The following is a 144,179-nucleotide window of genomic DNA, read 5'->3' on the forward strand; positions in this document are numbered from 1 at the left end:
ATACTTACTAACTGTATAACCTTGGGCAAGTCACTATACCCTGTTTGCCTCAGTTTTATCACCTGTAAAGTGAACTAGAGAAAGAAATGGAAAACCACTCCAGTATCTTTGCCAAGAAAACCCCAAATGGGATCATGAAGAATCAGATACAACTGAACGACAACAAAACAAAACTAAATATTCAAATAGAGATTTCCAGTAAGAAGTTGGTGATGAGAAACTGCAATTTAACTTTAAGCCGAACTCTTCTTTGATAAGAACAATGCTGGGATCATAACTAATGTTCCACAAATTTTTAAAAATAAATTTTGTTTATATATTACCAAAAGATCTCCTATCTTTCTTCCCCCCTCCCAGAGAGCCATCCCATTCTTCTTTTTTTCTTTTAAACCTTAAAAAATTTTCTGTTGCACAAATTATCATTGACTTCACTTTCAGCATTTTGTTTCCAAATCTTTCATCCTAGTATTGGTCCAGGATGGAGAGTGATGTAACTAAGGTCTTCATGGAAGAACACCATCACCCTGCGTTTAGCAGCCATGCTACAGTGCTTCTGGATCACAGAGGCTTATGTGAGTAAATGCTTATTTTACCTTGCTCTCAGCAATATGCATCCTCTGAGTAAACTGTATTTTTTTTAAATCACTTAATTCATATATTTCAGGTTGTTGTTGTTGTTTCTGTTGGTTCTGTTGTGTCTGACTCTTCATGATTCCACTTGAGGTTTTCTTGGCAAAGGTACTGGAGTGGTTTGCCATTTCCCTCCCCGGCTCATTTTACAGAGGAGGAAACTGAGACAAACAAGGTTAAGTGACTTGCCCAGAGTCACACAAGGCAGTAGGTGACTGAGGCTGGATTTGAACTCAGGTCTTCCTAACTCCAGGCCTGGCACTCCATCAACTCTGGCACCTAGCTGCCCAAGCTTCAAATACTCCTCTTTTTTTCCATTCCCATATTGTCTACTACCATTTGCTACTCAGATTTACCCTATTGGTTCCAACAGCTGCTAATGACTCACATTGCCCCCTCCTATATTTTATATTTACTTATATGTATACATTTTGTTTCCCCTTATAAGTTGCTTGATGAGTATTTCATTTCTTTTGTCCTCAGATACTAGCACAGTGCCTGGAACATAATAGATATTTAATCAGTGTTTGTTGATTGATTGATCAATTCCTCCTATGTCTTTGGAACATCTTCCCCCACTAAGCCCTGTTTTCATTTCTTCCCTGCCCCCTCCCCTCCCCAGCTAACCTGTATTAGATTTGGAGTCCGAGAGAATACAGAGTCTAAAGAATGACTCAAAGACCACATGGAGTAGAATATTTTCTTTGAGTGTGGGCCAGCAAGCCCTCTAAGAGTATGACCTCACATAATTTTTCTGCCGGGTGTGGAATCTTGCCATATAAAGATGATTCATGAGAAGAAATTGTCAAGTTTCTGCCTGGGACCAAGTGGAAAAACTCAAGTCTTAAAAATTCCAGACATTTACACAGAAAAGCTGAAATTCACATAGAACCAAATTTATATCCTTATGGTTTGGAATCTGTGTTGATTATTTCTCTCAGTTGACTTGGGAAAAAAGCATAAAAATCTGCTGAAAATGCTGTAGTTGAATGACATAAAAGTTTTTAGCTATGCATTTGAAACTTATCCTAATAGCTCTTAGAGGGTCCATGCTAGATGACCACTCACAAATTTCCTAAGATAATTCCAATGGCCAACTTCTTATGAATCCTTTTGGTATTCAGTAATGAAATCCACTTAGGGTATAAGAGGGGCCTACTTTATGTTCATACTATTCTTTTCTATTATTTAGAGAATATGGTTACCATGTGGTTCCAATTTATTTCCAGTGTATGAGGAAACCAGCCAATAATCATTCATTAAGCACTTACTATGTGCTAAGTGGATAGAGAGCCTGGATATAGTTTAGTGGATAAAAAGCTGGGTCTGGAATAAAGAAGACCGGAGTTCAAATCCAGCTTCAGACGCTTTCTAGCTGTGTGACTTTGGGCAAGTCACTTAACCTGTCTACCTCAGTTTCCTCATTTGTAAAATGGGGATAGTAATAGCATTCACCTTGCAAGGTTATTATGATAATCAAATGAGATAGTATCCATAAGTAGCATGGCACATTAATAGAAATGTTAGTTATTACTATTCTTATTTCTACATGTCAGGCACTGTGTTAGTCAGTGAGTGACCCAAAGAAAGGCAAAAATGTTTTCTTTCCCTGCCCACAAAGAGCTCATATTCTACTTGAAGCAAAAGGAACTATGATCCATGAAGACAGGCATAATAGTGTATTTTGCCATATTTAGTTTTGGTGTTGTTTTCTCCCAGACACCTCCTACACATCTTGTCTCTGCTTTCTATGCACTTTCCTAGAGGTTTCCTGGTTCAGTTCTTTTGTTGAGCATAACATAAGATGTGACTGTAAAGAATGAGGCTGTTAAGGGAGACTAGAACTACTCTACACAAAATGGGTGTTGTCTGGAAGAGTGGCAGCTGCCTTAGGAGGTTATAGCCCTACTGGTCATGTTACCGATGCTCAAAACATTTTGAGGCTCTTTTGGTACACTCCTATCAGGGCCAGCAGACAAGTGACACAGGACACCCCTTACTACTATAGAGTCACATCTTGGTACTGACCTTAAATGCTATTACTAAGTAAAGAAGAGGTAGCTACAGAAGTGTTTCTTCTTAGTCATGCCTTATATGTGAAGTCAGAACTTCATATCATAGCTCAACAACTGTGGAACAGTTTGGATAATACCATCCAAACCCTGCATGCTGGTCATTTAAAAATGGCTCCCCAAGAAAATGATATTAGGGTGGGGAAGGGCAGAATAAATATGGCTAATAGGAAATTGTGTGTGTGTGTGTGTGTGTGTGTGTGTGTGTGTGTGTGTGTGTGAGAGAGAGAGAGAGAGAGAGAGAGAGAGAGAGAGAGAGAGAGAGAGAGAGAGAGAGAACCATAGTCAGTGATCTCAGGAGGATGGAGGAGAATAGTAGAACTACTATAGGATTAGAGAAGAGCAAATGCTTTTGTATTCAAAAACAAGGTAGAGAATTGAGTTTACAAACTATTGGCCAGGGGGCAGCTAGATGGCAAGTGGATAAAGCACGGTCCTGGATTCAGGAGGACCTGAGTTCAAATATGACCTCAGACACTTGACACTAGCTGAATGACTCTGGGCAAGTTGCTTAACACTCATTGCTCCCAAAACCAAACCAAACCAAACCCAACAAAACCCCCCACAAACCATTGACCAGCGATCTTTTCTTGAGATCTTGGCAAAATTCTACAATTTGGTATTAAAGGGATATTAGCAAACATCTAAGAACGAATGTAGCAATCACAAAAGGCTAGCATGACTCCATTCTAGACCCAGCATGCCAGTCTAATCTTATATTGCTTTGTTGACATCTACCAAGTAATTAAATTAAGGAAATGCTGTAAACATAGTTTACATTATTTCCAATTTATCCTGTATATAGCTTGTTTGTACATGGTTGTTTGTTGTTGCCTCTCCCATTAGATTGTGTTCTTCTTGAAAGAAAGTACTGTTTTTTATCTTTCTTTTTTTGGTCCCCATCACTTAGAACAATGCCTGACACACATTAGGTGCTTAAAAATGTTAATCAACTAACTGAAAAAAATGGCTCCCCAAATGAGTTTGTATAGACCTGGCTCTAATCTAAATGGTGCTACATTCTCACCTGTACAATACTGAGAGGTAAAGATTGAAATTGGCCATCTTATTCTGGTACTTAAAATATACAAAATTTCATGTGTACAAATTTGATTAAATATGATGCTAAATGCATCTTCTATTTTTAAAAAAATCAATCTTCAAGGAATGTCTGAACCTAACAGTCCAAATGAACATCATTTTCTGAAATGCTCTGTTTCCATGATGTGGCCAAAGCTACACCTATCCGTAGGTTTGCAGGCAGAGAGCTTATGGGACTCATTTGAAAACCTGCTCATTCAAGGCAAAGTAAACTTAAATGGGGCTGATTTTAAATGGACCATCCGATTTAAATGATTTTCCAGATGTAATTAAGAGAACATTTGTGTGTTGTCAGTTTATGGGAAAGAAGACAAAATGAGTAATTTTCTCTCCCTGGGTAATTTCTGACCAGGCACAAATAAAGCTAGTCATCATGATAGTAATTTGTTTTTAAGATAACTTTCCCACGAAGAGTTTTGCATGAGGCACTTCAGTAATGGAACATAATATTCTAGCAGACGCTGAAGGTGAACTAATCATGATATGACCAGCTTCCACCTCCCCCATACTAATCCAGCCCCCCTACCTCCCAGAACAGCCAGCTGAGCAATCCTGAGACCGTCTGGGTTCTGATGGTGACATGCTTTTAGAAGCATCTCATTATCTCATTGTTGAATCAAGACTCTGTCACGGGCCTCAGACTCCAGCCCCGTTGACGTGACTGATGGTCATGTTATTTGGGAGCTGTTCAGATAAAAGGTCACCAGCAAAATCGGATCGGAGAGTATTAGCATTCTTGTCAAATCTCTCTCCATCCTTCGCACAATGGAGGATCTCAAAATGGACCTTCTTTCCTTTCCCATGTTCTGACAGCCCAGAGCAGAGGGCTTTCTGTCAGGGTATGGCTTATGCCAGAAATAAAAATAAAAGCTCCGTTAAACTTTCAGGACATGGTTGCACATTTTTAGGAGCCGCCAAGTTTTTTGAGAGTTGAGCCAGTTCAGCAGTGATATCACCAGACCAGCGTCTCCTAGGCAATGGAAGTGGTTACCATGGCAACCACAGTGCTGCACCCATCAACAGCTTTAAAATTTTGACAGTTCAGAAAGTGACTATTTAGGAATTTCAATTAGAGCCGACATATACACATTTAAATTAACAAACTGCTTTTAAAAGTCTATTGGAGATGAGTTAGATAATGAAAGAAATCAGAAAGCAGGGTTTTAAATTATATTCTCTATGTAGAAATGGGTTTTAGGAATGATGGAAAAAACATTCACTGGGGGAAAAACATTCCACAAAAAAGTCCTTTTCCCCCACTTTTCTTTTTTAAAGAAAAAGAAGCCCACCAGTAATAAATAAGTGGTGAAAAATGATCACTGTTTTTTAAAACAGGGAAACTACAATATGTCACATTTGTCAACTCAAAAATTTTGTATATTATTAAATATTTCTTTAGCATTTCATATTTTTCAAGTATTTGTGAAATTCTGACTGAGTTCTTTAACAGAGCCACGCTAGAAATAGGTTAGTTCTCTTCTTTCCATTTGTATGGATAAGAGAAACTGAGGGACAGGAAGGCTAGAAGATTCAGCTACTCAATGAAATTATAGCTAAACTATGTTTAAAACTCAAAGAATATCACTTCATGGATTACTGACTAGCCCACAGACAACACCTGCTGCCCAAATATTATTTTTAAATCCCAAAGACTTATAAAGGATACATGAGTTTTCTAAAGAACAGCCGTTGAATTAATAATAAATGAAATATTTCTTAATGATTTGTGTCAGTAGCAATTTTAATAGTGCCAGAAATAATAATGATACCTTAGATCAGTAATGTTTATGCTTACTGTGTTCTTATCTACTTCTTATTTTGTTCCTCAAACCAGCATCTGGTTTGTTGAGTATGGAGGAGCATATTATTATCCTATTTTATAGATGAAGAAAGAGAGGTACAGATACTTGCTTAAGGTTACACAGAGCTAGACAGAGACCAAAAGCAGTGGTCCAGTGTCCTCTTTCTCATTCCACATTGACTTTGGGAAGCTTCTCTGTCTCTTTGCTCTCCTCTCCACTTCAAATAAAGAGGAACTGAGAGTCCCTGCTATTTTTCTCTTATCCCCAACTCTGTCCCTTTGCCACAAGCCTTGTTCTGATAAACAAAGAAGCAAACCAATAAATAAATGGAGAAATTGATATAAAAATTACAGAAATGAGGGTGGGAGTTATGCTAGACTAGGCTTCCTCCTACCTGGATGAAACATCTCAGCTCAAGCATCTCTTCCTACCTCTTACCTCACATAGCAATCTATAAATTTCTTATGTTCTGTTGTGTATTGTAGAAACTTTTGAATATTCTTATCTCCTCTATAAGACTGTCAGATCCATGAGGGTAGAGAGTGTTTCTAGTCATCTAATAATTAATTGCATGTTGAATAAATGATGATTATACTTTCTTTCTGAGTATAAACTGGAGTCCTAAGGACTTGTAGGAATTCCAAGGCATCAATATCATCACCACCATTCGCTAGCAATTACATAGCTCTTTAAGGGTTGCAAAACACTTGACACATAATATCTCATTTGTTCCTCACAACAACCTTGTGAGGTAGATGCTACTATTATCCCCATTTTGTAGATGAGAAAACTAAAGCTGAGAGATATTAAGTGACTTCCTTAGCCTCACACAGAAAGTTTCAGAGTCAGGATTTAAACTCCGGTCTTCCTGACTCCAAGAACAGTGCTCTATCCAGGGGCAGCTAGGTGGCACAGTGGATAAAGCACTGGCCTTGGATTCAGGAGGAACTGAGTTAAAATTTGGCCTCAGGCACTTGACACTTTACTAGCTGTGTGACCCTAGGCAAGTCACTTAACCTTCATTGTCCTGCAAAAAAATAAACAAAACAAAACAAAAAAAGCAGTACTCCACTGTGCTACCTTGCTGTCCCATATGATGGACATGGCCATAATAACTTACAGTTATATGATACATTTTATATAGTATTTAAAGTCCTCAAAAGGCACTTTTCTTATAACTGCGTGGGCATTATCTTCATTTTATAAGTGAGCTAACTGCTTCTTGAACATAGTGTTACTATTGATTTTGAGTATTTTAATAATGTTAAGAGAGGTTAAATAATCCACCCATGATCACACACGTAGGAAATATTGGAGTCAAGATATGAACCCAGGACTTCTCATCCATTTTTATTTACCATATCTATCTATCTATCTATCTATCTATCTATCTATCTATCTATCTATCTATCTATCTATCTATCTATCTATCTGTTTATCTATAATATTCCATAATCTTACCATCATCACCTTCTCCAGAGCTAGGGTTTGGTAAAATCAGAGTTATCATTTTGAGCTTTGTGACTGGGATATCAGGAGGATTCTTAGAGACAGAGGCCAGGGTGAATTTTGGGGTTCAGACACAGACTGTTCCTTTGGAGATTGTCATGGCACATTCAAGAGATTCTTCAGAAGAACAGGCCAGCTTCTGGGGCTGGAGAATGAGGAAAGGCCACGGTTGGGAGGTTAAGGTTCAGGCAGTCTCCATTATAATTGGTCACATAGATATCAGGCTACCAGTGATACAGAATGCTCAGATGAGCGGTCAAAGACTACAGGTGATGTCTGGATGAAAAGTGTGAGTCAGGATCAGAATAAAACTGAGCTGAAGGAGAGAGAAAAAAAATGTGGTCTGGGGCTTAAGAAGCTGAAAGGACAGAAAAGGGGGTATCAGTTACTCAAAAGATTCATTCATACTACTATCTAACCCAAGGTTCCCCTATGACCAGTGCATGCTTTCATGTTGGCTAGGCTGGGTACACCTTCCAGACTCCAGCAAATTAATTGTAACAAGACAACTGTTATCATCATTGGCGATATTATGGGTTTGTTTATTTGTTTAGGAAATAAGGGTTAAGTGACTTGCCCAGGGTCACATAGCTAGTAAGTGTCTGAGGCCAAATTTGAACTAGGTCCTCCTGAATCCAGGGTGGGTGAGCTATTTCACCTCACCACTTAGCTGCCCTAGCAATTACTTTCTAAGGAAACAATAGCTTCTTAGCAGTGGTAAACAAGGCAGCAGGAGAATCAATCAATCAAATACATATCTTATATGTACCTAGTTATTTATATGCGTCCCGCATTAGAATGTAATCTTCCCAAAGGTGGGGCTATTTTTAACTTCTCTATGTATACTCAGCACTTATCCTGGGGTCTGGCACATAAAAATACCCAATACAAGCTTTTTAATGGATTAGATTACCAAGTATTCAAGGAAGGGGAAGGGGACAAGTCTACTCTGTGTCAGGCATTGCATTAATTGCTTTACAGATATTACCACATTTGGCAGTTGAAGAAACTAGGTCATTCAGAGATTAGGTGACTTTTGCAGGGTCACATGGGTAGTAAGTATTTGAGATGGGATTTGAACTTGGGTCTCCCTGGCTCTAGGCCCAGAGCTTTAGCTACTGTGCCAGCTGGCTGCCTACTATGTACCAGGCACTGAAGATACAAATATAATGAGCCTTTAATTGTGAGGACATTCCACTCTAACAGGAGATTATTAGACTCTATTCTAAGGGAATAGAATAGGAGGAAAAAACCTCTTCAACTAATGTGTATTAAGACTCCCGGAGGCCCCAAGATCCCCTCCATTTTGCCCTCAGTTGCTAGAGTCTTGTTCTGATAGAAGGATCTACCCTAAACATTTTGCTTTTTACTAATTCTAGGAACTGGTAGAGCCTGAAACCCAGTGGGCTAATTCAATAGGATGATAGAATCATAGATTTTGAGTTGGAAGGGACCTTAGAGGTCATCCAGCACCCCTATTTTCCAGATGAGGAAACTGAGGTGAAGAGAGGTGACCTGCCCAAGAGTAAGGTCTTGTATAAATCAGGCACTGCTAAGCAAAACTTGAGGGGTTCCCATATCGGCCATCGACAGGAACCTGATGCACCATTTCCCCAAACCAAAACAATTGGATAAACTTTGGAGAAATGGCCAGTGGTTGGCCCCTGGGTAGTTGTGGAGGGAGAGAGTAGGAAGCATATGGGAACCTCAGTGTTCTCAGAGTGTGACTGTTGGACAGTGATGAATAATATAAGACAGTGATTTGTTCCTGATCCATGAGTCAGGGTGTGGGCGGGAGTGGGAGGGGTTATTAGGTGAAGTTCCCCAGCAAACTGAGAGAGTTCATTTTGGGTCTTTGTATACATATGGGGGGGGGGGGATGTGTGGGGGTGGGGAAATGGGAATGTGGAGGAAATGAGTACTGTCCCATGATCTCTTGATACTTCAGGTCCTCAGACCAAGTGTGCACTGGGTCCTAAGCACCCATTTCCAAAGAGAGATTTTAGCATTTTAGGAACTATGTTGACCAACCTTGGACAGAGGCAGATATCTAATTACAGGGCTCTGAGCCCCCAGATAACATCTCATGTGGGGGGGGGGACAAGTACCTGGGAATGGGGGATTGGCTGAAAATCAGATCCACAGCTTTGCACTAATGATCGGATTGAATGCCACCTCCATTGCTTGGGAAGAAGGGCAGAAGACATTACAATGGTGCCACAAGGTGACTCCAGCTTACTTTTCTACTCAAACCGACCTTGCTATTCCCTGTACCCCACAATCTATCTCCCAATTATGTGCTTTTGCACAGTTTGCTCTACACCCCACCCCCATATCAGGAACACTCTCCTACCTCTTCACCTTGCAGAATCCTTAGCTTTTATGGAAGCACAGCTGAGGGCTACATCCTACAGGAAGCCTCTCCTGATGCTCCCAAGTTGTTAGTGTTCTCCTTCCAACAAAATTATTTTGTAATACATCTTGTACACACACATATGCTCACATACACATGTGTGTGTGTGTGTGTGTGTGTATATATATATATATATATATACATGTGAAAAAGAGGAGGGAGGAGAAAGTGGAAAATAAGAGAAAAGAGAGGGATGGAGGGAGAGAGAGAAAAAAAGAGAGAAAAAGAGTGTGAGAGAGGGTAGGAGGAAGAGAGAAAAGAATGAGAGGAAAAGGGGAGATAAAGAAAGAGGGACGGAGGGAGGGGGAGAGAAAGAAGAAAGAGAGGAGAGAAAGAGAAAGAGAATGAGAAAGAAAAAGCAATTGAAAGAGAGATGGAAGAAGAGAGGGAAAAACAGTGAAAAAGAGAGAGGGTGGGAGAAAGAGAGAAAAAGAAAGGAAGAGGAGGAAGAGAAAGAGAAAGAGAGAGAGAGAGAGAGAGAGAGAGAGAGAGAGAGAGAGAGAGAGAGAGAGAGAGAGAGAGAGAGATTTTTAAGAGCTTACAAGAGCTTTTATGCCTGCACTGCGTTAAGTGGTAGGGATGCAAATATAAACCATTATGACAGTCTCTGTTCTTAAGGAGCTTATATTCAATTGGAAAAAGAAAACACATACAGGTGAGCTATGAAGAGATAAGATTTCGTATGCAGGTGTGGAGATAAATGGGAAGTATAGTGGAAGTCTGATAAAGTAAAAGCTCACCTTTCAGAGCCATTTTATATACTTACCAGTATACATGTTGTCTTTCCTGATATGATATAAACTTGAATACAGGAATTGTTTCCTTTTTGTCTATATCCTCAGAATCCAGAACACTGCCTGGAAGAACTTGAGCAGATGCTCAAGAAATGCTTCTTGAATAGACTTTCTACACTCCTCCCCTGGTTGAGTTTGGTTACTGGGCCAAGCTGAGTACTCTGTTGGGCTTGCTACAGATGGTAAGAGGCAGCTAGGTGGTGCGGTAGATAGAGCACTGGCCCTGGAGTCAAGAAGACCTGAGTTCAAATCTCACCTCAGACACTTCCTAGCTGTGTGACCTAGACAAGTCTCTTAACCCCAATTGCCTTAAATATCCGGGGCCATCTCCTGGCATCCTGATGTATATCTTGACACTGTACTCAGAAGGCTCTGGAGGAGAGAATGAAGCTGGTGATTTTGCACAGCTCTCACTTACTTAAATCCAATTCACTGCAAGTAATGACATCTGTCACAGTCCTCTTTGAGAACAAAGGACAAACAACAAAGTGGGGGTGGGGATTGCATCACACAGGACACACATTTCCCATAAGCTTCAGCCAGTGTGCTATATCCCAAGATTGGTCCACAAGTTATAGCTATGAGCTCACCCCACTATTCCTCTTAACTTCCTCATTTCTCCAGGAAAGAGGTTAAGTTTAGCTAATCTGGCTCCATCATTCATATTCTCTAGATCTTTGGTATTTTTTTTAAAAGATGGCAGTGCACATGATAGACTCATCCTGGTCTTACCCAGACTTGATTTTATGTGGCAAAGGTGCTAAGATCTCTGGGCTGTACACAGTATAGGGCTAATGACATACATTCAAAAGCTGGTCTCAGGGCCTCTGGTAAAGAGGGAGGGATTGCCCTTCAAGAGTGAGATGCTATAAGAAATGATGAGCTCAATGATTTTAGAAAAACATTGATAGACTTGTGTGAAATGAGCATAACCAAGAGAAGATTGTATACAGTAATAGCAATATTATTTTAAGAACAAATTTGAGCAAATAAGTCATTTTGATTATTATAAATATCCAAATTAATTACAAAGGACTTATGAAGATAAAAGGTATCTGCATCCAGAAAAAGAACTGATAAATAGAAGTGTGTATAGAATGATTTTACATATATGTGTGTTTGTTTCTATATATACAAATATATTTATAATCATTCTATACACACTTCTATTTATCAGTTCTTTCTCTGGATGCAGATATATGTATGTGTATGTATATGTGTGTATATTATATATGTGTATATATATATACACACACACACACACATACATATATACACATATATTTGTGTCTATGTAGCCATCGATAGAGCAGGGAGGGGGGGAAGGGAAGGAAAAAAAATCATATGATAACTATTATATATTTAAAAGAAATAGTAAGCTGTACATGAACGATTTACAGTTTCACTGCAATCATGTTTTTATTATACTGTGTTATGGAAATCTTTGTTTATTCCATAAATTAAAAATAAAATAAATATTTCTTTCTTTCTTTCTTTCTTTCTTTCTTTCTTTCTTTCTTTCTTTCTTTCTTTCTTTCTTTCTTTCTTTCTTTCTTTCTTTCTTTCTTTTCAGGGCAAAGAAGGTTAAGTGACTTGCCCAGGGTCACACAGCTAGTAAGTGTCAAGTGTCTGAGGCCAGGTTTGAAATCAGGTCCTCCTGAATTCAGGGCCAGTGCTTTATCCACTGCACCACCTAGCTGCCCCAATAAATTTTTTTTTTAGAGAAAGTCACACTGGCCCAGTAGCTCCTGGGCAAAAGCATCTGACAGGTTCTGCATTCTAATACTTTATTTTTTCTCTCTTTGGGGAATAGAGGTGGAGGTATAAGGAAGAAATGCTGATCTTTCCTTATCATCAGGGGAATTGCTGAGAAATGGATCCAATCCAGTCAGTGAGGGGAAAGAGAGAATGCCTCAATCCATTTCCCCCTTCATACAAGCCAGACACCTTAAGACAAAGAGATCAATCACGTTGACCATGCCTTGTATATTCTCTCCAATTCAATTCCTAGATTCACCTGGGTTATAAGTGGGAAGGGGCCTTTAAAATCATCCAGCCTACCTCCTCCCTCCCATTTTACAAATGAGAAAATAGAGACCCAGAGAGATCCCAAAGTCACTCAAGTTGGTAGCAGGGGCTGGATTCCAAGCAAGATCTCCTATCTCAAGCCCCTGTTCATTCCCCTATCACATTTGTACAACTTCTCTTAGAGAGTTGTTTCCCAGGGCATTCATTCAACCAAATTATTTCTAGCCTTTTAGTTTTGCAGTCAGATAAGGACATTTGATTAATTTGTAGCTGTTGAGAGATTGTTAAGCTTTAATGGTGACAAATACAATTTTATAACACAACCATTTTAAAAAGCGGCAGTGCCTTGGAATTAACTTTCAGGGGATCCTATTTAGGATGCTGGGGAAAGAATAGTTTTATTTGGAAAAAATTAATCTGTGCATACCCTGGTGTTTTGTAGCAATATCTTATAATTACACAAAATCTTTATTTCTAAAGTACATTCAGAGTTACATATAGTTAACGAGCATTATCCCCATTTTAAATACAAGAAAATTGAGGGAGAAAGACATTAAGAGACTTGTTCATTGGCAGGGTAAAGGCTAGACTTCATATGTCCTGGGCCTGTTCCTCTGGATCATATCTTTTAATGTCTTGTAGTTTTATCATTCATCATATATCTATTTTTTAAAAATTGATTTTATTTTATTTTTGCATGGCAATGAGGATTAAGTGACTTGCCCAGGGTCACACAGCTAGTAAGTGTCAAGTGTCTGAGGTTGAATTTGAACTCAGGTCCTCCTGAATCCAAGGCTGGTGCTTTATCCACTGCGCCACCTAGCTGCCCCTATTCATCATTCATCTATATAAAATCTTTTAGGGCAGGAGTTATTCCCAGCTGATAGTGGTTGTACTGTTAGAATCTATTGGTTGAGAAAATAAAGGCAAAAAATGTTCAGTAATTTTTATTGTAGTGATCACAACTATATATATTTATTTGAAAAAATTATAATACCTTTATTTTTGAAATATATTATTTATCTAGTTTACAGAAAGTGAATTTGCCTATTTGTAGATAAATAGAGCCCCGATAAAAAAAAAAAAAAAACTTTTTCACTCCCTTACCTTGTCCATGGGATAATCAAGAGCTTGAGAACCAATGAGCTAGTCTACTGTCTGGGCCTTCCATTTTGGAATCTCACACTTTACATTTGTGGAATACCAAAGATGGGGCTAAGGCAGCTAGACGGCTCAGTGGATAGTGTGCTGGACCTGGAGTCACAAAGACTGTGTGACCCTAGTCACTTATTCTTGATTTGTCTTGGAGGAGATAGATGGCTTAATGCCTAGCTTCTTCATCTGTGAGTTGCAACCCCATATGGGGTTACATAACTGAATGTGGGGTTCATGAAAAATTTGGCAAAATTGAAAGGTTATGTATACCTATTTTATGCACCTACATACCCGTGGTCACATAAAAATATCTTGGGCAAAATAGGATTGCAAGTAGAAAAAGTTTAAGAAGCCCTGGCTTAATGGATAGAGTGTTGGGCCTGGAGTCAGGAAGATCTATGTTCAAATATGGTTTCTGACACTTACTTGCTATGTGATCAAGTCATTTAATATCTATTGTCCTTAATCCACTGGAGAAGGAAATAGCAAACCACTACAGTATCTTTGCCAAGAAAACCCCACAGATAATATTGGTTAGCTATGGTCTATGGGGTCACAGTCAGACACAAAAGAAGAAGATGGGGCTAACTTTAAGATACCTGTTCATCATAGTTAAACAAAGGAGAGAAGCACCTATTTATTTGAATGTTCTGACTTAATTCTTCATTTGCTGGGGAGGTTCCATCTATATACAAGGTTTGGTGGCCATTATCACTTGGGAAGTTCAAGCTGGTTTGCACCTATTAATCTAGGCTTTGTCTCCTCCAGTTCTTTCTCTCTAGTTATCATTATTTTTTTGCTTTGAGGACGACTTTTTTAAACTCCTGTATCACTGTAGCTGTGGTTTCCACAGTGGGAGCTATCTCTTGTGCGATATGAGAGGCAACATGACATAGAAAAAGACAGTTCTGGACATAAAATCAAGTCTGGACCAGGGTTCCACTGGACCAGGGTTCTTTATCACCTTGCTACCTAGGTCATAAGGCTGTTGCAAGGAAGATCCTTTGTATATCTTCAAGTGCTTTATTTCTGATCCTTAGTTTTCTCCAAATATTCCCTGATATCCTTATAATGCTTTAAAGTTTGTGGAGTACTTTGCCTACATAATTTCAGAGGGGGCAGCTAGGTGGCACAGTGGATAAAGCACCAGACCTGGATTCAGGAGGACCTGAGTTAAAAACTGACCCCAGACACTTGACACTTACTAGCTGTGTGACCCTGGGCAAATCACTTAACCCTCATTATCCTGCCGCCCCGCAAAGTGTACCAGAAGCTTGGTTTGAACCGAAGTCTGTCATCACTATGCGTGCAGTCAATTGGTCATAAAATTTATTAATTAAATAATTAATTAATAATTAATAAGATTATTAATTAAAGCATTTATTAAGCACTTTTATTATGTGTTAGGTACAGCGCTAAGCTCTGGTAATACAGAAAGGCAAAAAAACCCACTGTAAGGAGCTCATATTTTAAAGGAGACGCAATGCAAAAAATAGGGTGTATAAGATAGAGACATAGGTATAAAATAATCTCAAAGGGAAGACAAGAGAATTCAGGGCAGAGCAGGGGTAGAGTTAGGGTAGCAAAGAAGGCTCTCTACAGAAGGTGAGATTTGAGCTGAGTCCTAAAGAAAGCCAGGGAATTTGGGAGACAGAGGTGAGTGGAGTGATCATCCAGAAGGAAAACAAAGAGAGAAGTTTCATGAAAACTTTCAAAGGAGAAATATCCAGGGGAAGAGGGTGAACAATGATGTCAAAGCTTGGAAAGAAGTCAAGAAGTGTGAAGATTAAGAAAAGGCGACTAGATTTGACATAAAAGAATATTTTTTTACATTAATTTTTATTTTTTCTCAATTACAGGTAAACAAAAAAATTTAACATTATATTTTTAAAATTTTGAGTTCCAGGGCAGCTAGGTGGCACAGTGGGTAAATCACTAGCCCTGGATTCAGGAGGACTTGAGTTCAAATCTGGCCTCAGACACTTGACATTTACTAGCTGTGTGACCCTGGGCAAGTCACTTAACCTTCATTTCCCTGAAAAAAAAAAAGAAAAAAAATTGAGTTCCAAATTCTCTCTCTCCCATCCTCTTCTTCCCCCTCCTTGAGAAGGGATGGAGTTTGATTTAGATTATACATGTATAGTCATGCAAAACATTTCCATCTTAGCTATGTTGCAAAAGAAAATGCAGACAAACTAAACAAACAAAACAAACCCAAGAATAATATAGCAAGTAAAAAAAAATTGCTTCAATCTGTATTCAGTCTCTATCAGTTTAGAGATTATTGTTAACTCTGGATAAGCAATTGAGAGATGAGGTCAGTAAACAGATTGCGGAGGATTAAGAATCAGAGTGAGACAAGTGGAGGTACCTAGTGTGGTTGACTTTCTCAAGCAATTTAGCCACAAAGGAGAGGAGAAATATAGTGTAATAAGTAGCAGGAATGGAAAGAAAATTGAAGCTTTTTATGGTATCGGGAAGACACGAGTGTGTTTGTAGGCAGCAAGGAAGAAGCCAAGAGACCCGGGAGTCTGAAGACAAGTGAGGGTATGGGGATAATAGAGGCAGCGATTTGCTGAATATAGATGAAATGGAATAGGATTACTTGCCCGTGTTGAGGGGCTTGTCTTGGTAAAAAGAAAGACCACTTCTTCACATGATATAGGGGTTAAGGAATGGTTGTGAGGGAAGACATCTTAGTGTCTTCATCAGTAAAATGAAAAGAAGGGAGAAAAGGGAGCTCTTGGGGAAAGGTCTTTGATTTTTTTCAGTGAAATATGATGCAAAGTTCTCAGCTGAGAGTGTGAAAGGAAGAGTGTAACAAAGGAAGTTTGAAACAGCAAGTAGTAGGATAGTGAGTTGATTACGGTGGTGTAAAAGTCTTGTCTTGCTGCAGTGAGGGCCTGGTTAAAATTATGTGTAGTGGAGCCAGTAAGCATGGCTTTCATAATTTTCTCCAGCTCCATTGATCAGAATGTGAATAGAAGCAAAAAAAAAAAATAGAAGCAGATTGTAGGAATAAAGGATAATAGGAGCAGTTAGGTGGCACAGTGGATAACAAATAGAGTGCTGGGCCTGTTGTCAAGAAAACTTGAGTTTGAATCTAGCTTCAGACACTTCCTGGCTTTGTGAACCTGTACAAATCACTTAACGTCTTTTTGCCTCAGTTTTCCATCTGTAAAATGGGGATAATGATAGCACCCATCTCCCAGGGTTTTTATTAGGATCAAATGAGATAATTATTATAAAGTGCTTAACATAGTGCCTGGCAAATGGTAAGCACTTTATAAATGTTAGCTATTATCATTATTATTAATCCAGGGTTGAGGTTTGACAAGGTGCAAGTGGCTTAAAACAAAGAAGTAAGGGACTGAAGTTTAGATGGTAATAAAAGGTCAAAAGGGTTAAGATAGGGAAGAGAGGAGAGTAATAGTCAGTGCAGTGGTAAACTGAGGACTGAAGGAAGTGGAGATCACGATGAGTTAGGGGTTATAAAACACAAGGAAATATGAAATGATAAAAGATTATGATTCAATAAAGGAGTTTTGGAGTTCATGACTATGGAAATGGAACCCTTGTGGATGATGGGAAGACCAAAGTTGAGATAGTGTGGAAGAGTAGGTCATGAGAATTGTTTATACAGAGGAATCTGGGAGTTAGGGTATTTGAGAAAGTATCAATATGCATGTTAATATCCTCTGGGTCTAGTACTTTTTGGACCACAACAAGCCACTATTATTCTACAAAATGGGGGACAATACTATTCTTATTAACTACCTGGGGTTGCTGTTAGGACCACATGATTTAATGTATGTGAACTATCATATAATGTAAGATGACATTAGGAAATGTAAGATCTCACCATCATTATCACAATTACCACCATCGCCATCCTTATTGTTTTTATTATTACTACTATTACCTGGGACAGAATTGTTCCAGTGTCCCAAATCATCATTTGGGATTACTTATGGTGGGGAAATAGTTCCACTGAATTTGAAGGGATGCTGATGGAGGGGACAAAACGACTCACTTAATTCAGAAAACAGTAGTCCTGACTACCAAAAATTAATCTAGTGAAAGTGGACTGACAAAATTGTGATAAACTTTGAAAATGGGTTTCATTCAAGAAACAACAATTACTGAGTACTTCCTATGTACGAGGCATGCTATTAAAGCTGCTGGAGAATAAGAAAATGAATAAGCCATAGACTCTTATGTCGAGGAACTTACAATGTAGTAGGGAAACATTTGAAAAACATGGAGGAGAGGTAGAAGGTACTATGAGAATTCTGAAGGAGAAGTTACTTACTCTAGACACTGTTGCAACAGAACATCAGAAATAGAAAGTATTTTAGGGGTCAATGGCAATGACTTTCTCTTTTAATAGATGAGGGAAAAAAAAAAACTTTCTTGACGTCCCCTAGACACACCCAGCTAATTAGCTGCAGTGTTGTAACTAGTAAGCCATATCCTCTGACCGCCACCATCGTTCCCCAGTGACTTCTTTCATTAATGGAAACTGTGTTACATGGTTAGTAAAGACACAGAATGGTATAGCAAATAGAAAGAATACTGGACTTGGACTCAGGAGATACCTAGATTCAAACCCTAGCTCCATCATTAACTATTTATGTGACTTTGGTCTAGTCATTTAACTTTCTAGTCTTTAATTTTCCTCATCTGTTAAATGAGGATAATAATAGTTGCTTAATCCATGCATTTCCTGCTCTGCAGGTTGTTAGAGAGTGTCATATAAATGTGAGCTGTAATTATGTTTTCATTATTATGGCCAATCATTTCTTCACCTAATTTGTCCTAATGTGGCCTGGTTTTAAATTTCCTTTCCTTCTAGATCTGTTCCCGCTTGTCATCGCTTCTTTTGAAATTAGAAGTAGTCATTCTAATGCTCTAAGTGTGGTCTGATCAGAACCAAAATCTGATGAAATTATCTCCTAAGCTGGAGGAATGAGTTACCATAACACTTAAGAAAGTCATGAAGCTGCACTAAGAAATAACAAAAACGCCAAACACAGAAAAGCATGGAAAGACATATACAAACAAATGAAAAATAAGCAAAATGAGCAAAGCCAGAAAAATAATGTGCATGGTGCCCTCAATAGAACAACTGCAAAACAATCAAAAATGAATGTTGCCACATTCCAAAGAACAGGCTTGATATCAAAGAAGAGATACAAGAAGATACCTTTTCCCACTCTTCTGCAGAGATGGGGCTCTATGGATGGGAAACACTGTATAAAACAGATTTTTAAAGATGTATTGATTGGTTTTGCAAATCCCACCCCCCCCACTTTTTACTCTTAATTTTTTTTTTTGGTTGTAAGGAATGACTGGAAGGAGAAAAAAGGAAGGATGGAAGGTGTTGTATATGTTTGTATGTCTGAAATGTAGCTGATATAAAAGAATATCAATAAAAATTTATTTCAAAAAAAGATATGAAGTCCTGAAACACTCCTGACTTAAATTATTTTCTTGATAAGAAGAATGAAGAAATTTTTTAAAAATTATAGAATAATTTTAACAGTTTTAAATTTGGAAGAGACTCAAATATAGCTTGCTCTTGAAGCACACACAGATTCCTTCTTCAATATCCTGGAGAAGCATTACAGGGTAGAAGAGGACAAAGTGATTATAGGGAACTCTGGGTAAGTTAAATAGGAACTTTACTTTTGTCACAACACTTGTCTAGATCAGGTATCCCAATCACTGACCAGCTGGACCTATTAAACATCTCTCTGTTTTATGGAAACAGACTGTATAAGCCATACCCTAAAGGGATTGACTAATTCAGAAATAGGTCTGACAGACCCTGTCCAAGACCATGGTTGGCACATGACCAAACTCCAACCCTGGATTTCCCCTGCCATCTGCCTTCTTGGCTCTTATTTGTGCGTTCTTAAACAATGTTGGGAAAGTCACACAACTGTGCTGGCTGGATCCATTACTGATTTATTCTATCAGATCTTAGCTGAATCCTCCATACTCTAAGCAATCATTTTACTCTTCCCCAGTTGACTCTATCTTAGTCCCCAGAGTGGCTGTTTCAGGTTTTTTGCTTTTTTGTTTTTTCTCTCTCCTCAAGCCTCTCACATTATTCATTTCTCCTCCATCTCAGCCCAGGACTTCTTAACTTCACTGAAAAAGTAGAGGCCATTCACTACAAGTTCTGTCTTCTCTGCTTTACTTCATCTCAAAACAATTTAATTTCATTCTCTACCCTCTCCTCTTTTGCTCCAATCTCTTAAGATGTGACCCTCTTTCCTTGCTAAGACCAACCACTGTCTGTGTCCTCAATCCCATCCCTGTCTCTTAAAGCAGCTCGCCTCTGCAATAATTTCCTTACCCTCTCCCAATCTAATTTTAAAAAATTCCTTATTTATTATCTTTCTTTCCATTGCTAGAAATGTGCACACATATGTTTTGCCTTTAAAAACAATTTTGCTTGACCCTAATAGCTCTTCAAAACATCATCCTATGTCATTTTATCTTTTCAAAACTGAAATCCTAAATACATTTGTCAACATAGTTCTTAATCTCTGTCAAGAAGCAGAGGTGCCTTATCATATTTCTTCTTTGGAGATAATCTTGGTCATTATAATTTCATAGCATTCAGTTTTGAGTTTATTGTTATTTTGATTTCCATTTACATTGTTGTAGGCATTGTGTATATTCTTTTTCCAATTTGATCACTTCACTTTGTATCAGTTCATATATGTCTTCTCACTATTCATTATATGCATCATTTTACAGCTTATTAGTACTCTCAACTTTGAGAGGTACTAGAGGATAGAAGGGCCTGTCACACTATGATTCATGGGATCAAATCCCACTTTTCAGGAAAACTTTCCTAGTCATCCTACATGCTAATGCCTTCCCTTCTAAAGAAGGAGGGGAAGGAAAGGGAATAAGCATTTATATAACACCTACTATATACCAGGCAATATACTAGGCACTTTTTAGAAAAAAATTATCTCATTTGATAATCTGATTATCTCCATTTCCACCCTATATATCTTGTATGTGCAATCACTTACATATTGTCTCCTTTATTAGAATATGAGATCCTTGAGAGCAAGGATTGTGTTTTTGCTTTCTTTGCATCCCCAGGGCTTCACACAATGCTGCCACACAGTAAAGACTTCATAAATGCTTGTTGACAGACTAGAGAATTTTCAACTGTATTGCTCCATAGATATGTTACACATCCAAAACAGAATGATTGCCACTTTTCCCTGACTATCCCCTTGTTCCAACTTCCCTATTTCTGCTGAGGACACCTTGACCCTTCCCATCTACCAGGTTTGCAACCTGATAAACATCCTTGTCTCTTGACTTCCCCTCACTCCCTGTTCCCAATTCTTATGAATTCCACCATCACAAAATTGTTTTTATTTTTTCCCTTTCCCTGACTTACATAGACACCCTCGCCTTCCCCCCATTTCTAGCCTTTATCATCCTTCACTTAGATAATTTCTTCAAAAATCTCTTTATTGATCTCCCCATTTCTAGTTTCATACTTCTCCAAACTTGGAGAAGTATGAAACTTAATTTTTCTCAATTACATGTAAAGATATTTTTTGAGTTCCAAATTTTTTCCCATCCTCCCTTTCCTCTTCCCTCCAGAGGCCAGCAAGCAATTTCTTATAGGTTATACATTATTATCATGCTAAATATATTTCCACATTAATCAGAACAAAAGGGAAAAAAGAATAAATAAGATCAATAACAAAAAAGCAACAACAAAAGTGAAAATTGTATGCTTCAGTCTGCATTTGGACTCCACAGTCCTTTTTCTGAATGTAGAGAGCATTTTCCACCCTAAGTTTTTTGGCATCATCTTGGATCAGCGTATTGCTGAGAAGAGGTAAGTCTACAAAGTGATAGTCTTAAAGTACAAGTCAGTCTATGTTGCTATGCTGTCAGGAATCATCTGGAAGAACAATGCGACACCCATGGTTTACTCATTGTTAGTGCTTTGGTGTCATTATTGTGGAAATAGTATCGTCAAGCATTCTCATGAATTGTGTGGATAACACCAAGCCTTTGAACCACCACTGCTTGGCACCACAGAAATTTCCTTCCATGTGTGTCCTCCAGCCAGTTCATTGGTCAGGTGTGGGAGAATCATAGGAATGTTTCTATTAATTGATAAAGGGTCAAATATATGTAAAACCAAGAAAAGAATACACAGGTGTCCCCAATGATATAGAGGGAAACAACACTGAAAGGCTTCAGAACTCTGATCAAATGTGACTTCAGTGGGCTGGATGATGGTGAAGGATCATTTAAACTTTATTGGTAAAGAGGTGGTATGTGATAGGTACGAAATGAAGCACACATTTTCAGACATGGCCAATTAATTAATTTGTTTCGCATCACACTATTATAAGGAGGGCTCTATGTGTGTGTGTGTGTGTGTGTGTGTGTGTGTGAGAGAGAGAGAGAGAGAGAGAGAGAGAGAGAGAGAGAGAGAGCGAGAGAGAGAGAGAGAGAGAGAGAGAGAGAGAGAGAGAGAGAGAGAGAGAGAGAGAGAGAAGCTTGCTAACAGCTTCAAAGAACAGATACTCAACTCACTGGGAAGTTATAGTAATGTGAAAAGTAAAGGGCACATCTGGCACTTGAAGCCCTTCATAAATTGATCCCTTAATACGGTCCAGCCAAACTGACCTTCATAATCTTCCTCACACACATGACTTGGTGCTTTTGTCCAGGCTATTCTCTATACATGGAATATACCCCAACCTTGGTACCACCTATTAGAATTCTTAGTTTCCTTTAAAAATCTGCTCTTGTGCTACCTTCTATATGAATATTTTCCTGACTCATCCTCCCTCCCCACCTCCAACACTGCTACTACTTTCTTCCTCCTCCAAAAATTATCTCATGTTTATTTTTATATTTGTTGTTGTTCAATCATTTTTTCAGCCAACACTTTGTGTCCTCATTTGGGGTTTTCTTTGCCATATCCTTCTCCAGCTCATAGTTTACATGAGGAAACTAAGGCAAAAAAGGCTAACTGACTTGCCCAGAGTAACAGACCTAGTAAGTGCCTGAGGCTGGATTTGAACTCAGGAAGATGAGTCTTCCTGACTCCAGGCCTAGCACTCTATCAAAATCACCTATCTGCCCTTATTTTTATATCCAAATATGTATGTTTACATATTCATATTTATGTGTGTGCATAATCAAACATACATGCATTTTCCATAATAGAATGCGAGCTCTTTTGAGGACAGGGTATTTCATTTTTGTCTTTGTATTCCCAGCATCTAACACAGCATTGGCATCTAGTAGAGGTTTAATAGAAGAGTTTTTATTGAGTTTATAATGAGTTTATAGTTATCAATAAAATATATAACCTATATCAGATTACTTGCTCTTTTGGGGGGGAGGAGGGAAGGGAGGGAGGGAGAAAAATTTGAAACTAGAAATCTTTTTTATACGTTATTTATGTATAATAACATTAAACATATTTCTGCATTAGTCATGTTATAAGAGAAGAATCAGAGCAATAAGGAAAAACCTCAAAAAAGAAAAACAACAGCACCAAAAACAAAAGAAATAGTATGGTTCAATCAGCATCCATATTCCACAGTTCTTTTTTTTTCTGGATTTGGAGAACCTTTTACATCATGAGTCCTTTGGAACTTTCTTGTACCATTGTATTGGTGAGAAGAATCTAGTCTATCACAGTTGATCAACACATAATGTTGATGACACTGTGTACAGTGTTCTTCTGGTTCTGCTCATCTCACTCATCATCAGTTCATGTAAGTCCTTCTAGGTTTCTCTGAACTCCTCCTGCTCATCGTTTCTTACAGCACAATAGAATTCAATTACATTCATATACCACAACTTGTTCAGCCATTCCCCAACTGATGGGCAGCCCCTCAATTTCCAATTCCTTGCCACCACAAAAAAGAAGCTATAAATATTTTTGTACATGTGGGTCCTTTTCCCATTTTTATGATCTCTTTGGGAAAAAGACCTAAAAGTGGTATTGCTGGGTCAAGGGGTATGCACAGCTTTATAGCCCTTCGGGCATAATTCCAAATTGCTCTTCAGAATGGTTGGATTATGAAATTAGAAATCTTATAAAAACAAATGTTGAAAACTGTCTCTACATGTAACTGGAAAATAATAAAATACTTTTATAATTTAAAAAAAAAAGAAAAGAAAAAGTGCTACTTCTAGGCATTCAGCCTCTTATCTTCTGAACATTCCCAGGAAAATGGGGATGATCAGCCATCAGAAAATATTCATCGGTCATATCAGCTAGAGGACATTTGGATGTCTGTGAAGAGAAATGCTTCCAGATTTGGTATTTGAGGCTGAGCTTCTCTGAGACCCTGCCTATTACAGAAATGAGTGGCTCACAGAAGGTGGGGATTGGCCAAGCTTGTCACCAATGGTTCATCAGCTACCTCATCTTCATCTCTGAAAAGACTGCAGGGGGGTTTAATACAAAGCATATTAGCAGGAAGATATGCACGAATCCAAGGTAATAAACTATGTTTACAAGATAGAAAAGACAGGCTGCTTCTCCCTGTGCTATTGGCTAGCTGTTTACCTGGAATGCCTCTTGATTTTTAGGACTGGCCTTGGAATGAGTGGGTGGGGTTACCACTTCAGAGTCACTTAGGGAAGGTTTCACTGAAAAAAAAGGTTTTATCTGGGGGGTCCCATAAGGCAAATGCTAACTCAAGTAAGGAAATGCTAACCCACTTGAGCAAGCCTCTTTGTGTGCCCAGCAGAGGGAATCCACTAGCAAGTAAAACAGAAAAATCGCTCACCATAATATGGGTTGTTGAACATTATGGAGCTTACTTAGAAGGAGTTAAATTCTCAGCTGCTGTTCCCTATAACTCAGTCTCAAGGTTCCCGTGCAATATGTATATCTATATATTTTGGCTTTACAAGAAAAGCCTAGATGGAGCAGTATAGAATCCTGAATCAGAGCTCCCTCCAATTCTCTTCTAGGCATTAGTTGAGGCCCTGGGTGCATGCCTGGGACCTATTCCAGCTAAGTAGACTTTACTTCGAAAACCAAGCCTCAAATATTCACGGCTTGCCATCTCTAGGGCAATTAAATGGAGAGAGTAAATCATACACTGAAAAACAGCCCTAAGTGCTTAAGTACATGTCAGTCAGCAAGACTGGCATATACACACAGCAGAGTGGACCTGGTGTTTGCATTACACACAACACCCCATGAGATCATTAGAACTGCTTCCAGTCTATAGCTTTTAGGGTCGGCACAGCCCCTCCTTTTCTCCCAAGCAAATGCAATCAGATTCAACTGGGAGCAAATTAGGGAGGCAAAACATAGAGCGCTTGCTGAAAAGCAGCAAGGAACTGTCCCCTCTACTATTAGAAAAATTAGAGACCATTTAACAACACGAGACCGTTTTGTGTTGGGAATAAAAGAGGCCCTGAATGTGGAGTAGAGGGCCAGATGTGAATGCAGGCATCCAGGTGAGATCAAATGCTGATCATTTGCTGACAAAACTTAAGTTGGGTTCATACAAGTCCTCGTTAACTGATGAACCAAGACATCCAGGCAACCCAGATGTGCAAAAATTGGCAAAGCATCAACTTTCTAAATCCATTACATCTCCTTGAAAGACACGCTTACAGAATCCCCCACAGAAGAGGAAAGATCTGATTGTGAAAAGAGAGCTAGAGATTGGGGCAAAATCAATTTTAATCCTTACAGACTTGGAAGGCAGCAGTAAGTATTTCTGATGCCCAACACATTTTCATTAGGCTTTTTTTCCCCTTCTTCATTCTTGGTTTGTCTGTGTGTCTTTGAACAATGTGATACAGTAGAGAAGAAATTAGCTTTGGAGACAGAGGACCCAGGTTCATATCCTACCTCTGATGAATATTACATATATTTATTGTTGCTTAGTTGTTTCAGTTATGTCAGACTCCTCATGATCCCATTTGGCGTTTTCTTGGCAAAAATGCTAGAGTGGTCTGCTATTTCCTTCTCTACCTCATTTTACAGATGAGGAAAGTGAGCCAAACAGGGTTAAAGTGATTTGCCCAGGGTCACACAGCTAGTCCATGTCTGAAACTGGATTTGAACTCAGGTCTTTCTGACTTCAGGCCTGCTGCTCTATCCATTGTGCCTCCCAGCTGACCTAATTACCTTTATGACCTTGGGCAAACACTTTACCTGTAAAATGAAGGGGTGATGCTGCATGGCCTATGGGGTCCCTTCAAGATCTATGATCCTATTATCTCTTCTGTACATCTGGTTTTGCTATCAGATTCGTAGTTTGAAAAATAAAGATTGATGGTATCTTTTTCTCTCCTTTTCCTTTCTTCTACCTTTTCCCAAACAGTCCCAAGCATACTTGGAATGACAATAAAGTAGTGCAATGGTTTCTATTCATTGTAATACCTTTAAACCTACACCCTGTTAGGTTTATGCTATACTCCATCCTCCCTGCCCTCAGATAAGCTCCTTGAGGGTGGGCAGATTTTTTTTGTCTTCAGATTCTTAGCACCCTAGCACAGTGACTTGTATAAAATAAGAGCTTAATAAATGTTTGTTGGATCTAATTGAATCACACTTATTCAGCAGTCATGATTCTGAATGAACTGATGAGTAAATAAGAAAACATTCATTAAGTGCTTAGTCTGTGCCAGACACTGTGCTGTTAAGGGCTAAAATTCTAGCTAAACTGTCTAAAATATCTAATGAGTGGTCGCCAATCAATTACAAGCTTTAGCAAGAGTTAGACTTTTAAGCATTTATTAAGGAGAATAAGAGTTTGGTAAAGAGAGAGAAAAAGGCCTAGATTCCTATCTATTAAAGGGAGAGCACATTTCTAGCTCCCTTCTCCGCCAGCGTCCAAAGGGAAAGAGCGCCTCCGTCTCCTCCTTCCTCCTCCCACTAGTCCGCGTCACTTCCTGATACCAAAGACTCCTGGTCTTGCCCTCAAAGACCTTCGCTTCATGGGCAGAACTCTTCTACAGTTAGTATCCAGCAGGTGGCGTTATTCCAATCGTTACAGTCCCCCCTGTTGTTCCTCAAGAAACAAAATGTTTCCTTGACGGAACAGTAAAAACAATATAATAACTATTGCTAACTAATAATATGTGAACAACAATATAGAAAAGGAAGAGAGGAAAGTTTTGTCCAGAGGGGCGATTTTTTTTTTTGTCCTCATGAACCGACGCTTTGACATTGGTCTTGCAAAGGGAGGGCCTCTGCAGAGAGTACATATTACAGATGGTGTATATTATAACCGAAAAAGAAAAGAGAAAAAAACAAAACAAAACTGTTCATTTAAAGTCTCTGAAAGTCTTTTCTCAGATGTCCTCTAGGTGTAGTCGTGGAATGGAAGTCTTTTCAGGGGTTGATGTGTGGATACTGGTAATCAGCCAGGAAATTTCCTACAAAATTGAGCTTAACACAACTTTAAAATAGCTTTGTCAATAATCAAATCAAACAATGAAAGTTCTCAAAAACATGTCTAAGGGAATTCAGAATCTTAGTTGTTACACATGAAACATATAATAAAACAAAAATTGAAACATTCTTTAAAATTATAATATTACTATAGTCCCCCCTTATGGAGGGTAATTGAGAAGACAATTGCTGTGATATTAATTTTTTAAAATAATTTTTATCTTTGTTTCATCATTTTTTGCATCATCTGCCTAATTATCCTCATGCCATTATGAGAAATTTAAAAATCTAATATAATTGGTAACAGGTGTCAAGGCCAAATTCAACACTGTATTTATCATGACACCTGAGATAATTATGGGGGTTACCATAAAAGAACAGAGAAATGATGGGATATGAGCATTCCCACACTTGAGCAATATATACTGCCCATGCAGTATGCCAGGTTTAAAATAGGTGGATGGAATATATGTCCATGCCACCGAACATATTGGAAGAAACTGAGTCAGACTTAATCAGATGCATGGGATTGAGATGTCCATGGCATCAGGCATATAGGAGGGAGCATAGAAGCCAGGTGTAGAAGTGAGATGGGTGGGATCAATACTTCCAGCCATCTGTACAATATTGTGGGGAAAAATAAAATAAAATATTAAACCAAGAGAATCCAACCTCAACATTTGTCAAAAGCCGTTCCCTCGGCCATACCTTGACTTCATGCATGTCTCCCCTCATGTGACAGTTCAGTGTCTGCTCTTGCACGTATTCCTCTTGTGATTGGACTGGCATCTGATAACTCAGAATAAAGGCAATTAATGTCTTAAATGATAAGTTCCCATAATCCAAGTCTCATATGGATTTAAAATTGAGGATAAAAAATGATTGCAAAAAATGTGAATACATCTTGACTCAGAACACAATATATAATTATGCAACAATTTCAAATAATACCCCCTTTTTTTAACTTAGTATACAATTACTTCTTTGAAAAATCTGAACATATTTAAATACAAGTTAAAGCACAACACAATCTCAAAGACAACTTTTACAAATGTTCCTCTCTTTTTTTTTTTTTTTTTTGGAATATGCTTATCAAAAATAATACTTCTAGAATCAATTTACACTTGCCATGGCAAACAATTTGCCAGGGAAATGCTTTAAAGAGTTTGATCAAATAATCGGTTAAAAAAAAATAACAAAAACAAACAACTCAGAATATGGGAGCACAATACTCCTAGAATTAACACTGTATTATGAAATCAAAACCATCTTGCAATTTTTTCAAAATTAGATAAATGAATAGAAGAAAATACACATGGAACAATAAAAGACAGTGAAATTCAAACTAAGGAAATCTAAATGAACATGAACTTAAAGAGTATTATAAAATATAAACTTGATCACATGACTAAAAAGCTTTTACAAATATTCTCCTTGTTTTAAAAACTAAGTATAAGACACAATCTCAAAAGCATGAAAATCTCTATGAAAATAAACCCATACCATTAATTTCAAAATGTATATATAATAGCATAGAAATCCTATGTAACCTCTGAACTGACATTATTACTCTGAGTGAATTCAGAACACTTTTGATTCCGATATCTAAAATCCCCAATACTCATATCAATACCTTGCTGCTTACTTCTACATTTCTGTAAAATATGTACCCTTCCATGGCAAAAGAAGCAGAGTCTTGAACTATGGTGATGATTGTCATTCTTATTCAGCTTAAGTTTTTCTTCTTTAACCCCTCTATATTGTCTGTCAGTCTTTTCACCATACAAATGCTTTATAAGATTACTAATTAAAGACAAAAGCAGGTTAGCAAAATTATGAACAAAACAAGCATATCTGGAATTTAAAGAGTTTTCTAAGATTGTCTCAAAAGCACAGCCAGGCCAGGGAAGGGCTGAGCCTGAAGCTGCAAATGCAGGTAGAAAAAGTTGAGCATGCGCATCAGATCTCTGGACTTCCCAGGCAGGGGAAGCTATGGGCTTGGCCATAGGAGGAGTAGAGGGTGGGGTCTGGAGAGGAGGGGAGGGACCAGAGCAATTTGAATCAGACTTGATTTTGAACTCAGGCCTGGATTCCTCTTCCCCCACTTTGCCTCTAGGTGCTAAAGGATTAAAAGCTTCTAGAGGGTGGGTCATTGCCTCCAGGCATGCAAAATTAAAGCAACAATTAGTGTTAGAACTGGGAAAAGCTGCGGGAATCTCTTCAGGTTTCTCTGAAAAAGCATGGTTGGGAGAGGGAGAGATATTTCCTTGTGTGAGTAAGTTGCGGGCTCTTTTAACAAAAATAAAAAGAAAAATAGAAAATCCACAAAAACAAAGCATTAACATGATCTTATCTCCCATTTGTCTGGTTAAACAGACTAAAATCAAAAATAGGGTAATTAGGGAGTTTAAAAGGTCCATTCGAAAAAATTTAAAGGGAAAACACAGCCAGTGCGCCAGTACTTAGCAGTTTAAAGGGTAGGGGAAATTTCTTACCCAACCAGAAGATCAGAAGTGAGGTTCAGCTTTCCTCTTCGTGGTCAGCCATCTGTTAAGGGCTAAAATTCTAGCTAAACTGTCTAAAATATCTAATGAGTGGTCGCCAATCAATTACAAGCTTTAGCAAGAGTTAGACTTTTAAGCATTTATTAAGGAGAATAAGAGTTTGGTAAAGAGAGAGAAAAAGGCCTAGATTCCTATCTATTAAAGGGAGAGCACATTTCTAGCTCCCTTCTCCGCCAGCATCCAAAGGGAAAGAGCGCCTCTGTCTCCTCCTTCCTCCTCCCACTAGTCCGCGTCACTTCCTGATACCAAAGACTCCTGGTCTTGCCCTCAAAGACCTTCGCTTCATGGGCAGAACTCTTCTACAGTTAGTATCCAGCAGGTGGCGTTATTCCAATCGTTACAGTGCTAAGGACTAGGAGTATATATATATATAAAGACAGTCTTTGTCTTCTAATAGAGAGGAATGGTAGGGTTAGGGGGAGGCAGGACTGGTCTGTGGAATAATAAAGTAATTGAATGGCAAATCTTCCTAGGGATGGCAGTGTTGATAACTGCTCCCTGAGCAACAGGTGGGAAGGATTGGAGGCTGAGCAGGTGACTCCTGGGAGTTCATCATGATGAGTCTAGGGGTAAGGACGTATGTGATATAGATATACGGTCCACATCAGTCAAGACTTTGGGCTTTTTCAAAAAATCAAATCCACCCTCAACAATGAAAGAATTGCCACCATTGAGAGGAGTACATATGTATGTGTATGTATGTATATGTATATATGTGTGCATGTAGCATGTATTGTATTGTATATATGCACATGCAATATATGTGTGTATGTGGGTTTGTGTATATACATGCCTATATACACACATACATACTTACATACTTACATGTATACTTAAATAAAATACCACAAGCTCTTCAGGGAGAAGGGAAGGGGGAAAGCATTTCTATAGCCTTTGCTACATGCCAATTACTATGCTAAGTGCTTTTTTTTTTTTTTACAAATATTATCTCATTTGACCCTTACAGTAATTCTGAGAGGTAGGTGCTATTATTATCCCCATTTTATAATTAAGGAAACTGAAGCAAACACAGGTTAAGTGACTTGTCCAGGGATTACATAGTAAGTAACTGTATCCAGATTTGAACTCAGGTCTTCCTGACTCCTGGCCCAAAATTGTATCAACTGTGTTTGTTATCAGTTGCCTCATAATTTATACAACAGGTAAAGAGTGTAAGCTCCTTGAAGGCACGACTATCTTTTTGCCTCTTTTTGTATCAACCAGCACTTAGCACACGGCCTAGCACATAGTAGGTGTTTAATAAATGTCTATTGAATGAAAAGGGGGAGTTTCAAAAATGTATCTTTGGAATTAGTTCCTAGAACACCAAGATGACCATCTTTAAGGGGGACTACAATGTTTTTAGGTGTTAAAGTTCTATTACTAGGGGCAGCTAGGTGGTGCAGTGGATAGAACACCGGCTCTGGAGTCAGGAGGACCTGAGTTTAAATTTAGCCTCAGACACTTAATTAACACTTACTAGCTGTGTGACCCTGGGCAAGTCACTTGACCCCAATTGCCTTACCAAAAAAAAAAGGTTCTGGTATGTTTATTTAAAAATTCTTTTCATTATCTTTTAGACCTCACAGGGCAGCTAGATGGCATAGTGGATAGAATGTAGAACCCAAAGTCAGGAAGACCTGAGTTCAAATCTTGCCTCAGATACTTACTGCTATGTGACCCTGGGAAAGTCACTTAACCCTGTTTGCCTCAGTTTCCTAATCTATAAAGTGAACTAGAAAAGGAAATGGCAAGCCACTCTAGTATCTTTGCCAAGAAAACCCTAAATGGGAGAGTCAAATATGACTGAAATGACTGAACAACAACAAGATTAGACCTCATATTACATATAATTATATTTATATATTACATAAATATAAATCCATATTTATATAGCAATTTATGATTAACAAAGCTCTCTTCACAAACCTTGTGAAAGAGACATACAAATATTAATACTCCCATTCTGCAGATGAGGAAACTAATACTTGGTTAAATAACTTGTTAATGATTCATATAATGAGTTTTACCACAGGATTTCTAATCCTTATTTTTTTCTCCAAGCCCCACATGTTTCCTACTTCGCCACTTTGCTTCCAAACCCAGTAATAATTCATGTAGTTCTCTAAAATCTATCTATGTCAGATCTCTAGGTGTTCAACAAAAATGTACTCTCTGAACAACTGGACTATTTAGAAGACAGCTAAGCTCCTGAGTAATGAGGGTTAGAAGAGTGAAGAGTACATAGATTTTTACTTTCTAATATGAAATCTGGCTGGAAACCAGCACAACAGCTGAAGTATGAGTTGCACGAAAGACTGTGAATCTTTAAATAGTGTCATCTGAAATTAGTAAATTTCTTTAAATCTTCACTTTTTGGCATGTTTTTATTTATGTTTATTATACATCATAAGTCATAATTTTACTCACATGGTTTAGGCCCCCAAACTGTTAGCAGGGACAAATGTTGTTTACTCAGTGGTTCATCATGGAATCATAGATTTAGAGATAGGAGGAATCTCGGGGCTCATCTTACTGAACCCCCTAATCTTATGGATAAAAAAATTGAAACTTGGGTTGAGACTAAATCCAAGGCCACCCAAGAAATAAGTAGCAGAGTCAGAATGTGAATCCAGGTTTTTTGAATCCAAATCAAGTGCTCTCTTTTTGGACCATGATACCTCTGTTCTGCTCTCAAATTTTGTATGAGACAGGTGGCATCATAGACTATGGTTGCCAATGGAAATATCCAAGATGAGCTGGCACTCATAAAGTAGTAAGCTTGTACATACATACTCCATACACACTCTTTAATTTCTTTGAGATGCATTTTAGTGGAGGTGGGGGGAGTGAATCAGATTCGTGCTTTTTATTGGCATGGGGGAATAAAGGAATAAGATTCTATAGCACTATGCTAAGTACTTTACAAATATTATCTCATTTGATCCTTACAACAGATCTGGGAGGTAGGTACTAGTAATATTGTTGTCACCCCCATTTTGCAGTTGGGGAACAGAGGTTAAGTGACTTGCTCAGGGTCACACAGCTAATAAGTGTCTGAGGCTGGATTTGAACTCATCTTTATGATTCCAGGCCCAGAAACTCTATCCATGGAATCACCTAGCTGCATAAGGAATCTCCCAGAAAGGGAATTCAAACTACCAGTGCAGATTTGCATCTGCTTTGAATCTCATATTGCCTCTCTGAGGTACTATTTAGAAAATGGCTTCAGTGGTGATGTTCATGATTAAATTTAAAATAATCCATTTCATATTACCTTCATTCAGATAAATTGCAGACTGACCAGTGATGAAGAATGAAGAGTGAAAAGAAATACTAATGTGTTAAGAAAGAAGTAATTCACAAAAAAAGATCAGAGATATGATCTAAAGTAAGACTGAAAAATAAGCAAGGGAAAGAAAAAAAAAGATGAGAAATGGAGAAAAAGAACATTGTATAGACTGATGATCTGTGCTAAGATCCTCCCTTCTACAAGAGGCCAGTGTCTTCACTCTGATGATTATCTCCAATTTATTCTGTATATGTTTATCTGGACAAAATTGTTTTTATATTATTGCCCTCCTTGAGAGCAGGGCCTCCCTTTAGCCATTCTTTGTATCTCTAGCAAATAGTACAGTGCCTGGAACATAGTAAGTGGTTAATGAATGCTTATTGACCATCTGGGTAAGCACTAGATTAATAGTTGGAAGACCTGGGTTCTAGGATTATGTCTGAAATTAATTGAGTGTTGTCATCTTGGAAAAGTCACTTAATATCTCTAGGTTTCAGTTCCTTCATTTGTAAAATGCAAAAGTTGGGCTAGATCAAAGGTCCCCAACTTTTCCCTGATAAAGAACTACTTTTAACTGTTCCAAGTCTTATGATCAGTGTTTCAGAGCTGCAGGGATTGGTTATAGAGTGTGAATTGTTAATTGGATTAAGAGATGGGCTACACCTGGCTCAGAAGTCACCAAGGTAAGACTTCAAGACAAATTGGTACGTAATATTTGACTTCTTGGAGACCCCTCTCACAATCACTACTCTTGTTTGCCTAATATGGTAATACTTGCCTGATAAAACTTAAGATTGGTAGGAAGTTGAGACCAAAGAAATATAATATGATTCTTGAATAGATGGCTAGGAATCAGCATGATATAGGGGAATGGGGAGCCTAGTCATGTTTTTTTTTTAACTAAATAGCCATGCAATTTGGACAGGTTTCTTATCTCAGGATTTCCATTTTCTCACTTGTAAAATGGGAAGATGGTATTATATCAATAGTTCTTAACCCGGAGTCCATGAACTTAGTTGAAAAAAATTTTAATAACTATATTTCAATATAATTGGTTTCTTTTATAACTCTATATATTTTATTTCATTCATTTAAAAACTTAATTCTGAGAGCCTGCAGGCTTTACCAGACCTCTATGCCAAAGGGGTCCATGACATAAAAAGATTAAAACCCTCTGGCCTAGATGAATTCCTGGACCCCTTCCAACTCTAATATTCTATGATAAAATAATGGAACAATGCTATTTCCCTTTCTAAAAATAGCAACAATTGGTCACCATTTTCCCACAAAACAAAATGTGAGAGAACAACATTTTTAGAAGCAAAGCATAACCCTGGGATGACGAACTGGATCCTTGAAGGACTGTTTGCTACAGTTACTAGTTATGCAGTAAGAAAGCTTTTATTTTCTTTGTCTGACCCTTTCCTTCATCACCAGCCCAATCTATCCTCCCACTGTTGATGAAAAATTGAGCTGGGAAGCTTGAGTTCTGAACTTGTGCCAGTGGTATTATTGGGGAATCCTTCCATCAAAAAACGTTTTGGAATAGATGTTACCAGTAGCTGTTTTATTACCTCACTAGCAATGGGAAAATAAATAAATTATCAAGTATAGGAGACTGACAGTGAAACATATGTTAGCCCCCTTGGAAAAGAGGTGGTGAACTATAGGTGCAGAATAAAGCATATCCACTATTGTGTTGTTCTTTTGCTTAATTATACTTTTTTTTTAAAATGGGAAGGTGCTGTGTGTATCTGTGTATATGTACATAGTGTGTGGGTGTGGGTGAATAGGTGTAGGCTGGGGGGAATAGTGGTCATTGGGAAGCATTGGGAATAAAACATTTTTTTTAGGTATGAGGAAAAAAATAGCAGTGAAGACTGTATGTGTCAAAGGAAAATTCAGGGGGAATGTTGAGAAGCTGTTTCCCCCTTATTGTTGGCATTGTCTTCTTACAGGTAGAAAGACTATTTTCAGAGTAAACTGAACTTAATAAAGACTGATATCAACTGCAGCCTGTCAGGCGGTGCTGAAAAGCCAAGTCACTGTGAGAAATAGAGCAGGAGAAATAAATAACCTCCAAAGTGGTAGTCAGCAAATATTGACACACATGCCCAGGAACTGAAGGAAAATGACAGAATAATGACCTCTCCATACAATTCAAGACTAAAACATTGACAAATTCCCACCTGCCTGCTTTACATACAACAGTGCTTAGCACTGATTCCTAAAAAATGTATTAATGAAAAAAACCATACTATTTAATAAGTGCATTTTGCAGGCTGAGGTTTGGGAGAGGGATTTGCGACATGTAATTACTGACAAGTCAAAAATGGAGACTTTGGGGGCAGCTAGGTGGCACAGTGGATAAAGCACTGGCCCTGGATTCAGGAGGCCCTGAGTTTAAATCCAGCCTCGGACCCTTGACACTTACTAGCTGTGTGACCCTGGGCAAGTCACTTAACCGCAATTGCCTCAGCAAACAAACAAACAAACAAACAAACAAACAAATAAATAAATAAATAAATGGAGACTTTGACTTAGAACCAGAGGCCCCAGGTTCCCATGAGACAGAACAAGGATAATGACAACATACTCTCTTTTAAAATCTTAAATCTTAAAAGTATTTTATTATTTTCCAGTTGCATGTAAAGATAGTTTTCAGCATTTATTTTTATAAGATTTTGATTTCCAAATTTTTCTCCCTCTCTCCCTTCCCTCCCCCATCTTCAAGAGAGAAAACAATCTGATATAGGTTATCTATGTACAATCATAATGTACTCTCTTTTTATGGATGAAGATGGCTATCTTGGAGATAATCTAGTATAACTCCCTCATTTTGCTGTTGAGGAAACTGAAGTCCAAAGTCAAACAGGTGACGAGTAGCAAAAGGGAGGATTTGAACCCAGTTCCTCTGGCTCCAAACCAAAGCTCTTTTCACTACATCCACTGAACCAATTAAGGACCCAAGCCAACATGCATTTATTGAAAATCTACAGTGTCACACACTGTGTTAGGTGCTGGGGATGAAAAAGCAAAACAAAATGTAGTACCTGCTATTAGAGGATTTATATTATACTGGGAGATATAAGACATAAGCTGATTAGTAAGTAAGGAGGGAATAAATACTAATGACTAGGGGAATAAAGAAAATCTTCTATCTCCTATAAGAAGGAATACATGAACTAAACTTTAGAGGATGCTAGGAATTCTAAGAGGGCAAGGTAAGGAGGCATTCTCACCAAAGGCACTGAGGGGGAAGATGGAATTCTAAGTTCAAGGAAAAGCAACTAGGCCAGAGTGACTATAAGGTTAAATGTGAGAAGGGGAAGTATGGGAAATAGACCAGGGATATCCAGAGAGGTCACAATCTGGCCCCCAGATTGTGAAGGGTTTTAAATGTCAGACTAAGGATAAAATGTCAAGTTTATCCTAAAAATTTTATCCCAAAGGCAAATTTAGGATAAAATGTCAATTTTATTCCAAACATTATATCTTGAAGCCAACTTTAAGATAAAATGTGAATTTTATCCTAACCATTTCGTCCTAAAACAAATTTATTTATAAAGGATAAAATGTCAATTTTATCCTAAAGAAAATTTGTAAAGGATAAAATGCCAATTCTATCTTAAACATTTCATCCTAAAGGCAAAAGGGAGTCCCTGGAGGTTCCTACGCAGGGGAGTAATATGTGCTTGTGCTTTAGGAAGATTATTTTGGCAACTTTGTCAGAATGCCCTTTCTGCTAAGAGCATAGTATCTGACGAATTACGTAGTACATGGAGGAAGCATGGCTAATTCATATGAAAAGATCTAAAGGTTTTCCTCGACTGCAGGCTTCTTGTGAGTCAGAAGTGTGAATGTAATAGCAAAGAATTCGAATGTGATTCTGGGAAACACTGAGATCCATACTGGCCAGGCCTAGGAAAACTTGATGGTCCTAATGTATTGATTCCATTTTAGAAATTACATCGATAAGCTGGGGAACATTCAGTGGATGATAACCAAGAGAATGAAGGGTCTCAGGATTGTTCTCTATCAAGTTTAGTTACAGGGATTGGGGGTGTTGAGCCTGGAGAAGAGAAGACTTATGTGCAATGTGATAGCTGTCTTTAAGTGTCTGAGAGACTGACATATGGAAGAAGTATTGGAAAGAATGTTATATAGAACATGTAACTAATGAGAACTCCCCCCTGCCGCATACCTTTTCTTAAATTTAGGTTGAGAGCAAGAAGAAGAAATAGGTCCTCTGCTTGGGGTAAATGAATGAATGCAAATATATGTATTGAGTGTTTACTATGTGTTAGCTGCTGGGGATACAAATATGGAAGTGAGACAGTTCCTGACTGCAAGGAGTTTACGTTCTTTTTTTTTAACTTTTTAAAAATTTTTAAAAATTTTAAGAAGCATACATTCTAATAGAGAAAAGCAAAACATGTAGAGTAGAAGTGGCCAAGTTAGGTTTTAGTTTTGGTTGTCATATGCATGGTAAATGAAACAATAGGGCAGTCAATTGACACAGTCTTAGCAGAAGCAAAGGTAGTAGTAATTGATTTATTGTTCCCAGAGCAAGAGGTAGAAAGTGAGGTAGCGTGGGAGATAGGGATGAACAGCAGCAGTGCCAAAAGCAAATAAATAAGTCAGGTCTGTAGTGAATGGGACAATGATAAAGGAAAAAGGGGAAAAGGTAGACCATTTCAACTCTTATTTTCCTTCTATGTTGTTTGCCGAGGATAATGATATTTTACCTAAAGAGACTAAAATGAAAATGATTAATACCAAATGGGAACCCAAGAAAATATTTAGAGGTGGTAAGATAGTCCTTGCTGGGGTCCATGGACTTAAATCACCAGGCCTGAACAGGATACATTCCATGAATTTGGAAGATTGTTGAGTTGTTGTCTTTGCAAAATCACGAAAAATATGGGATGTATTATCGAACTGGAGGTGGGCAAATGTCCTCAATGGAGTTTTCAAACTTTGGACTGATAAGCTTGACCTGGATTCCTGGTAAACTTCTGGAGCTTGTTATTTAAGGAATGGTTGGTGAAACCTTAGAAAGGGAGCCAATGATCACCAAGGATTTTTGTTGTTGTTGAGCCGTTTCAGTTGTCTCCAAGTCTTTGTGACTCCGTTTGGGGTTTTCTTGGCAAAGATTCTGGAATGGTTTGCCATTTTCCTTCTCCAGATCATTTTACAAGTGAGGAAACTGAGGCAAAGCAGGGTGAAATGACTTGTCCAGGGTCACACAGCTAATAAGTGTCTGAGGCTAGATTTGAACTCAGGAAGAGGAGTTTTTCTGATTCCTAGCCCACTGCTCTACCCATTGCTCTACCCATCATCTAGCTGCCCTTCACTAAGAATAAACATTGGCTTATCAAAACACGAGTATTGGATTTGGAGTCAGAGGGCTTGAGTTTGAATACAGGTTCTACTACTTATTCCCCAAGGATGCAACATTTCTGGATCTCAGATTCCATGTCTCTAAAATGGTAGAGTTGGACCAGATAACTTTTAAGAACAAACTTTAAAGGGGGCAGCTAGGTGGCGCAGTGGATAAAGCGCCAGCCCTGGATTCAGGAATACCTGAGTTCAAATCTGGTCTCAGACACTTGACACTTACTAGCTGTGTGACCCTGGGCAAGTCACTTAACCCCCATTGCCCCGCAAAAAAACCAAAACACACAAAAAAACCCAACAAAAAACCAACAAAAAAACCCCAAAAACAAACAAACAAAATAAAGAACAAACTTTAAATTTTATGAGTCCTTTGATTTTATAAAATCAGTGCACCTGTGTGACATAGTGCTAGACCTGGAATCAAGAAGACCTGAGTTCAAATCTGGCCTCAGAAACTCACTAGCTGTGTGACCCTAGGTTTAACACTTAATCTCTGCCTGCCTCAAATCCCTCATCTGGAAAATGGGGATAATAATAGCACCTATCTCCTAGGTTTGTTGAGAAGGTCAGACCTTAAAGCAATATATAAATGTGAGCTGTTATGATGCAGACCAATCTATCTTTTTTCGGGAAGGGTGACTTGACTTGACTGATACAGACATAACCTTAGACATACATGCTTAGATCCTGGTAATTCATTTTACAAGGTTTCTTACAATGTGTCATGTAAATTGGATGATGGAACAGTCATGTGGTTTTGGAAATAATTGAATGACTACACCCAAAGAGTAAGCTAATATCAACCTGGAAGGGTGTTTCTATTGGAGTGTCAAAAGGATCTGTCTTTGGTCTGGTACTATTCCACATTTTTACCAGTGAGTTGGATAAAGGCTCAAATAACATGATTATCAAAAATGTAGATTGGAAGGGGTAGCTAATATGTTAATCCACTGAGCTGGGATTTTAAAATACCCCTGTAATATGCTCCATAATCAGGAAAGCTGGGGACTTGATCTGTGGCACAAGAAAGCAGTAGCTGTTGTCAGTGGCTTGAACAAGGGCACCAGCTTCTCATCTACTTGGAGGTTACCTGTAGACTTCAGATAAAAGTAGGGCAAACCCCTTCCCAGTCTTAGTGTTTAGACTGGCTCATTCCAATGTGAGAGTAGAGCTGTATGTTGGTGAGGCTGTCTTGATTTGGCTCAAAGGGAGGTCTGAATAGATATATCTTTGCTATCCTTCCTCCATTCTTTTCCAAGAGAGATTTAAATTCCTGCCAGGAGAGGGAAGAAGAGGTTGGGGCAAGAAGCTTGGCCATTCTCCTTTCCTCAGAGGGAGGGGGTATAGGATGAGAATTCTATCTGTCAGCTCTCTTAAATATTGTTAACCTAGGAGATGTAATCATGATCACTATTTCTTAATGGGAAAAGAAAACCTTTGATCTACATATGAGGCTTCACTCTCTTCACACCAAATACCTATTCCATAATAAATAGCAAATAGCAAAGAAAGCCATTTATCCAAGTAGCAAAACAGAAACTAGAGAAAGTATACATATGAGAATATATAATAGAAAATACAAAATGAAGGAGCTTTCCTCGTGGGAGCAAGGTAATTCAGCTAGAGAGAGACAGAGACAGAGAGACAGAGGCAGCGAGACAGAGACAGCCAGAAACAAGACAGAGAGAGAGAGAGAGAGAGAGAGAGAGAGAGAGAGAGAGAGAGAGAGAGAGAGAGAGAGAGAGAGAGAGAGAGAGAGAGAGAGAGAGAGAGAGAGAGAGAGAGAGAGAGGGAGAGAGAGAGAGAGGGAGAGAGAGGGAGGGAGGAGAGAGAGCGAGTCCTAGATCTCACTTAAAGGGAAATTCCCTGAAGTGTCTAGTATAGCAACCTAGAAATAGGGATATGATTGAGACTGCCAGCACCTCACATGTTGACTTCTTTCCAGAGTCTTTTTCTCCCTTCAGGAACCTGAAATGGGGTTGGCATTGTCTATCTTCTCTCTCAAAGTTGGAAGCCAGAAGCACCCTAAAAACACTTGAGACTGAATTTCTCTGTCTCTCCCTAAATTTGAATGGAGGGCTAAAAGGACAGGGGTTCATTTCCTGGGGGCAAGAACTCACCTACACTGGATTCTAATTACACTCTAAGCAGAAGTTAGGTCTCCCGGTTGGGATGGGGGTGGGGGGTCCAGTCTAAGGCCCAAGATCATAGAGCATGTTCCCCAAGGGTTCTGGGACAGCTCATCAATCAGTCGTATCTTTCAGAGACTGACTGTCCTTCTACAAGGACTGGGCTCTAAATGAGAAAATAAAGGAGAAAAGACTTTGATCCCAATTTAATAATTGGTTGTTAATATAATAGCAAAAAAAAAAATTCTCCTCAGACTACAATGACTTCTTTAACACTGCAGAGATGTAATTGGTGGCTAAGTGAGCAATTGTCAAGGATGTCAGAGGCAATTCTGATTTCAGGTAAGGGCTAAACTGGAAATGCTTGAGGTTCCTTCCAACTCTGAGTTTCTAGAATTTTGTTCTATGAACTCATGAAATTTATATCCATACTCTGGGAAGGATGCTGCCATTTGTACAACAAAATTTTCCTTTCCTTATTCCTAAATATGTCTCAGAGGCCAAGCTCATGATGTCTCTTCCACTCTTGTTGCCTTCCCTTGCCTCCCTCACTTTCTCAGTCAGTAAGAAGGGTGTGTTCCTTGCCACCTTCCTTGCAGCTCTGAGTGGAGAACTTGGGCATTCATATTCACAAAATGGCTAGGAATCCCAGGAGAAATTTCTTCCGTAAATATGTAGTTTTTTTTAATTCCATTCCCTGCCTAGCAAAGTATGTGGAGACCTAATTAATTTTTCATAAAATATCGAGACCTGAATACTACTGCGCAAAGCAGTTTAAAAACCAAAATTTGCCCAAATGCCAGCAATATTTCCCAATAAAGCTTCCAAGGAGCAAACGTTCTGAGATCAGAATGGGCCTTGGCCCTTCCCATCCTACCAGAGGGGCTTTGCTTGGCTGCTCTGGTATTTTGCACATTAGCATTAGTTAATGAATGAGCATCACTTTTCCTTTCACAATCACTGCCTTCAAAGAGCCCAAACCTGAACTTTCTCTTAATTGCTGAAACTAGCACACCCAGCACAGGGCTGTGCATTTGTCTAGCTTTGTTGTGATCTTGTACAAAGTGCTAATTGGGGATACCGTGACAGATAACATGGCCCAACATTATAGAGAGCAGCATGTGAGGTGTCAGGAATACTGATGCAAGGATGAAAAATTGCATGTTCAAAAAACCCTGAGGATTTATTTGATTTTCTTCACACAGCCTAAACTGGATTTCACAAGTATAAGATGCTCTCTCGATCTATTCTTGAGTCCTCCCAAATGGGCTCCTGCAATTTCACTCTATTCGGTCACCCATTTTTCTCCCAACTTGGAAATGAGCATTTCACAGACTCAGCATGCAAAGACAGGTGGTGGTGGTAGGGAACCAGGAATTCCATATGGGCCATCCTGAAGCCTCAGTTTGTCTACATAAAGCAGTAATTTCTTTGGCACTAACCCAGCTGGTGACTCAGAAATAAGAAAAGGGAAAGAGATCAGTTTGTGCACTGGGAATTCTACCTTCTTCTGATTTTTCAATCTTGCTAAAACTGTTTTGCATTCATAGGGTACTTTCTCTTGGCAATGTGCTTTATTGCTGTTTGGGACATCAGCAAAGAAATGGCCCGGATATACACAGATAGATCACTGGCCTGAGTTGGGATCTAGGGATATCATGGGGAGGCAGCACAGGACAATTCAAAGACCAGTGGTTCTAGACTGTGAACAGCTAGGTTCAAATCTGACATCTGACACTTATTATCTCTATGATTCCTTGGGCAAATTACTTAGTCTACCTGGGCCCCAATGTCCTCATGGTATATGTTATATTAATAATATAATATCTTTTAGTATAATGTCATATTATATTCTTAAGATAAGGACTAGATCAAGAATATATTCCTTCTTGATCTAGATTTATAACCTATGATTTCCTACTTGGAAGCCTGCTCATAGTAACTCCCTTACTGACTCTGACCTGAAGCAACTAAATTTTCCTGGTGCCTCCATCTTCCTATCCAGAAAATGGACATTATTTATATATAGCCAGTGATAATAATGTAACATTTATTTAGTTCTTTGAGGTTTACAACAACCTGGTGAGGTAGCAATATATGTATTATTATCCCCATTTTTTACAGTTGAAGAAAAAGACTCAAAGGAATGAAAGGGACTTTTTATCGATAAACAACTGGTTAAGTATTGTAAGTAGGATTTGAATGATGTCTCCTGACTCTAAGGAAGGAAGGAAGCAAGCAAACATTTATTAAGCACCTGCCATATGCCAAGCACTGTGCTAAGAACTTTATAGATATTATTTCATTTGAAACTCACAGCAACCCTGGAAGGGAGGCACTATTATTGCCCATTTTGCAGCTGGGGAAATTGAGGCAGACAGAGGTTAAGTGACTTGCCCAGGGTGGCATAATTCACAATATGGGACCAGATTTGAATCTGGGTCTTTCTGACTCCTGACTCAATGCTGCATTCAATATGCAATATTCTGCTATGTCACTGCTTGGTTTAAAAAAGAATGCATATTAAAATAATCACTAGCATTTATTTATATAGTGCTTTAAGATTTGCAAAGCCCTCCACAAATATTATCTCCTTTTATCCTTAAAACAACCCTGTGACCAGATGTTATTATTATTTCCATTTTACACATTAGGAAACTGAAGCAGACAGAAGTTAAATGACTTACCTGGGGATCACACAGCTAGTAAATATCGAAGATCAAATTTGAACTCAAGGTCTTCCTAACTCCAGGTACAACATTCTCTTTGCTGTATCTTATACAAAGCTGCTTATTAAAAAAATAGGACATTTTTGTTGTTGTTCAGTTCTTTTAGTTGTGTCCAACTCTTTGTGTAGATCCCTTGCCCCCTCCAGTTGTCCTGATAACATATTTTGCCACTGGACCCAGATCGCTCTGGAGGAGAAAGTGAGGCTGGTGACTTCACGCAACCCTCTCTCACTTAAATCCAATTCAGTTCAAGTTGTGATATGTCATTGTCCTCTTTGAGAACAAAGGACAAACAGCAACAACAATTTTTTGTGACCCCATTTAGGGTTTTCTTGACAAAGATACTGGAGTGGATTGCCATTTCCTTCTCTAGCTTATTTTATAAAGAACTAGGACAAAGAGGTGTTAAGTGCCAGCTTGGGTAGCTAAGTGGCAAAGTGGATAGAGCACTGGGCCTAGAGTCAGGAAGACCTGAGTTAAAAGACAGCCTCAGGGCAGCTAGGTGGCATAGTGGATACAGCACCAGCCCTGGATTCAGGAGTACCTGAGTTCAAATCTGGCCTCAGACACTTGACACTTAACTAGCTGTGTGACCCTGGGCAAGTCACTTAACCCTCATTGCCCTGCCAAAAAAAAACAAAAAACAGCCTCAGACATTTCTTAGCTGCGTGACCCTAGACAAATCACTTAACTCTGTTTGCCTTAGTTTTCTCATCTGTAAAATGAACTGGAGAAGGAAATTGCAAAACACTTCAGTATCTTTACCAAGAAAATCCCAAATTGGGTCACAAAGAGTTGGACAGGAATAAAAACAATTGAACAACGTCTTGCCCAAGGTCACATGGCTAGTGTCTGAGACAAAATTTGAACTCAGGAAGTCTTCCTAATTCCAAGTCAGGCACTCTATCCACTGCCTCACTCAGCTGAGATTCTTTTATAATGCTAATATTAGGACATCACATCAATGTTATGGTATATGCTAACTGGGTTATAAAAGGATTTAGCTGAACTAGGGCTGTTGCATTTCAAAGAACACAACTTGACTCACACTAGAAAAAGGTCCATCTTATGAACTAGATTCCTAAGAGCTAGAGGGGATGTTAGAAGTCATCTTGTCCAGCCCCTCATTTTGTATATGTCAAAAGCCACCTAAGATTCACAGGATATTGTGTCAAAGTATCTTTCAGGAAAAAAAGCATTACATGGTCTTCAATAGCTACAGACCTCAGGAAGAAGTCAATTAGAGAAGTTCTTTGGCCAGGATAATAATATGTAATGGGAATACTTACTCAATTGCTAATGGCTGGCTTCAGATGATGCCTCAAAGCATCAGTGGGGATGTTTGGCAGTGGCACATTATGACAGTGATTATCTCTAGAAATTAAGTTTATGTTGATATAATTAGCAGTTAAAAGCTAAAGTAATATTTATACTGATATAAGTTCTATCCATGCCACATCACTGAAAACAGACTGTGAATGTTGATGTGGTTGGCCAGATTGGATTCTAGCTGGTCCAGGATAGCCATCCCCTCAACCAAACCCCACATTTTTGTTGTTGTTCATCCTTTGTTCTCAAAGAGGACCAGTGGTTTGGGGGTGGGGGGGGGATGATGTCTTGACTTGCAAGTAAATTGGATTTAAGTGAGGCAGGGCTGTGTAAAACCAAATAACATGATCTTGATCACAGAGTTTTGAATCTTTCAGAGTTGTAACTTGGCATGATGGGCCCCACTGGAGGAAAGGCCCTTAGCAACTCTAGACCCATGCCACCCAAGCTCCAGTTACCTTGAAATGTGATTGTTGGGAGAATTATTTCCACATGACAGCTTAGTTTGGCAAGTTGCAGCAGAGCACCTTTGAATTTAAGGTCATTAAGCCAATATATCATTATCCATGGTCAAATTCAGCCTGGACAGTTTCCTCAAAAACATGTACTGTTGATCACAAAAAGGTGGAAAGGTGAGAGTGTACATGGTTTGCCACAAAACCTGTTACTCAAATATCAAACAAAGCATGGGTGCCCCAAATGACAACTTACTGGTTTTGTCATCTCCACGTCTGAAGGAGAGCACATTTTTGGTTGGCTAGCTATAGTGCCTGCCCTTGGTAAAATTCATAGTATAGGAATTGCTAAGCTATAGCACACAGGTTTATCACCACCATGTCCTTTCCCTACTCAGACCTTCAAGAACGCTGTGTATTTCCATTTATCCACTAATTAGTACAGTCATTCAACAAACATTTGTGAAATGCCATAGGCAGAGCATTGTAGAAGGTACTATGGGAGATAAGAAATATAGATAAAGCATGGTGCCTGCCCTCATGGTGCTTACAGTTGAGTAGGAGGATAAGATTCAGATAAGTCTCATACACCATCACATGACAAGTGAAAGAAGGCACTGCCCCAGCACTGTGTGCCTCCTTACTTGTTGGACAGGGGTAACACAAATCAGTATCCCAGCTCCAAACATTACAGAAAGGAATCAGTCTTGCCATACCATGTGTAAAAGGTTGTTGACCTATGACATAAGGCTTTATGGAAAGATCAGTTATGAATATTTAGGATTCCTAAATTGGCTAGATTACCCCCAGATAGAATCAGGCATTTTCCTCATGACTTAAATAGAAGCAGTGACTTGCTTCCCAGGATATGAAAACATTCTGTTGTTGTTGTTGTTATTCAGTCATTTTCAGTCATGTCCAACTCTTCATGACCTCATTTAGGGTTTTTTTGGTAAAGATACTAGAATGGTTTTGCCATTTCCTTCTCCAGCTCATTTTGCAGATGAAGAAACTGAGGCACACCACGTTAAGTGACTTGCCTAGGGTCACACAACTAGTAAGTGTCTGAGCTCTTTCTGACTCTAGGTTGTCTATCCACTGTACCCCTTTTGAGTAGCTCTAATTGTTAGTCTAAACTTTCCTCTCTGTAACATCCACTGACTACTTCTGGTTCTCCAGAGCTGAGCAGAACTAATCTAATCCTTCTTCCACATGACAGCTCTTTGAATATTTAATGACCCTTAACGTGTGCCCTTTCAGTCTTCTCTTCTGCAGACTAAACACCCTTAATTCCTTCAACTGATCCTCATAGAGCGTGATTTTGAGGTCCTTCATCCTACTGGTTCCCCTCCACTGAACACGCTCCAATTTATCAGTGTACTTCCTAAGATGGGATGCCCAGATCTGATCTAGTCTAAACAGGGCAGAATGCATGGGAACTATTAGCTCCCTCATTCTGGACATCATGTTTCTCTCTTAATATAGCTTAAGATAGCGTTAACTTTTTTTTGGCTGCTATATCACACTGTTGACTCATAATGAATTTGCAGTCCATGAAAACCCTCAAGTCTTTTTCAGACAGATTGCTGTCTAGCCACACTTCCCCCATCTTGTACTTGTAAAGCTGATTTTTTAAAGCCCAAGTGTAAGGCCTTACATTTATCCCTACTAAACTTAATCTTATTAGACTTGGCCCAACCTTCTAGCCTGTTAACACCTTTTGGATCATGGTTCTGTCATTACCGTGTTAGTTATCTCTTCCAACTTTGTGTCATCTGCAAACGTGATAAATGTCATCAATGCCTTTATCTAAGTCACTGATAAATATATCCAACAGCACAGAGCCAAGCACATATCCCTGGGAGGACTCCACTCTCCACTACAGACTTCCTTCCAAGTTCACATCAAGTTCTCAATGACTACTCTTTGGTTCTGGCCACTCAACCATATCTGAACACATTTAACTACATTATTCTACTGCTCACATTTCTCCATCTTGTCTACAAGAATAGCATGAGACTTTCTGAACAGCTTTGCTAAAGTCTAGGGAAACTATAACTACAGCATTCTCCTGGTCTGCCAGTATAATAATGCTGTCAAAAAAAGAAATTGGGCCAGTCTGGCATGACTTGTTATTGATGAAGCCATGCTGGTTCTTTATGATGATCACTTTTCAAATTTCTTTTCTAGATGTTCAGCAACAATCCCTTTGATGACACTTTCTAGAATATTGCCAGGAATTAAAGTCAAGTTCACTTTTATTTGCACACTCCACACTCTTCTCTGTTGCTCTATCTCTGTCTCTCTCTCCATCGAGACAATTTGTTCTCCTCCAGGTCTATGACACCTCTCCTGACCTTGATCTTTCTTTTTTTTTTTTTTCTTTTCTTTTTTTTTTTTTTTTAGTGAGGCAATTGGGGTTAAGTAACTTGCCCAGGGTCACACAGCTAGTAAGTATTAAGTGTCTGAGGCCGGATTTGAACTCAGGTACTCCTAACTCCAGGGCCGGTGCTTTATCCACTGTGCCACCTAGCTGCCCCCTGACCTTGATCTTTCAAAGATTACTGATGGTGATTCAGTAGTCATATCTTCCAGTTCTTTCAATCACAATATTTAAAGCCATAACAGGGACCTCAGAGACCATATGGACGAACATGATCTATAACTTCAAGTCTTACTTTAACTTAGAGCAGGCACTTTTTAGTTGGGGGATATGGCCCCATTGGGTATCCATAGATTGATATCAGGAAGTCCATGAACTTGGATGGTATTGGGGTGGGCCTGACATCAATACCCAATTACTTCAGCTTTGAAATAAACAAATCACTCATAAATCATTGCTAGTTAACAAAAGGATATGCAGCAAAGATGCAGTGATCCTTAGCCTCTGAAGAACCAGCAATCCTTCCTCTTAACTCATATAAAAACATACCTGCTCATCAGAGAAGTGTGTAGTAACTCATGTGGTCTTCTGGCATCCATCAATTTGAAAGGGCCCAACCCTATGAGGGAGAGACATTTTATGCCCCTAGATGACCAGGATGTCATGACAACATGGCCAAAGACCAATAGGAAGCTTCATCAAGGCAGGTAAGCTTAAGCCTTAGACTATTCCTAGCCAATCAATGCTCACCTCTGTTGGCTTTTCCCAACTCATGGTGTGGGTAGCAAGGGGGAATCCAATTAATATTGGTTCTATCAAAGCTGTGGAAAAATACATTTTTATTTCAATTTTATTAGTGTCCTTTATAATCCTATTTTGTTTTATGCATTTAAAAACATTATTCTCAGAAGAGGCTCATAGGCTTTACTAGATTATTGAAGGAGCACCTGATACAAGGAAGGATAACAAGCCTTGACTTAGACTTTATCTAGTCCAATCCCCTTATTTTACATGTGAGGCAATGAAGGCCCAAAGGAGTGACATAATTTTCCCAAGGGCACATAGGTAGTAAGAATCTAGATCCTCTGATTCTATGTGCAATTCTTGTTCCATTATACCTTGATATGGGCTACAGACTAGATATACTTTACATTCCATCAAGAGGACAGACCTTGTTTTGACTGAGGACTTTGTGATCTATTAGTCAATCTATGGCTTCACAAGTGCCATGTCCCTGGGAGAATTCCATTTAGTGTTTTAGGAATGGTGGAATTGTCCCCAGATTCATTCCCAGGTCAATTTCCTAGCTTGCCCAAAATTTCCTAGCCTGCCCTACTGTTTCCAGTCTGGTTCCCATATAAAAAGGTAACTTAAGCAATAGGTCTCCCTTTGATGACGGAATTTTGAGTTTACTTAAAAACAAAGCAGGTTTGAGCCTGGCCTATTTTATGGCTTTAGTCTCAAATTTGGCATGAAGGAAACAAAAACAAAGTAAAAACCTACTAACAAATTGCTAGCAGGCTGAGGAGAGGCATGCCAGTTTGCCTCTAGCACATTCTAATGGACAAATAATAAATCCTTCCAAAGGGGGAATTTAGAATGGAAATGCTGATGGGTTCTTTCTTTAATTGTTACATGCTGCTAGGCATTGCCATGACATGAAGAGATACAACACGCCTGGGGGATACAATGCCCTGTGTTAGGAAAATTTGGTTAGTAGGCTTCTCTGAGCTCAGATGGTGCTCCCGGGCTCAGCAGTCATACATTATTGCTGTAATCAGCAGCATGAAGCCATTAGTGTGGTACCATCAGAAAAGTAGATGGCCTGGGCCTCAGTTTCCTCATCTGTAAAATGAAGAAGTCATTTTAGATGTCCTCTAAGGTCTTTTCAAGCTCTAGTTCTATGAGCCTATAATCCCATGAGCCCCCTCCCCCCTCACACTTTTTTTTTTAAGACCGTTTCATCTAACAGTAACAAAAGAGGCCATTTATGTTATATATTTTATTCCCTTCCCATTTGTTTCCAAGTCTTAGCCATTGTTTTCTCTTATGAAACCATGTCAACATTGCTCTTCCTAAAATGTCAGATTCACAAAGCTGGCGGAGTGGGGGTGGGGAATCTTGGCTGCCATCTAGTTTCCTTGTGAAAAGCAATGTCTAGGTGTCAGATTCTTTTGGAAGTTAGAGGTTGAATTTATTTTTAATTATTTTTTTAATTAATGAAAAAAAATCCATTTTCTCTTCCTTTAATTTCCCTACTATTGGAAAAAAAGAAAAAGAAGGAAAAAACCTTAAGACCCATGTAATAAATATGTGTAGCCAAGAAAAACAAATCCTCACACTGGGGAATATCTATGTATGTGTATGTGCGTGTGCATGCATGCATTGAATTGCATGCATGTGTGTATGTATACATGTATGTATATACACATAAAATGTATGTGTATATATACATATATGTCTATAGAGCTACAAATTCTCTCTGTAGAGATTAGCTAGATAGATCTAATTTATATAGAGATTTTATAAAATCTCTATAGAGATTAGCTAGATAGATCTATGTATAAAATCTCTCTAGATTAGATAGATCTATCTAATCTACATAGAGATTTTATAGATAAAAATCTATAAAACATATAGATAAATATCTATAAAATCTCTATATAGATTAGACAGGTCTCTATCTAGTTTCTATATGTATAGTATACATTTTATATCTATGTATGTATCTGTCTATCTATTCATCTACCCATTTATCATCTATCTCTTATTCTTCCCCCTCTAGTCTATCAACTTTTTGTAAGGAGTTGAATTGAATGCTTCATCACTGATGCTCTGGAATCACATTTGATTAATGTATTGATCAAAATTCTAAAGTCTTTCAAAGTTGTTTGTTTTTATAGTGTTACTATTACAAATTGTTCTCTTTGTTCTGATCACTTCACTCTAAGTAAGTTTTTACAAGTCTTACCAGGTTTCACTGAAATTGCCTTTTTCATCATTTTTTAGAGCACATTAATATTCTATTACATTCATATACCATAACTTGTTTGGCCATTCCTCAATTGATGGGCTCCCCTTTAGTTTTCAATTCTATGCTACCAGAAAAAGAGTTGATTTTTAAAATGTTGTACATATGGGTCCTTTTCCTCTTTGTTTTCTTTGGGATATGGGTGCATAGGTCAAAGGGACACAGTTTAATGAATTTGAGGGCTTTACTGACATTTTTATTTTCCAGAATGGCCACATTCAAAGTTCTACCAATAATGTGTTAGTATGCTTCTTTCCCTCCAGCTATTTAATAATAGTAATTTTCCAATTTTGCCAATCTAATGGGTGTGAGATGGAATCTCAGTGTTGCTTTAATTTTACTTTTCCTAATTATTAGTAATTTGGAGCCCTCTTTTAAAAAATATGCCTATTGATAGCTTGGATTTCTTCCTTTGAAAACTGCATGTTCATATCCTGTAACCACTTTTCTATTGGGGAATGGCTTTTATTCTTATAAATTTGAATCGGTTCCTTATATATCTTTTATTTTTTGGTGAGGCAATTGGGGTTAAGTGACTTGCCCAAGGTCACACAGCTAGAACATGTCAAGTGTCTGAGGTCGGATTTGAACTCAGGTCCTCCTGATTCCAGGGTTGGTGCTCTATCCAGTGCCCCCTTATATATCTTAAAAATGAAACCTTTATCAGAGAAACTTGTGACAAAAATAAAATATCTGTTACTTGGAGAAACAGCATGTTGTAATGGACAAAGGAAAGGACTTAGAGGTGGACAGCTATGATAAAAGTACTAGTATCTTCATTTTCTAGCTGTGTAACTTTAAACAAGTCACTCAATCACAACAAGCTTCAGTTATTCCCAGTTGCAACATCTGAAAAATAATACTTTCTCAACCTAATTTTCAGGGCAGCTGTATGGTAAAATCCTGGTGAACTAAAATCAGCATCATTGATAAATTTATCAAAAATGTTTGAAAATGTGCACAAGTTACTCACTCACAGATCTCCTATCTCCACAAAGCGATCAGGAGAGATCATCTTTTCTCACTTCTTCTGAGCCATGCTTATTCTTTGTAATTTTGCAACATTCACTTTTGGGGTGTGTGTGTGTGTGTGTTTTCCTTTACCTTGTTGTGGTCATTGTGTGTATTGATTTCTTGGTTTTATATCAGTTCATGTCTTTTCATGCTTTTTTACATTTATTATATTCATCATTTCCTTTTTTTCTTAATTTCTAAAGCATGTGCCACAGTTTGTTTAGCCACTCTCCCATCAATGGAAACCTTTGCTAACACAAAAAGTACTGCTATAAATATTTTGGCATATATGGGGACTTTCTTCTTATGAATGTCTTCCTTGGAGTGGGATGTTCAAGGAGTACCTCTGGTGTGAGGTCTTACCGAGCCCTTTTCATGGGTGCTCATCCACCTTTGGTGTCTACCTGGCACTCAACTCTTACCTATAGCTTCAGGAAGCTGTAGCATGTGCAACTACCACACCCTGCTAAAACTGTCTTGGCAGACAGGCTAACCCAGGTTGAAGGTAACCAATGAGCCTCATACTCATTGGTGAGTTAGGAGAGTGTTTACACCAAGCATGTGAAAACTTCTCCTGGTAGAATGGGTGCATGAGAACAATTTATTCCAAACGTCAAGAAGGTGACTGAAAGTAGCACAGTAGAGCACATAGAACTTGTTCAGACATTGAAGATGCTAAGGTCATCCACTGTGTACACAGCTGTCACCAGTCATCTTGGTTTTTGTCATGCTACTGGACTTGGATGACTCAGGAAGAGAGGGTCTGATGACTTTGTACAACTCTGCTTTACTTAAATTAAATTCATGTGAAAGTCTGTGAAAGACCCTATGATGTCATTGGTCTTTGAAAACAAAGGACAAACAACAACATATGACAGCTATTATTACCTGCTTTAACTCCCTCATTACATAGATAAGGAAAGCCCCAGAAAGGTTAAAATGTTAGTCTGGAGAACAGAAATATATCTTTATTTTGATGGGCTTCATAGATCCTTTCTGGAAGCATCTGTGTAACAACCTTTTTTTTCTGGTCTATCTATCCACTGACTCTCTGAATCTTTGGCCCATTGCTTCCATTTTTGCTGGGCAAGTGAAATGTTTCTATCCCCTCCAATAATAGAATGTAAAGTCCTTGAAGGAGGTTGTGGTTTTTTATTTGTTTTGTTTTGGTCTTTGTATCCCCAGTAGGGTATTTTATATACCAGGTGTTCAAAAATGTTTGTTAAATTAGGACAAATTCCAATTCCACTTCACCAGATTTTTCAGGGAAGGTCTGACCTATTCTGTTCTTTGTCTTATGCTAGGGCAAGATCCTAAGATAATTCTTTAGACTTCTATATATCTAATGGCTCTCTAGTTTTGTTCCATTAAGGTGTTGTTCATTGTGTTCAGGCGTGTCCAACTTTTTGTCACCCCATTTGGGGTTTACTTGGCTGAGATACTAGAGTGGTTTGTCATTTCTTTCCCCAGCTCATTTTACAGATGAGAAGACTGAGGCAAACAGGGTTAAATGTCACACAGTTATTAAGTGTCTGAGGTCAGATTTAAACTCAGAAAGATGTCTTTTTGATTCCAGGTCTGGCACTCTATCCAGTAAACCATCTAGCTGCCCCTAAAGATATAAGGTACAAGGCCAAAATTAATAAGGGGAAACATATTCATCTAGTGAATAAACTTGAATTCTATAAAAATAAGTGTTATATGGTAGAAATTACAATGAACTAGAAGGCCATGATAACCAGATGATTGTTCTAATTCTACCATACCAGTGGGCAAGTCTCTAAACATCTCAGTCTCCTCACATGTAAAATAATATTTGTCCCATCTCCTTTGCAGTGTTGCTCAGCCCAGAATGAAATTCGATAATATATGTCAAAGTGTTTTAAACTGTATAAAGCACTATAAAATGTGATACACTATACTCTTATTACTCTTTTCATAACTATTAATGTGAGGTAGGGATCAAACCTTAGAAACATTTGAGGTTAGCAACATCTATATAGTAAAGGAAGAATAAATAAAGGTAATTGTGGTGGAGGACAGTGCAAGAAGCAGCTCCACCTAAAAGGTTTTCTTCTTTGCCTTTCCCCCTTCCATTTATTTGCATGAAAGACCAATAGAACTTTGGGGGTTGAGAAAAACTGAAGGTTGGAGGGACAGAACCAAGACATCCCTTAGAGGTTGGAAGGCAGTCTCTAAGATGTTTCTGAATTGATACAAGTTAGCAATTGGATATGTAATGGGAGTTAAAAGGACTTTCTATTCCAAAGTCAGGTTGAGATTTCTGACAGACACCCTGCCCTTGGTGAGTAGAAAGGGGTGGCTTAAAACAAAGAAAGTTTGTAGACCACTTAGATGACTGACTATTCTAGTTTCTGTAAGCTTGATTCTTAGGTTGAGCAATCTCCTATTAGAGAACATAAACCTCTTACAGACAAACCTCTTACAGCCAGAACAGTCGAACAGTATTTATGGGGAGGAAAAGCTGACAAAGAATTTTTTTCCATATCTGATGACCTTATTTTCCTAAAGAAGTTATAACTAAAGCCTCTGGACTTTAAGCTAAAAGAGAGATGGCAAAACCCACTCTTTTTCTTATAATGAAAAGGTGTCACTTCAGCCTAGGACTCCAACTGAAATCAGAAGCTAGAATCACAGAGTGGCCCTCCAGACTCACAAGACCACATCTAATAGCCCCCAACAGAAACTGTGGGACCTGAAAAGTAGTTTCAAGAAATAGCCACATGGCTCTCTTATAATATGACTAATGCAGAAATATGTTTGGCTGTCTGGGGCAGGGGGGGGGGAGGGAGGGGAGGGACAGAGAAAAATCTGAAATTGGAAAACTTGTATAAACAGATGTTGAGAACTATCTTTACATGTAACTGGAAAAAAATACTTTTATCAGAAAAAAAAAGAAAGAAAGAATAGCCACATGACAGCAGCAGGGAGCAATCCCTAGCAGAGATGACATACCCAGCCCAGAAGGAGCCATAGTGATGATATGACCACTCTTGTAGCGTATAAGGTATGAGTTGCCCCTCCTCACATGGCCTCACCAGATATTTTTCCCACTTGTGTCCTCCTATACTCATGTGTTCTAACCACATGCATTCTCTCTTGTGTGTGTTTCTCCATGTGTGTTTCTTCAGTATCTTCCAACTGATTATGCATGTATGTATGTATGCGTGTATATAATCAGCTAGTATTTATATGGTGCTTAAGTTTTGCAAAGCACTTTAAAAATATCTTATTTTCACAATAACCCTAGGAAGTGGGTTTTTTTCTGACTCCCCACTTTACAGTGAAGGAAACTGAGGCAGAGAGAGGTTAGGTGACTCGCCCAGGGTTGTATAGCTAGTAAATCTCTGAAACCAGATTTGAACTTATGTCTTCCTGACTCAAAGTCTATCACTCTATCCACTGAGCCACCTAGTCATTTATGAGAGAGTGTATCTCAGATTTATGAGGGAAATATTCTATTTGCCATTTTTCTTACTATAGTCTTTCATAAAATGCCTTTGCTTTGAATTAACTGTGTCCTCTGAGTTACTAGTAAAATGAAACACATTGGTGGGAGCTTGTAGGCTGTTTTTGAGCAGACCCACAAATTGAGATCAGCCTTATGTAGCTTCTCTGAAAGAAATAAGTTGTGCTAGTGTGTGTGTATGGGTGTGTGTGTTTGGGGGGGGGGGGTACCCCAGGTACTACATTAATAATAATGAAATTTTCTCAGTAGAGGTTAAAAAGCTGCCTTGGCTTGGAAGAAAATCTTTGCTATTGCCTTTTGTTTTTACATCATAGTCATTTTTAAATTATACCCCTCCCCTAACCCCACAAGCTTTCCCTTGTAACAAAGAAAAAAAAACAATTAAATAAAATAAACCAGCACATTAACCATGTCTGACAGCATATGCAAATTCCACACCCTTAGTCCCCCACTTCTGCAACAAAAGGATGGAGATATATTTCCTCTTCTCTTTTCTGTCTCAGGCTTGGCTCCCTTTCTGAAATTAGCAATGAGTACATACCTGTCCTTTCCCCAAGTCCCTGTAGCTTAGGAATCACTTTAAGAAGACAAGACTGACACCTAGACTAGTGTGTGGGTAAAATGTCCTGCAATCCACAGCTGTCACTTCTCCTCTGCCTGTTGATGTCTTCGTGAAGGGTCTTGATGTGCCCTGAGAATGTGCAAAACTCAGATTCCATTCTCTGAAAGAAGCCAATGCCATCCTGATTCTTGAGCAGTCACTGAGAAAGCAAGATGCTCCGAATGCTAACAAAGCCAGAGGTCACTATTTCCGGGCTTGTAGCATTTTATACCCACTCTGAGAGCATAATCAAGGGAGTGATTCCAAACCTTGTTAATCAGAAAGGCCCCTTTAAAAATGTCATGCTGTCAATATAAAACTTTGCTAAATTGCATTATAAATGCCAGATTCAGTCAACTAACACATTTAACACCATTTCTTAAGTACAGTTTAGATTTTATCCTTTCCAGAGAGAATGAGAAAAAATAACTCACAAGAATCAAGCCCCATGGATTAAACTGTGCTGATCTCACTTCTCTACAGAACAATGTAAATATTTTATTCTATGGTCTATCCCCACTTTTTCCTAAGGATACTCTCAAAGTATCTGCCTCCCCCTAGCCCCCACCAATTCCGGGCTGTAGAATGAGGTAATAATCAGAAATCAGGGTTGTTGTTGTTGGTTTTTTTTTTCATTCGCTAGGAAAATCCATGAAGCCAAGAGTTTGTGTACTAGAGACAAGGTTTCTTGCAATCCTGCAATAAACATGCTTTGCATGTTTATTGAAGGAGGGACTCTGGCTTTATTTTGCCCAAACAGTCCAAGATAATATTTTTAAATAAAGCAACATCATCTTGGCGAGGATTAATTGTTAAAAATAAGCCAACAGGGAAGTTGTTCCCCCATTTCAGCTTCCCCCAAAGCAACTCATGTTATTTGGAAACCTTGAATAACTTATCAGTTTCTTTTTCTTGAGGAGAAAAAAATGGATTAGGTGGATAATTGAAATCCTTGCACTCTTGATATCTGATTACACATTTCAACAAAAATTCTTCCCAGTTCCTCAAAACATTCTTCATATATTCACAGATGTCTGATCTAAAAACTGATCTATTTAATTGAATGACTTGTTCATTGTTACAAGCTCATATTAGGTCTATTCTATGGTAATAGATTCTTAGTATAGTCATAGTGAGTATAGGGGCAGCTAGATGGCACAGTGGATATAGAGTGCTGACCCTGGAGACAAGAGGACCTGAGTTCAAATCTCACCTCAGACACTTACTAGCTGTGTGACCCTGGGCAAGTCACTTAACTCAATTGCCTTAAACATCTGGGGCCATATTCAGTTGTCCTGATATATATCTCAACACGGGACCCAGATGGCTCTGGAGGAGAGAATGAGATTGGTGACCTTGCACAGCTCTCCCTCACTTCAATCTAATTTAGTGCATGTCATGACACCAGTGCCATGGTCCTCTTCAAGAAGGAAAGAGAAACAACAAGTCATGGTGAGAAAGATCTCTGAGAAACCTTTGAATGATGCATGGAGATGGTTTAAACGATAGGTGTACAATGCATTTACAATGGGGCTCTGGTACCTGAGCAGAGCTCCTAGGAAAGACTGTCTATATATCAGGTATCTGGGAAGCCTGATTCTGGGAGAATCTTAATGTAAGGGAAGTCTCTTGGACAGACTTCTGTAAGTGGTTCTGGTTGGCTGACCACAAGTTGAAGAAGAGGCTCTTTGCGTGTCTATCATAGTTCAGTGATTTGGTCCTGTCTGACTTTTAGTGACCCCATAGACCATAGTGTACCAATTCTGTCTATGGGGTTTTCTTGGCAAAGATAATGGAATAGTTTGCCATTTTCTTCTCCAGGGGATTAAGACACACAGAGGTTAAGTGACTTGTCCAGGGTCACATAGCTAGCAAGTATTTGAGGCTGGATTTGAATGCAGGGCTTCTTGATTCGAGGCTTGACACTTTATCCACTGAATCAGCTAACTGCCCCCTTTGAGTAGTTCTAGAAGCATTCAAAAAGGGCTAACTTTTTTTAAGTGGGGAAGGCATTCTTTGGGTTTCATTTGGTGACTCCTTATGTCACAGCATTTGGTGAGAGACCAGGCCAACACTGGGTGTTAAAAAGTTGAAAGAAAAAGAAGAAAAAGGAGCAATTCACATGATAATTTTGTTGTATATTTTAAAAGAATAGCAAGTTGTACAAAGTAGATTTGAAATTTCATATATAATCATCTTTTTATTGTGCTTTGTTATGGAAGTGCTTGCTTTAATTCCATAAGTTTAAAAACATTTTTTTTAAATTTAAAGTTGAAAGAGCAAGCCACAGGAATCTAGAAATCAGATTCCAGACTGGGTTTCATAGCTAGCTCTACATTGATGCCCTGAAAAGCAAGAAGTGACTTTTGGAACTCCAGACCAGCAGTAGATGAGATGTGGGTTCATCTGACAGTTGTGTCACTTCTGGACATGAATTTGACAGAACCAATGTGTCTACTTAGAGCTGAGCTAAGTTTTAAGCCCACTGCACCATAGACCAAAGTGGGAGAGTAAAGTTCTGACCTATTGATTATGTAGTTAATAAATAACAGTGCTAGGTCTCCAATCTGGTTTTCTGATTTCATGTTTCATGGGGGTGGTAAATGTTTATATGTGACTAATTACTGGCTCCTAACAAATAGCTAGAGCTTAGCAGGTTGGGGTTCCAGCTGGTGCAGAGAAAAGAAATATCCACAAATCTCTCAAGGTACCATAGCATTCTAACAGGAACATTTAGCCTGCCTGTCCCTGAGAGAATAAGGCCTGAACATCCATGTTACACATACTTTATTTCAAAAGTATCACTTTAACCCACATATACAAAAATATTTATAGCTGTTCTTTTTTGTGATAGCAAAGAATTGGAAATTGAGGGGATGCCCATCAATTGGGGAATGGCTAAACAAGATGTAGTATATTAATGTAATGGAATAATATTGCACTGTAAGAAATGATAAGCCTAGGGGGCAGCTAGGTGGTGCAGTGGATAAAGCACCAGCCCTGGATTCAGGAGGACCTGAGTTCAAATCTGGCCTCAGACACTTGACGCTTACCTAGCTGTGTGACCCTGGGCAAGTCATTTAACCCTAACTGCCCTTCCAAAAAAAAAGCGGCGGGGGGGGGAGGGGAAGAAATGATAAGCAGATGGATTTCAGAAAGACTTACATGAATTGATGCTGAGTGAAATGAGCAGAACCAAGAGAACATTGTACACAGTATCAACAACATTGTGTGATGCTCAACTTTGCTAGATTTAACTTCTCAGAAATACAATAATCCAAGATAATGCCAAAAGTCTTATGGTGGAAAATGTTCTCCACATTCAGAAAAATAACTATGGAGTCTGAATGCAGACTGAAGCATACTATTTTTACTTTTTATTGTTTTTTTGTTATTGTTCTTGTTTATTCTTTCTTGTATTTTTTGCTTTTGTTCTGATTAATGTGTAAATATGTTTAACATGATAGTAGTGTATAGCCTATATCAGATTGTTTACTAGCTGCATTACATCAGGATCTACCAAGCCATTGGTTGGATTAGCCAGTAGACAGAAGAAGGATTCCTCAGAGAATCCACATACTCCTGAGACAGGGACAATGCCTTCTGAACCTCTCTTTGATAACACATCTGAAATTTTGACTTCATAACCAATCTTCCCAACACACAGATACTTTTAACTGCCTTATTTCTTCTTCTTTATTCCTTCTTCATGCCACAGTGAAGTAGAAGAACAAAAAAAAAAAAGGCAGAGACACAAGCTCATAACCAGCTCAGTGCTGCATGAACACACAGTCCTTTCCCCTGACAGGTTTCAGAGAGGCCCCTTCCAGGTTGGAACCTTTCTTGTCAATTTCAAAGCCTTCCTCTACAACTTTAACACTGAGGAAAATGAGACCCAGCCCCCTCCCCACTTTGAAACTGACAGAAAGGAAAGACTGTCTTGGGGATGCTCTGAGGGAATCAATGGGCTTTAAAATGCCCATTTTATCTAAATGAATGTGGAGTTTCTATACCAATTTTAATTTAATTTCAACTGATAGGTGCTAAGGAAACAGATATGACTGATTATGTTCTATGTATGTGCATGGAGTACGTACAGGTGAAAAGGGGCAGAAAATGACTGGTCAGTAGGAATATTTTTGTCTTATGTGTTGGGTTCTCCATTTTTTTAGACCTTTGACATAAGCTCTCTCCTTGAGACTCCATGACCCTTAGAGCTCATGAATCACAGCATCACTGATGAAAAAAGTCAGACAAACATGCAACATTTTTTTCCTATACACACTTTCCACCAAACAGCTATTGTATCATGATACGTCTTTGAGGAAGAAAGGAAAAGTAGTGGGAGGTAAAAAAGAGAGTAGAGGGAAGGAAGGAGAGAAAGAGGGAAAGAAAGTAGAGAAGAAAGAGAGGAAAAGGGGGAGGAGGAAGTGGGGGAGGGAAGAAAAGAGAGGGGGGAGGGAAGGAGGAATGGAGATGAAGAGAAGAGAAGAGAAGAGAAGAGAAGAGAAGAGAAGAGAAGAGAAGAGAAGAGAAGAGAAGAGAAGAGAAGAGAAGAGAAGAGAAGAGAAGAGAAAACAGAGCCAGAGATAGGAGGAGAGAGACAGAGCAAATTCACTTCCATCAAACAGCTATTGTTAGGTCTGGTGCTCTTCTTCCACTAAAATTGCTGTAGATGTTGGTCCTTAGGAGACAAAAGAGATTGGCTCGATTTATTAATCTTTCTACTATTGAACAACTACTGAGAATGTCCTCATAACCCTAAAATCACAGAGTTGTAAAATTTAAATAAACCTTAGAGATGGCTTATCTCAATTCCCATCTTACAGAGAAAGAAACTGAGGCTCAAAATAGCTAAGGAAGCTACTCAACATTTCATAGTTAATAAGTAGAAGTCCTGGGTCTGCAACCCATTTTTTAACTTCATTTACTAGATTTTTCCTTTTTGACCATGCCCACCCAAAAGATGAGCCCTTGGCAGTGCATTAAAACCAGTACCTTAGCTAATATATGAGCTAGACCTTGGAGAATAAAAAAGCAACAGAATGTTAGGTTCTATGGTTAATTGGAGGAGTTGGTGAAGTTAATCTTTCCTCTCCTGACCCCACCTCCTCTCTATGACTATAGTAACACTTCATTTATATTACATTTTGAGGTTTACATAACATTTTCTTTGCAACAACCCTGTGAGGTAAGTAGTGCAGATATCCTCATTTCAAATGAGAGAACAGAGGCTCACAATCCAAGTAACCAAAGTAATAAATATTGGAGTCTTGATTCAAACACAGTATAGTTTAATTTTCACTGTAATATGATATGTCTTTGAGCAGTAAAGGAAAAGTGGAGAAAAAAAGAAAGTAGAGAGGAGGGAGAGAAAGAGGAAGAGAGTAGAGAAGAAAGAGAGAAGGAGGAGGAGGAGAAAGAAGAAGGTGGAGGAGGAAGAGGAAGGGTGAGAGAAGAAAAAGAGGGAGAAGGGAAGGAAGAAGGAATGTAGGTAGAAGAGAAGAGAAAAGAAAAGAAGAAGAAGGAGGAATTTACTTTTTCTGTGTGTTGATGCAAATACAATTTTTTATAACTTACTTTTGTAAAGGGGAGAGAGGCAGAGAAAATCAGAGAGAGAGGAGGGAGAGAAGGAGGGAGGGAAAGGGAAAAAGGAGGGAAATAAGGGAGAGAAAAGAAAGGAGGAGAGGAGAGAGGAAGAGGGATGGAAGGAGGGAGGGAACAAGGAAAGGAGAGAGACAGAGAGAAAAGGAGAAAGAAGGAAAGAGGGAGAAGAGAGAAAGACAGAAACAGACACAGGGAAGCCAGTGGAAGAGCTTAAGAAAGTCATTTAGAGTTCAGCAATGCCATTAGAAATTACTTCAGCTGATATTGGTGCCATAAGGTGCTGACTCCTTGATCTCCTTTCACTTACACTGTTTGTGTCTGCATCAATAACCCATTTGACTTTTATCTAGGTTAAGTCAGTTCCCAAGTCAATCAAACCAGTTCTTAATGACCTGACCATCACTGGAGTAAAGCCAACTGACACAATGGGTTATGTCTGCCTGTCTATGAACCCTTTCAATCAAGCATTTAACAATCTGCTTCTAGTTGGGGTCAGGGTTTAGGGGTGTTTGGGGCAGAGTTTGTGCTGATCAGTTCGCACATACAACACTGAATACTAGGAACCTTGGCATCAAGTTTCTAAACTGACCAAAATTCAAACCAATGTCTCTCCAGCAGTAAGCTCCATTTCCCAGCTTTGTCCAAGAGATGGAAAATCTTTTTATGTCAGATAACTATGTGGGAGTCGGGCAACAACAATGTTTTACTGTCACTATTAAAAAACAACAGCATATAAAACACAACTCTGGGGCCAAGTGGTGATTGTTTCCTTTTGCAAGCATCTGATGAAACTTCATTTTGTTCCAACATGTAAAGCGTGGGTTGCCTTTCATCATGAGGGTTACCTGGTTCAACTCCCTCCTTATTATTACTTACTCATCCAGCTGTTGTGAGTTTGTCACAGATTGGCATAATGTGTGCACTTGAATCCATTAGGTAGGTCCACCTGGGGTTTCTGAGGCAGAGCCACCAAGGATGCAGCTTCAACTTTGCTTCCTTGAGACTGAGAACATCTGTAGCCCTGCCTCATTTTAAAGTATGCTCTGTGTCTCTTTTTCCCACAAACACCTGGGAGATGAGTTTCTTTCTTCATCTATCAGACAGGATCAGGCAGGAGTTTTTGACTGAAGGAGGCATCTGAGCCCTTTACCATAAATATCAGAACTAAGGAGAATGGGTTGGAATTGGGGGTGTGGTGAAAGTATAGGGGGATTCTTAGATTCTAATGATCTCTATCCACCTTTCCAGGAACTCAATTCACCCTCCTCAATAATCATGACCACAAATATCTTCTCATCATTAAAAAAAATCATCAATACTTCTTAAAAGCCAATCTTTTTGTGCTGGGATTTGTTGATTCACTCCAATTTTCATATATTTCTCTGAATTTTACCTGGAGGAGGATTCATAGAATAAGAATCATAAAACACCAGAGAATAAAGGATCACTGAATCAAATTTTCTCATTTTGCAGATGAGGAAAATGAGGACCAGATACTTAAGTGATTTGTCTGAGGCCATGGAGTGAATAAGTAGCAGAACCTGGACTAGAATTCAGGTTTCTTGCATCCTAACAGATATTCTCTCCATTATACTAGATTCTACACAAAGTCCCGAAAAAGAAAACAGCAGAAGAAGAACCTTGGTCCTGAAATGAAGATAACTGGGTTCCAGTCTGGCTTTGCCACTGATCTAGTGTGACATTGGCCAAGTCATTCTATTTTTCTTAGCTTTTTTTTTTTTTAAATGGGAAGGGGGGTATTAGACTAGCTCTTACTTAAAGGCTATTTAATTCAAAATAGGGGTCAGTGGATACTCATCTCATAATCAGATATTCACCTATAATCCAAATGTCACTCTTTTCTTAACCATTTGCTCCCCTTAGGGATCTTATATGGCCCAGAAAATCTTCCCTCTCCAAAGGGAGTTTGGGAAGATGCCTATCACTGATGAGGGTGGTGTCTAGGGAGTTAACATTCACTGATTGAGTTCCCACCTTATGTAGGGCACTGAACTAGGTTACTGTGGGAATAATAAGTACATGAAATTTCCAGGATATATCTCAGTGTTTGTTTTGTGGAGCACAATGCTTACTCCCTGTTATGATTGCACAATAGAAGTCTTCAGGGGGAAAACATATACAATACTATAATAGATGGCCCAATGGTGACTCAGATTTGTCATCTTATTGAAATGCAGCCAAAACTTCATGCAACATACTTATTTTTATGATTTCTCCCGTGATCACCCTCATGTTTCTTCTAATTGGAGTTCTTTACCCAGCACTAGCCCAAATCCTATGTGTCTTTTGAGGACTGGCTCTCAGCTCACACCTCTCCCATGAAGGCTTCTCTTCTCCCTAGGCTCCATTCAATCTCCCCATCTATTGAATCTCTATGGCACTTGGAGCCTGAATTTTGACTTTGGCATTTGCTGACTGTGTGGGTTAATTTGAGGTGAGGTCCACGTTCTGTTTCTCCAAAATAAGTATAGCACCTGACACACTGCTGGGCTGTTATTGTTCAGTTGTTCACTTGGGTCTGACTCTTTGTTTTGTTTTTTTGTTTTTGCAGGGCAATGAGTATTAAGTGACTTGCCCAGGGTCACACAGCTAGTTAAGTGCCAAGTTTCTGAGGCTGGATTTGAACTCAGGGAGTACTGAATCCAGGGCTGGTGCTTTATCCACTGTGCCACCTGGCTGCCCAGGGTCTGACTTTGTGACCTCATGGATTATATCTGTTCGTGGGGTTTTTTTGGCAAAGATACCTGCGTGGTTTGCTATTTCATTCTTCAGTGATCCAGTGGATCTTTTTGTCAGGCAATCAGAGGTTAAGTGGCTTGCCCAGGGTCACATAGCTAGGAAGTTTCTGAGACTGGATTTGAATCCAGTCCCAGTGCTCTGTCCACTATGCCACCAGCTGCCTCATAGTGCTGGACACATGGCAAGTATTTAATGAATAAGTGCAGATTGATTAACTGATGCCAGAAAGTTCTACCCTGGACTAGTCTGTAAAGTGTATGGAAGGACCATGAGCACCAAGCTATTTGGACCAAACCATTTTCCTAGAAAAGTTATGTGAAAAATAATGTCTACCTCCAGAGAGATAACCGAAGGAATATGGATGTAGATTAAGTGTAATTATTTTGCCTTCTTTATTTTTCTTGGGTTTTTTGCCTCTATTTTCTTTTGCAACTGAATACTGAAATATATGTTTTACATGATTTCACATATATAATTGACATAAAATTGACTACCTTCTAAAGGAAGGGGAGAGAAGGGAGGGAGAGAATTTGGAACTCAAAATTTGAATAAATGAATGTTAAAAATACATTTTACATGTAATTGGGAAAAAATAAAAATATATTGGAAAAAGAAAATTATCATGAAGTGCCTCTCTACAGAAGAGAGATAGAGAGCTATGCGTGTCAAATGCCACTTAAACCCTCAGATAAGGTCACTAAATTGGCTGCTTTTGCTTAACTTGTAACTTTGTTACAAGGAGGGCTTATTTGGTAGTAGGAGGGTGGCAGCCTACATCTGCATCAATAAAATTGTGTGTGTTTTAATGGTAACCATAGTCAACTAGAAGCTTTTTGGGCAGGGGAGGGGGAGGAGAGGAAACTAATTATAATAATGAGTATTGAGGACAATAGTTCCTAATCTCTGGACTACAGATTCCTAAGGGAGCCATAGAGGGTTTTTTGTTTGTTTGTTTTAATCAGGGATATGAGAATCTCTATGTAAATCTCTAGATAAGCAAACATACCTTCAATAGACTTTAAGAATAATATTGTAGGGGCAGCTAGGTGGTGCAGTGGATAGAGCACTGGCCCTGGATTCAGGAGGACCTGAGTTCAAATCTGGTCTCAGACACTTAACACTTACTAGCTGTGTGACCCTGGGCAAGTCACTTAAGCCCAATTGCCTCACCAAAAAAAAAAAAAAAAGAATAACTGTACCTTTTAAAGCAAATGTTCATTGCTTGGGAAATAGCTAAACACATTGAAGCAAATTAATGTAATGGAATATTTATGGGCCAAAAAACTGATGGATATGAAAATTCTGGAAAGTACTGGTAGATTTAAATCAACAGATGCCAAGTAAAGTGGACAGAACCAGATGAATTCTCTCTCTCTCTCTGTTTATGTATGCACGTCACATATATATAATTTAATATATGTATATATACACATGTTTATAAATATGTATATATGTGCATATACATACCTACATATATAGACATATTGTTGTTCAGTTGTTCAATTGTATCTAACTCTTCATGATCCCTTGAACCATATTATGTCAATACTGTCTATGGGGTTTTCTTGTCAAAAAAAACTGGAGCGATTCACCATTTTCTTCTCCAACATATAAAGACAAACAGAAGTTAAATGATTTGCCCAGAGTCACACAGCTAGTACATGTCTGAGGCCAGATTCGAGTTCAGGTTTTCCTGACTCCAGGCCAAGTCCTCTATCCACTCAGCCACCTAGCTGCCCCCCCCACATGTGTGTGTGTGTGTGTGTGTGTATGTGTGTGTGTATATATACACATACACACACACATATATACATATTCACAATAATGTAAATGGAGTGAAAAGGGTTAAAAAAACAAACTGAACATTGTGTAATTATAATTACCATTTTGACCTAAGGTATGAGTTGAGAAATGCATCTCCTACTCATTTTTTTTAGAGGTAGGAGGACCATGGCTGTATTATATACATTATCAAATTAAATTGATTTTGCTAAATTGATTTTATTTCCTCTTTATTTTAAAAATGGTCAAAAAGGATAGTTTGCTGGTTAGGGGAAGAATATATTTGGATAGAAAAACAAAAGAGAAATCAAAATAAGATTAAAAAACAACATCTTATATGTATATATAATTATTTTTTAAACTTATGGTGATTCTATTATGATATGAAATACAAATTCATTCACAAGCATTGTGGAAATGACAATTGCATTTTGTTGCTATGGGCTTTCTGAATCAAGAGATACTTCTGCCCATACCATGGAGGTCAGGGGTCCACAATATTTTTTTATGTTAAGAAGGGGTCCTTATACTTAAAAAGTCCAAGAGCCACTGGTCTAGAGAGATATCCTGCTGAAATTCCATCCAGCTAAGATGCAGCTCAGTTCAATAGAGCTCTTGTTCTTTATACTCCAACAGCCTATTCTGCTGTTCCTCTCTGTTGGATGCCTTATCTTGGGTAATCTCAATGGGACATTGAGATGTAGAGGGTGGCCGGGAGGATGTGGAATTGCCAATGTCCCTAAAGGGAAATTAATGGAATAGCTGAGAGATGATACACGGCATGTCGGTCATAAAGCTGCTGTTCTACATGGATTAATGTAAGCAATGATGCAGAACTGGCTGTCATTAGTCAGCTCTCAGTTAATCAGTGATTAGGGTGCAGAAGGGAACTTTAGGCATCATTTTCTGAAATGAGGCTGAGGCTGTTTATTTCCTTTTTTCCCTTTGCTTGAGTCAGAACTGGCAAGAGCTGGCAACCGCATAGAGTTGCTCATGTCTGGAAAGAAAGCATCTCACAGAGCATGAGGAATGGAGCTGGTTTGGTCTTGGGTAACACAGCAGTCCAGGTCTCACAGACAGAACATTATTATTAGTGCAAGAGAAACAGCCCCAAGGGCAGGAAGTTCTGGTAGGAAGGAAGCTGGAGTTCTCATAGGTTCTTTGTGGGAGCAAGTATTCTGGAGAGGGCTTCAGAGAAAAGTTTTTCTTTAGAAGTCTGGGCTTCTTTGGAGCAAGGAGTAATGAATTATTGAGCTTCTATGACGAGAAGAATGGGATCATAGATGAAAGATCTAGAACAAAAAAGACACCTCAGAGGCCATCTGGGACCAGGCTTCTTAAAGATTTTTCTACTTGCAACATCTTTTCTCCCAAGAAATTTTAACCAACCCTGGGTATATAGTATAGTATATAGCATACCATATATTGTATGTAGTATGTGGTGTATAGTGTATAGTATATAGTAAGTATATAGCATATAGCAAGTATCATCTAGTATATAGTATATAATATATGTATAAAATGGAAATATATAACCTTTTGCTGTTGCCCAATTTTTTGCAACCCCCACATTTAGTTATACACCCCCATATGGGTTGTGACCCACAGTATCAGAAGCTAGGATCTAGTTCCCCTTCCCCTTCCCCGCCACTAATTTTACATTTCAGGAAACTGAGGCCCTGAGAGTTTAAGTAGTTTCCTCAGGTCACACAAGTAGTAAACAGAGGATTTGAGATCAAATGCTATGGCTCCAAACCCAGTGCTTTTTACACTGAAAAGATGTTGCTGGGATGATATGCAGTGCGGGGAGGAGGATGGTGAGAGATTGATCAGGGTTCAACTGATTTCACCTAGCTCACTTGCTAAAGTCACAGAGGCTAAGGTATAGGTAACAGAGAGAAGGTGTTAAGACTTTAAAGGAAGTGTAAAGAAGAGCTTAGCTTTCTCATTCCTTTACAAGGTGTGAAGAAATTCTAAGATCAAAATTGATGAAATTAAAGGGCACCCAGTCATAATTTAGTCAGATATCTCAGGAGTCCTTATGGCCCTTTGAAAAGCCAGAAAGACTCTAAAGAAGTAACAAAATTGCCCTTCTTTACAATTCTTTTAAAATGTTAACATCTTTTTCTCTATCACCTTTCTTTTATCTTCTTTGATTTAGCAATTGCCTTGTGTATGGAAGGGTGGTCAACAGATCTGGGGCCTCCCAATTACTGCCCCCACCCCATACACATTTATTCTAAGAGAAAAGCAAAACAAAAGTGGGTTTGGTTGAGGGACCCTGTCCTTGAAATGGGAGGGCTGCAGGTGGCAGCTGGGTGGGTGGGAGTTGGAAAAGAATTCGGTTCTAGCTGGGGTGACAAGGAAGGATTGAGTCACTGCTGACAACTACGTGACTTGCTAAAGTTTGAGTCCATTAGAGGTTGTCCAAATCCTTGTTTGATTTAGGCTTGTGTGGGTTTCCACCCCTGCCTTCCACTTCAGAAAATGACATTTTCTTCAAAGTTGGACTAAAACTGCTGGGGTTTGCTCCATTTCTACTTGAAATCCTGAAATCCCTTCTTGGGGCCTGTGGAGGAAGGAGGAAGGGATTGAATTACTCCAGAGGGTGAAGATCTGTTCAGAGAGCTTGGTGCAAGTTTTTGTTTTTGTTTTTCTGAAATATTCCTAGCACTTGGGAGCTATGGAATGGATCAGCTCAGCTATAGTGCTTTGAGTCACTAATGCAGGGACCAGGTCTTTTGAAGATACTGGGGACCACAACAGTCTTGCCTGATGGAAAATAGAGATGCACTTGAATAAAAGTCAGGATATTATGTCCCAGTGTTATAAGGCAGAAAGGGCAGAGATTGGGTTCAAGTGATTCAGAGGACTCCACTGAAGACCCTTGAAAACCTTTGATCATTAATATATAGTACAACCTCTGAACCCCAAATCCAAGGATCTGAATTTGACCAATATCTTTTCAGCATAAATTCTGGTAATTTCAATTTAAGAAACAGAACAGAAGACCTAGGAATGGGGGAATTGGCAGCTGTCTTCAGTGTGTGAAAGGTTAGCCTATCAATCTAAAGGCAAAGCAACCACCAATTAGCATCATAGAAATCCATCAAATCCCAACAATTTCACCTACCTACAAAATCTAACATTTCCTATATTGTTCACAAGTCACTTGTAAAATTGCTTTCCTGATCCCATCATATGAAAGGTAATGGAAGATTATTTTCAAAACCCATCCCCCTATTCAACCTGTTTCCTTTCCCCAAAAGGTATCTTGGTGGGGTGAGGGGAACATACCTGATTATGTCTGATCTCATTAAGGTTATCTCCTCCTCCCTCTCTTTTGCCTCCAAATAGACATGACCTTGAGTTGATGAGAAGACTGATGATTTTTTAACTTGTTTGTGACATGAAAACTGAACCGCAAGTGAAATATTCTTATCCTTTTACCTTTATAGCTCTTGATTATGATCCCCATTTAATCAACCACAATTGATATATGAATGATACTAACCAATGGATTATCTAAAGATGGTATGTATATGACTTTGGAGTGCATTCTTTTACTGACAGTATTTCTTCCCACTGCTCTGTTCCATCCTCTGTGATCACACAAATTATAGCTAATATCTTTCATAGGTTAGCATTTCACACTCTGAAGACAACTACCCATTCCCCACTGCTAGGTCTTCTGTTCTATAGGTTATATATCTCTAGCTCCATCTTTAACCACAAGGTGGCACTGGTAACCATTATCCTGCTCTTGCTCCATAAGAAGTCTTCAAAGCTAGAGATTTTTATCTACCCTGCCAGTTATGTTCATATGCCCTACTGGACAGAAGTAATGAAAAAGACCTACTATGGTGGGAAAACTATAGTGAGACTATGGTTTTCTGGAATGGATGATACCTATCCCTTATTTTCATCTCTCTCATCATCATCCTGTTGTCTAGGGCCATAGATTGTTGTGGATTTGATCCAAGTATGCTTGGAGACTATATTAGCATATACTTAGTATAGTAATAATAAAAGCAATGAACACTATGTAATATCTATCAAGCATCTGCATATCCACAACTTCTCTCAGATCTCAAAGTTCCCAGATAGTACAAAGAATCCCAACATTGGAGTCATAAGAGATATATAGTTTATTTAGTTCTTTATGGTCTTAATCCCCATAGGTCAGCAAAGTAGTGCTGACAAAACAACACAGTTACCACTTTTTTGGCTCATGCAACAAGCAGGGCCAGTCTTCACATAAAGGTCTCACTACTTCTGTAGGAACTATAGAACCATAATCTCTTGACTCCTTCCCCAGCATGGGGTTATTAACCAACCAATAAGCAACTGCAATGTATCAAGCACCATGATAGGCACTGGAAATTCACATTTAATGATTGTGTGAAGTGAGGGGATGTGGTGAGACTTGTGCAAAAACTGAAGACCTGCAGAAGCTGAAAGTCAGAAACACCAAAATGTAAAGGGAAAATCAATAGATTCAAAATAGATATTCTCCACAATAGAAAGGGTGGGAGGTTTGAATACATCAACTAACTGGGTATGAAGAAACTATCAAATCCTCTAGAGCAGAGACTTTATTCATAACTTTGTTCCTAGGGAGGTTAAAAAGGATGAACAGAAATTAATTACCCTTAGGCAACATGGAGTATCTTACTGAGGAGAGGGGATTTTGTCGGGAAGAATCTGTTGAAAGGAGAAGCCTGCTCTCTCTCATCTCCTGTCTGGAGATGAAAAACAACTTAAAGTCTCCGTCTCTGAGTGAATCAAAAAAGAAGAAGAAGAAGAAGAAGAAGAAGAAGAAGAAGAAGAAGAAGAAGAAGAAGAAGAAGAAGAAGAAGAAGAAGAAGAAAAAGAAGTGTCTGACAATTCTCAGCTAAAAGTCATTGTTCTAGCTGAAAAAGCTTTGCAGCAGTTTAGCTAAAAAGAGCACAGACACATTCCAGCTAAAGAGAGTACAATCCAAGTCAGCTGTAAACCAGTGTCTGACGGTGGGAAGACTGTAGCTTCCTATTGAAGAGTGAGCCCAAGAGACCAGCAGATCAAAGTGTCCTACAGAGATTCCATGCTATAGGAAGAACCTAGTGGCAAAGACGTTTGCTTGGCCCTATATGGCAGCCATTGTCCAAGAGCTGCTCAGTGGTTGAGATGCCTACTGGCCTTTTCTGGCAGCCACTATCCAGTGAAATCATGGTCTTTCCAGAATTGTCCATCAATAGTTGCCCATTTCTCCAGGAACTGTTTAGTCTAGGTCAGTAGCAGCAAAGCCCAAGTGACCTGCTTGACCCAGACCAGAAACAGATTGGTTCATTCATCTGAGACTGCACTCTAGGAGTAGTAAACCCAACTGAGCCATTGACCCAGGGAAGACACAACTCAGAAAAGCCAGCCCACCTGAACAGTGGAACAACTCTAATGTTTTGTGGACACTCCAGAAAGTAAAAGATATTAAGGTGCTCCAGTTCTAGAGTTATGAGTTGCTCTAACCATGTGTGTTCCAGGCACATATGCCTCACTATCATTGAACTATAAGTTCATTTTCTCTCTTCCTCCTCCTCCTTAGTTCTGAGTATATTTGTAGAAGAATATAACCCCTGGTAGTGTGTGTGTGTGTGTGTGTGTGTGTGTGTGTGTGTGTGTGTGTGTGTTGCGAATGATACTTTGTAACTACTGTTCTTACTGTACCATTTGAATAAAAGTATTTTCTAAACAACTGAACCTTCTGACCAATTGTTAAAGGGAAGTGCACCAGTGGAGGCTTGTGAACTAGTTTTTGGGACAATAGTGATCCATAGGTTTGCCCCAGACTACTGGGAATAGTAACAACCACCACTCAGGGGACCCAACAAGCCAGGTATGCATTGAGCAAGTGAGTCAAAAGGAGGTGTTACAAATGAAATTATTCCTCCCTAGAAAGGAGTTTATTTCCAAATGAGGAAGATAAGTGCTTATATAAGTATATACAGAATAAATATTTATTTTTTTAATTTTTAATTTTTTTCAGAATATTTTTTAAAAATACAAATTAGTTAAATATAAAGTAATTAGACAGGGAGGATACTAGCAGTTGAAATCAGGAAATGTTTCATATAAAAAGTGGCCTTTGAGCTATATCTTGAAGGAAGAGAAGAATTTTATAAGACAGTGGCAAGGAAGGTGTACATTCTGGGCATGGAGGTTGGGAGAAGGGCGGTGGATATTGAGGGCAAAAGAATTGAGTTAGGAGATGAAGTGTTGTATGTGAAGAGCAGAGAGAAGGCCAGAATTGTCAGGATTAAAGGGTGTGGGGGTATGGGTGGGGGTGATAATGTCCAACAAGACTAGAAAGATAGATTACAGTCAGTTTGTAAAGGGTTTTAAGAGCTAAGCAGAGAAATTCATATATTTTTCTTAGAGGAAATAGGGAGCCACTAAAGTTGACTAAGTAGGAGAGTCACATGGTCAAACTTGTGTTTAAGGAAAAGCATTTTGGCTGCAGCTACATGATGGATTGAAGTGGGGTGAGACTTGAGACGGAGATGAAAGCTAAAGCTTCTCTAGGTTTCAGCTGTCTTGTCACTAGCAACTATTTCTTGGTTTATAAGCAAGTATATAGATTGAACATGAAGAGCCCTACTCACAGGGGACAATTTACACCTCCAGTGCTGCCAAACTGATGATGTCTCTTCGGAATGCCCTCATCCTGCCCCTCCCTGGGAACAATATCTCAGTTTGGCTAGGCAGGCCTCCAGTGCTTGGCTGTAGGCTCCACAACTCCAGCTTTGCTCTATTCCTTGGCTATAGTTTCCACCACCATCAGCTTCCATCCTCGTCCTGGGCTAGGGGGCCAAGCTCTTTCACACTGCAGCAAAAACTTCCCAGTAGTAAGCCACCCCAGCCTTTGGATTCTCAGTGGCTTTCCCACACTGTTAGCTCTCTGAGCTCTCTCCTATCCAACAACTTCAGGATGAGTTCTACTGTTTTAAAACTCTTACCCAAACATGTGAAGACTTCTCCTGGCAAAATGAGCAGATGAGAACAATTTATTCCAACAGTCATAAAGGCAGCTGAAACAGATGCAGGAGAGTGCTTAGAGCTTGGTCAGATATCACCATCACTAAGGTCGTCCACTGCATCCTGAGCCATTGCTGTCATCTTGACTTTTGTCCTGCCACTGGACTTTGATGACTCTGGAAGAGAAAGTGAGGCTGATGACTGTGCAACTTTGCCTCACTTAAATCCAATTCACACACAGATCAAGATATCACCCCATGATGTCACTGACCCTCTTCCAAAATGAAGGAAAAACAACAACATCCAAGCTATTTTCACTCTTTCTGTCAACCCTTCACAGTTTTCTGTCCTTTTTATATGCAAGCTGGCCAAAGTCTTAAGTCCTTTACAAACTTCGAATGGGGTCCTCAAAGTATCATTCCTTAATCCAATTCAGCTCTAATAAAAACCAAACCAAACCCCTTAAGTTGCCTTTAATATTTAGTATCAATCTTGGCTCCCTCTGGACTTCAATATTCCTGACACTTGAAAAGTGGGAGGGACCTCAGAGGTCATCTAAACCAGGGGTGTCAAACTTTTGTCCCATGGCCCCAAGCAACCCACAAAACTCCCTAGTGGGCCTGGACCAGATCAAAATATAATTGGGAAATTTTTAACAAAATAAAATGCAATGCAACATAGATGATGTTCATTTGTGGTCCTCTATTCCTCATCTATAAAAATGAACTAGAGAAGGAAATGTCAAACAATTTGACATTGCAATCTTTGCCAACAACAAAAACAATGACAACAACATCTATATGCAGCAAACAGGGATCCATTTCTATTTGAGTTTGACACTATTGATCTAAACCAACCCCATCATTTTTCAGAAAAGGAAACTGAGTCCAAGAAAAATTTACCCTCATTTCCTTGGCCTTTGGTTTGTCTTTTGTGAATATCTTCTATTTTTCAAAACTCTGAATGTCAGTCAGTCAGTATATACCCTTTTTCTTTCTCATTAGAATTATTTCAACTACCTCTCCTCGATCACTGAAATATGAAGCCGAAAGATACACCCTTCCCTTCACAAAAAACCATCCCCAACACTAGGTCCAACAACATGTTGATTGACATGGCCCATTATTAGTTTGGGCCACAAGCTTAGATCTTTGAAAAGCCACAGAGTGTAGTATTACTCTTTTCTGTTAATTTTACCTGACTCTGGTGACACGATAATCTCTGTGTGACCTTGGGTGTATTTCTTTTCCCCTGTGGGCTTCAGTTTTATCAACTGTAAAAAGAGGGACTGGACTGCAGGACCTCTGAGGTCTCTTCCTGTTCCTATGTTCTTTATGGGTTTGAATCTACAGATTAGCTATTTGAAGGTTTCATGCAGTACATCTGCAAGTGGATTTTCTTTAACATCACCAGCTGATTGACAGGTATCTTTTTGGTTCTTTTCCTCTGTTTTATCCCTTTGCATTTTGGCCTTAGAGACCTGCTTTTCATTACCAACCAGACATCATCGATTGCCTACACATGTGTGTGAGAGAGAAGATAAGCTTCTTCCTTTCTAAAGTCAGTAAGTCCATTCTTTTTTTAACTTCATTTCCTCTCTGAGAAATGTGGAGATCACTAGACCTAAATATAAATGCACATGTTCTTAATGTTGGTTTCCCTTTCAGAGATCATAGAGCATTACACCTTATACCTCTCTGATGGGTTGTACAGGATGTTAAGGGAGAACTAGCATCTCTGGCGTGAGGGCTTGTCTTGTCACTGGACGTTGATGACTGGAATTATAAGACTAGCACTATACCTATCTGCTTCCCAACCTCACCCTAATAGGTGTTACTGGCCTAGGGAATATGAGGATGGGTCAGAACAAAAGCTACTTTCCGGGTGTCTAGTCCTTAGCTTATACTCACCAGCTTAACTCCTTCCCAGCCAAAGGTGGTTATGCAAAGGATTATTGTAAATAGGGAATAATAAGCACACCAATTTACCCAAGCAAAACAACTGGCAGAAATTGGACATGTTCTACAGATTTGAATATACAAGAATAATGTTGTTTGTCTTTCATTTTCAAAAAAGATCATAGGCTGATTTCTTACTTGTGTGTGAATTGGATTTAAATGAGGTCAGCCTCATTTTCTCTACACTAACTCTGGAAGTACTCTGCACACCCCAAGAAAATACACCAGTGAGTTAACTATTTAGATTGGAGTGAGATAAGATCTCACCTCAACCAAGAGAGAAGGCCTGGCCTCATCCAAGGAGAACTTCTCTTTCTGAAGTTTCTAAGGAGGCTGTCTGGAAATTAGGAACATACTAAGAAGCCAACTTTCTTTGCATGGTTGTGACATATCCATGATTTCCTTTTTCTTCATGTATTTCTCCTGAAGAGTATCCAACCACATGTGTTTCTTTTTATTTTGTTCTCTTGCTTTTTCTTTCTCATTCTCTCTCTCTCTCTCTCTCTCTCTCTCTCTCTCTCTTTTTCTCTCTCTGGGTGGGGCAATGAGGGTTAAGTGACTTGCCTAGGGTCACCCAGCTAGGCAAGTGTCAAGTGTCTGAGGCCAGATTTGAACTCAGGTCCTCCTGAATCCAGGGCCGGTGCTTTATTCACTGTACCACCTAGCTGCTCCATGTGTTTCTTTCTTATGAAGGACACAGGCTCATAGCATCATGTCAATATTCTCTTCAAATTGAAGTCACTCCCACATCCCAACAACATACACAAAGCCTCAAAATTGGTGAACAGCCAGGTTACATTTCTATCTGCTTGCTTTCCGTAGGCCAGCACCACTTCCTGGTTTTTTTTGTTTTTTTTTTTTAATCAATTCTATTCCAGCACCACTTCTGAAAGGAAGTCCACAGCCTATATCAGGGCAGGGTTACATGGCAACATCAAAGCAGCCCTTGTCAAACTTCCAATGAAGAAGATTGTAGATTTCTGAGTTATACTTTTAATTTTTTAACACAGGCCTATGATTTCATAAGTATAGTGAATTCTGAATTTAGAAACTCCCTCCACTGGTGCAATTAAGTAAATTATCTGTAAGTTATTCTTTTTAAGTTACTTGCCTAATATATCAAAGAGTTAAGCAACTTGTATAAGGTCCTAAGCCAATATGTATCAGAGGTAAGACTTGAATCCATGTTTTTCTAACTCCAAAAATGGCCCTCTCTCTGCTATAGTGCATTGCACCTTTTCATAAATTGATGACCTGCATTTTAGTTTTTCTTTCCCTTCTTATCCTAATAAAGTTATCTAGGCACTTTAGGCCTTATTAAGTTACCTTTCTTTCTTCTTCCATGTTGGGGACCTGGTGAAATATGCCAGCTGGATGATTTGGTGTACTTAGTAGGGCTAAAAAAATGAAAAGGCTTTAGGGAGCTGTGAGTAATACAGATATACACACACACGTGTATGTGTATATATATGTGTGTGTATATATATAGACATACACACATATCTATACACACATACATATATATGCATATAAAAATGTACACACATATTTTCACACACACATAGTTAGATGTATGCATACATGTACATATTTACACACACATAGTTAGATGTATGCATACATGTACATATGCATATATAATGTACATATGTACATACATGAACATGTGTGTATAGGTTGTGTAATGCACATATATATTGTTGTAGATATGTATACATATACATATGCATGTATAGATGTATATACACATAGATATGTATAAATGTATCTACATATATGTATGCATGTGTGTGAATATATAAACACATAATTGTCTCTCTCTCTCTATCATTTATCTATCCATCTACACACATACCCCAAATAATAGGCTTTCCTTCATTCTTTTTCCTTAAGGCTTTGTCAGTCCTGTTAAAATGCAAACACTCCTGAGATAACACTTGAAGTTGTTGTTACTCAACTAACATATGTAGTGGGAATGAGTTTGTTGGAATGATCCTTTCCTGAGTCAATTTTTATAGGAGGCAGGGGAAAGAGACTTTGAGAACTACAGACACCTGTAACAAGGTGTGGCAGAGAGAAAGGGAGAAGTACTGAGGGAGAAGTAAGACTAAAAAAGCACAAATGGAGAAACGGGTAATAAAATTTAAAAGGAAGGCGGCAAAGGGATCAAGACAAATCGAGCCCTTACAGCTTTGCCTGGAGATTATCCTTGACAATAGGTACAAGATGATGATTTCTGAGCTAAATTTTGTAATCTGGAAGCACTCTGTTCCTGGCTTGCTTCTGTGTAAAAGCCCCAGAGATTAACCTTGGTTTTGTTTTTGTTTTTGTTTTTTTAGTAAGGCAATTGGGGTCAAGTGACTTGCCCAGGATCACACAGCTAGTAAGTGTCAAGTGTCTGAGGTTGGATTTGAACTCAGGACCTCCTGAATCCAGGGCCAGTGCTCTATCCACTGCGCCACCTAGCTGCCCCCTAACCTTGTTTATAGAATCTTTAACTTTCTTCAAAATTCAGCTCTTTATCCCCCCCCTCAACATGACTGCTAGTGCTCCCACCCCCAGATTTACTTTGTGTTTATTTTGTTTAATTTTTAGGAGTCACTCCTGGGCCTATAGAGGGCTTGGGGTACTGTATCCATTACCTGTTCTGTGCCCAGGCATGGAGTTTAGACCAGGTTCATTTCTACAAATACCTGCCTTTAAGGAGCAGGATTAGGCACTTTGTACCTATACTCTTTACTTGTTAACCCCCTACCCTAATATCCTTGGGACCATTTTGCTTATAGTAAATTAGAATATGGCTCATAACTAAGTTTCCCTAAAAAAGGAGGGAGGAGAAAGATCCTCGCTCAGTGTATAGTATGAATCAGGCAAGGGACAGGTATTTATTCCTACGTACAAAAGGAATGCTCACCATCAAAGACTCACACTGCATTTCTGACCAAACAAACAAAAACAAGTTAAAATGGGACTCAATAAATTATGTACTTTTGCAATCTACTTGAAGAACAATGATTAAACTTTATGAGACTATGAGGTGGTTTGTGGTAATAGTGTTAGGAATTTTAGATTTCGCTTTGGTCCTACACTGTATAAACAACTCTCACTACATGTATGCTGATAATCCAGTCATTCTTTAGCCAATTGTCAGTGGCCATACCCTCCAAGAGTGTTGGAGAAGTTTTCAGGGACTCTGCCCTTGTCATCATGCAACTTGGATCCAGGATCTCTGGGCCTCTTGAACTCAAGGTCAGCTCCAAGACTGGATGCTAAGAATGATGCTCAACCACCTGCTCAGGAAAGGAAAGTTATATATCCCAAAAAGTAGGCAGAGTCCCAGGGGCACAATCACCCAGTTAAGTCTGTGTTCAATGTGGGAATTCTGGTAAAGTGTAAGGAAAGAAAACAGCCTCCTTCCACCATGTTCCCACCACTACTTCCCACCATAGACTGCGTTGGAAGCACTACTGACTACCAACAAAATCTAGCAACAACAGGTAGAAAGAGGAATTCCACTAAAAATAACTGTAGACAATATAAAATACTTGGGAGTCTATCTGCCAAGACAAATCCAGGAACTATGTGAACACAACTACAAAACACTTTTCACACAAATAAAGTCAGATCTAAACAATTGGAAAAAATTAATTGCTCATGGGTGGGCCAAGCCAATATAATAAAAATGACAATCGTACCTACATTAAATTATTTATTTAGTGCCATAACAATCACCTATCAAAAATTATAGATCTAGAAAAGTAATAATAACAAATAAATAATAACAAAATAGTAACAAATAATAACAAAAATCACCTGGAAGAACAAAAGCTCAAGGATATCAAGGGAATCAATGAAAAAAAAAGGCAAAAGAAGGTGGTCTAGCAGTTCCAGATCTCAAACTATTACAAATTGGTAATTATCAAAACAATCTGATACTGGCTAAGAAATAGAGAGGTGGATCAATGGAATAGAATAGGTACAAATTACACTATAGTAAATGACTACAGTAATCTAGTATATGCTAAACCCAAAGACCCATGCTTTTGGAACAAAAACTCATTATTTGACAAGAACTTCTGGGAAAACTGGAAAACAGTATGGCAGAAACTAAGTATATACCAATATCTCACACCTAATACTAAAATAAGGTCAAAATGGGTACATGGTTTACACATAAAGATTGATACCATAAATAAATTAAGAGATCATGGAATAGTTTATGTCAGATTTGTGGACAGGGGAAGAATTTAGGACCAAAGAAGATATATAGATCAATACAAAATGTAAGACAATTTTGATTAAATAAAATTTAAAAGCTTTTGAACAAACAAAATGTGACCAAGATTATAAGGAAAGTAGAAAATGTAGAAAGAATTTTTGAAACAAGTATCATAGATAAAGGCTTCATTTCTCAAATATATGGAGAACTAGTCAAATTTATAAAAGTACAAGTCATTCCCCAATTGATAAATGGTCAAAAGATATGAATCGGCAGTTTTCAAAGAAATCAAAGCTATCTATAGTCATATGAAAAAATGCTCTAAATCACTATTGATCAGAGAAATGAAAATTAAAACAACTCTGAGTTATCACTTTATACCTATCAAAGTGGCAATTATAACAGAAAAGGAAAATATTGGATGTTGGAAGAGATGTGGGAAAATTGGGACTCTAATCCATTTTTAGTGGAGTTGTGAACTGATTCAACTATTCTGGAGAGCAATTTGGAACTATGTCCATATGACTACAAAACTATGCCCACTCTTTGATTCAGCAATACCTCTCCTAGGTTTATATCCCAAAGACATTCCCCAAAAGAGAAAAAGACCTATTTGTACAAAAAGATTTATAGTAGCTCTTTTTCTGGTGCTTAAGAATTGTAAATCAAAGGAATGCCCATCAACTGGGGAATGGCTAAACAAGCTGTGGTATGATGTTGATGGAATATTATTGTGCTATAAGAAATGACAAGCAGGATGATTTCAGAAAGGTGTAGAAAGACTTACATGAACTGATGTATAGTGAAATGAGCAGAACCAGGAGTACATTGTGTACAGTGACAACAATATTGTTTGATGAAGAACTATATATGACTTAATTATTCTCAGCAATACAATGATCTGAGACAATCTCAAAGGACTAATGACAAATCATACTATCTACCTCCAAAGAAAGAACTGATATTGATTAAACATAAACTGAAGCACACTATTTTTTACTTTCTTTCACTTTAAAAAAAATTTTCTTAAGTTTTCTTATACAAAATTATTAATTAACATGGTAATGTTTTACCACATATAACCTATACCATGTTTTACCATAATATTTTACCATAATGTTTTACAGTATATAACCTATTTACCATGTATATAACCTACAACTGATTGCTTACTGTCTCCGGGAAGGGGGAGAGGAAGTAGGTAAGAAGAGATAGAATTTGGAACTCAAAACTTTAAATAAAAATGTTGTTATTATTATTAATATTAAAAAGCACTACTGAGCTATTGACCTCTCTGGTTCAGGAAACCAAGGAGGGCATTCCTTTGTCCTTCCAAACCACGATGTGGCTGTAAGCAACCAGGGTAGTTCTCATCTCCAAAGCACCCAATACCTAAAATCCTTGAAAATTTCCAGGGGAGCTTTCTAGGTACATACTCCCTCCTGTCCAAGTTATACTATTCAACCTTCCCCACAACATTATATAGGCTTAGAGTATATTCTCCAACAAGTAACACCATCTGGACTATGGATATTCATTTTACATCTCTCTATCCTGCCTTAATAATGCATAATAGGTACTCATTTGCTTAATATCAGGAAAAAACAAACCAAAAAGAGGCAGCCCAAACCCTACAGGCAAATTGGTAGGCTCAAAATATCCTAGGTAGGATATGGACTTTAGTTGATATATGCTCATGGCCCCCCATGATGGATGGGGTGGAGAAAGGATAGCCCTCTGCAACCCCCCTCCCCTAAAGTTTCAGGGTTTCATTATGCCACCTGTAAGGTTAAAGGAAGAAGAGACTGAGGCAATAGCTGTATCTTCTTTTAGGTGACATGGCATCCTGTCATTCTCATGGGGAAGGAGGAAGACCAAGGGACCACTCAGGGTTTGTTCTATTATACCAAAACACATAGTCTTTTCATTGCTGGGCTACCATGTGACTAGAAGTAGATCTCAAAGCTTCTATGTGATAGACTAGAATTGAGAATTGCAAGTTTGAGCATCCTTTTTATCCTCAGAAACTAGCACAAGGTCTGGAGCACAGTACACATTGAATATATTCTTGTTGATTCACTTAACCTCTGCTTGCCTCAATTTCCTCTACTGTAAAATGGAAGTAATAACAGCACCTACCTCCCAGGGTTGTTGTAGGGATCAAATGAGATAATATTTTTAAAATGCTTAGCCCAGGGCCTGGCACATAGTAGCTTATTAATAAATACTTATTTCCCAGTCCTGACCCTCAACAAGTACTAAGAGCTGTCATGGTGGATCCAAGAAGTCTGTGTGATTGCGGATTGTACAGAAATATATATTCTAGGTTGTTCCATGACTATAGTCCAATTAAAAAATATTAAAAAAGCAATTGGGCTATTTTTTCTAAACAAAGTATAATATTATCTTCTACCAGTTAACATACACAGATGGACCTAAGTTAGGCAAGAAAGAGTCAATCGGAAAGAGAGGTGTGAGATTAACCAAATGAGCCAACTCTGAGAAGGAGGACACTGTTAGCAGTTTCCACAGCCAAGTTAAATAAGACACAATTAGAGCAAATCTTCAGGGACCGAGTGAGCCCTAATTGTGTCTTGTTTAACTTGACCAATTAAAGGCCAAACTCTTTTCTAAATTGGCTCTTTTAAAATCTGTCACACCTTTTCCACTCAGATTCTTTATTTTCTAACCTGCAGTTTTTAATTTTGTTATTTGACTGCTTAATGGATGCATGTACCTGCATACACATATATTTGCACATAAATTAGCCTCATATGCATTTGTAATGGCATAAAATCTGGCCCCTGATGAATGCATTCTTAAATCATGTTAAATTTATATGTATTTTCAAATATCCAATAATTCCCAACAATAAGGGAAAGATTTTTTTGGGGGGGGGAAATATTTCTAAGCCCCAAAATTGTATTGCTTTGGAGAAGATCCCCCTAAAAATTATTATTACCATGTGTAGGACCAAAACACAAATTCAAGTAAGAGTATTTGAGCTAGTTTTTCTCAAAAGTTCAATTGATGTTTTAAGGTTAATAAAAAAGGGAGAGAATTACTAGCTCCTTCTTGCTTTTACCAGTCAAAGACATAATTACCCAGTCTTGTTAATTTTATCACATAGAGACAAGCATAGTGGTAGAGGGCTCACTCTGTCATGGGCACCACAGGCTGACAAAGGAAATCTCAGAGGCCATCTCTGTCCCCTAAAGAGAGAAATCAAAACATCTATGAATTTTCTAGACACAAACAAGAGGGCCTGAAATATAGAAACATCTATAATTTGCGGCTTTGTGGGGATATACTCATAAGCTCAAAGAATTTGGGGGTAATAAGAAGAAAAAATGAAACGCCTGAGATGGAGGTTACTGGAGTAATAGAACTAGGTGGAGTTAATTTGGAAAAAAAAATCTGGAAGAGGAGTCCAATGGGGCAGGTGCTCAGAGGAGGCACTAGGCAGTAGATCAATCCACGTGCATTTCTTAAGCACTGCCTTGGGTAAGCACTGTGTTGGGGGGATGACAAAGGGGAGATCTACATAGACAAAAAACTGAACCAATCCTTGTCCTCAAAGAACTTACATTCTATCATGATTTTATGGGAGCTGGAGAGAAAGGATAACAGATACTCATAAGCTGTAAAGAATGTGTTTGTTTGTTTTGACATTGTCCATACCCCAAAGGAGAGAATTTGGTCTATTTTTGGGTACAAGATATTGGGTGACCTTTTACCTTCATTCAGTTCAGCCAGCAAAGTAGAGGTCTAAGAGCACATCTGATACAACTAGTCTGAGCAATGATAAGTATTAAACTTTCCACAGCTCTTCTGTCTCCATGATCATACCTATGCTTAGCTTTGCTATATTCCTATCCCAGTGCTTTATTGTGACAAAAACTGATACTGAGATCTTGGAGGCTTTGTCAAGCTCTGGTGGGTCCTACCAAAGATGGAAAGGCTCTGAGATCTATACTCCAACGATGAGGACCAGCCTAGCTAAGTTTTGCAAAGACTTGTTATCACTACATTGATGAATTTGCCCTCACAAGAACCCTTGGAGACAACCTATTAAATTCCTGATGGTCTACAATCTGCATGGGGAGGTGGAGTCTTTAAAAAAAATGCAAATGTTCCACTCAATTGCGGGCATGGAAGTGCTTTTATACTGTTTTTCTCTTCTGATCCTTATAATGATTCATGTGATGTGGGTAAAACAGAAGAGTCTCTTTGCAAACCGTAAAACTCTATGTATGGGGCAGCTAGGTGGCGCAGTGGATAGAGCAGTGGCCCTGGAGTCAGGAGTACCTGAGTTCAAATCCGACCTCAGACACTTAACACTTACTAACTATGTGACCCTGGGCAAGTCACTTAACCCCAATTGCCTCACTAAAACCAAAACAAAACAAAACCTCTATGTAAAGGCTAGTTATTATTACCATTGCTATTGTTATCATTGGTGTCACTGTTTTCACCCTTGCAGACTGCCCGGTTCTCCTTTCAGTAAGAAGAAATATATGATAAAGACATTCACACTAAGTTGTTAGATTCAGTGTCTTGTACAGGAGAATCAGCACTTGCATTTTAATACAGGACCCTCAGGAGAGGACAAAGCTTAACCCAAAGTGAAGAATCCATTAAGGAAGGATTTCAGACATTCCTAACAGTAGACCTTTTAGACAACTCCATCTATACTTAGGGCCAACTCCAGTGCCTCCCCAACTTCGGATATTGTTGTCTGACCCTCGCTGTACTGAGACATTTTGGGTAAACAAGGCCCCATCCAAGACACAGAGGGAACAGAGGGAAATAAATTTAGGTGTTGTTGCCATGGCCACATCCAACCATCACAAACCTGTCTATGGATAGCCTCTAAAACACCTGAGCTCATTTGTGGGAATGAGCTGAGAGCTTGTTGGTAATTTTTCTTGATATATACCACAGTTAGAATGGAATTTCCAGCAGGAAGTGGGAGGGGAGGGGCAAGAAATCCCACCATCTTTCTTTACATCTTTCTTGCCTTAAAAATTGAAGGGAGATAGGAAATAATAAAAGAGACCAGGAAAGAGAGGGAGAAAGGGATAGATTTAAAATATTGATGGAGAAGAGAGATTCATGGCACTGATGGAGAGAAAGAATATGGGTAATTTATGGGTTTGTTTGGAAGAGTAGAAGAGAAAGAAGGGAGAAAAAAAGGCAAGAAGGGAGGAAATCAGTGCATGGAGATGGGTCAGGAGGGGAAAGGAGAGAGAGAAGAAGGTAGGAAAGAAAAACTAGGCAGGAGAGACTGGACAGCTCTCTTTCCCCAATGACACAGATTAGCAATATTTCTGATAGCTCGAAATCATGTTTAATTGAGAAAGGGGTAATGGTGGAGTGGTTGTTGGGAAGATATACTTTCTCCAGTCACAGAGAAAATGACACCTTCTATTTAGGGGTTTCCAGTTCCACATGGCACTTGACAAAGTTTCCTGTGTTAGCAGCCATTACCTACTAATACCTGGATGTCATGAAACAAACTGAAGGCTTTGTGCATTGCCAAAGCTTTCCCTATATTTATTGTCCCAAATAGATCAATCCAATAGCCAATTACATGTGTGTGTGTGTGTGTGGGGGTAGTGAACAGTGATTGTTTGAATGTTTCAAGCCCCTCACTCTGTTTCAATTGAAGGAGAAAAGATGAAGAATGACCCCATATAGATGGACAGCACATATTTCTCCACTAACTAGAGTAAACCATGCCAGGCAATGGGTCTCCACTTTTAATATAGGGTATTGAATTATTCAGAAGCACTTTGATTGGAAGTCCAGGCTCCCTGATTCCTATTAATCAAATAGCCAAAATATAAATTGGCTTTCAAAAGGTACTTAGGAAAGGATCTTATCCTTTAAAGAAAATGAAGTCCCAACCACAAATCTCTACTGTGAAATACCCAGTAAAGATGAATAGCAATAATAAATGGTAAAAATCCTTGTACTGATAACATGACTATCTATGCACCATTCAAAACCTCTTTCTGATTAAAAAAAAGAACCATCCTTCTCAACATTCATGTAAGTTGGGGGTGGGCAGGTAGTATAATAATTGCCATTTTTACAGGAACTGGCACAGAAAGACTATATTGCTTGTCTAAGCACACATAAAACATTAGTCGCAGAGACAGATCAGAATTCCATTCTCCTGATGCCAATTTGGGTGCTCCATTGACAAGATTCCTTCGTCAGAAAACTGGTACATGATAACAAAGCACAAACTGAACTCTAATGCCCATATCTTGGCTGCATCTGCCTTGGGATTAGTGTGTTAAGTAGCTGAAATAAATAAATGATGGACCATTTATGATTATTAATAAACATTTGGTGTCCCCATCATTTCAATCTGTTTCAGGAGTACTTCACAGGATATACCATCTATTCAGATTGGGCTTTAATCAAACACAGTTCATTGGTACCTCGCAAGGACTCAATAGGTATGGATGGATCAATTAGGCAATAGTCGAGTTAGGCTTGGTTCTGTTCACCATTATCCATATACTTTCTTCCTTTTACCCCCTGGATATGGTCACAGCAGAGTGAGTACAAAAAACATAAGAATGGGAATCAAGAGACCCACATTTTAATTTTAGCTCTACCACAAACTTACTGAGTCTGAGTCTTTAAGCTGACCCTGCTTTCTCTACCTGGAGATGTTCAGGCCCCAAAGACCCCATTTTCATCAGCCAACTCTGCTAAAGGTAAAGAGCAAAAACTACAAACTATCCTTCTTGATTCTCCATGTTTCCTCATCTTTATCTTATTTTAAAATTAGTCACCATCTCTTCCTGGCTTCAGAGCTAAACTGAGCAAATAGCTCTATTTGAATTAATTAAAAACTTGATCCTCCTGTCAAACCCACCTGCAGTCAAACACCCCCTCACCAAGGAGGTGATAGAAATTTTGGAGGGATGTGCCACAGAAGGAGGGCTAGAACTGTTTTTGTTCATTTATAAACATGGATCTTACATGTTTATAAAGGGTAATGGAAATGTACTGGAATTTCCCCAAAAAATTTATGTGTGATGTGTAGCAATGAAGGTGTTATTGTAAATGGAAAACAGGATGTAAGGGCAGGGAGATCAGGGGCTGGGGGAAATTCAGCAGAAAGTCACTCTTGTCCCATTCCCTTTAAAGTATACCAAAATGAGAGGGCAGTGGTGAAAAGCCAATGAAAGAGAAATCAAGGAGAGGAAGCATGGTGGTTCCCTCATTGTGGGAACAGAGAAACTGCCAGAAATAGCAAGATAGGAGATGGTTTCTGAAGTCTAAGGAACAGGAGAGAACAGAAAAGGTCTTATGAGCAGAAAAGTAATATGGAGTGGCTGATAATTGAATTCCACTTGAGACATCCCTCATAAACAATAACTATAGGCAGCTTCTGTTTATATGTCTTTGGTAGAAGTTCAATAATTCCTAATCAAAAGAACCTAAACAAACTAGCTTCATATCACAAGAAAAGTCAGGAAGTTTATTATAAATAATTCTCAGGAATCCTCCAACTACTAAGTGTTCAGTGTAGTAGTGGATAGAACACTGGGCCTGGAGTCAGGAAGACCTAAGTTCAAATCTAGCTTCATACAATTAGTAGCTATGTAAGCTAGTAAGTAGATACTAGCTATTGTGTGACACTTGGCAAATCACTTAACCTTTGCCTACCTCAGTTTCTTTAATTGTAATAAAGGAATAATAATAACATCTACCTCCAAAGATTCTTGTGAGAATTAAAAAAGATAATATTTGTAAAGTGCTTAGTGCCTGGCATACAGTTGCTGCTTAATTAATGCTTGTTTATCTCCTTTAACAAGCAGGCCATTTATTAAGAGAACCAGCTACAAGAGCTAACCATAAGAATGGCAAAATATCGAGGATCTAACTTCCAGAAAGAATAAAGAACAAAAGGAATTTTGAAGTGACCCACAGACCATATGCTATATTGGTGTTTCTGCCAGGCACAAATAACAAATTCAAATTCCCAAAGTGCAGCTTGGTACACTTCTTCAGAAGCCTGTAAGAAGCGCTTCAAAAAAAAAAGAAATTTAAAAAAATTTAAGAGAAATAAATATATCTTAATATGTTGTACCTTAACATGACAGGTGGAAGAATGTGGCATAGAATAAGAAAAGAAGGTCCACTGATTTCTTGGAACCATGAGATAAGTGAGAGATTTTCCCCTTCCCCTCCTGCTACCATGGGTGGGGGTGGGGGTGGGGGTAAGCTCTGTGCTCTAAGGAAGAAAGAGCTTCTTGGACACTTCAGAATTGTGGGCATGAATCTAAAGGTACTCCTAGGAAAGAAGTTATGCAGAAATAGGGAGAAGAATCAGACATGAGTTGGGTGGCCAATAACTCCTTCCTGAGGGGATACCAAGGCATGTTTGTCAGTTTGGCAGAAATAGGAGAGAAGCCCTTCTACTTTCCTGAAGCACATATCTAGGATGTGACAAGGACCTCCCAAGATTCTTCAAACCTGAAGATTCCACCCAATGATGGTGTATCACATAAGGACAAAATGCTACTAACAAAAGAAACCTAGAAAACATTCATTGGGAATAAGAAGCTTGAGACATGGGTGGCATTCTCATGACGGATGCTCTTCTACAGTAGTGGATTCCCACAGAGGAACATTTGGAAAAATGGCATCTAAGAATGGAATTAAGATTTTTCAACCATGGTTTCAAGTATAGGAATAATTAACTCTTCGTATGAAAAACATCTAATAAATGTCACTAAAATCATATTTGCCTGGAATCTTCAAAATCATGTCAAAAGGGCTTTAATTTGAAGATGGAGAGAGAGGAAAGAGAAAGAGAAAGAGAAAGAGAGAGAGAGAGAGAGAGAGAGAGAGAGAGAGAGAGAGAGAGAGAGAGAGAAACTGCCCACATATCTGCCAAACCACTTACCATGAATAGTGTTGTTGTTTAGTCATTCAGTTGTGTCTAGCTCTTCATGACCTCATGGTCAGAATCTTCTGTCTTCCACTTTCTCTTGAAGTCTTTTCAAGGTCATGATTATTGTTTTTATTTTTGTTTTTTGTGGGGCAATGGGGGTTAAGTGACTTGCCCAGGGTCACACAGCTAGTAAGTGTCAAGTGTCTGAGGCCGGATTTGAACTCAGGTACTCCTGAATCCAGGACAGTGCTTTATCCACTGCACCACCTAGCTGCCCCCAAGTTCATGCTTATTGATTCCATGACATTATTTATCCATTTCATTCTCTGCAGTCTCCTTTTCCTTTTCCTTCAATTTTTCCCAGCATATGGTCTTTTCCAATGAGCCCCATCTTCTCAATATATGGCCAAAGTATTTAAGCTTCAGCTTTAGTATTTGACCTTCCAGTGAATAGTATTAATTAATGTCTTTAAGTACTGATTTATTTGATCTCCTTGCTGTCCAAAGGACTCCAAGTCTTCTCTAGCACCACAATGTGAATGCATCATTTCTTTAGCGCTTAGTTTTCCTTATAGTCCAACTCTCACAGCCATACATTGCTACTGGAAAAACCATAGCTGTGACTATATAGATATTTGTTGGCAAGGTGATCTCTCTGCTTTTTAGTATGTTGTTTAGATGAATAGACTACCACATAAGAAGAAGAATATCAGTGGAGAGGACCAATAACTCACATGAGACAAAACACCAAGACAAAATACAGTGGAACCTACAACCTATGAGTTCTATACATATAAAAGTATGAGTGGACTTCAGGGGGCAGAGCCAAGATGGCAGAGGAAAGACATTAAATGCACAGAGCTCCTGACACAATTAACCCCCAAAATATCAATACAACAACCCCTGCACCAGCAAAACCCACAAAAAAATGGACTGATATTATTTTCCATCCAAAGACCACTTAAAGGGGGCCATGCTGGTCTGCAAGAAGAGTACAACCCCTTGATCCTGCCAACACAGACCCCAGGCACACTGTGCCAGAGGAACTTAGCCCCAAGCCTCCAAATCAGCTGAAGCACAGGCGTCTTCTGGAACTAAGCTAATGGTTGGGTGAGAGAGCTAAATGGCTGGCTAGGGGGGGGAAATACAGGGGTGTCTGAGGGACCTAAGGAGGAATTCAGCTATCCCACCCCAGCAGAGAAACCAGGAAGAAATCATGAGTGGGGAGCAGCTAGGTGGCACAGTGGATAGAGCACTGGCCCTGGATTCAGGAGGACCTGAGTTCAAATCTGGCCTCAGACACTTAACAATTACTAGCTGTGTGACCCTGGGAAAGTCACTTAACCACCATTGCCTCACCAAAAAAAAAAAAAAAAAAAAAGAAAAGAAATCATGAGTGGTGGGAGGCCCAGGTGGGGGAGGTGTGCAGGATTGTTGAAGCTAAGAACCACCACAGCACTCTGCTGGCTGGTTAATTAACAAGTTGGCTTGAGGTTATCTTTGGACCGGAGAGCAGAGCATGCAAGAGAAAAACCTGACCTCCCTTAAACCAAAACACCTGGGTCCCTCTGAAGCTTGGGATAGTGTAGCTTGGAAGTAGGGCCACACTGTAAGAGGGAGTTAAAAATCAAGGAAAAATACAGCAAGATGAGCAAGCAAAGAAAGTTGAGAACAATAGATAGTTTCTTTAGCAACAAGAAAGATCAAGGTGCACCCTCAGAAGAGGATAAAAACTTCAGGGCCCCTATATCCAAAGCTTCCAAGAAAAATATTAATTGGTTTCAGGCCATGGAAATGCTCAAAAGGGACTTTGAAGAGAAAGTATGAAATATAGAAGGAAGACTTAGAGAGGTAGAGGAAAGAATGGAAAGAGAAATGAGAGCAATGCAGTAAAGTCATTAGAAAAAAAGTCAACAGTTGGAAAAACCAAATGGGAAAGGAAATAGAAAAGCTCTCTGAAGAAAATAATTGCCTAAGAATTAGGATTGAATGAATAGAAGCTAGTGACTTTATAAGAAACCAAGACATAGTAAAGCAAATCCAAATGAATAAAAAACTAGAAGGCAATATGAAATATCTCCTTGGAAAAAACAGCTGACCTGGGAAATAGATCCAGGAGAGATAATTTGAAAATCATTGGACTACCTGAAAACCATGACCAAAATAAGACTTTAGACAGCATCTTCCAAGAAATTGTCAGGGAAAATTGCCCTGATATTCTAGAAGCAGAAGGTAAAATAGAAATTGAAAGAATCTACTAATCACTTCCTGAAAGAGAACCCAAAAAGGAAAACCCCCAGGAATGTTATAGTCAAATTCCAGAGCTCCCAGGTCAAGGAGAAAATATTGCAAGCACCTAGAAAAAATAAATTCAAATAATGTGGAACCACAATAAGGATAAAACAAGATCTAGCAGCTTCTATATTAAAGGATCAGAGGGCATGGGATATGATATTCCAGAGAGCAAAGGAACTGGGACTACAGCCAAGAATCACATACTCAGGAAAACTGATTATCATCTTTCAGGGGAAAAATGGGACTTCAATGAAAAAGAGGACTTTCAGGCATTTGTGATGAAAAGACCTGAACTGAATAGAAAATTTGACTTTCAAATACAAGACCCTAGAGAAGCATAAAAAGGTAAACAGGAAAAAGAAACCATGAGGGATATTAAAAAATAAATTGTTTACATTCCTACATGGAAAGATAATACTTCAAACTCATAAAAACTTTCTCAGCTGAAAGGAATACACTTAGAGGACATAGGCCTGAACTGAATATGAAGAGATGATGTCTGTAAAGCATTTATTTTTTGTTTATCCTTGTTGTTGGTGGGGTAGGCAGGGTGGGGTGTCTTATGTCTAAGGCTGGATTTGGGCTCGGGGCCTCCTGGGTCCAGGTCTGGTGCTTTGTCCACTGTGCCACCTAGCTAACCCATGACGATATCTTTAAAATAGGGTTGAGGGGTAGGAAGAATGCACTGGGGGGAGGGGGAAGGGGAGAGGTGGACTGGGGAGAGGTATCTCACAAGAAGGAAACAAGAAAAAGCTTATGGAGGGGAAGGGAAGAGAGGGAAGGAGTTGGGGAGTGATTGTACCTTACTATCATCAAAATTGGCTCAAAGAGGGAATAACATACATACTTAAGTGGGTATAGTAATATATTTTGCCCTGAGGGAAAGTGGGAAGGGAAGGAGATAAGGGGTGGGGTATAGAAAAGGGGAAGGAAGGAAGGGCAGATTATGGAAGGGAGCAGTAAAAAGCAAAACACTTTTGAGGAAGGTGAAGATGTTCTGCATAACTGCAAATGTATGACATATTGAATTGCTTGATTTTATAGGGAAGGTTGAGGAGGAAGGGAAGAAGAAAATTTAGAACACAGAATTAGCTCAAAGACCTTAATCTCATCAGAGTGGGCTCAAGGAGGGAATAACATACACACCCAATTTGGAGCTGTAATCTATTTAACTCTACAGGAAGGTAGGAGGGGAAGAGGATAAGGAGGGAAGGGTAAAAGAAGGGAGGGCAAAGTCCGGGAGGGGGCAGTCAGAAGCAAAATACTTTTGAGGAGGAATAGGGTAAAAGAAGAAAGAAAATAGAGTAAATGTCATGGGAAGGGAATAGGATAGAGTCAAAGAATTATGATGATTATAATGGCAAAATGTATGATACCTACTTTGCTGGGCTATTGTGAAGAAAATTCTTTATCAAGTTTGAGGTACTGTTTAAAAATTATGATGAACAGGATGCTATCAGGAAAACCTGGAAAGACCTACATGAACTGAAGCAGAGTGAAATATACTGTATACAAAAGAACAACAATAATGTAAGATTATCTGCTGGGAAGGATGTGGTTATTTTCAGCAATTCAATAATCCAATATAACTCTAAAGGACTTATGAAAATTATAATCCATCTACAGAGAAAGAATTGATGGTATCTGAAAACAGATTGAAGCATATTTTTTGACAGTTTCTTATTCTGAAGTGTTATTTTTATCTGTTTTCTCTTACAACCTAGCTAATGTGGAGATGTTTTCCATGACTACTCATGTATAACTTATATTGAATTGCTTGAGTTCTTGAGGGTGGGGGTGGGAAAGGAGGGAGGAAGAGAAGTTCGAATGCAAAAATTTTTTTTTATTTGATATCAAATTTTGTTTTTACATGTAATTTGGAAAATAAAATTGTAGAGAGAGAGAGAGAGAAAAAGTATGGGTGATAAAGAAGATAAACTAGAGACTCCAATTCAAGGAGGCAAATTTGACCTTACTGATTTCCCAGACTTAATGGATGGAACCCTTGACTAGAACCTTATATGGAGGGATATACCTTGCACAAAAGAAACAAAAGAGCAAAAGGGGTCACTTTATATTAAGAAAATATACTTATTTGAATGAATCCTGGTTATGCAGAAGAAAAAGATATTGGAGATCATTTTGCAAAGGATCAATGGAAGAATAAAGAAATGGCAATGTGCAGAAATACAATGAAAGATTAAATAGGTGAGTTCAGAAACATCCAGAAACATAACATAGAGACATACTATAGTATGAGGGATTTCAGTTATCCAGACATCTGCTGGAGCACCCTCTCTACAAAAAAAGCAGAGCAACTTACAAAATTCTTGACTTGGCTTAATGATCATTTTAGTGTTCGAAAAGCTAACTGAATCTTAGGTTGCATTAAGAAAGAGTAGCGTCCAGAATTAGGAAGGCAACATTTTCACTGTGCTGCTCTGCCCTAGCCAGGTCACTGCTGGAGTATCACAAGTTCTGGGGGGTAAATTTAGGAAGGATATTGTTAAGTTTGAAAACATCCAAAAGTGGTTAATAAGGATGGAGAAAGTCCTTGAAATCAATAAATCTGTAGATTTATTGAAGGACTCAGGGATGGTAACATCAAGAAAACTTAGGGGTGACTTGATGGGTGTCTTTAAATATCTGAAGAGCACTTCTGTCAGAGGGATTAGATTTTCCTTGTTTGGCTTCAGAGAACAAGTCTGGAAGCAATGGGAAGAAATTGCAAAGAAGCAAATTTAGCTGATGCCACAAAAAAATCGATAACAACAACAACAATGATAGCTACTGTTTCTATAGGACAGCTTGGTGGCATAGTAAATAGAGCACTGGGCTTGGAACCAGGAAGCCATGTATTCTGAGTTCAAATCTGGCTTCAGACACTTCCTCACTGTGTGACCCTAGGAAAATCATTTAATCCCATTTGCCTTAGTTTCCTCATATGTAAAATGAGCTGGAGAAGGAAATGGCAAACCACTCCAGTATCTTTGCCAAGAAAACCCTAAATGGAGTCATGAAGAGTCAGGCATGGTTAAACAACACAGTATTTCCATAGTGCTTTAAGGTTTGCAAGGCACTTTACATACATTTTCTCATTTGATCCTCACAACAACCCTGAGAGGCTGTTATAATTGTTATTATTGTCATTTTACAGAAAAATAAAATGAGGCAGACATAATTTGAGTGACTTTCTGAGAGTCAAACAGATAGTAATTATCTGAGGCTATATTTGAACTCGAGTCTTCCTGACTCCAAATCTAGCACTCTATGTGTTGCTCTACCTAAGCAATAATTCCTAACAATTAGAGCTATCCAAAGGAATGCTATTTGCCTTAATGATCATTTTAGTCTTTAGGCAGTGGGTTTCTTTCCAGTGGAGGTCCTCAAGCAAAGGGATACTTGACTGCTTTTTGGCATCATCATCATTATCATTGGAATTACTGGTTAGGTAATTCCACAAACATCTGACTTGCAAAGGGCCCTGTTCTTTAGAATAAGGAAACAAAGACACAAAAAAGCCAGACTCTGTCCTAAAAGAGTTTATTTTCTGGGGCAGCTAGGTGGTGCAGTGGATAGAGCACCGGCCCTGGAGTCAGGAGTACCTGAGTTCAAATCTGACCTCAGACACTTAACACTTACTAGCTGTGTAACCCTGGGCAAGTCACTTAACCCCAATTGCCTCACTAAAAAAAAAAAAAAAGAGTTTATTTTCTATTGGGTGGGGAGGGAAGGTAATACAACATATATTTTTGTTTAGTCATTTAAGTTGTGTCTGATTCTTCATGACCCCATTTGGGGTTTTCTTGGCAAAGATACTAGAGGGGGTTGCCATTTCCTTCCCTAGATCATTTTACAGATGAGGAGACTTAGGCAAACAGGGTTAAGTGACTTGCCCAGGGTCACACAACCAGTACATGTCTGAGGCTGGGTTTGAACTCAAGAAGATGAGTCTTCCTGCCTCCAGTCCTGTCATTCTCTTTCTACTAATCCATAACTATAGGTTACTTCTAGTAACTAGGACCTGTGCCACCTAACTGCCCATATATATCTATCTATATATGTATGTATATATGTATATCTACATACATGTATTTGCATGCATATACCTAACTTTCCTTTCATCGGTTTAACAAACGCATGTCAGTCATCTATCTATTTACCCATTTATATGTCTATCCTTACCTTCTTCACAGAGTTGTAGTGAGCCCTTTCATAAACCTTAAAATAATATACGCATGGGAGCTATTATATTTACTTTAAACCTCTGCCATAAGCAGCCCCTGCAGTGGAATGATCTAGTTTAAACCCAAGCCAAACTGATTGACGGCAAGATACTGTACTGAGGCCCTTAAACTATTATGTAATGGAGCCACCTATGTATAGTAGGCCACATTAGAAAAGGTGGGGCACAGGGGGTGGCTAGGTGGCACAGTGGATAAGCACCGGCCCTGGATTCAGGAGTACCTGAGTTCAAATCTGGCCTCAGACACTTGACACTTACTGGCTGTGTGACCCTGGGTAAGTCACTTAACCCCCATTGCCCTGCAAAAAAAAAAAAAAAAAGAAAAGGTGGGCACGTGAGGTGCCACTGGGAAAAACAGAGAGGAGTGAGTGGATGGAGCTGGGGCCCAGGGGCACACCATTCTATGAGAGCCATTTCCATTCTTGTTGGACCCCTGGCAGGGGGCAGTAAGTATATGAACTCAGTTCCTTGTTAACCCTGGGGTGGGGGGACAGAGAAGATGCCGGCTGACCTCTAGTGGGAAAGCTTCCTTTCCATATTTCGTCTCATAGTCACAACATCCCATCCTGTGCATGGTACCATAACCAGGACTCAGTAGTGATAAACAGCCCCTGCTCTTAGAGAGATTACAACCTACAAACAGGAACAATGACAACTCACCTTTTTAAATAGGATTTAAAGCTTGCAGAGCCATTTTCTTCAAAATCACTCTGAGATAAATAGCAGAGATGAAGAAATGATTATCAGAGATATCCTATGATGTGCCCTGGATCACACAGCTCGTTCATAGCACAGCTGGACTCCAAACTAGATCTCCTAACTCCCTAAAGTTAGGGCCAGTCTATTTTCACTATTCTGTGCCAATATATAAACTCAAGGAAAGTGACATGGTGGAAAGTGCTAGATTAAGAGTCCAAAGACCTCATTTCAAACTCTAGCTCTGCTGCTAGACTTTGGACAAGTCACTTAGTATCCCTATCTACAAAACAGAAAAGCTGGACTAGATGCTTCTGTGAGTTGTACCTCTACTCTGTTCCATTGATCTACCTTTCTATTTCTTGGCCAATACCAGATAGTTTTGAGAATTAGATGGACTCTGTTGCTTTCTAGTCCTAAATCGATGATCCTACAATCTCACAAATGTATAGCCACATATCCTTGCAGTAGGGACTACCTGGAAAAACAGAGGTTGCTTAGCTTGGAGCGAATAAGCAATTGCATGGGTGGGGAAAAACAGGCACTGACCCATTAGATAGAACTTCTGATTTTGAAACTGTTATTTTTGAGATTTCTCAACAATGATATTAGTTCACATTTATATAATAATGCCTTAAAAGCAGCTAGGTGGCACAGTGGATAAACTGCAGGATCTGTAGTTAGGAATTCTCTTCATGAGTTCAAATCCAACGTCAGATAGTTATTAGCTGTGTCTGACCTTGGGCAAGTCACTTAATCTAGTTTGCCTCATTTCCTTGTCTGTAAAATGAACTAGAGAATGAAATGGCAAACTACTCCAGTATCTTTGTCCAAAAAAACCGCAAATGGGGTCACCAAGAGTCAGACACAACAGAAAAACAACTGAAAAACAACAAAATATTGACAAAAAGCTTTATGTGTTATCTCATTTGATCCTTACAAAAATTCTGTGAGAAAGATAGTATTTCTTTCCACTTTACAAATGAGGAGGAGGCAGTGTGTGGCCTTAGAGATGCTAAATGACTTCCCCAGAATCATATACATTAATCAGCATACGGCATAGGTTTTGAACTCACTTCTTGGTGACCCCAGACCTAGTATTCAATCTACTGGGCTGCTTCTAACAAGACAGATACACATTTGCTTAGTTATTGCATCATCTACACATAATAAAAAGTTTTTACAAAGAGAGTAAAAAAGACCCATTTCAGGGGGGGTGGGAGTGTTATAAAAATTTGTAAGAACCAAGAATTTTAAGAGCAATCTTTTTTTTTTTTTTGCGGGGATATGGGGGTCAAATGACTTGCCCAGGGTCACACAGCTAGTAAGTGTCAAGTGTCTGAGGCCGGATTTGAACTCAGGTACTCCTGAATCCAGGGCCGGTGCTTTATCCACTGCGCCACCTAGCTGCCCCAAGAGCAATCTTAATATAATTGATCAGCATTCTGTCAATTGTTAACAAATTTCTGAATTTAGGTATTCAATCACCACCAGGCAGGAAGAAGTCTCAAGAGGCAAGGTCTGACAAAAGCCTGTCTTAAGACAAGATCATGACAACCAAGCTTTTATGGAAGGAGGACATTGGAGAAAGGTGTTAGCTCAATAAAAAAAAAAAATCTGATGAAACCCATCTGGATGTTTGAGCAGAGGTATAAGTGGACATTATTTATTCTCATGAACCCTGGGAGGGCTGCTGTTAAGTCCCTGGTTATCCTGTTAAATGATTAGCCCAGGAATCAATCCCATTGTTGCCTCTGTTTCCCAGCCAGCTCTTCTAGGGATGAAACTCCAATGGAAGAAGTTCCTTATGGTTTTTCAAGTTAATGTTTCTGACAGCTAGATCCAAACTTTTTCTTGGGGAAAAGTAAAGTCTTGTTTTGGAAGATATTTTTGCTTGAGAAAGTCATTCACAGATTCAAAGGTGGGAAACTGAAGTCTTGGAATGATTCAAGGGCATTTGTTGTTTTTCAGTCATTTTTTAGTCATGTCCAACTTTTTGTGGCCCCATTTGGGGTTTTCTTGGTGAAGATACTGGATTGCTTTGTCATTTCCTTTTCCAGCTCATTTTATAGATAAGAAAACTGAGGCAAACTGAGTTAAGTGATTTGCCCAGGGTCACATAACTAGTAAGTATTTGAAGCTGGATTTGAACTCAGGAAGATGAGTTTTCCTGACTTCAGGCTAGGCATCCTATTCACTGCTCCACCTGGCTGCCCCAGCTAAGACATATATGAGTGTAAACTAGATACAACAAATTAAGGCAGCTTTGAGACCTTCTAAAGAGGCACTATCCTTGAAGTCCAGTAGAGATCTACATCTACCTGGAAGTCCTGGACTCCAGGAAGGGAGATAAGGAACTATAGGTTACTTCTAGTAACTAGGACCTGTGAATATACTCTTTGGTCACACATGCTCTCAAAGTTTGAGCCTGCTCTCCCCAGGGAGCTTGTGTGTGTCCCCATTTTCCATCACCCTCCCCCCCCATTTCCAACTCACAGATTTACAGAATGTCCTTAGAAAAGGATGCAACATTAACTGATCTTAAAAACTATAAAAGGATCCTCTTCTCAATTTTCTCTGACAGTGTATGCTGCCTTGCTTTCCCTGAAGTATTTTCTATTTGTTTCTCATTTGCTTGCATTGCCTGGAGCTTTAGAACCAGAAAGGTCTTGAGAGATTGGCCAGTCCAACCCCTATCCCTCGTTTTACAGATGGGGAAACTGAAATTCAAAGCCAGTTGAAGTAGTTTGCCCAAGGTCAGTTGTAGAGCCAGAATTCAAACCTAGGCCCTCCAATTGTGAATCCAGTAATCTTCACTATTGCACACTTAGCATTTTTAAAAATCCACTAGGATTAGAGCACAGTTATATAAAAAATGAAAGAATGTGGTTGTTGCTATTGGGCTTTTGTTTGAAGGAGGAAGGCAATGGGAAGTAAGAAGGACAGATGCAAATGTTCTGGTTATAGGCAGCCTTCTGACCAAAGCCCCTGGACCCAGCAGCAGCGACTCACCATTCTGACATCTTTCCTGACCTTTTCCTAGCTTGAGTCTTTTTTTGGAAAGAACTGTGATGGTCGTTGATAACATGAGGAGGGTTGGTATAGAGGACTGGCTTAGGCAGATTGGAGCACAGATGATGTTTGTCCAAGTGCCACCAATGTTCCTTCAGAAACATAGAAGGCAGCTGTGGAAGCAAGAATGTCGACTAAGGGCCAGAGTGATTCATGTCAAGAATAACCAAAGTCTCAGAGCCTCAAATAGATGGGCTATCTCTACTGATTACAGAATAAGAGCAAGCATTTAGTCTAGGCGAGCAAACTAAAGGAAACGAAATATATAACAATGACAAAAGTGGACTCCACATTAAATTGAGTAGAAATAGTGACCAGTGTTTAATGTGGAATCAAGATCAGGCCATGATTTGAGGTAATGAGTTATAATTATAGGATACCAATGCTATCCACAGAGAATTTTTTAGTCTGGTAATTCTAAGTACAATAATTTCTACAACACACTCTGTCTCACCTCTCTTCTCCTCTACTAGTAAGAACATAGTGCCATTATTTGTGTATGTGTTTATTATATTTTTAATTCACAAAACAAAACAAGCATTTCCAAAACACAGTACAATAAAAAAGATGATTGCCCCTGAAACTGCAAATCTACCATGTACAACTTCCTATTCTTTCCAAATATTCAAGTGATCATGTAAATTTCTTTTTTTTTCTTTCCTCCCCCCACAAGATGGCTACCATTAGATGTAAAATTATTTTATACATACTTTTATTTTTCAGTTCTTTCTCTGGATGCAAAAGAGGCTTTCTTTATATGTTTTTTATTTTTTAATTTGTATGTTTATAATAGTCAAAATGATTTAGTCACTCAAAGTCATTCTGAGAATATAATGTCATTATTAATGGGGCTATTCTATAAATGGAGACACTTAGTTCTGTTCTCCAGGTTCTAAGAAACAAACTATTTGAATCCCAGAACTCCTAAATGCCAACTCAACCTGTTATTCAGAGATGCCACTTTTCTTCAGGATAGCCCACTATAGTTTAGCCTGAGCATTCTATGCCATGATAACAAGATGGATGAGTTGAAAGAACTGTGTCAGGAATCGGAAGACCTAGGTTCAAATCCCAGGTGCAAGTTATTGTCTCTATGTAACCTCAGGTAAATCATTTAAACTCTCGATACTGAATTACTCAACTGTAAAATGGAGAGTTAGAGATCTATAAACTATGATAATTTTTGCCTCAAAAACTGTCCCTTAACAATGGGAATATTGACAGATTCTTTGGATCACAGCAAGAATATGTTCTAAAGATATAGTCAATTCACAGACGAGTGACCCCATATGGGGTCACAATTCACAGCTTAGGAAGCTCTGATCCAGGGGTCAGCCAACAAAAGACTATAGTCTACTTGACAGGCTTGACCCTAGAATGGAAATGGGTGCACCAGACCATCATAGCTATATATTGATTGCCCATGTCCTTTACTCTGATTTTAGTCTCCCCAGGCAACATGTGATGTTCATTGGGTTTTCCATTTAGAATTTTTTAATTAGCCTGAAGGACTAGATTGGTGCTTGGGGTTAAACTATTTGTTGTTGTGGAATCTTCTTTCACTTGTGTCTGATTCTTGGTGACCCCATTTGGGGCTTTTTCTTTTTAGCGGGGTGAAGATACTAGAGTGGTTTGCCATTTCCTTCTCTTGTTTATTTCATAGATGAGGGAACTGAGGCAAAAGAGGCTTAAGTGACTTTCCCTGGGTCACACAGCTAAGAAGTGCCTGAGGCCAGATTGGAACTCTGGAAAAATAAGTCTTCCCGACTCCAGGCTCAGCACTCTATCTACAGTGGCACACAGCTGTTTCAATTAGAGAATGTTGTGAATGGCTATATAAATGAGACTTAAAAACCTACAGAAGTTTCTTGAAGGATACACAGAAAACCAACAACCCTGTGGTCCATTCCCACAACCCCAAAATGTCAGTCCCTTTCAGCATAGAGAGTCCCTAACTTTGGGCTCCCATACTTAGAACTATGCTGGGGGCCCTATTAACATTTAATATTTGTGGTGGATGCTTCTCAATGACATTCTGGCCTCTTTCCTTTTGTTGTCCAATCTTCTCTTAGTCTCACTAGAGATGTCGTTCACATGAGCAGCATCAGTTAGTGCACATTACTTGTTGAAACAGTGATTGGTCAGTCTACAAGAGGCCTCTATCCTGTGCTAAGTGACCTTATGTTGACTCCATATTAGACCTCTGTCTGGCATGTACAATGATTCCTAAGTTGATGGAGAGTTAGGTTCCTTCCCTCCCTTTTTTCCAGGCAGCTGGATGGGTGCATAAATCAACAAATTTTGCCATTAGTAATTAACAGGATTTGGGCTCTATCTCAGAAAGAAAAGCAATATATATCATGTAATCCATCATCTCAAATAGGAGTTGGTTGGGCATGGGTGCCAATAAATCTGCTCTTAAGCTGAGTACATAATTAATCTCTCCTGAGATGGCCTTGTGCAGAGTATCTTCTGAGATGCGGTAGGGTCTAAGAGCTACATAAGGGCCCTTTCTATGGGAAATGAGGTTAGGGGGTGGGACAGAGGTGGGGAAGGAGTTGGAGAAAACTGAATCCTTAAAAGTAGAGACCAGCAAAAAAGCAAAGCTCAAATAATAAGCATGTGCCTATCATGCAAGTAGTCCTCCATACTTTCCTACCAAGACAAGGATACACACACACACACACACACACACACACACACACACATACACACATATACACACTCATGTACCCGTGTATGTACACACACGCACAAAGCTGAGTACAAAAATATATTTCATGCAACAGGGAAATAGGACGGAAAGAGGAGAAGGAGAAGGGGGAATTTTAAAAAAGTAGATTAAGGCAGGGATTATGCAAAACAAACTTTAATTAAGGATATACAGTGGCAAAAAACAAAAAACAAAAAAAACAACAACCCAAACTGAAAAGATGCTCATCTGTTGGGGAGTTACCACAGAAGATATGGTACACACACATGATGGAATATTATTTTATGGTAAGAAATAATAAAGGGAATTGTTTCAGAGAAACCTGGGAAGACTTGTATGAGCTGATGTAGAATGAAGTAAGCAGAACTAAAATAATTTATACAAAGACAACAACGCTATAAAGTCAATCAACTCTAGAAGACTTAGGAACTCTGAGCTGTGGAATGACCTTTTCTTCTTGGCTTCCTGGCTTCCCTGGCTTCCTCCAAGTCCCAGCTAAAATCCCACTTTCTACAGGAAGCCTTTCCTGATTCCCCCTTAACTCTAGGGCCTTCCCTTTTTTGATTACCTCAACTTTATCCTACATATAGTTTATTTATACATTGTTGTTCACATGTTGTTTCCCCCTTTAGAAAGTGATCTCCTGGGGCAGCTAGGTGGCACAGTGGATAGAGCACCGGCCCTGGAGTCAGGAGTACCTGAGTTCAAATCCGGCCTCAGACACTTAACACTTACTAGCTGTGTGACCCTGGGCAAGTCACTTAACCCCAATTGCCACACAAAAAAAAAAAAAAAAAAAAAAAAAAAGAAAGTGATCTCCTTGAAAGCAAGGATTGTCTTTTGCCTTTCTTTGTATCTCCAAATGCTTACCACAATGCCTGGCACATAGTAAATGCTTAATAAATGTTTGTTGAATCATTTGCCAAACATGATTCCAGAGGATTAATGGTGATACATGCCACCTACCTCCTGATAGAGATGAAAAACTCAGAGTACAAAATGAGACATATATACATGTATATACATATATACACCCATATGTCTATACATATGCACATATGTATATGAGTGTGTATAATTTTGGACATGGCCAACATGGAGAATTATTTTGCTTGGCTACACATGTTTTTAACGGGGATCTTGTTTTTCTTTCTTTTTCATTTAGTGCTGAAGCAAGGTGGGTGGGAAAACAGGTAGATTTATGCTGATTGAAAAATTAATTTTAAAAAAAGGTTTCGAGGCAGCTAGGTGGCGCAGTGGATAAAGCACTGGCCCTGGATTCAGGAGTACCTGAGTTCAAATCCGGCCTCAGACACTTGACACTTACTAGCTGTGTGACCCTGGGCAAGTCACTTAACCCCCATTGCCCCACAAAACAAACAAACAAACAAACAAAAAGGTTTCTTTTCATCACAAGGCTAGCAGATCAGAACAAGTTACAGAATATCTATGCATTATCCAGATCACTCCAAGACACTTCCATTATAGGTCATCATGACTCTCTAGAAACAGGATGCCCAGCCTGAGGGATTGCATCACTTGAAGTTATTTATGTCTCCTCACCAGTCTATCATTACCTATATATGTATTATATATATATATATATATATATATATATATATATATATATATATACATACATACACATGTGTGTATATGTGTCCTTAATTTCTCTCCTATGTTCCAGTTCCACTTTATCAACTAATCAGTTGGTTAGTTACTGCTTATTAATTAGTAGTCTGCTAACCAATTTCAAATGAGAACTTTTCCCCATATTTCACTGAAAAAGGTGAGACCATTCACTGAGATTACTTCTTACTTCCTACTCATTTCACATCACTCAGTTGCCTTTATCTCTAATTCCCAAGGAGAAGAGGTGACCCTTCTCCTTGTCAAGATAAGACCCTCTGAATGCACAAGTGATCCCATTCCATTTCATCTTCTGTAGCAAACTGGTTGCCTCTAGTATTCCCTAGTCTCTCACTAATTTTTAATCTCTCCCTCTCTAAAATCTTTCACTTGACCCATCTATTCATGCTAGGTATCATCCTATATCTCTATTCATTTTGTGACTAAACTCCTACAGAAAGTCAACAATCAGTGCCTCTTCTTCTTTTCCTCTTATTTTCTCCTTGACTCTTTGCAATCTAGCTTCCAACCTTATAATTAAATGGAAAATACTCTTTCCAAAGTTACTAATGATCTCTTAATTGCCATATCTATCCCGATACTTATCCTTCTTGACTTCTCTGCAGATTTGTTATCATCAAGTATCTTTTTGGTACTCCCTTGTCTCTCAGTTTTCATGACATTACTCTCCCTTGGTTCTCCATCTACCTATCTACCTATCTAACCACTTCTTCTCAGCCTCCTTTATTGAATTTTTCTGCAGGCTATACCTGCTAATTATGAGTATCCTATAAAACTTTGTTTTGGTTCCTCTTCTTTTTTTCTCTCTCTATAACTTCACTAGTAATATTATCAGCTGACATTGATTCAACAATCTTTGCTATGCAAATAATTCTCAGATCTACATATCCAGCCCTAACCTCTCTCTCAGCTTTCATCTTACACCTCCAAATGCCTGCTAGACATTTCAAACTGAATATTATATTGACATATAAAACTTAACATATCTAAAACTGAACTCATTATCCCCCCAAAACAACCCCTCCACTCTTCCTACCTCCCCTATTACTGTCAAGGATACCACCATCCTCTCAATTACTCAAGCTCTTATCTTCAGTACAATCCTCAATTCCTTCATCTCTTACCCTCCATGTGCAAATTATTGCCAAGTTCAGCCACTTCTAAACCTTTCCATACCTCATTCACTCAATTCCAGTGACTCCCTATTACCTCCAGGATCAAATATAAAATCCCGTTCTGCTTTTAAAGCTCTTCATAACTTTTTTTAACAGGGCATTGAGGGTTGAGGGACTTGCACATGGTCACACAGCTAGTAAGTGTCAAGTGTCTGAGGCCGGATTTGAACTCAGATCCTCCTGAATCCAGGACTGATGCTTTATCCACTGTGTCACCTATCTGCCCCCCTTCATAACTTTGTGTGTGTGTGTATGTGTGTGTGTGTGTGTGTTTTGTTTTGTTTTTTGGTGAGACAATTAGGGTTAAGTGACTTGCCCAGGATCACACACCTAGTAAGTTGTCAAGTGTCTGAGGCCAGGTTTGAACTCAGGTCCTCCTGACCACAGGGCCCATGCTCTATCCGTTGTGCCACCTAGCTGCTCCTCCTTCATAACTTTTTATTTTTTATTTTATTTTATTTATTTTATTTTGTTTTATTGTGGGGCATCGGGGGTTAAGTGACTTGCCCAGGGTCACACAGCTAGTAAGTGTCAAGTGTCTGAGGCCGGATTTGAACTCAGGCACTCCTGAATCCAGGGCTGTTGCTTTATCCACTGCACCACCTAGCTGCCCCCCCCCCTTCATAACTTTTTAAAGCCCTTCCTACCTCTCCAGTTTTTGTTTTGTTTTTGTGGGGCAATGAAGGTTAAATGACTTGCCCAGGGTCTCACAGCTAGTGTCAAGTGTCTGAGGCCTGATTTGAACTCAGGTCGTCCTGAATCCAGGGCTGGTGCTTTATCCACTGTGCCACCTAGCTACCCCCTCTCCAGTTTTTTTAACACCTAACTTCCCTCCACACACCCTATTATCCAGTGACTGTGACCTCTTTGTCATTACTTGCATAAGGCACTCCTAACTTGGCATTTTTTCCTGGCTGTCTCTTATGCGTGGAATGCTCTTCCTCCTCATCTCCACTTGCTGTGTTCTTCAAATTTCAGCTAAAATCCCAACTTCTGCAAGAAGTCTTCCCTTCTCTCCCTTAATGATAATGCCTGTCCTCTATTAATTGCCTCCAAAATATCCTTCATATATATATATTGTTTGTAGATGGTTGATTGCATATTGTCTCCCCCATTAGACTGTGAGGTCCTTGAGTACAGGGGCTCTTTTAGCCTTGTTATCTCCAGTGCTGAACACAATGCCCAGCAAATGGTAGGTAGTAAATAGATGCTTAACACGATGAACAATTACACCTAATTGTCCTATTGGCAACTCAAATGCAAGATTTCCAAAATTGAATTTCTTATCTTTCTTTTTACCCCCACTCTTTCTCCAAATTTACCTGTTTCTGTTGAGAGCTGTAAGGTCTAAAATTCTAGCTATGATGTCTAAAATCTAATGAGTGTTCACCTTAAATTAGAAGCTTTAGCAAGAATTTAGCCTTTTAAGTAAAGTGTATTAGAAGTTAGTGAAAAGAGAGAGAGAGAGAGAGAGAGAGAGAGAGAGAGAGAGAGAGAGAGAGGTAAAACAGCCTTTGTCTAGCTATCCAAGAGCCAGCATCCATCCTCCTGCCAAGCCCAAAGTCCATGAACCAAAAGACCCCTGTTTCTTCCTGGCTTCTCCCATAAGCCTCCTATGAAACAGGAAACAAGGCCGTACACACACACACACACACACACACACACACACACACACACACACACACAGAGCTACAAGTTAATTGGCTGGTAGCTCTGATTGACACAACCCACAGGTGACAGACATCACTTCCTGACACCAATCTGACCTTTGAAACCTCAAGAGGTCACCTCATGCTTTCTCCTCATGGTGGAGCTTCCCTGCAATATCTTTCTCAGCAGGTTGGTAGCACTCTGATTCTCACAGTACCCCTGTGCTTCATGAGAAGAAACATGGTTTCTTCAAATGAAGCAATAATGTTACAGACACCAATGACTAACAAAGTAAAGGGAATGAAAAGAGAGAAAAGGAATTGAGCGATGCATTAACAAAGGCTAAAGGGGGCACTTCCCCATTAGCAGGTGGACATTACAAACAGAAAAACTAAAGGGGGCACTTCCCTTTAGTAAGTGTTTATAATGTGGAAAAGGAAAACAGGAAAATGTCCATTTAAGTCTCTGGAATCCTTTTCTCAGATGATTCTTGGGCTGTCCTCTAGGTGTAGTTGTAGAATGGAAGTCTTTCAGGTGTTTCAGATGTTGGTAATCAACCAGGAAAATTTTCCTACAAAATTGAGCTTAACACAACTTTAAATAGCTTTGCCAATAATCAAATCAAATAATGAGAGTTCTAAAAAACATATCTAAGGAAATTTAGAATCTTAGTTGTTACACATGAAACATATAATAAAAACAAAAAATTGAAACATTCTCTAAAACTTAATATTACTACAGTCCTCTAAAACTTAATATTACTACAGAGCACAACCATTTTCCCAGTAACCCATGTCCATAACCTTCATCCCCTCTTATTTTTTTTTGGCAGGGCAATGAGGGTTAAGTGACTTGCACAGGGTCACACAGCTAGTAATTGTCAAGCATCTGAGGCCGGATTTGAACTCAGGTCCTCTTGAATACAAGACCTGTGCTTTATCCACTGTACCACCTAGCTGCCCCCATCTCCTCTTTCATTACTGTGAGGGCCAAAATTTGATATATGGAGAATATTAGGGTGACTTGCCTTAATATTGGGGTGCTGGAAATATGAGGGACTCTTTTAGGTTTAATCTCCCCTTTGAACTTTCCTTTTTATATATTCCTCCCAGGCCAATAAGAAAAGGAGTCTCTGAACTTTAGTTCATAAAGAATCAGGTTTTATTACTTGGGAATTAATTAAACCACAAAGATGAAACCAATTAAGGAAATAAGGAAGTAGAAATACAAATAGATAGTTTTAACTCTAAGCTTAGTTCATGTAATCCTAGAGCATTCCCAATTAAGCTAGTTCAAAAGAATTTAGGATTAAACTCACCAACCCCAGTCAATTTACCATTGCTCGTAAGAAACACAGTCGCCCAAATGGAGCAAAATATGTGCCTCCGCCAGGTCCCCAAATGCCACCAGACTGATTTTCAAGCCCAAAGAGTGCAAACTCTTTGAACACTCCCCGCCTCCCGAAAGTTCCTCCCTTCTGGTCACATTCCGGTTTTTTCCTCCCCCAAAATGGGAGGTCCTTCTCAGTAGCATACATAATCTCAGGGTGGGCCAGGTGTGGCCCCTCCCAAATAATTCAGCTAAAACTTTCGATATTAATCTTTACCAAAAATAATTTTTACCACATTACCCTAGGAGAGAGTGAGGCTGAGGACTTTGAGCAACTCTGCTTCACTTAAATTCAATTCACAGAAAAATCAAAACATCACACTCATCATGCCATTGGTCCAGAATCTTCCTAAAATGATGGACAAACAACTGTCAATCAGTTGACACCTTTCCCTTCCTTTATTTTTCATCTCTGTCCTCTTCTCTTCATTTGGATAGCTACCACCCTAATTCAGTGCTTCCTCATCTCTCACTTGAACTCATAAAGCTGCCAAATTTTTGTGTTTTCTTGAAGTATTTCTCTTCACTCCATCCTCCCCAAATTTGCAGAGGTGATCTTCATAACACAGACACTGACATATGACCATGTTTTTCCCCTAGTCATAAGTCACATGTGGTCATGTCACACTTCCTTGCTGATGGCTCTCTATTGACTCCAAGCTAAAATACAAATTCTTCATCTTAGCATTTCAAACCCTCCACCTTCAGGATGCAACCTATATTTCCTGTTTATTTCATATTTCTCCTATACAAACTCAACATTCCAGAGAAACTGGGGCACTCAGATTTCTACATTTTGATGGACTGACTTTTTTCTTCCATCTTAGATCTTCTTATGTGTTAGAACTAGAAAAGACTTTATAGATCATCTATTCCAATCCTTTTGTTTTACAAATGAAGTAACTGAGGCTCAGAGAGATCCAATGACTTGCTCAAGGTCACCCCAGCTCTAGCAGTGCTGGGATTTAAGCATAGGTTCTCTGCTCCTAAATGTATTGCTTTATTCACTATGCCCCACTGATTCTCCCCTTGGATATTTGCTTTTTTGTTGTTCTCATAGCTATAGCCCTGATTCATTTATTATTTACAACTGCTCTGTTTCTGCCATCATCATATTCTGCACCTCCTCAAGGGAAACATGTGCACTCACACACAGAGCTGAGGTGTCTATCTATGAGCTATTACAATAATAGCTCCTATTTATGTAGTGCTTTGCATACATCATCTCATTCAGTCTTCACAGCAGCCTTGGGAGGTAGATGACTATTGGAATGATGATCATCTCTGTTTTATAGCTAAGGAAACTGATGCTCAGAAAGGGGATGGGCAGGATCAGGATTTGAACCCAGATTCCTCAACATCAAAGTCAATGTGTTTTCCACTATACCATGCTCCCACCCACAGAACTACCTTGTAAAGAGCCTACAAAAAAATATTACATAAATTCCATCTCCTTGTAAAATACATTAGGGGAGTTCACTCTAAATAAAGGAAACGTTCCCAATACATAAAGAAAAGAATGAATAGATAATTATCTCCTAACGAATCTGTTCTATAAGCCTGAATTTTTATTTATTTGATTTCTTGATGTGGGACCCACATGTAGAGAGACTATGGTTCTAGTATGGCCTGAATCTATGTAGTATGTTTTAGAGAGGATAGGGAAAATGGGGTGGAGGGCTTGGGGGGGACACGGGAGAAGAGGGAGTGAGTTTTTCATCAGGTTTTGCCTGGTAACTCCAAGAATAGCATTTTTCTGTTCATGGATGTTAGCTTTGACAGCATATAAAGCATTTGCTAGGCATAGGGGTTGGGGGCGGGGGGGTGCTGGCAGGACTGACAGGAGGGAAGCTAAACAGTATGGTTGGTGTAAGGCAGTATACTCCAGGCTGAGCACAGGCTCCACATTGTCCTGGCTGGAAAGAAACTGAGGCATCCGTTGTGAAAATTTATGAAAGGCCAAGTTGGAAAGTTTATATGAAGTTGTCAGGGGAGTAAGTAGGGGAATGTGGTTTCTATCCAGTGGAAAGAGGAGGAGGGGGAGGGAGAAGGGGGCTGGGGAGAAGAGGTAAGAGAGGAACATGGCCAGGGAAATCCTAAGGTAGGAAATTATTCCCCTCCTCCCCTCAACCCGCTCCTAAGGAAGTCTGCATTGTTTATTTATTTTAGGATCTTCAAATATTTATACTCATTTTTGCAAACAGTTTAGTGGGCAGAGGGAAACTCTCCATACTGTCAGGGAGGGTTAGTTTTATTTCCAGATGACAGGTTCAGTTAGAGAGGTTGACCACACTTCCCAGGGCTGGTCTGGCTGAGAGCCAGGACAGAAGTAATGCATCACTGTTATTGTTACTAAGTTGTCCTAAAGAAAGTTCAAGTAGGCTTATCTGAAAAGTATTCATTTCTAATAACTTGGCAACCAAGCTTATTTGTGTCCTTGACTGCCTGTTGCTCCCCCCTCTTTCCCCCTCTCCCCACTTCCTTTGCTTCTTATGGACTCCCTGTTGATTTACAACCAAACTTTTGACATCTGATCTGTTCCTTTAATATGGAGCTTATGACACTGCCTGCACTGGAAAAGGGAGAACAAAATTGTGTGGACTCAAGTTAGTCTAGTTCTGTTAAGGGGAAGGAGGAGGGAGTGAGGAAGGAAGATAATTTCAAAGAAGAGAGCAAAAAATAACTTACCCAGAAGACTCTTTGCACTTCCATAGCATGCAAGTTTTATACAATAAGAGTGAATCTGAGAACTGGACCAGAACTTAGAGAACAACTAAGCTCTTGATATGAGTGGGAAAAACACTGGACTTAGAGGCCTCTTATATGCACTTGTAGGAAGTTAGAAAAATCAATTGAACACTGAGCATTAGTTTCCTCATCTGTAAAAGAGGGGTAATGGTACTTGCTCTTTCTAATTGAAATAAGTGCTTTAAAGCACCAAATAAATGTGAGCTTTTATTTACAGATGATGAAGCCTGGACAAGGGCACCTCCATGTTCTAAATGAGAACCCCGTCTCCTTAATTTGTAGTCTTTTGTTGTCAGGATTTTTGTTTATCTGTTTGTTTGTTTGTTTGTTTTTGAGACATCCTGCTGGGAATATGGGAGAGAAAACACTGAGGGAAGGTGGGTAAAAGTGGCATTGGCAGTGGAGAAACCTGCAGATAAACGGGTTATCTGTTCAGCTGACTGAAAAAATAAATCTCGTTCATCAAGCAATAGAAAATCCTTTGGGCAGCTAGCCAGGAAATGGGGAAAATAAGTGAGCTGTTTGAGTAAATCTTTAGGAAGGGGCCTATGAAAAGGGAGACAGTGGGTCTCCATCTGGTGAGAGTTATGTTTGGTGAGACTTTGCAGGGCTGGGGTAGTAGGTGAAAGAGCAGTCAGAGCTCCTGGCTGGTCCCAGGAGCACCATAGGGGGCTCTGTAATCACCCTGGCTCCACCACCAGTCACCTGCTCCCCAATGAAAGTGAGGCCCTGCTTCTTTATGAGGGGGTGTGGAGGTCAGGGCTGTAAGACAGGGTCACACAGGAAAGGGGAATAATTAAGTTACTTTCTGGGCTCGTGGTTAGTTTGGAAAGAGAGGAAAAGCTCTTCAGCTCTCCCACCCAACTTACCCCCAATGCCATATTATCGCCTATAAAATGCTAATTTAAGAATAGAGACATTGACATAGAATACACACATATACAAATACAGAAATGTACACACATACATGCTTATTTATGTGTGTGTGTGTTTAAAACACTAAATTTCAAAGTGTTTTTATTTGTTTGATGGTTTGATGGGGATGGGGTTTCCTTTCTTAATTCACCCACTTTATAATCACAATGAGCCATTTCAGATGATGGGAGAGTGTTTTTTGATGAATGTACACCTCAGGTGTTGCAGTACACTCCCAAAGTGTGTATTAATCAGCACTACTACACCATCTGTCATGACTTATTGCTTAATTAGAAAATGGGCATTAAGAGAGGAGACATCAAATTGGCTGGGGGTGGTGGGAGGAGGGGAGAGGGGAAGGGACCAATGCACAGCGCATAGCAAAAGCCTACCAGGGCAGAAAAGCACACAAGCAGAGAATGCCCTCGTTTGTTCGTTTGGTGTGCCATAAGAAACCCTCCTAAGTGGGTGATTCTGCTTTCAAATTTAAATAAATAAATGAATTCAAACAGTAAAAGATTCCACTCCAGAGTTGTTGCAATGATTGCTGCCACAATAAGCCTCCTGGGGAGGGAGGGCCTTCAGGGGCCAGAAGCGTCTGCTCAGAACACAGAGGAGGCTAAGGCATTGGAGCATATATATAGCAGGACGTCAAATTAAGTCATCAAGGGGGCAAATTTAAACTTTGTTTGGAGTGAACAGTCTTTTTAAACACAGACAAGATGCTTGAAAAGAATGAACTAATAACTAAGGTCTGAATTCCATATCCTCATCTATATCTAGCACTTACCTGATGGCTGCCCCCTTCATAGAGCCTGTCACAGAAAAAAACAAAACAAGCCAACAAACTCAACTGGTTTATTCTGGCAAAATCAAGGAAATTATTCATTTCACATTAGCAGATTTTGTAAAAAACAGCCCTCACTTTGCTTGGGAAAATCCTAGTCAAGAAAGCATTTAATCTATCACTATCCAATAACTTGTTTGGTTCACTCATTTTAAAAATTTCTCCCCTAGGGGGTGGAGCCAAGATGGCAGAGAGAAGCCAGGAAGTTTCTTGAGCTCTCTCAAGTTTCCCTCAAAAACAACATTAAATTAAGCTTCTAAACAGACTCTAGAACTAAAGAACTTACAAAAAGACAGAGAGCCACAATATTCCAACTTGAGATAATTTAGAAGACTTCAGGTAAGGTCAGTCTCACTTGGGCAAAGGGGGAGTGCAGCGCAGCTCAGTGGCAGCATGAATGGGTTCTGAATAAGTCAGCAGGAAGCTATTGGCCACAGCAGAGCAACTGAGGCACCTTGACCCTGGCTCAGCAAGCTGGTGGTACAGCAAGCCAGTTGCGAGATCTGCCAGCATCAGCTGAGAGGGCAGGCTGCCAGCTGGAGGACCAACCTCAGGAGAGGTGTGACTGGGCCTGGCCATCCCACCACCTGGAGCAAGTGCAGGGAGCAAGCTCAGGGCAGTGAGAAATCCACAAGCCATAGAGGCCTCAGAGTAGGAAGCCAGTGACACAGCCCCTATCTCCCAGCACAAGAAGCTTGAAACAGTGACCCTTGTGCTCCAGGAGCAGACCTCAACTTTAGAAAAATAAGATACAATATGAGTAAGAAACAAAAAAGGGCTCTTACCATTGAGAGCTTCTGTGTCAACAGGGAAGAAGCAAACACAAACTCAGATGAGGACAATACTCTCAAATTGCCTACATGTGAAGCCTCAAGAGGGAAGATGAATTGGTCTCAAGACCAAAAAGCCTTCTTGGAAGAGCTCAAAAAGGATTTAAAAAATCAATTGAGGGGCAGCTAGGTGGCACGGTGGATAGAGCACTGGCCCTGGATTCAAGAGGACCTGAGTTCAAATCTGGCCTCAGACACTTAACACTTACTAGCTGTGTGACCCTGGGCAAGTCACTTAACCCTAATTGCCTCACTCCCCCCAAAAATCAATTGAGAGAGGTAGAAGAAAAATGGGGAGAGAAATGAAAGCAACACAAGAAAATTATGAAAAAAGAATCAACAGCTTGGAAAAGGAAGCACAAAGATTGACTGAAGAAAACAATTCCTTAAAAAATTCATTTGGCCAAGTGGAAAAGGAGGTGCAAAAGCTTACTGAAGAAAACAATGCCTTAAAAATTCAAATTGGACAGATGGAAGCTAATGACTCCATGAGACACCAGGAATCAGTCAAACACAATCAAAAGAATGAAAAAAAATTAAAATTTCTCCCCTAAACAGTTTTATCTTTTCCCACCCTCTAAATAGAGGTGTTCCTCAATCTATTTTTTCTTTGTTTCTTACTCCATGTTCTCTTTCCTTTCTCTACCTCATTTGTTCTATGTGCTTTAGACATGACCTCTCTAGGAATGGTACTTATTACTGGGTCATTTACCCTTTATGGGCCTCAGTTTTTTCACCTGTAAAATTAGCTGGTCTCTAAGACCCCTTCTTGTCCGACATCTGTGTTCTTGTGACATGCATATCTATTTCATCCTAACCTCTTTCCAATGTACAAGATGGCATTTGTAGATGTTTGTTGTATATTATTATTTGTTCTTCATCCTTGAAGAGGTCCATGACATTGGGGTGCTGTCATGACTTGCACTGAATTGGATTTTAACTGAGGGAGAGCTATGCAAGGTCACTACCCTCACTCTCTCCTCCAGAGCCATCTGGGTCCAGTGGCATATGTGTGTATGTATGTATGTATGTATGCATGTATCTTGGAACACCTGGAGATGACTCCAGATATTTTAAAGCAATTAGGTTAAGTGACTTGCCATGGGTCACACACTTAGTGTTTGAGGGTGAGATTTGTGCTCTTCATATGATGTAACTAACCCCATTCCACCTCCACCTCCCTCTCCTACCCCTATTCTCCTTTTATTCTGCCACTTAAGTTTCTTTATATCATCACATCAAAGTCAACTTAATAACAATATCCCAATAGAGATACAGATCTCAAGAGTTAAAAGTATTATCCTGTCTCATAGGGATGTAAACAGTTTAACCTTATTGAACCACCTGTTTTGCCCTGTTTACCTCTTAATATGTCTCTTGAGTCTTGTATTTGAAGATCAAATTTTCTGTTCAGTTCTGGTCTTTTCCTCAGGTAACCTTGAAAGTCCCCTATTTCATTGAATGTTCATCTTTTCCCCTGAAAGAGAATGATCAGTTTTCCTGGGTAGTTGATTCTTGGTTGTAATCCAAGCTCCTTTGCCTTCTGGAATATCATATTCCAAGCCTTACAATCCTTTAATGTTGCAGCTGTCAGGTCCTGTGCAATCCTGACTGTGGCTCCATGATATTTAAATTGTTTCTTTCTGGCTCCTTGGAGTATTTTCTCCTTCACCTGATAATTCTGGAATTTGGTTGCAATATTCCTTGGAATTTTCCTTTTGGAAATGATTGATGGATTCTTTCAATGATGTTTTATCCTCTGATTCTACAATATCAGGGTAGTTCCCCTTGATAATTTCCTGGAATATGGTGTCTAGACTCTTTTCTTGATCATGGCTTTCAGGTAGTCCAATAATTCTTAGATTATCTCTCCTGCATCTATTTTCTGGGTCAGTTGTCTTTCCATTGAGGTATTTCAAATTTTCTTCTATTTTTTCATCCTTTTGATTCAGTTTGACTGATTCCTAGTGTCTCATGGATTCCTTATCTTCCAACTGTCCAAGAAGGTTTTTTGGTCTTGAGACAAGATCATCTTCCCACTTGAAGCTTCACTTATAGGTATTTTGATAAACTCATCTGAGTTTGTGTTTTGGTCTTCCCTTTCCCCATAGAAGCTATCAATGGTAAGGGTCCTGTTTTGTTTTACTCATATTGTAGCTTATTGTTAAATTTATAAAGTTGAGGTCTGCTCCTGGTATACAGTGGCAACTGTTACAAGTTTCTGGTGCTGGGAGATAGGGGCCAGGTCACTGGCTTTCTGTTCTGAAGCCTCTGTAAGCTTTTGGATTCCTCATCACCCTGGGCTTGCTCCCTGCACTGAGATGGCTTGGCTATGTCATGCCTGTCCTTTGGGTGGTTCTCTAGCTGTCATTTTGCCCTCCCAGCCAGGAATGGTAGGTCTCACAAATGGTCTGTTGTGCCACCAGCCTTCTGAGCCAGGATCAAGGGGCCTCAGCAACTTATTTATGCTTTGTCCAGGAGCCTCCTGTTGACCTGCCCAGACCCCGCCTACAGTGTGCAGCTCTCAGTTGATGATGCTGGGTCATACTGCACTGTGCCAAGTGAAACAGACCTTTCCTGAAGTCTTCTAAATTATCTCAAGTAAGAAGATTGTGCCTCTCTCTGTCTTTTTGTAGGTTCTGTAGTTCCAGAATCCATTTAGAGGCTTGATATAATGTTGTTTTTGAGGGAAACATGGGAGAGCTCAAACAGCTTCCTGGCTTCTCTCTACCATCTTGGCCTGAGGGTGAGCTTTGAACTCAGGTCCTCTCAAATTCAGGGCCAGTATTATATAAACTGATACTTTCTATCACATTGTATAGCAGATTAGGTATCTAGCTGCCCTCTATTGTATATAAGATTACAGAGTATCACCATCTAGAGATTTCTTGGTAACTAAACTCAACAAAGGGGCATTGTGGTGGTACAGCAGATAGATTGCTAGGCCTGGAGTCAGGAAGAGTCCTCATCAAGAGTTCAAATCTGGCCTCAGACACTTACTATCTTTGTGACCTAGCCCTGGGCAAGTCACTTAACTCTGTTTACCTTGATTTCCTCATCTGTAAAATGAGAAAGAAATGGCAAACTACTCTAGTATCTTTACCAAGAAAATCCCAAGTGGGGTCACGAAGAGTTGGACAGAACTGAACAACAAAAACAGATTGATAATTTCAGAAAAGCCCGGAAAGACTTACATGAACTGATACAAAGTAAAGTGAACAAAAACCAGGAGTACATTGTACACAGTAACAACAACATCGTTAGATGATCAACTATAAATAACTTAGTTCTTCTCAGGAATACAATGATCCAAGACAATTCCAAAGGACTCATGATGGAAAATGCTCTCCACATCCAGAGAAAGAATTGAAATAGTCCCTTCACCTATAATAAGTTTTTAAGTTCTATTTTCCATTAAGAATACATCATGGGGGTAGGCAGGGGATCTAGGTAGTGCAGTGGATAAAGCACCGGCCTGAGATTCAGGAGGACCTGAGTTCAAACCCAACGTCAGAACACTTGACACTTACTAGCTGTGTGACCCTGGGCAAGTCACTTAACCCTCATGGAGCTTCAATCCAATTAGCACAATGTCTTGTAGAAATAGACGTATTTGTATCACATTGCCATTAATATGGAATCCTTCTGTTGACTTTTGTGAAGGAATACTTTCTATTACGTTGTATAACAGGTTAGGTAAACACTTGTCTCCATATTGTGCATCTTGTTTAATATTACTATTTAGAAAATCACTCAACAAAATTACCTTCATAGTCTCAAATGTTATTTAGCCTCATATAATTTATAACATATGCATGGGAGTTACTTGGAGGATACACTAAAGCTTAATTTCATTTGAGAGAGTCAAATGCTCTCTTTAAAGAATCAATAAAAATAGGTATAATTAGAATCTTATACTTTACACATCTCCCAGGTTCATGTGACAATAGAGATACTGTTTTTACTTCAGAAAATCATGAGCAAAATCTTCCCATTGTCTTTTCAGGTTTTCACAGAATTACAGCATCATATTTTTGAAGCTGGAAGGAAAACCTCAGAAGTTAGCAAATAAGTCTCTTCACGTTACAAATCTAAAAACTAAGTCCAATTAATATGGTTCACTATTGCTACTGCTGAAAATTGTCACCATTAAAATATCAACAAATCTGATCATTTTCACATCTATTTGTTGTCTTTCTGGGTTCATTTAGCAAGGCTCTTAGTGTGATCTGGCTTGGCTGGATTTCACATCAAGTCCTTTTTAAGCTTGGTTTCTGCTCAAATACTTTTCACTGTTTTGTGAAGCAATAGTGTTTGTCATACTCTCACATTCTTCCTCCACAATGTTTTACAAATGGGCTTATAATCTGACTTTTGGTACAGCTTACAGCTGCTATGCCTTTCTGCTTAGGAAGTCAATTTTTGTTTGTCCTTTGTTTTCAAAGAGGACCAGTGACATCTTAGAGTGATGTCTTGACTTGTACATGAATTGGATTTAAGTGAGGTAGAGTTGCTCAGTGTCATCAGCCTTACTCCTTCTTCTGAAGTCATCGAAGTCCAGTGGCAAGACAAAAGTCAAGATGACTGGCAATGGCCTGGGGGGCAGTGGGTGATTTTGGTGTCTTCAATGCCTGACCGAGCTCTAAAGGCTCCACAGTGCCTGCTTCAGCCACCTTCGTGGCTATTGGAACGAACTACTCTCATCTGCCCATTCAATAGAGAAAAATCTTCACGTGCTTGAGGTAGACATTCCCCTAAATCCCTGACAGGTTTGAAGCCTGTTGGTGCCCTCAACCTTGTTTGACCAATGGTTTAGGGAAATTTACAGACTCCTCATTTTTTCAGTTGTTTTTGTCAGCTTAATTTTCTAGGAAATAATTATAGTCATAGTCAGTATCTTGTTTTTACTATCCTTTTATTTAGGTACAACTTCCTTAAATCTTCTGACTGGTTTTTTAGCAAGAATGTTAACTTACCTGTGACTCAGTTCCTCCAGTAAGGTGTTCCTTGGACAAAGGCCACATTAAAAGAATAAAAGTAAGACCAGTCAAATAAATGTTTGTAGATAGTCCCCAAACTGTGTCCATTTCCTTCACTCTGCCATCATCAATATGGAAGTAGAAAGGACCACAATCATATCTGGAGAGAGCACCTCACTTCTTACTGAATAAGTTTTACCTCCAAACTTATATCCTTGCTTTCAAAGCTTAAATTAGCCATTCCTATTTATGAAGGATAAAGGAACCCAGTGAGTAGAAAGATAAGTTCCAGTTCCTTGATCTGAGACTACATCAATGTGTCTCAGACAGCATATAAGAAAAATGTTGAGTATATTTCCCAAAGCCTGGAAATTAAATTTTCCCCAATAATTTCATACTGGGATAGATTTCCCTTCCCATGCTTTCACCCCTCACTTTATGTAGAAAATAGCTTGGATCAGCAAATAGAATTAATATATCAGCAGGTCTGTTATTGTGCTTATTGATTCCCAAGGGACCAAAAAGAATCTCAAAAGGTGAGTTTAAGTGGAAAAAACATGGAGGCAATATTCCATTGGTTGTATTTATGAGGCATTTAGTACCTCCCAAGAGGGCAGCAGTTTCAAAACTATCAAATCTTTGGAGTTTTCCTTCCCTCCCCTCAAAGATGTGCCAATAATTGCTCCTCTTGCAAGTTTCTTTAAGATTGGAAGGACAAAGGCTGCCTTTACCAAGGGCTGCTAGAAAGAGCTGACTTTGTATGCAGTGTCATAATGGAAGGCAAATAATGAAATCATTAAAAAAATGGTAGGTTTGGTTTTAGGGGTATTTAAAAAAAAAGTATTTTGGCACCATTATTTAAACTTTAGGAGAATTCACACTTTCAAGATTACTCTATTTCTCACTAAAGTCAATTGTATGTATATTAAGATTTAAACTATTCCACCTCAGCCATACACACTTGTGATATTTCATATAGAATTCCAAATATCTGACCCCTTTCCCTGATTGGGTTTCTCTCTTTACCTTTTTGACTTGCCTTTTGTATACAATTTCCTCTAACTTAAGGCAGGTTCCAAGATGAACGAAGCCAGCAGAATATGTGATATGCAAACCTCTGTCTATGAAAAAACTGAGTCAGTAGGTCTTGGGAAACCTTCTTCCCTCTGCCTTTGCCAGGCCTCCTATGACACCTCTCAATTCCTCACCAAAATGTTTTCTTTAAAACCTCAAGATTTCTCTTCTTGAGGCTGAGAAGTGTATTACTATCATTTTTTTCTTTTTCTTTTTCTTCAAATAGAGAGATTAACAGGGAAGGAACAGGGTGAAAATAAATAAAAAAGAAAGGTCACATCAGGAGGCAGATATGATGGAAAATAAGAAGAGCCACATGATATATATTAGGGAATATGTGGTGGGAATGAGGGTAGGGTTTGCTATAAACAACTTTTGGGGAGCTCCCTAGATAAAGTTATTTTTCTTAGGATTTTCTTGGGATATATTTCCTAAAGAGCAGAGATACAATTGAAAAAACTAATGGGGTAAAATCTTTTCCCATGCCCACAGTGATAGGACAAAGCTATCCTGGGAACTGACTGCCCTCAGCTTCCCAGGTGCAGCTTCCTTCCTTCCACTTCTTATGACACCCCCCCAAAACAACATGGGAGAGTCCCAGGATAAAGGTGCCCAGATGCAACTTCCATCCCCCACCTTCTATCACCCCATCCCCACCTCCAGTCAATGTGGAAGGAAAACTCCAACCTTTTACTGTCATGACCCGCAGTTTAAGAAGCTGGGCCATAGACATCTAAAACTCAATATGTCATCTGCTCCTGAGATGTGATAAGGCTTTCTGGTCATCCAGGAGCAAAAAAAGTCTGAGCCATTTGGAGTCTGGGCCTCTAAGACTCGGTGGGTGTCTAAGACCAAACAGATTGCCATACTCTGATGACTTTTCAGATCAGGTGTGTTTCCAAATGGAGAAGAGGGGCTGTGTTCAGAGAAATTCATTGTCACTAGTTGTATATGGGGGCAAGGGAAACCTCCTTGTTAAGTGTTCAGTGACTTCTGAATATCTCATTTCATTCCAACATTGAACCTGAACTAAGAGGATGCTGGCATTAAAGCCATACTTCAAACACCCCTCTTTCCCAGACCACCTATTCCAAGTTCAAAGTACTCTCTGGGTACATATTCACTCAAAACCATAGCTCATAAGCTCCCACCAATAGCTTTACTAGTTAGATGATTAACTCAAAAGGAAGCATTAGATGAAATATTGTAACAGTGAGAATACTAGAAACAGAACCTCAGAAACCTGGGACATATTACCCACAAATACACACAGCATCATTGCAAAAAAAGGACACATCTAAAGGGAGCATGCATGGAGAGACATGTGCATAAGAGAAGTCGACTCTTCCTCTTCTCTTTTTGGTTGAGTTCTGCCCTGGATGATGATGATTAAAGAAGTAATAAACTCCCATGTGAACAACCCCCTCTCCACCATCACCATTTCCTGCTCTGGGAGTTTTAATCAAATCTACCATACCATTGCTTTTGGGAAGGAGATAACAATTTCCTGTTATATGACCTGGCTTAGGATCCCTGTCATTCAGAGTTCTGGCTAACTACAGCAGAAACTCCTTTCTCTGGCTACCATTCCATACTCCCTCATGCATGTCAGCCTTAGCCCTATCTCCTCCTCCCACTCCATTGTACCTTATAGAACCTGCCCTATTGTTAACAGATTGGCCTTCATTTTAGGCCTTTTCCTCTCATCCTTATATCTTTTCACCAACATGGAAACCAGCCTCCTCTACAAATATATGCTATGTAATCTCACCTTAGTTATCAAGGCAATTCTTTTTACTTTTCTCTAATTGATTCTCTATCTCACCATCCCCCATGCCTGGAAATCTTTTCCTCTTCACCTCTTCCCCCGGCTTCCCTGGCTTCCTTCAAGTCCTAGTTAAAATCCTTCCATAAGAAGCTTTTCCTGAGTCCGCCTTACTGCTGGTGCCTTCCCTCTCTTGATTATATCTAATTTATCCTGTATATCTCGCCACCTCTCTATCTTGCTCTCTATCGTTCTATCTATCCATCCATCCATCCATCTCTGTGTGTGTATGTATGTGTGTATATATATATATATATATATATATATATATATATATATCCTGTATATAAATATGTGTTTGTGTATGTGTATGTATATATGTATAGGTATGTGTATATGTATATGTATATGTATATGTATGTATGTATCTTTCTTTTTATTGCAGGGCAATAAGGGTTAAATGACTTGCCCAGGGTCACACAGCTAGTAAGTGTCAAGTGTCTGAGGCCAGATTTGAACTCAGGTACTCCTGAATCCAGGGCTAATGCTTTATCCACTGTGCCACCTAGCTGCCCCCTATCTATCTATCTTTTTTTCTTTTCTTTTCTTTCTTTCTTTCTATTTGTCATCTATCTATCTACGTCTCTTTTTTGTACACAGTTGTTAGCTTGTTGTCTCCCCCATTAGATCATGAATTTCTTGAGGGCAGAGATTGGGATTTTTTTTGTCTTTCATTGTATTTCCAGTGCTTAGCACAATGCCTGGCCCATGGCACTTCATAAATGTGTGTGACTTTTTGATTCGACTGTCCACAGCATCTCTTCCAAACTTCTCTCCTCAAGCCACTTCTACCACCTCTCAGTTATCCCTCTCAGCAGAAGAGTTCATCTCATAATTCACTGACAAAAGGGAGCCCATGTGTAAGGAGTTCCCTCTCCTCCCCAGTGCTATGCTTCAAACCACCTCAACATTAACCCCACTCTTTTTCCCTTTGTTCCAATCTCAGAAGAGATGTTTCCTTTCTAGCACCAACCACTCTACTTTTGTCCTAGATGCCACACCCTCCCAAATTCTGCAGGAGCTTCCCCCTCCAAAGATGCCCATTCTCCGTAGTTTTCATTCTCTTGCTCTCCAATGGCTCCTTCACTTTTGTTTACAAAGATGCCCAGATTACCCCTGTTTTTAAAAATATTCACTTAAATACTACCACAACCTCAACCTATCCTCCTATCTCTTCTTTTTTTCATAGCCAAACTCCTAATAAAAGATGTCTACACTCATTGCTTCCACTTTCTCACCTCCTACTCACTTTTCTACCCTGGGAAATTATTCTTCTGACTTCATCACTCAAATGAAACTGATGTCTTAAAAGATACCAATCATCTCTTATTTGCTAAATGTGATGATATTTTTCTTATTCTTCCTTTGTGACCTCTCTTCAGCATTTTACACTATTGACTACGACCTCCACCAGGATTCTCTCTCTTGTTTGGATTTTTATGAGACGAGTTTTTGGTGTTTTTCTTCTACCTTTCTGGCTATTCCTTCTCAGATTCCTTTGTTGAGTCATTTCCCCCATGTCCCACTCCCTTTGTGGAGGTGTGCCTCAGGGCTTAGACTCAGACCTATTTATTCTCTTTTCTCTTAGTAACATCTACCTTAGTGATCTCATTGGCTTTCATGGATTTGACTATCACCTCTATGCAGACAGCTCCTGGATCTATATCTTCAGCTCTGTTCTCCCTCCTGAACTCCAAGTCTTCATTACCAAATGACTTTTGGACATCTTCAACAGGATGTTCCACAGAGCAGAGTTCTTCAATTTTTTCCACTCATGACCCCTTTTTACCCAAAAAATTTTTATATGACTCTGGGTCTATAGGCATGTAAAACAGGTATACGTAACCTTTTACTGTCATGACACGCAGTTTAAGAAGCTGGGCCATGGACATCTAAAACTCAATATGTCATTTTTCCATCTCCAACCCTCCTCTCTTCCTACCCTCCCTAATTGTGTTGTGGGCATGACCATGCTTCTAACACAGATTGTCCTGTTGCCTTGGATTTATCCTTGACTCTTCATTCTCAACCACCTATCATATTCAATCAATTTGCCAATCTTGATTCTATTTCCACAATATCCCTTATATTTGTCACCCTCTTTCTACTCCCATACCCACTCCCCTAGTTCAGACCCTCCTTACCTCTTACATGGACTATTGCTATAGCTCCCTAACTGACATACCTGCCTGTAGTCTCTCCCCTTTCCAGTTCCTTCTCAACTCATCCATCAAATTGGCATTCTTCAAACAGTGTCACTTTCCTATTGACGTGACTCCATCTTACCTGTAGGATAAAATGCAAAGCCCTCTAATGGCCTTTTAAAGCCCTTCACATTCTGGACCTGTCTTACTTTTTTAGGCTTATGGTAAATTACTTCATATATTCTATGTTTCAGCCAAGCCAGCCTGCTAGCTGCTTCCTGTCTGTGACATTCCTTCTACTATTTCCATACTTTTTCAGGCTAACCATAATAACAGGGATACACTCTATTCTTACCTCTGCCTCACAGAGTTCCTAGGTTCCTTGAAAGCCCAGTTCATGTACCATCTATTAGAGGGAGCCTCTAGTCTTGAATACTCTCCCCTCCACCATGAAATTACTTTGCATCTACTTTATGTATATTTTTAGTTTCTTTTCTGTGTCTGACCCCTTCCCTCTAGAATGTAAAGCCCCTGCGGGTAGACACTCTTTCGTCTTTGTATCTCCAGGGTCCAATCCTGTACCTGCCATACAGTGGGCACTTAGGTGCTTATTGAATAGTAAATGAAACAGAAGTCTATAAAAGCAATAGCCCTCAGTGACCCTGTAGCTTGAGGCTAGAGTTGGGTGGCCTGCAACATGAAGAAGGATCAAGAAAAGTTATTGAGTATTGATTGATCTTAACATCTTCTGTTGTTGAATGAAGGCCTACCAGTAAACTCACTGCAGGAAAGTAGAGAAACAGGAACCTGATAGGGAGAATCCCACTGAATGTGCAGTTTCTAACAGAAAGAACAATTAATCAAGTAATGGGTTACTGCTAACAACAAGAAACAGCTTAGAGAGACCATGGTGGCTTAGACTATGTGGTCCAAGGCCACACAGGAGAGAGAGATAGATACCAGGTGAGAGGTGTAGGTTGGAATTGGATGGGCAAGTAGTTAGAATAATCATTTAAATAAACAGCTACAGAGAGGTTCAGACAAGATAATGCTTCCAGAGACAGGACTCCTAAAAAGCAGCAGTCAAGTATAATAATAAGGACACTAGATTTATAGTCAGAGGATTAGGTTCAAATTCTGTCTCTGCTATTTGCTAACTGTGTGACCTTGGGCAAATCACTTAACTTCTGTATGCCTCAGTTTCCTCATCTGTACAATGAAAATGTGAGATTAGATTATCTCTGAGGTGCTTTCTAGTGCTAAATCCTATAATTTGATGAATTCTAGCAAAGGAAAGGAGTGACTAGACACTAGCCAGTTGAGATAAATAGCCAGAAACCCAAAGGGGGAGAAGTTTCCTTAAAAACAGAGAGGAAAGTATCTGTATCATCCAGGGAGGCAAGAGAAAGAATAAACCCTTCCAGAGTCTGTTACTGAGTCATAGAAGATGCTTAAAGGTAAGGAACTGGAAGAGTAGATGGGTATGGGGAGAAGGGAGTGTTAATAGGAAAGAACTGAGGACATCTATCTAGCCCAAAGGTTCTGTACCCAGAGCTAAGGGTTAGAGAAGTGAATTCTAAAAGGGTTGAAATACTAACAACTTTGCCAAATTGAATTTGTCTCAAGATTGAGATATGAGATAACTTCTTATAGGCTGACTTGGGGATAAGATCCAAGGAAGGCAATAGGGTTGTACAGAGTAAAGGACTAAATTCTCAGGATGAAGTTTCCCTAGGATAGCCACAGAAGGCTGGGATCAGCAGAAAAGACATCTATAATATTGTACCTTCTCCTCTTAAATGTCATTGTACTCCCTTTTCATTTCTCTGTACATTTCCTCAACTAAGAGACTGAAGTCTGCTTTCTCAGGAGCAGTCCTGAAAGCTCTTCACATTCAGTAAAGGATGATATAGCCATTGGTAACCACTAAAATAGGAAAATTTTTTAAAGTGGCATCCAGTCCTATGTGGTTCTTCAGCAACCATGGTAGCAAAGCAGGGAAAGGATGCTAACACAGTTTTATGTGTATATGTATTTGTTGTTCAGTCATTTTCATCATGTCTGACTCTTTATAAACCCCATTTGGGATTGTCTTAGAAAAGATACTAGAGTGGTTTGCCATTTCCTTCTCCAGTTCATTTTACAGATGAAAAAACCAAGGCAAACAGGGTTAAGTGATTTGTCCATGGTCACACAGCTAGTAAGTGTCTGAGGCAAGATTTGAACTCAGAAAGATGAGTCTTCCTGACTTCAGGCCCGGTACTATCCATTGTGCCACCATACAGAAACTGAATTATTACATGAACTAGGTATCTATCAAGGAATTTCTTCCAAAGAATAGGGATGGTGGTAGTTAGAAACCTTAAGGGAGCACTGGCAAATCAAGTCCATGGTGTGGTGGAGAAAGTAAAAAAGGTGCTTTGCAGGTGGGGGCTCAGACTAACCAGATTCCAGATTCTGTAACATTGGTAAGATAACTTTTTCCTCTCTAGCCATGTTTTAGGGAAATCTGGTAGGAGAGATTGGTTCCAAAGACAAAACAATTGTGAACTCATTGATTTGGAAGGAAAAGGCAGTCATAAGTCCCAATGAAATAATTTGAAAATTATAAGATAAATTTAAAAAATATATAAAGCTTCAGTATTTCCAAATACTGCATACACCATGCACTAAGAGATGAATGGGTAAATGAATAAAATGAACTAATGCAAAATTGCATCTCATACCAAGCTTATGTCATATGAACACACCTCATAAACACAAAGGTCCTAAAGTATGTTTTATTTATTTTAAACCCTGTTCCCAATAAATAGATATGTGTCCTAATTACTATACATTCCAAATTACTGGGTTCAAGTTAATTAAATTTTACTGTGCAGTAAAAAATGAAGGGAGACGCAATGTAACTGAGCTTATAAAAAGCTCACGGTAGAGTAATAACAAAACCTTTTTTGTTCAATCTTCGAAACTATTCACAGCAGTGTGATATTTAATTGATGTAGTGTGTTGCACTAGTAAGTAACTTAATTGCACCCAAAGCTATTTTGTTTGCTAATTACTATTGGTTGAATCTCCATTAGGTGATGGAGAATGTACGGAATATACATATGATACAGTCATTGACTTCTAGGAGCCTATCATTTTATATATATATATATATATATATATATATATATATATATATATATATATATTCTGGACTATATAATATATTCTTGGGCACTAGGCAGTACAATGGATAGAGTGTGTGGCCTGGAGTCAGGATGACTCATCTTCATGGGTTCAAATCTGGCCTCAGACACTTATAAGCTATGTGATTCTGGGTAAGTCACTTAAACCTGTTTGCCTAATTTTCCTCAACTGTAAAGTGAGCTAGTAAAGGAAATGGCAAACAATTTAGTCCCCTTGCCAAGAAAACCCCAAAATCCCAAATGACTATTGATGAAACATACTATCCACCTTCAAAGAAAGAACTGATATTGATTGAACACAGACTGAAACATGCTATTTTTCATTTTTTTCATTTTTTTTCTTTTATTCAAGTTTTCTTGTACAAAATGACTAAGATGGTAATGTTTTACATAATAGCACAGGTACAACTCATATCTGATTGCTTGCTGTTTTAGGGAGGGGAAAGGGAGGAAGGAAAGGAGGGATAAAAATTGGAACTCAAAACTATAAATAAAAATATTTATTTAAAAAAAAGAAAACCCCAAATGGGATCACAAAGAGTTCAACTCAATGACAACAACAAAAATAATATGTACTTACTCTCTATTCTTATTAATATTACAATACATCTCAGTACACCAGTAAATCTGTGATCTCTTTAGTGTGAGTATTCCTTCTAAAGGTACAAATCACAAGCAGTCTCTTCCTTCTCATCTTATGCAATTCTTATCTATGTGCCTCCATAAGTCCTTCATATAGATATACCCAATGTGCTAGATGCCTTCCTGTGTGACTTATTATTTTGCAGATGCCAGTGCAACACTATACAAACACACACACACATACTCTCTCTCACACACACACATACACAGACAAACATTATTCTAAGATCACATTAACTGTTTTGAGGTCATGTCACACCATTAATTTGCATTGAGTTTATGGTCCATTAAAACATAAGATAATAATTATGTCGTCCATTAAAATGAGAAAATATTCATAAAGTGCTTTACAAACCTTAAGACATTATATTAATTCTATTTATCTATCATCATCATCATTTTGCTAAAACACCCAGATCTTTCTCACACAAACTTTTTAAGTTGATTTTTGAACCTATGTGTAGAATATAATTTTTATTATTTTATTTTACAAGATTTAATCCTTTATTCCAGACTTACGAGTACTTTTGAGATCCTGACTCTGCTATCTAAGAAATCAGCCATTCTTCCCAGCTTTCTGTCATTTGACAATTTGATAAGTATGTCATCAATACCTTTATCCAAGTCATAGGAAAGCACCTAAGGCTTACCACTAGAAATCACCTTTAGGGTTCAATAAGCAATTCAGTAGACTTTTCTTACTGAGTTCAAAGCACTTTCCTAGGTTCTGGGGATAGAATGAGAAAAATAAATAATTCCCCAGTAATTGTCTATTGGTCTATTGGTCAAAGTGGAACCATTAATTATTACTTTTGAGGTCAGCCATTTTTTTTTTTTGTGAGGCAATTAGGGTTAAGTGACTTGCCCAGGATCACACAGCTAGTAAGTGTTAAGTGTCTGAGGCCGGATTTGAACTCAGGTACTCCTGACTCCAGGGCCGGTGCTCTATCCACTGTGCCACCTAGCTGCCCCCGAGGTCAGCCATTTTTAATGACTCCAAAAATGAAGCCATTTAAAAATTAATGTAATTGATTAACCAGTTCATCTTTGCCCATATTATCCATAAGAAAATTATGAAGAATTTCCATGAGTTCCCTTACTAAAATCCACATATACTTTGTTTACAGTATTTCACTGATATATTTTTTGGTCTACTGGTCAAAGTGGAACCATTAATTATTAGTTTGGGGGTCAGTAATTTTTAATGACTCAAAAAAATGAAGCCATTTAAAAATTAATGTAATTTATAAAGCAGTTCATCTTTGCCCATATTATCCACAAGGAAATTATGAAGAATTTCCATGAGTTCTCTTACTAAAATCCATACTTTGTTTACAGTATGCCACTGATATATTGTTAGTCTGGTAACTTTGTCAAAAAAGGAAATTGAGTTAGTCTGGCATGATTTATTCTTTATGAAGCCATGCTGGCTTTTTACTGGTTCCTATTTCTATTTCTAAATGCTCATAAACCATCCTTTTAGTAATATGTAAGTAATATGTATGCCAATGAGGGTTTGGTCCTGGGAGCATGTGCTTTTGGTTAGCCTGCTTCTGGAAGCACCTGATGACTTAAAGTGGAGGGGCCCAGCTTTCCATTTCAGAGCATGCACCAGCATTCTATAATTCTTATTCTTTGCTGTCTGCTTACATTTTGATTAATTGTTGAACCAGAACTTGGTGTGCATTCCAAAATCACTAACCAGTCAAAACACTTTCTCTCTTTTTTTGCTTAGCCAAATTCAGTGGAGAGCCAAGGACTGCTGTACGCTTCTGGAGGTGGGGTTGGGGGTGAGTGATGGGTAGGAAATATACAGAGACAGAGAAAGACAGAGGAAGACAGAGACACAGACACAAAGAGGTAGAGAGAGATAGCAGTCAGACAACTTCAACACCTTTGAGATACCCCTTAGAGCCCTGAAGGGGAGATATAGTTTTGTCCTCCTGATCTGACTTGCCAATGAGAATAGGTATTAAAATAAGGACACCTAAAATCTATAGCTAACTGCCCCCTTTAGCCTGGACATGCCACTGATAGTATAGATTGTGATAAGAACCCCAGAGTGTATAATTAGCCTTGTCTTGGAGGACATAACTCATCAGTGAGAGTGGAAGTTAGATTAAGAACCCCCAGAATTTACAGCTAGCTGTTCTCTGGGGACCCAACTTGTTTAAGTGAGAGTTATGATGAGAACCTCCTGAGTTGATAAAGGCTACAAATAGATCCTAAAATTTGCGTGTGTGTGTGTGTGTGTGTGTGTGTGTGCGCGCGCACACACAAGTGCGCATGTATATATGGAGAAGCTAGGTGGCACAGTGGATAGAGTGCCAGGCTTGGAGTCAGGAGAACCTGAGTTCAAATCTAGCCTCAGACATTTACTAGCTGTGTGACCTTGGAAAAGTCACAGAACCTTGGTTGTCTCAGTTTCTTATCTGTAAAATGAGCTGAAGAAGGAAATGGCAAACAAGTCTAGTATCTTTGCCAAGAATACCCCAAATGGGATCATGGAGAGTCAGACACAATTGAAAACAATTGAACACCACCACATGTATATGCAGTTATCCCTTCCACATTGTGACTTTCCCCATTGGGGTTTCAATATATCTATAGGTTGGCATAAAAAATTAAATGGTAATTTTGGGAGAGTTTTGAATGACATGTGAAGGCCAGCAAATAACACAGAAAAAGTTTAGAAACTCAGAAATGCATATATGTATAGTATTGTATAATATCAATATATTTTATCTTTTTTTGCAGGGCAATGAGGTGACTTGCCCAGGGTCACACAGCTAGTAAGTGTCAAGTGTCTGACGTCAGATTTGAACTCAGGTACTCCTGAATCCAAGGCCAGTGCTTTATCCACTGAGCCACCTAGCTACCCCTATTTTATCTTTTAATATTATAATAATTCAGACTTGTTCTCTGGTACAAAGGGAGGGCCAAAAAGTTTACACAGATTTTCCAGATTGCGGAGACACTGAGATCCTAAACTCTGCAGTGTGGAAGGGATAGCTATAAATGTATCTATGAGTATACATAGATACACATATATAATATATATATATATATACACATATATATTGATGTTAGTACTGACTTATTGAAGTCTAAGCATATACTCCTCCTTGAACAAACAGAAATTACTAAAGCATAAGGTTGAATGAACTATCAACTGCAGTTACTCCTTTAGGGTATTAATTATTTGATTAATTATTGGGGGCACGGTAGGGGTATATGACTGTGTGTCACATGGGTTTTCTATGTGATGTCTTTAAAAAAGCCTAATCAATAAAAATAAAATTGTTCAAAGGATTTTTAATCCATTCACATTGGTCTATTTAGATAGTTCCTCCTTTCCTATCAGGATAATTTGAGTTTGTATCACCAGAATTTTGTTCTTGAGAGGATAATAGATTTAGAGCCAAAATGGATATAATTCAATCCCCTCATTTTATTGTTGAGGAAAATGATTCCTAGAGAAAGAAAGTGACTCCCATAAGATCACACAGTGAGCATGCTTTAGAGGCAGGATTTGAACCCAGGTCACCTGAGTACATGGCTTTTCCCTTTCCAGTGCCTCACAGATGTCCCCTCTCCTTCATCGTGTTGGTTTCTCCCATAGAATTTTAAGCTAGGGGATCTTCACCCTGCTTTCTCTACATTCTGTGAAATCTGTTCTTCACAAGTTTGGAAGAGAGCTTACACCATGCCTTATCTATTTATCATGAACTCCAAGATGTTTGGTTCCTTGCCTCCCAAAGTTCTACTTCAGCCATCAGTTCTTCCTTATTGGTCATGACTAGGTCCATCAGAGCTGTTTTATTGCTTCCTCTGACTTTGAAAAGGAAATTATCATGAAGGCAAATCAAGAATTGTTCTGCTCTGCTATTAGTGCAGAGAGAAGATGCTCTTGTGTCCCAAAGATTGAAGAGCCTTACTTCATCATGCCTCCAGGTTAGAATTATGATCTTTTTTCTGAATTTGTTATACATTTCCTTCAGGATAGAAAGTTAGGAAGCAGTTGACAATGCACTGCATTTGAAGCCAGGGTGACAAGTTCAAATCCTGCCTCAGACACTTACTAATTGTGTGACCTTGGGCAAGTCACCTAACTTCAAATGGAAATAATAATAGCATCTACTTCAGAAGGATGCTGTGGGACCAAACAAAATAACAAATGTAAAATGCTTTGTAAACTTTAAAGGGCTATAAAAATGTTAGTTGTTGTTATTGTTATTGTTATTATTATTACTTGTGTGGTGTATTACCACCACAATATCTTTTATTTCCTCTTTTCTTAATCATTGCCCAAATGTTCCCTTCTTTTCTACAGGCACAACATTCTGTCTTTCAGCTCTGGGTGTTTTCTCTGGCTGTCCCCCATGCCTTGAACACTTTCCCTCCTCCTCTCTGATTATTGACCTCCTTGGCTTCCTTTAAGTCCCAACTAAAATCCCACTTTCTACAGGAAGCCTTCCCCAATCCCTCTTAATTCCAGCACTTTCCCTCTGTTATCTCCTATTTATCCTCTATATAGCTAGCTTTTGTATATATTTGTTTGCATGTTGTCTCCTTCATTAGACTGTAAGCTCCCTGAGGATAGGGACTTTCTGTCTTTTGTCTTGGTGTCTCCCCCCCTCCCCCAGTGCTTGGCATATAATAGGTGACTAATAAAATGAGCTGGAGGAGGAAATGGCAAAACGCTCCAGTATCTTTGCCAAGGAAACCCTAAATGGGTCACAAAGAGTTGGACATGGCTGAAAAAAATTGAACAACAAAAACAACAACAATAATTGATTGATGTCTCTGCACCCTAGTTCATGGATTTCTTCATGAGTATGCCTTATTTACATAAAATGCTATTCCATTGCCTCTTCTAATCTCTTCCTTCCATAGCTTTAGTACAGTTAGGTACCACACCACCAAGTCTTGTGATATTTATGAGGTCAAAAACACCTTCTTATATTAAGTTTTCTAGTTCATCTTGTTTACTACCCATAGTCCACACAGAGACATCCAAGGTCATGAGTTTCATTACTGCCCCTCATCTTGTATATTATTTCCTGTGAGTTACTGGTCCTGATCACTGATCATTTTCTTCCTCTGTCAGACCTGTGACTCACGGTGGCATCTGACTTGGTGAAGCTATGTGGGCAGTTTTTCTCCTCCTCCTCCATTTTCAGCTTAAAAGCTGTCTTGTTCAGGCTCACAAGTCCCCAGGGAAATCTATTTTTATCAGCCTTCATTAGCTGCACACTGTACCTGACCAAGAGCCCATCATTCCTCTATCTTAAGCTGTGGTCCAGAAATACAGTCCCATTCTCTAGCATCACATTAACTAGCTTTTCACTTTGTAGCTCCACCTTGTTCTTCTACATTCAATTAATGGCAGCAATGAAAATACTACCTGTGTCAATAAGATTGATAAGATAGGAGCTAGGTTGTACAGTAGATCCAGAGTAATCAAGCAGTCAGTCAACTACTATTTAAGTGTCTACTGTGTGCCAGGCACTGTGCTAAGTAAGGACTGGCTGGACCTGAAGTCCAGAAGACTGACTTTTAATCCTTCCTCAAATCCATCCTAGTTTTGTGAGCCTGAGCAAATCACTAGGCCTCTCTAAGACTCAGTTTCCTCATCAATAAAGTGAATAGCATAATAATCATCTTAATAATTAATATTATATTGTGATACCAATCCTAATATTATTATATTAAGTTAATGATTAATATTACATTGTGATAATATCCCCAATATATTTAATATTGTTATGCTAACAATCTAATATTACATTGCTCTTAATAATTAATATTACATTAGGATTAATAATATGTTAGGCTAATAATACTAATAATTGATGTCATATTAGGATAATAACAGCCCTAATAATTAATATTATATTAAGATAATAATAGTATTATTAACCATTACAGGGTTGTTGTGAGGATTAAGTGAGATTTTATATATAGAGAGAGATTTATAAACCTTAAAGTGCTAGGCATCATTATCCTCATCATCTTAAATTTTATTTAGTCATTTCATAGGTGTCCAACTCTTTGTGACCCCATTTGGGGTTTTCTTACCAAGGATACCGGAGTGGTTTGCTATTTCCTTCTCCAGCTCATTTTACAGATGAGGAAACTGAGGCAAAAACGGTTGCCTAGGGTTACACAGCTAATAACTGTCTAAGGCTAGATTTGAACTTGGGTCCTTCTGACTCCAGGGCCAGTACTCTATCTACTGTACCACCTAGTTGCCCCAGGGCTAAACAGGAAGTCTTTTTTTCCTTTTTCTTTTTTTGTGGGGCAATGAGGGTTAAGTGTCTTGCCCAGGATCATACAGCTAGTAATTGTCAAGTGTCTGAGGTCATATTTGAACTCAGGTCCTCCTGAATACAGGGCCGGCGCTTTATCAACTGTGCCACCTAGCTGCCCCCTCAGGTAGTCTTAAAAGTGGCTTTTGAACCCAAGACCTTTCTTTCTGTTGCACTGTTCCGAAGGTATACAGAGTGCAGATTATATTATACTTATTGACTATCTTATGAAAGATCTAGAAAACACTGTGGTGATTTATTGATACTTAAAAGCAGAAATATGTCAATAAAGGTTTAACAACTGGCTTTGGGGGGAAAAAAGACACACACAAGCCATGCTTGTTAGTCTGCATTACCAACATTCTCCCCATCTCTTTCTTAAGTCTAAACAATAAAACAATATATCAAGCCCTGATTTGTAGCATTTGTCAATTTCTGAGGTATAAATGATCAGCCTGAAAATTTGACAACTGGCTCTCATAGGCTGGCACAAGCTGCCTCCAGAATACCCCCGTGTATAAGTAAAAATGACTCTGAATTTCTTGTTTCTCACTTTCTTTAATCTTCTTGTTCAGATACCATCTCCTCACCTCTTATCTGTCTTCTCCTTCTTCTTCTTCTTCTTCTCCTTCTTCTTCTCCTTCTTCTTCTTCTACTTCTTCTTCTTCTCCTTCTTCTCCTTCTCCTTCTCCTTCTCCTTCTCCTTCTCCTTCTCCTTCTCCTTCTCCTTCTCCTTCTCCTTCTCCTTCTCCTTCTCCTTCTCCTTCTCCTTCTCCTTCTCCTTCTCCTTCTCCTTCTTCTTCTTCTTCTTCTTCTTCTTCTTCTTCTTCTTCTTCTTCTTCTTCTTCTTTTCTCTTGTCTTTAAACAAGAGCAAGAGATGGAAATTATCTGAGAGGTCTAGACCAGGGGTCTTAAACTCAAAGAAAAACCAGTGTCACTACACCTCACATAAGGATCCCTGCAAATTTCTCATTGACTTAGAAAACCACATATTAACATCTATCTTCTACTTTATTTTCATTCATTTTGCTAAATCCTTCCCAATTCCATTTTAATCTGGTTCTGCTGGAATAACCCTGGCTATGCCTTTTTGACATCTTTGTTATAGACCAAACCCTTCATTTTACAGATGAGTATGATGAGTCTCAGCAAGGTTAAGTCAATTGCCCAAGTGACTAAGTCCAGATTCTAACCTTAGTCCCATGTTTCCACTTCTAGCTCTCTTTCTACTTCACCACATGCCCTGCTATGAAAGAACAGCTGGAAAACAATCTTAAATTGCTTGAATCTCCGAAGGTCAATTGAGTCAGCTTGGTCTTATTTATCTCATGGTCAGACTTAGAGGTTTCGGATCTCGAAACAGAGAATGCAGGCAAAATGGATTCAGTCCTGAGGAAACCATTATCATGTAGTGTCAGTGAGTAAAATTAACATGTATTTTTAATAAGTCTGTAATTACTTATTCCACAATAGACCATATGGTGTATTCACTTCTCTTGGACTCAACCACTCAAATTGTTGTTTTTCTTAAAAATAAAATACACCCCCTTCTCCTAAAAGAAAACAAAGGAACTGAGCTCCCAAATAGTTCATTAAAGCAGAACAAAAATTCGGACAGCCTTTCCCAGCCATAATCTCCCAGTCAGCTCTCCCGAACACTAGCTTGCCAAATTTGGGTCCTAATTCCTTCTTTTGCTTATTTGTTGGCATAACAGTCTGAACTGAGGTCACCATGTCAGCTCCAGATTTTCAGCTTTAAGTGTTGGTTTCCTTGTTTTCTGTGAGTTTCTGTCAGACCTGGCATTGTTATTTAAATGTAGTAATTGGGTATTTTTGTGTCAGAATTGATTTAAATTGGGAAACAAAGAATCCATTGCTTCTTTCAAGGAGCAAAGGCCTGTGTGTATTTTTCTCTACACTCTTACATATTTGAAGGAGATCTTTTTTGATGATATTACAGTAAAGATATTGCTTAGATATTATAGGTTTGTTTCCACACCACCCCAATAAAGTGAATTTTTCAATAAAGCAAGTCACACATTTTTTTTGCTTTCCCAGTGCATATAAAAGTTATGTTTACACTATACTGTATTCTATTAAGTGTTATAGTATTATATCTTTTAAAAAAGAAATGTATATACCTTAATTAAAATACTTTATTTTACTAAATATTTGCAAAATTGCTATTGCTAAAAAAAAATGCTAACCATCACTTGAGCCTTCAGTGACTTGTAACCTTTTTGCTGGTGGAGGGTCTTGCCTTCATGTTTATGACTGCTGACTTATTAGGGTGGTAGTTATTGAAGTTTAGGTTGATTGGTGATTTTTAAAAATAAGACAACAATGAAGTTTGCCACATGGATTGACTCTTCCTTTCATGAAAGATTTCTCTGTAGCATGAAATGCTGTGTGGTGGCATTATACCCACAGTAAAACTTCCTTCAAAATTGGAGTCAATCCTCTCAGACCCTGCTGCTGATTTATCAACCAAATTTATGGAATATTCTTCAAAAATGTTGTGTCTCAGAGAATAGGAAATACTAAGGAGAGGGAGAGAGACTGGGCAATGGCTGGTCAGTAGAGCAGTCAGAAAACTACATTTATTGGTTAAATTCGCCATTTCATATGGGTGCTGTTTGTGGTACCCCAAAACAATTGGAATGGTGACTTCAAAGCTCATTGATCACAAATGACCATAACAGGTTTAATGATAATGAAGAAGTTTGAAATATTGTAATAATTTCCAAAATGTGACACAGAGACATGATGTTAGCACATGGTATTGGAGAAATAGCACCAGGAGACTTGTTCAATACAGGGTTGTCACAAATCTTCAAATTGTAAAGCAAAACCAAAAAAGCCCAAATGCAATATCTACAAAGTACAAAAAAGCAAAGTGCAATAAAACAAAGCATGCCTGATGTACTTCGGAGATCACATGACTTTTAGGGCTTCATCTGGGGTCTCCTTCAAAAGGTTTTTGATCCTAGTCTCCATTTTCCCCTCTTTACTGCTGGGTGCTACATACAATACATTTTCTCCCTCCAGGTTGTGAGGGTATCATACAACTCTCAGAACTCTTCTCTTGTAACTCATTTTTTTTTCTTTGAGGAATACATAAAAGTCAGCATTAGGAAGCCAGCATTGATTTAAGATGGTCAAATATTTTTAAATGCCTAATTGAATTGAATGTTGCAATGGTGTCAAACCAATCTCCAAGGAAGCTTGAATCTTTCATAATTAGAACAAGTGACAACTATAGAGCAACAGTCACAAGGAACTTTCCATACATTATTGAGTAGAATGTCAGTTTTGTGAGGGCCAGGACTGGTTTTTATTTGTCTATATTTTCCCAGTGCCTCCCATGATGCCTGACACATAACAGATGGTTAATAAATGCTCATTGAATTGTATCCTATTTGATTTCACAATCTTAGAGTCATCCTCCAACTCCTCATTTCCCCTCATCTCATATATTCAATTTGTTGCCAATTCTATTATTTCTACCTCTATGGAATCTCTCCCAGACTTCCCCTTCTCTCTATTAAAATGGTGATCACTCTAGTTCAGGGCCTTATTACCTCACACCTGGCCAATCACAGTAGCCTTCTAATAATTTTCCCTGACAAAAATCTCTCTACTGTTCATGAGAAGAAAATAATTCAAGGCTGTTTACCCTCGTTGACATAAGGGTTCAATAATTTGCCAGATGTCACCAAGTTAATAAGGAGAAACATCAGGACTAAAACCCAGAATCTCAGATTCCTATCTCAATATTTTTTACACTATGCCTACACTGCTTCTCGCTTTAATAATAACAACAACAATAATAATAATGAGGCCACTAGTAACAACAGGAACAGAAGAACAGATTGCTTTCTTTCTTTTTTATTTTGGTGAGGAAATTGGGGTTAAGTGACTTGCCCAGGGTCACACACAGCTTGTAAATGTCAAGTGTCTGAGGCCGGATTTGAATTCAGGGCCTCCTGACTCTAGGGTCAGTGCTCTATCCACTGCACCACCTAGCTGCCCCAGGTTGCTTCCTATAAGATGTAACACAACCTAGAGGGATGATTCTTTTTTTTTTCTTTTTCTTTTTTTTTTTTGCAAGGCAATGAGTATTAAGTGACTTGCCAAGGGTCACACAACTAATACGTGTTAAGTGTCTGAGGCTGGATTTGAACTCAGGTTCTCTTGAATCCATGACCAGTGCTTTATCTACTGCACCACCTAGCTGCCCTCATAGAGGGATGATTCTTAACCTTTGATTCACCAACTGCAGATGCCTATGACTAGCTTTTATTTGGGGGAGGGGTGTCTATGATCTTGGATGAGTAAAGAAATACATCTTCATTTCAATATAATTGGTTTCCTTTGTAATCCTATATATTTCATTTTATACATTTAAAAACATAATTTTGAGCTGGGGTCCATAGGCTTCACAAGACTTACAAAGGAGTCCATGACCCAAGAAAAGTTAAAGAACCCCTGACTAACTTTGATTTGAATGTTGGAATTAGAAGCAAAGTACTTGGGCACAAACCCCTAACACTGCTGCTTACTAATTACATGACTGAGGCAATTGGCTTCACTTCTCTGGAGGTCAGAAGAGCAAAAGCCCCTGACCATTGTGAATGGAAGATTCTTATGTCTACCCCCTTCTCTCCTTTGATGTTGCCTCCAACTTGGTTCAATCCCTCATCACCACGCCTCAAGTTTGAACTATCATAAGAGCCTGCTGGTTGGTCTCCTTGCCTAAAATTTCTTCACTTCAGTGCATTCTCTACTCAGCTGTCAAAGTGATCTTCCTAAAGCCCAGGTCTTTGCATGTCATCTCCTCACTCCCTACCCCGATACGATCAGTTGGAATTGCTCCCTCTCACCACCTAGATCAAATATGAAATCCTGTGTTCAGTGTTCAAAGCCCTACCTGCCCCTCCCAATACATCTTTCCAGGCTTTTATATTTTATACCTCTATATCCCTGCCCCCAACCCTCACCTCTACACACTGCAATCCAGTGCTACTGGCCTCCTTACTGTTCCTTACACTAAATACTACATTGCCTGACTCTGGGTATTTTCATTGGCTGAACTCCATGCCTAGAAATCTCTCCTTTCTCATCTCCATGTCCTAGTTCCCCTAGTCTCAGCTGAATGTTTACCTCCTGCTAGAACCTTTCCTGATTCCCCTTAAAGCAAGTACCTTCCCTGTGTTGATTATTTTCCATTTATCCTGTATATTGGTACAGAGTTGTTTACATGTTGTGTCTCCCCCAGTAGACGGTGAGCTCCTTGAGGGAAGAAACTTTTGCCACTCTTTGTATCCCTGCTGCTTACCATGGTGCCTGACACATTGAATGTGTTTACAGTTATTGACTAACTGATTGACTTTGATCCCTGAGTTAGATCAGAGGTGTTGAGCAGACAATCAGAGGTCCTCTCCTAAGTGTAGCCTGAACCAGGTTAAAATGAAATTGGGAAATATTTCAAGCAAAATAAATAAAAATACAATAAAACATAGATAATGTTAATTTGTGATGTTCAAAGTCACTATGTGTCTACAGGGATCCTTACATATGGTTGACATCACTGATTTTGTGGTAATTTATTCCACTTCTGGAAACAGAGGGCAGAAGAAATCTTGAGCCCCACTTTTTTTTTTTCCACTAAGAATTTTGAGTGAACAGTTGTAGTATTTTTGATATGTTTGCTGGTTTCCCTGCTTTTCCAACAGGCAAGCATCTAACTCCAGATTAATTTTATGGTTTTAGTCAAGTAATTTCATTTAACCATGCCTCAGTTTCCCCCATTTGTGAATTGAAAATTAAAATATCTGTTGTCTATCTTGAAAGATATGCCCATAAATGTTAAGCGCTTGCTCCCAGGAGAAGGTCACTATCTAAGCAGATGGTTATTATTTTCCATTAGCCACTCAAGAGAAATCATTTATTCACTTCTGACTCAGAGGTGCTCAGAAGTAGGCTACCAATCCCACAACCAATCCCTTGAGACATGTTTTAGATGTCTCCTGAGCACCTCTAAGTGTAGCACAATGGGATTATAAAAGTAGATCCTTATGGAACTCACATAAATAGCTCAAGTCGTTTTGGATTAACAGACTTAATACAAGCAACAGTAAGCACCTATAATATGAGATCAAGGGACATGACTTTCTTCAATAGGTAACTTTGGCAGAGAAATGGACTAATCAGTACAATGTTCTCATTCAGTCATTTCAGATCCTTTGTGACCCATTTGGGGTCTTCCTGGCAAAGATACTTGAGAGATTTGCCATTTCCTTCTCCAATTCATTTTATAGATGATAAAACTGAGTCAAACAGGGTTAAGTGACATGACCAGCCAGGTTCACACAGCTATAAGTGTCTGAGGCCATATTTGAACTCAGGAAGATGAGAAGAAGTTAGAGGTTGCTAGACAGCTCAGTGTCTAGAACTCTGGACCTAGAGTCTGAAGAACTTGAGTTCATAATCCAGCCTCAGACACTTATTAGTTGTGTCCTCCTGGGCAAGTCAACCTCTTGTCTGCCTCAGGTTACTCATCAAAATGAGGGTTGTGGATATTTGTAAAGTGCTTCACAAACCTTAGTAAGCTAACTGCTATTATTGTAAGGAACACTGAATTTGGAGTCAGAAGTCCTGGGTTCCAGTTTTAATTCTGCTCCTAACTAGCTATTTCCTCTAACTAGCCCTTTCCCCTCTCAGCCTCATTTTGCTGAAAGGGTTGGACTAAATGATCTCCCAAGTTTCCTTCCAGCTCTAAAGTAGATTAAAACTATTCATGGGATGATAGAATTAGAACTTGAAATGACCCAGAAGTCATCTAATCCAACTTCCTTATCTTGTGGGTGAGGAAATGAGATCCCAGAGAGAAGACATGACTTGGCAGAAGTCACCCAGATAGGGAGAAACATGACCAGGATTTGAACTCAGGTCTTCTGCCTCCAAATCCAATGTCTGTTTCACTAGGAACCAAACCACTGATATCTTTGGTAGAGGAAACTCAGCTGAGAAAGCTCTCTCTACCAATGCAGGTCAGCACCTTCTCTGCAACCCACAGTCTAAGAGAATTGTCTAGGGCAAACATGTCCCAGTAGGCTTACAACATTTCTTAGTGTGACCCAACCAAATTAAAATGTAATTGGGAAATATTTAACTAAATAAAAATACAATAAAATATAGCTAATGTTAATATTTGTTTTTCCAAGTCGATATGGGGCCTGAGGGGATGCTTACATACAGTTTACTGGTCCCATTTCTATTTGAGTTTGATTCTACTAGCCTAGACTCTAAGACACCATGAAAGTGTTAACTGTTAAATTAAATGACTTGCCCAGGGTCATGCAATTAGTATGCGTCAGAGATCTACCTGTCTTTAAGGACTGGCTCTCTAACCACTAAGCAAAACTGCCTCTTGCAAATTTACCTCGTATGGTAATATGTGAAATGATAGTGAGGAATTTTTGGCTGTTTTTTCTGACGAAGTTTACTGCTGGAATTAACCGAACAATAACCAAGTCGTGGAAAATGGAAGAAGCTGTGACGATTTCCTAGATAAGCAGAGCCACCAGGCAATCATTGACAATAAAATTGTGAATTCAGCAATTCCATGCTGTGTTTTAATTTTCTGGCACTGGCATGCCCATTATTTAAACATGCATTTGGGCTGGTGCCAGCCTGCCCCCCTCACCAAAGCAAAGGATGGGTTGTGAGAGGCTTCCTAAAGTGCTCACCAGCTGAGCTAAGACTGTTTCTAACCTTTATGCCCTTAAAGAAAGGAGATGGGGATGGGAAAGAAAAAAAGGGAGATGGAATGTAGAGACTCTAAGGAGGGAACAGGTAGGAATGAAAGGGAATGGTTAGAACAAGAGAAGAGAGTTGTTATAAATCATGATAGATAAATCCAGGTTGGAGATATTCAACACAGGAATTAACACATGGGGGTAGGGGCAGCGAGGTGGCACAGTGGATAAAGCACCAGCCCTGGATTCAGGAGTACCTGAGTTCAAATCTGGCCTCAGACACTTGACACTTACTAGCTGTGTGACCCTGGGCAAGTCACTTAACCCCCATTGCCCTGCAAACAAACAAACAAGCAAACAAAACCAGAAACAAAAAACAAAACAAAACACACAGGGAGTAGAAAAGATGGGATAATCATGAGGGGATCTCTGGGGCTTGAAGTATGGGAAGGAAGAAAATTGAATGACGGTATCAAGAGCTAAAATAAAAGGAAAAAAGAAAAAGGGGGACTAGGGAACCACCTAGAGGGAATTTGGAACTGATTGCTTCTTCATCAATTTGGGGTAATATCTGAATGTAAAGCTTTGGTTATATGGTGTGGAATATCAAGCAAGTTTTTTTAAATTTAATTTTTTTTTTTCATATACAGTAGCATGAAACTATGCCAGACAAGAAAGTACAGGAACAGATGAGAGGACACCACTGTTTGCCTCCTGTTTGTTTTGACTCATTCGAAAATCCATTTAAAATGTATCTTTCCCTTTTTGCCAATTGCCTTTATGTGGCTCTCAAATTACCTTATTTAGGAACACATACAAAAACAATATTCCATGCATCTGCTTCAGTTTTTCTCCACCACTTTTGTGGATTTTCTCTTCCTGGCTCCTTAAGAAAATGGAACGAAGTCTTGCAGATTTCTCCTGTTTCACTGCCAAACTTTCCTTTCCTTGCTTGATGTACATTTAACTCAGAGAATGAATGGCCAGGAATGATAAGACTCTAGCAACTGGTGCAGTGAATGCTTGAGATGTTGTGACTTACACATGAAGTGATGGAGTTCAGCATAGTCCAAGCATGTCCTGGCTATTAGGGGACTACTAATGAAATCAATGAATCCTGGTTAAGGGAGCTGGAGTTAGAACCTTTCATGAAATGACCTGGCAACCTCTAGAGAAGGAAGATATGTCATGGACCGCTTTGGCAATCTAGTGAAGCCTAAAGACCTCTTCCTAGAATAATGTTTTCACTGTGCAAAAATACATAAGATTGCAAAGGAAACCAACGAAATAACTATAATAAAATGGTTTTATATGTAGTTATCCCTTCCACATTGCAACTTTCCCCCACCGAAGTTTCATTATATCATGGATTGGCATAAGAAATTATATGGGCACTTTTGCTGAAGCTACAGATGACATCCAAAGACCAGCAGATGACACAAAGCCCATGACCAAATAATTAACCCAAATTTGACAATAAGGTACTATAAACACCATATTTTTAAAAAAAAGAAAAAAATCAGATTTCTTTGGTACAGAGGTATGGCCAAAAATTTTTATGTAGATTTTTCAGATTGCAGGGGTACCGGGGCCCTAACTCACAATGCTGAAGGGACAAGTATGTATATTTGCATGTACGTATACGCGTGAACACATGTATGTACATTGTGGGTATATGCATGTTTGTATGCACATATTATTGGTGTTATATAAACAGATATATACATAATATGTATATACATATATTTTATATATACACTTACGCTTTATACATAATGTATACACATATACATTGTGTATATGCACACATGTGTACATATATATTTATTTATTTGTTTGTTTATTTCATGGAATCCCAAGTTAAGAAAGCCTGCTCTAGATGACCTTCCTTAAGCCTACATAACTCTTAGGGAAGCACAACTCAACTTCCTATCTTATCACCTCCTTCTGTTGCCAGTAGCCTTCTAAATATACGGTTCTGATAAAGACATGTCTATGCAGCACTCATCAGTGGAAAAGCAGCCTGAAACTACTCCTGGTCTTTCTACAAGGGTTTCTGTTTGTCGGTCAGTTATACAGGGACATAGAGGCCTCCAGTGGGTCCCCGTAAAGCAGAGAGGACAATCCTGGTTCCCACCAAGCAGCATCTCTAACTGTGAAGCCATTTGTGCCATGATTGCTGGTCCAGCAGAGACTAATATCGTGAATTTAGTCCCTGCATGGACCCATTAGCTTTGCTCTCTTTTATGGCCAAAGGCTAGATCACTGACTCCTGCCAGTTTTCTTACAAATGTACACCATTTGTGAATGAATAAGAGGGTATCAAGCTATTGAGATAAACCTTTACCCACAGGGGAAATTTCATTCATTGGCAAGGTTCTCACATGTGAAAAATCATAAAATCACTGATTGTTAGAGTTGGAAGAGAATATTAAAATCATCTAATCCAGTGATTCTGAACCCTTTTTTAAAAGCTTATGACACACTATTCTTTGCTGTGAGGAATCATATAACAATGCATGTTTAAGTTGGCAAAACTATAGGAAATTATAGAGAGAAAGCATATACTCAGTTTCTCTTCAATAAAAACAGTTGTTTGGGGGTGAGTTCTTCACAAGTTCAAGGTCTGATGTGTTTTGAGGGTAGTGTGTTTGTTTAACAGGCAAGTTTCATTTTATTTTGTGAATACCAGATTTACCATATTACACATGTTGGGCAAGTAATATTTATATTAAACAAAATTATTTACAAATTGTCTTTCATCTATAATAACATGAAATCCAAATTCTCATAGCACATGTAGTAAAACTTACTCCTCTTGTAGAGTCACAGTTCTAATCCATCACTCTCAGTTTACAGATTAGTAAAAAGCTTTGAAAAATGAAATGTCATGGCCACTCTAGCTACATTTTTATCCACATCACATATATTGCTTCCATGTCCTATATTCCATTTCCCACACCAACCTCATAGTATGGTGGCTTAATTGAAACACTGGTATTAGAGGCCACTGCCTCTTCCTAAGAGCAAGCATTTATTATATATTGCTTTAAAGATTGCAAAGCACTTTACATATATTATCTCATATGATCCTAACAATAATCCTCTTAGGCAGATGATATTATTCTCCATTATGAGGCTGAGAACAATCAAGTGATTTGCTCAGGACCAAGGAGCTAGTGATGCCAGAAACAAGATTCAAATTCATGTCTTCCTGACTCCAAGTCTCATGCTCGACCCAATGAACCACCTCTTGACACAGAGGGCTTGGGTAGACTTTGAGGATCTCTTATTATTTTTGTTTGTTATGCCTACCATGTTCTATTTTATATCATAGTTAAAGAGAGAGACATCTACATATCTATAGCTAGATCTGTATCTCTTAATTCTCTACTACTTCATACATTTCTTGAGTACTGTATCTTATGTATGAGACAGTATGGTGTAGTGGCAATATCTTTCCATCATTTCCAACCTGCTAATACTCAATATTGGATAGCCTCCACCATCTCCAGGGTCTTGAGCTTCGCTGAAGAAAATTACAAAATTGAATCAATTTCATCTACTACAAATTCATGCCGCTTACCCTCTTTTGGGCCTTCCTGGGAGCTCAACAATCCTTTTATTCCACACATATTGATTCCATATTCTATGTTCCATTTCTCACTTCAACTGTTCTGAATCTTTTCGTTTCTCCTAAAGACCCTGCCTGTACACCCAACCCCCAGATTTATAACAGATGACCTAGCCTTCTACTTCTCTGAAAAGACCAAAGATATCTGATGGGAAGTCCCTGAACCTTTTAATTGCTAATCCATTGGACCCTCCTTTCCATTTGTCTCTTACAATGAGCTAGCCTTCTTCTGGATGGGGCTCATCTTGCTATCTGTATCCTTCTGCCTCCTTTAGGATCTCACTCTGGCAACTATCTCTCTCTGATGAATCTTCAAACATTCTCTCTTTACCAGTTCCTTCCCATCTGCCTACAAACATGTTCAGGTCTTTCTAAGCCTAAAAAGATTTTAACCCGGATAATCCATCCAGCAACCCTCCCATCTGTTCTCCCCTTCATGGACTAACTTAACAGTAGTTAAACCCAATGCCTTCATTTGCTCATCAATTGTCAGCCCCTTCAAGGCTGTTTTTCCATTCTTACCACTCATGGAAACCACTTACTCAGAGTTCACCAATGCACTAATTACCTCTCTATCAATGGCCTTTTCTCAGTTGTAATCTCTCTCTCTCTCTCTCTCTCTCTCTCTCTCTCTCTTCCCCCCCACCCCATGTGTGTGTCTCTATGTCTTGGTTTGTCTATCTATTTTTCCCTCCAGCTTTCCCTCCAGCTCACCAAGTGAGAGTGCAAAGACAGAATAAAAGAGGACCCAGGACATGAAGTTAAAG

Source organism: Dromiciops gliroides, chromosome 1 (genome assembly GCF_019393635.1).
Source record: "Dromiciops gliroides isolate mDroGli1 chromosome 1, mDroGli1.pri, whole genome shotgun sequence".
Taxonomy (NCBI): Eukaryota; Metazoa; Chordata; class Mammalia; order Microbiotheria; family Microbiotheriidae; genus Dromiciops; species Dromiciops gliroides.